We start from the raw sequence: 144,179 nt of genomic DNA, 5'->3' as shown, positions 1-144,179 counted from the left end.
TACACAAGAATAAACTAAACAAGGAAAAAAAGATTTAAATGTAAGTTGTGAAACCATAAAAATCCTAGAAGAAACCATAGGCAGCAAAATCTCAAACATCTCTTGGAGCAATAGGTTTACAGATACTAAGGAGAAAATAAACAAGTGGGACTACATCAATAAGAAGCTCCTGCACAGCAAAAGAAACCATCAACAAAATGAAAAAAAGAGCCCACTGTATGGGAGAACATCTTTGGCAAGGGTACATCTGATAAAGGATTAATATCCAAAATATATAATGCACTCATACAAATTAACCAAAGGAAGACAAATAATCCAATTAAAAAATGGGATAGGGACCTAAATAGACACTTCTCCGAAGAGGACATACAGATGGCCAAGAGATATATGAAAAAATGTTCAGTCACTAATTACCTGAGAGATGCAAATCAAAATGACAATGAGCTATCATCTCACACATGTCAGAATGGCTACCATCAACAAATCAATAAATGACAAATACTGGTGAGGATGTGGAGAAAAGAGAACCCTAGTACATTGCTGGTAGGAATGCAGACTGGTATAACCATTATGGAAAAAAAGTATGGAATTTCCTCAAAAAATTAAATATGTATCTTCCATTTGACCCAGTTCTCACTTCTAGGAATGTATCTTAGGAAACCCGAAGCAGCAATCTGAAAGAATGTATGCGCCTCTATGTTCATAGCAGCACAATTTATAATAGCTAAGATCTGGAAACAGCCCAAGTGCCATCAGTAAATGAGTGGATAAAAAAATCTGTGGTAGCCAAAACCGGTTTGGCTCAGTTAGGCGTCAGCCTGCAGACTGAAAGGTCCCAGGTTCGATTCCAGTCAAGGGCATGTACCTTGGTTGCAGACACATCCCCAGTAGGGGGTGTGAAAGAAGCAGCTGACCAATGATTCTCTCTCATAGGCGTTTCTAACTCTCTATCCCTCTCTCTCTGTAAAAAAATCAAAAAAAAAAAAAAAAAAAAAAAAAATATATATATATATATATATATATATATATATATATATATATATACAAATCTGTGGTACACTTATAACATGAAATACTATGCAGCAGTAAAAAAAGAAGAATCTCTTATTCCTTGAGATAGCATGGAGGGACCTGGAGAGTATCATGCTAAGTGAAATAAGTCAGTCAGAACAAAATAAGCATCCATGATTATACTCATAAGTGGTATCTATGTAACAAAATAAACTGATGAACAGAGTGGATCTAGAGACTCAAAGCATGGAACAAAGTGCTCGGAGGGAACTCAGGGTAGGATGAGTAGGTTGGAGGTAATCAACTAAAAACCTTGGGTGCATATATACATAACCCTTGGACACGGACAATAGGGTACTAAAGACTTGGGATGGAGGAGGGATGGAGGGGTCAATGAGGGAAAAAGAAAAGCAAATGTAATGTTTTCAACAATAAAGAATTATTTAATAAATAAATAAGTATATTTATTCTTCAAATTAAAAAAAAAATGCATTATTTTTAAAATACAGATATATGTAAGAAAAAGTAAAATTTACCTGAAGTTCCACTTCTCAGAAGCTCAATAACATTCCAGTGCCCATCACTTATCTCTGTTCATATATATCTACCCATATGCTATTACCGTGTTTCCCCGAAAATAAGATATCCTCCGAAAATAAGACCTAGCGCATGGAAAGATAAGACATCCCCTGAAAATAAGACCTAGCACAACTTTGGGAGAAAAAATTGATATAAGACAGTCTTATTTTCAGGAAACAGGGTATTTAAATATTAGAGGACCGGTGCATGAAATTTGTGCACGAAGGGGGAATTCCCTCAACTCAGCCTGCACCCTCTCCAATTGAGGACCCCTTATGGGATGTTTGACTGCCACTTTAGGCCTGATCCCAGGGATTGGGGCTAAACCGGCAGTCAGACATCCTTCTCACAATCTGGGACCACTAGTTCTAACTGCTCACCTGCCTGCCTGCCTGATCACCCCAACTGCCCTCTCCTATAAGCCTGATGTCACCCCCAACTACCCTCCTCTGCTGGCCAATTTGGTTCTGATTGGTCAGTTCCTATACCAGTCAAAAGCTTCATCTCCTAGGCAACCATTCGCTCCCCACAGCACCCAGATTTGGTTCTCATTGTTAGGTTCCTATTTCAGACAGTGTCAAAAGCTCCACCTCTTAGGCAGCCATTGGCTCCCAACAGCACCAGATTTGGTTCTCATTAGTCAGTTTCAATGCCAGTTAGCGTCAGAAGCTCTGACTCCTAGGTAGCCATTGGTTCCCCACAGCACCCACCTTTGGTTCTGATTGGTTGGTTCCTATGCCAGTCAGCATCTCCAGGCCTATCCCTGGGCCTGATCAAAGAGGCGGGACTTAACACCAGCCCTACAAGGCCGGGAGATAAAGAAAAACCTGGCTGCTGGGGAAGATCAGAAAGAAAGAGGGAGAGAAAGAGAGAGGTAAGTACACTGATCAACAGCTTCCACTGAGGCTACAGATCAGACCCTGACTCACTTTCCAGATGGTCTGCCTTTGGTCGCAGGCTTGGCCCCTTCCATAACTCAGCCCTTGTGTGGGAAGTGGCCCTCCCCCTCCAACCTGGCCCTTGCCCTGCCCCTTTAATAACAGGCTTGGCCTCTCTGATGGCTGGCTGGGAGTGACCTGGGTGCCGAAGAGGTTCCAGAGGGACCCAGATATGTATGCAAATTAACCTCCATCTTTATTGGGTTAATTTGCATACTCACTCTGATTTGCTGTGGGCATAGTGGAGGTACAATTTACATGTTTCTCTATTATTATGTAAGATAACCATAGTAATATGATTTTTTTTAATTTCATGAAGTGTTATGTTTCCTTCCATGTACATCTTTCTCCTAATCAATCATATACAAATATATTATATAAACATATTTTACCTTAAAACAGACTCATATTTCATATACTTCTCTGTATCTTGCTTTCCCCACCTAGCCACATATTGTTAAAATCCTGAAAGGGTGACTGGGATAAAATTAACACATTTCTTTTTAATAGTTGTGTAATAAATCCTAGCATGAATGCACTACAATTTATTACAATTATCCCCCTATTTATGAGCATCCAGATTGTTTCTAACTTTATTGCTATCACAAATAATGATGCACTAGACATCTTCATATGCTGGTGCTTTTATTTTTATAAAATAGTGTCTCAAAGTAGAATTGTTAATCCAGAAAAGCCAATGGTATGTATATATTTGATGTTAATGATGTTGTCAAAGTCTTTCTTAAGAAAGCTTAAACAGTTCCCATGTCTGCAACAGTGTATAAAGATGTCATGTTCCCTGCAACCCAACAGGCAACTGGACACAAACTATTTGTTCTATAATTTTTTTAATTAAAAATTTTCACCCTCATTGCCCACCTCCACCCAGCCCTTGCCCACTCTCTCCCCTGACCTTCATTACACTATCATCATGGACTATGCATATATATTCTTTAGCTAATCCCTTCACCTTCCTTTATCCAGTCCTCCCACCTGCCTTTGACATTTGTCAGTCTGTTCCATATATCCATACCTCTGTTTCTATTTTGTTCATCATCTTATTTTGTTCATTAGATTCCACATATAAGTGAGATTATATGGTGTTTATTTTTCTCTGATTGATTTATTTCACTTAGCATAATAATCTCCAGGTCCATCCATGCTGTTACAAAGGCTTGAGTGAGTAGTAATATTTCATTGTTACTTTAGTTTCCCTTTCCTTAATAATAGCTTGACAAAATGTTTTTCCCCTACATTTATTGGCCATTTAGGTGTTCTAATCAGTAAAATGCCTACTCATTTCCTTTGCCCATTTTTGTCTAGGCTGTCTTCCTTTTACATAACCATTAAAATCACAATGATGGTTATTTGAAGAGCCTGAGGGATACTGTGATTCCTAATGTTTGTCTTTCCTGACGTGACCCTCTGTACTCATCTCTCCTTACATATGGCACAGTTGGCCAACTGCTCTCTTTAAGCATGTTTACTTTCTCTGAGAGGCCTGAAAATCCAACCACTGGGAAGCTTGTTTGGATAAAAATGATTTATGCTTTCTTTGGCTTTGGAGAATATTGCTATATACCAATCGTCATGAATAGATTATAAACTTTGGAGGAAGAAACGGATTATTTGCTTTTTAAAAATGTATTTCTCATTTATCCAGGTATCTATTTATAGTACAACATAAAAAAAATTATTTCCATAAAGTCCTAAAATAAGCTGTGAATACTTCCATGATACATTTTAGCAAGGGCCAGTGGTTCTTTAGTGCTATTATTTGCAAGTAAATTTGAGGAGGATATTGCACAGCCCAATTCTTTTCATTTACTCCAAGCCATTAGTAATCAGATTAATTCAAGTTGTGGAGAATATTTAGTATTTGTGTAGACATGGGTTATGCATCAGCTCTATAGCTTTGTTTGAAAGCACTAAGTTTCTCAGCAGAGTAGCTGAATGCTTGAGGGCTAGTGGGCAACAGAAATATGCATATATTTAGTTCTGTTTGTTCTGGCAAACTTCAGAGTGCAGCCCTGATGATCTTGGCTCCAAGCAGTGTATGGCCAGATTTTACCTATATCTCTGAGTGTATTTGACTTTTCATTTATCTATCAGATACCTCTTTCTCATCACTTCCTCTAAGACATGTCTCAGACCCAGTTCCTTCCTGATAGGACTGACAAAGTGGCTGATAAATCTCCAGTCTGAATGGCAGATTCCAAACAATATAGCCAGAACAAGTACGTCAGAGCTGGAAATATAATATGCTCTCTCATTCTCAGTGCTCCCTTGTAAAAGAGGGTACACACATTTGCTGACAGCAGGGCAACTTGTGAGAAGCTTGGGCTCTACGTGAGAGATAAAATGAGAGTCCGGATTCTCTCAGTCCCTCAGGTGTGCCTCAGCCACAGAGCAATCTGCACTTTAAGCCACACTCGAATTGTGAAACACTTCCAATTTACTCACAAATCCTGCTTTTCTGGAAGTGATTCTTTCCCTTGAAGGGATCTTTTAATTACTGTTCTCTGAACTAACCACCCAAGCTGCAAAACCCTGAAAGCAGCAGAGTGCCCCTCCAAGACTGTGGTGCAGCCTCAGCAGGTTTCCCTGCAGAGGGAAGCAATTTCATCAGACACTTCCTGCCAAAGCCCTGAACTGAGTGGGTATGTTGTTTCAGGTATCATTGTGTTATCTATAAGAACAGAGAACTTTAGAGAGAATATTTTCAGAATCTGAAAACTGTCATGAGGCTTTTATGTAAAACGAAACAAAAGATACCACGAGCCCTTTTGTGTTAACATTGTCCTTTCCTTGTGAGAGGAAATTTGGTTCTGCTCTGGTGTGGTGTGATGTTACCACAGGGAAAACTATAAAGGAACCATAAATTTTTCCTGTCCTTACTGTACTGTTGCTGGGCTCCTCCTAAGTCAAAGCATAATACAGTTGTAATGGCAGTGAATAAAGTAACATGGTTGAATATTAAACTTACACTTGGTTTCATCCTACTCTAAGATCTGAGCAACAACTAAGTTTCTGCTAAAAACAAATAAAACAGAAAACATTTGTAAATGAACTTGGAATATGTGCTTTTTCATTCTTTTATCAGTGGACAATGTTGATACAAAGCTGTACTATCTACCAAGGAGAGGCAGCCAACTAGGTCCAGTCCAAGTCTCATCATTTAAAAAAGTTGCACTAATTGCTTATAGGTTTAACTTAATGAAAGGTGTGATTATAGTTTGGAATAAGATGAGTCACTGCACCAAACTTAGTTATGAAATAGTAGAGCTAGAAACGGCTTGCAGATGAGATCCAACTTTTTCGTCTGTCTCCATGTTATGTTAATGAAACCATATAAGACTACATTTTCCAAAACATATTTTATGAACCAAACAAGTTAAGCTATATATTCTGCCAGAGAGAGAGTTTTATTATGACCTTCAGCATAGAAAATGATCTAGTTGGTTTTACCTAGTTTTTCTCAAATAAATTTGATCACAGAACTCTTTTTTTCTCTATTACCCTTGTTGACAACCTGTGGAAGCGCTGATATATAGAAAAGAACTTTGAATAATGTTGATCAAATGATTACAATCCCCAGATCCCCAGAGTGAATTTTAAACTGTCCTTCAGAGAGTTATGCCATACTCTCAGAAATATTAAGCATTATTCTTGAAAACTTTCTTTTGATAAATTGGCCTCTATATTTAAAAAATAGGGATGCCTGGCTCTTATTATTAAGGGGGAAGAGCAATGCTTATTAGCTGCTTATTATTTCTACAGAGTAAAGACTACTTGAGTCCCCTTTCTGAGAAGGACTCAGGGAGCACACTTTCTATTTCTCTCATTTTTATGACTGCTTTTCTTCTGGGTGAGATTGGGGTAAAATCACTGCTGTTGTCTAGCTTGACCCCTTGGTTTTCTCTTCTTGCAACTACGTGTGAACCTAGTCTGTAAGTATACATGGGCCCATGCGTAAGTGCCTTGCATTGTAGATCCAACTCTCTCTTGATTGGGTCTTGAATTATGATTTGTGGGGCTGAGTAATGGAAATTACTCAGTGGCAAGTGAAAAAAGGAAAGTAAGCAAAGTAACAGAGCACCTTGCTTGGATTTCAGGCCCAAGCTATGCCCTACAACACAAGAAACCATGACTATTTAGGCTAGTACCACTGACTCTATCCTTTAATTATCGTCTGGTTGCTTGTGTCTATTCTCAATTTGGTTTTCGAAATTTGAAAAAAAGAAGTGAGGAGGAAAATAAGTAATTGGCATCCTCTATCCCCAGGACTTATTCTATATAATAAAAGCCTAATATGCAAATCAACCAAACTGTGGAACAACTGGTGGAATAACTAATCACTATGACGTGCACTGACCACCAGGAGACAAATGTTCAATGCAGGAGCTTCCCCCAGCCCGCAGATCCAAGGCCAGCCAAGGCGGATGCCAGTGGGGACCCCTATCATCCCGCTGGTTGCCCCACAGATTGGCCCTGATCGTGGCCAGGCCTAGGGACCCTACCCGTGCACAAATTTCATGCACCAGACCTCTAGTTATCCTTATAATACCTTTTTATCAGTTATAAATTATTATGAGGTCACCCTGCAGCAATTTCTTCCTCAGCTCAAACAATTCTAAGTTCTTTTTTCTTTTGTTCCCCGTAGGTCCATTTGCCAACACTAATTATTTTTGTTGCTCTTTATGATTCATTTCCAACTTTCCAAATCACTTAAAAAATATAGAGCCTGAAATGGGACAAAATCTTCTGTGGGCCTGGCTTAGTCTGAGCTTCTAGATTGTTTTCAGGCCAGTAGTGTATGCAAGTGTATCTCCATGTTGTATTAGCTTTAATGACTATAGACTGACACTGATGACCCCACTCCGTGGCTTACTATAATGTGCACTCCTATATTTTGAGGGTGCTTAACAACCATGATATTATGATGATGGCATCAGCTAAGCATTTCTCATAAGTATCAGTATTGTTCACTTTTTCGAAGTGGTTCACATAATATGCTATTCCTAGTGGATCAAATGGCTTTCTTTTTAAATGATTCTAAAAAATACTTTGTCTAACTTTTCCTTGTAGTTTAGGCTAAAAAAAATCCTCATTCATTTTAAAACATTCATAATATTTAGTCAAACTTACAAATGGTCATTATAATCTTGAGTTTGTAATTCAATTCCTACCTATTACATTGTTTTGCTTATGTACACTTAATGTTAAGATCTTTGCATATACAAGACATAGTTTATAGCAATTTGCACATTGCTTTCACAGTATGTGTTTTTTTTTTTATTCATTTGCTTGACAAATAGTATATCTTGACAGTGTGTCAGAAACTGTGCTGGGCACTAATGGGATAAAGGCAAATACAACATTATGACTGACCTCAAGAAGTTCACATTCTGGAGTCCATGGGAACAATTGCAGTACCATGTGGTAAGTGCGTAGAAGAGGAAGCAGTGCTTTGTACATGGGCTGGGAGGAAGGTTTAAGGAGAGGAACAGTTGTGTGAGGTTCACAATAGAAGGGCCAATAGGGGAGTGAAGGAGAGAAAACCACAAACAGAAAAGTGGGCACAGATTTTAAAGGTCTTCAATATACCCAAGCATTTACTCAGCATACTTACTCAGTACATAGGCAGTGTATTATCTACCCAGTCTTACAGATGACAAATCTGGGAGCCAAAGAGACACATGAATAAAATGTTAGAAGAAAGATAAGTTCTAGACTTTTGACTCCTAGGCCATTTCTCTTTCTTCATGAAATGTCTGACACTAAAGTGAAAGGAATATGAAAAAGATGTGTGATTTTAGTGCCTAATTTTTTCCTAAAGTTTATATTTTATATAAGGAGTTAAAACATAATACTTGCAAAATATAAATGAAGAATAAATAAAAATCACAAGGTAATAATATATTGAAATATTTCCTGTCATTTATATATATAAATATGCACAGATATTTTATAAAATTGCAGCTAATAGATATACACAATTGTATGGAAAATGATATAATAATTAATAAATAACAATACAAAAATAAACTCTGTTTCATGTACTCACAACTATAAACCTATTTTTGCTCACCCAGTATACTTTATTGTATCCTCTTCTCTTCCTTGAATAAAATATAATGTGACTATTTCCCTCTTGCAAATAAATGTGATTTCATGCTATTATTTTTAATGACTGCAAAATATTCCTATTTTGGAATACTTTGGACTTTGTTTATTTCATTATTTTTAGCATTTAAGCTTTTTATACTAGTTTTTAGAAGCACATATCTGATTCTTCAGGATAAAGAAGGAAGTCAGAAACTATAGTGCTTTAAAGACTCATGACACTTATTGGCAAATCGTCCTAATTTGCAATCCCACTAGCAGTGAGCAAAATGCCAGTTTCACCACCATTGGCAACACTGTGCATAATATAAACAACTATTTTTTGCCAACAAATAACTTTTGGATATGATTTTAGTTAACTTTTGGAAGAAAGAGAGAGGAGATGTGGAAGATTTGTGTAGTTACAAACCTCATTTACATTCAATGAGTAGGGGCCCTTCCATTTCCAGCCATGCTGGCCCACGTGGGACATGTCCATCTTGTGTAGAGGGACCAAGCAAAGTCTGTGTCATTCACCCTGGCTTGTGACAAGTGTCAGAGCACAGTCCTCTCCAGTCCAGAGAGAAGGAACACTTGTCATATGGCCTGGGGCAGGCAACAGAGAGTTCTTCAAGGGAACATTGTTTCACCAGAGGCTTGAAACTCAGACAGTACCCTCCCAGCAGCGACTTGCCATCTAGCTAGACAGTCCTCCTGGGCAGTTGCCCCCTCTTTTGAGGGGCAGTGTCCTGTAACAATCAATCAGGTAGACCCAACCCCACCTCCACCCCCCACCAAGTGCTCTCAGTTCCCACCTCCCTAATAGGCCCCACAGTAAAACAAGCACTTTAGACTCCTCTCCATGACATTACTACAGCAGAACTTTAAAAATATATACTTAAGGAATTTTAAAATTATGAAACATTTCAAACATTCTGAAAAGTACTGAGATTAATATAACACTCTTCAGCCCACTACCCAGATATAACAATTATTAATACTTTACAAAAGGTGTTTCCAACATTGTTTTCTTCTTAAGAAATAGAATGTTAGAGATACTATTAAAGCCCCTTTATATTACTTCTTATTTATCCCTGCCCATTCCTCAGAGGCAATCACAATACTGAGCTTGTGTGGATTCTTGTATGAACCAACTAACTGTCAAAGAAAACTGCTAGACAGCAGCTGTACGTCACTGAATGATGCCCAGGACCAAACCAGAGACAGTCGGACCTGTATCACCACCATTTGTCCACCACCCAGAACTGAAATACCATTGCTGATATGTTCACGTAAGGAACTATTTGACATTGAAATTGGGACTCAAAAGAACTGTTAGCCCAGAAAGAAATGCACTACAGACTGATTCATTTGCCTCTCAGCATAACCATTATGGCTTGTCTCATTTTTGGTTCTTACAAGTGTATTTCTTGTATCACATGATCTCACACAACTAGGGGAAATAATGAACAACATAAACTGATGGACAAAAACAGACCTAGAGGCAGGGAAGCATCTATCAGACTGTCAAACGTCAGAGGGAAGGTAGGGGAGGATGGGGGGAAGAGGGAGAGATCAACCAAAGGATTTGTATACATGTATATAAGCCTAACCAGTGGTCATGGACAACATGGGGGTGAGGGCATATGTGGGGAAGGGTTTGGAATGGGAATGGGGGGATGAGGACAATTATGTGATACTATAACCAATAAAGAAATTAAATATTACAACCCATAGTGACAAAAACAAACAAAAAAGAAAAGAAAACTGCTAATTCTTTATCCCTCTCCTCAGCCAATCAGATTTCTTTTCACTTACGTGGTTGAAAACACTGAGTAGGGCAATGAAGAGAAAGGCACTGCTTATTTGAAAGAAAAAAGTTGTTTTCTTTCTGATATGTGGCATCATCAAACCAATTGATAGTAGGAAGCCCCTTCACTTCGGTCCTGACCAGATGACTATGGTTGAGGAGTCAAGAATAAATATGAAGATCAGGACATAAATAGTTGGTCGAGGCAGCAGACTTACCAGAAAGACAAATCTGAAACAGTCTTTAAAACTGAAATAATTCTGAATGAAACCTTAAATGTTCAATAATAAAGAACTACATAAGCAAAATATGGTCAGTATTTTAATGACAATATTATACAAGCAACTATAAAATCATATTTTTGAAGACTACTTAATAAATATAGGGACAGGCTCATGACACAATTTTAAACTTATAAAAAAAAAAGAAAAATGCTAAACAGCATATGTAGTATGATCCATATATATTTACATATATGCCCACGTAAGAAAACAGATAGAATAGATAGATAGATAGATAGATAATACAGATAAATAAGAGCCATTTTGTTTATATTTTGTGTGTGTGCATGTGCATATACTTATGTTTATGTTTTAAGTTAAAGACTAGGATAAAAAGCAAACTGAAATGTTAATGATTGAGTGATAGGATTATAAGTAAATTTTATTTTTCTAACTAAATTGTTTTTATTTTCAAACTAAATTGCTTGCTTAATTTCCCCAAGGTATTTCTTTCTATAATGTGTGTGTGTGTAGAGTGAAATTAGAGTTAAGTTTAACTTAATTCAATAGTAAAGGCAATTTTGTATTTCTCTAGCAATCTCTGAAGAAGCTAGCTCACCTGAGAGCACTATTCCATGGTCTACAATTCATGAAAGACAGAAATGTTGATAAGTTTAAATGAATGGAAACATAGTGGATCTTTATCTTAGCTTCACATGAAGGAAGACCTATTTGCAAAAAAGGTGAGTATATAATTTCAATGGTTTTTCCACTGAATCAGGTTGAATAAGTTACCAATGTGATCAACTTGATTATTCAGTTGATCAAGATAGAAAAAAGGATTAAACTAAAAATAATCAATACAATAGCCATATGTAGACTCAGAATCAATTTTAGAGTCAAGATAATGAGAAAATCAAGTAAACACTTGCTTTATAAACCTTATTCAAGTGTGCTTGGGAACAATAACGAATATTTTAGATTTCTTTAAACTATGTATTTATAATGCTTAGTTACAGACAGCATGATTTTATAATTCTCATTTTGACAACTTTGGTAGTTTTAACTTAATTTCTTCATTTTTGAGTGGTTGCAGACTGCCAATCACATCAGCACAAGTAAAATCTCTCCTTTCTTCCCTCCTTCACTCCAAAGATCTTGGCTGGGTCTGGGATGCTATATTCTAAAAAGAAAAAAACAATGTGAACAGGAGGAAGTTACTGCCCTACAGTTTTGTGTTTGTTTTTTTTTTTAATTCGTTATTGTTTAAAGTATTGCATGAGTCTCTTTTTCCCCCCCATTGACGTCTCCTCCACCATCCTCTCCCCCAAGTACAAACCCTCACCTCCCTACAGTTTATTGTTGTTGAAATAATTTTGCTCACAAAGTTTTAATTTCTGAAAATTTTATTTGAAATAGTAGACCAGCTAAAACAATGGAAAGAGATATTCATAAAATAAGACTTAGTTTTGAAAGTCATAATGAAAGGGATCTCACCTTGGGTTGAAATGAAAATGTCTCAACACATTGTCATTCACAAACACATTGACAGCCATTAGTATGAATTAATAAAAGCATAGTATCAAAGGGGTGAAAGGGGAATTAGACATTATCTAATTCAATTTCTTCCTCATTTTTTTTATAAGAAAACCATGCCTCCCCTCTCCCCGCAAAAAAAAAAAAAAAGTGACCTGTTCAGATTGTAGCCAATCTACTCTTTTTAAATGAATGAATGAATACATACATACATAAAAGGACTCTTTTCCAAGGAGTTGCATGTAGTCATTCTTTGTTTACATTGCACACTGTTTTGTTTTGTTTTTTTCTTTCTTTTTTCATTGCATACTGTCTTAATCCTGGGCATTCAGCCTCAAACAAATGCCATATCACATAAACTGGCAGGGCTTAGTGGAACAGATGCCTTTATGAAAGCTCCTCAGCCCACCCAAACCACACTGCAACTGACCAAGATGACTTAGTTTAGAGAGCAGGTGAATCTAATGATATAAAAAGAAACCACTTAAAAGATAATTGCTTTCAGACGGGCTTCTTTAGTACTGAAGTCTACTATAAAATTGGTGATTATTGTATGTCATTATAGGAAGCCAATTTTTATGAAAGATCTTTTTTGTTGATTAAATGAAATTCTTTTTAGTGCCCTTGGGTCACACATAACATATGTCCAGTCAATTATTTTAGGAGTAGTTGAAGATTTCTCTTTTCACAGTAATAGTTTTTTTGGCAATCAATAGAGCTTTGAAGAATAATTTTTCTTGATAATAACCTAGATCGTTTTAATAGGAATTTCTTCCCCCAAGATGGATAGAGCTGGGTCATGAGGAAGGGTGGTCAAACGTGCGTTATTGTAATTTTTCCAGAAAGATCAATGGTTTTGCATTCCAAAATGATAGCACAGAGCAATAGTCTTTAGTAACTTGAAATGACTAAAAACAAATGTGGGTTTGACTTGACAGATATCAAAAAATATTGATATTAAAGAAATAGCCATCCCTTTTCCAGGAAATCTCATCTCTTTTCATCTTATTTAGATCAATAAGACAAATTTAAGCTATATGGTGGTCAATAAGCTAGCCAGGTAGAAGACTCAATATTAGATATCTGGGAATTTAGCTGCAGGTCTAAATCTGATACACTAATTTTCTATGGAACAATCCTTTAAATTTTCATTGCTTTATAAATAAACTGCTAATGACTAGCTACCAATTGTGTTTATGAGAAAAATTACATACTTACTAAAAAAAAGACTTCTATTTATATATGGCTCTTTACTCCCAAATTATGCTCATATTGAAATGAATAATTCAGGGTCTGTTGATCTGCTCTTTAGTCCATACATACAATGTACACTAAGCAATATTTTCTCCTGAATGGGTTGAAAGTGTTTTTACTGAATAGCTTAACTATCAACTGCCTTTTATGTAAGCAATACTTAAATTGACAATTTGGTTAAACCCCTCTACCAATCCTGTCTGAAGCATCATTACTGACTGTTAAATACCAAGGGAACCTTGCTGACCCGCCCTTTCTCTAAGCACGACATTTGAAGTTGTGGCCAGACTTTATGCCTGGTACCTATGGACTATGGCATGAGAGGACAAAACATAAAGGTTAAGGAGAATGTGCAGGCAGCACTCATTGCTTAGACCAGAATGGGCAAAACTGTGGAAATGGGCCAGTTTGTGCACATGTGCCTAATCCTAGAGCCACCAGCCCACCAGGCCAGGCCTTCTTTCAAACCCTTATCACAACACTAGATGAGAGGAAAGGCAAATGTTCTGCATCCCAAGGAATTAAAACTACAAGGGAGCCACATCTAATTCTTATCCCTGATAGACTTAGAGGCATCCGATAACTGCTTTATCCACACATCAATCTGGTAAACCCAGCAATTATTGCAAAACAAATCTGTACCTATGTGACTAAGCAGTGCCATGGGGGCTCCAAGTTAAGAAATCTGGAAATACAAATTAGGCATAGGAGTCTATTCTGTGCAATTATTTCTGCCCATTAAAATGGTTTCTGCTCAACAAGTATATTCATTCTGTACATATTCAAAGTTACATAGAATGAAACACATATTTAAAGCTCGTTAAACCCCATGACATCTCTTTTGGAAAAGAACAGAATGATCTGGGATTTCACAAACATGAACACACACACACACACACACACACACACACACACACACACCACAATCTGCTATAGCCTTAATAAGGTTCCCTTTTGAGATCTTTAATTATGCTTGAACCAGCTCTACAGAGTTTGAGTCTACAAGCTGAACCCTTGATCTGAGAGGATGGCAAATGGAAGATGGTCCTCCTGACTTTTGAATGTACTTTAATTACCATTAAGTGTCCCAACAGATGATGCTATAGATTCTATGCCAAACCAAATTATAAATGTTGACATCTTGATATATACCTTTGATATCCTTTTCCCCAGTTCCTGATTAAGAATGTTCTAAATATAGTGTGACTATGGTATTTCTGCACTAACACCAATAACATATTGTCAAGTTTGGAAGTACAATTATTTGAACACAAATATCATTACTCATGGAGGGGAACTAAATCCAAGGATGTCCAACACTTCCTGAGATTTTCTATAACAAACAGTGGTTCATGCCCTACCTTTTCACTTTGACCATAGCAATAAAGAACTCTTCAGGAACTGATATGGGTAACCTGGCCATGGATAGGCCTTCAGAATTCCAACAGTTAAAAGCTCTGACCCTTATCTTGATACCACCTAGGCTTCCATGACATCCACAGCTGATACCACAAGCATCCTGGCAAGAGAAATCTTAGTGCCCATATCTCTAGAAACATGGTCCTGACTGAAATCAACATTGCTTATGAAACTTGGAAATTCTAGTGGTTGATACCAAATTTGAGTCAGATCTCAGTCAAGTGATGACAAGGCATCTAAACACTGCTGTCCAGAAAAGCTGAGGTACCAGAGTGGACAGGTGAAATGGCTGTGTTCTTTAAATGCTGCAACCTGCACACTTTAACTTTTGGAAAGTTAGCACCAGATATCAGGTCACACAAAAAAAGCAGGGCTTTTTCTAAAGGAGAAAAGGCACATCACTGAAAGCTCCTATGTCCTGGGAACCTTCTGCCCATTCAAATGTCACTGTACCCAAAACAATATTCTGTTTGGACAGCATATGAGTGCCTGATCATGTCAGTGTCTAACCAAGGTACCACCTGGAGTCTTTACCAGGCTTTAAAGTATTCCTGACTATCTTAGAAAAGTGGCAGTGTATCCCAGCAGAACAATTAACAATAACTCCTTATTGTAGTCATGTCCTAGATCCCTGTTTAAACCCTGATCTCTTGCTGTGCTCCTTGTCTGTCTCACACCATTTTCTAACTTTGGTATCTGTGACCCTTATCATTTGCAACTGTCCTTTTGGCATTTGGGGCCTTAGCTTTCTTCCCATTGTAGAAAAATGATGGAAAGAAACTAAAAGCAAAAACAAGACTCTTACCTTTCCTTTCAGAGGTAATCACTGTAGTATTTTAGTGGTATGGCCTTCCAGGTCTATTTCAACATGCACACACACACACACACACACACACACACAAACACACACACATACAAACACATACACACTATTGCTGCACATATATGCACATATGAGATCACAAAGGGAAGGTGTGTATCACAATGCCTGGCACACACTAAACACTCTGAAAACCTGAGTTATTGTTTTATATCTGATTTGTAACTTGCTTACATCACTCAGCAATTTAGAGAGTATATGCACCATAATTTAATCCTCTATTGTTAGACATGAGGTGTTATTATGTTATTTTTCTGTAATAAACACAGATACAAGGAGCATGGTTCTAGTTAATTGTCTATATTACAGAATAAATTTCTAATAATAGTATTGCTGGGTCAAAGAGCTTACATAGTACAACCTCTGATATAAAGCGACGAACTTCCCTACAGAACATAAGCTTATTCCTGTTTACAATCTCCCATTAGCAGCACATCCAAATGTCAATTCATTTGCTCATTTTTAAATTCAACACATGAATTTTATAAATGATGATAAATGCTACAGATACTTTAGGTACCAAACATACAAGAATCTTGCTCTCCTGGGTATGCAGTTTATTTATTTATTTTTTTTTAAATAAATCTTTATTGTTCATATTATTACAAAAGTTCCTCATTTTTCCCCCTCCACCAGGTTCCTTCCCACCCCACCCTCTGCCCTTTCCTCAACCCCCATTGTCTTCATCCATAGGTACACAGTTTATGTTCTGTCTCTTCCCGCACCCCCAACTCCTCTTTTCCCTGAGAATCGTCAGTTCACTCTCCTTCCATACCTCTGATTCTATTATATTCAACAGTTAATATTGTTCATCAGGTTTTTTAATTCCCTTGGTTTTTAGATTCACTTGTTGATAGTTACATATTTGTTGTTCATAATTTTTATCTTTATTTTCTTCCTCTTCCTAAAGAACCCCCTTCAGCAATTCATATAATTCTGGTTTGGCGGTGATGAACTCCTTTAGCTTTTTTTTATTTGTGAAGCTCTTTATCTGGCCTTCGATTCTGAGTGATAGCTTTGCTGGGAAGAGTATTTTTGGCTGTAGGATCTTACTATTCCTCACCTTGAATATTTCTTGCCATTCCCGTCTGGCCTGCATGGTTTCTGTTGAGAAATCAGCTGACAATCGTATTGGTGCTGCTTTATAGGTAACTACCTGCTTTTCTCTTGCTGCTTTTAATATTCTCTCTTTGTTTTTTGCTCTTGGAATTTTAATTCTGATTTGTCTTGGTGTGGTCTTTTTTGGATTCCTTTTGTTTGGAGTTCTGTGCGCTTCCTGGACTTGTAAGTCTAATTCTTTCACCAGGTGGGGGAAGTTTTCTGTTACTATTTCTTTCAATATGTTTTCAGTATCTTGCTCTCTTTCATCTTCTGGGACCCCCATAATTCTGATGTTGTTGCGCTTGAAGTTGTCCCAGAGTTTTCTTACACTATCTTCAACTTTCTGGATTCTCTTGTCTTCTTAGGAGTGTCCTCTGGCTCTTTGTGTTCCAAATCTTTGACTTGATTCTTACGATCTTCCATTCTGTTTTTAGGACTCTGTATAATATTTTTTATTTCAGACAATTTATTCTTTATTTCTAGTTGATCTCTTTTCATATACCCTCATAGGTCTCATTTATTTTATCAGCCTTTTTAAGGAAATTCTTGAAAAACCTTATAACCGTGGTTTTGAACTCTATATCCAGTTGCTTTTGGTCCTCCATTTCTTTCGTTTGTGATCTGTTTCCTTGTCTCGGCATTTTCGCTGCTTCCCTGAGTTGGGAGGGTGACTTTGTGTGTTAAGGTGTTCTATGTGGTTATCTGAGGTGGACACTCTTGGTGCACCCCTTTGTGGACTGTGTGTACAGTATAGCCTTTTGTAGTTAAGTCTTAATTATTGTTAGTATCACTAGGAGGAACTGCCCTCCAGGCCAATTGGCTGTGAAGATCAGCTGTGTCTATACATAAAAGCCTCTGTGCTCAGCTTGGATGGGGCGGAGTTTCAAGGTGGAGCTTACAGCCTTGGCTTCCTGTCAGCCCTGCCCTATGAGGTTCCTGAGTCTCCTTTGGTACTCGGTGCTTTGGTACCCGCTGCAAGCACCTCTGAGAGAAAGGTGCCCTCGAGTTTCCGGAGCTGGGGTTCAGTGCAGTTGGAAGTGGGGTTCAGTGCAGTCCGGAGCTTTTGTCTCCTTCCTGCTAGGGCAATCCAGTGGCACAGTCAACAGTCAGTCCTCTGCCCGCAATGTGCGCGACTCTGGGGCTCTGCCTTTTGCTGCTCCCCTGAGCTTCCGCCTTATAGCCTAGAATCTCTCTATATGATCCTGGGACCCCAGAGTCTCGCCCAGAACTGGGGTTCAGTGCAGTCGAAACTGGGGTTCAGCACAGTCCGGAGCTTTTATCTCCTTCCCGCTAGGGAACGCCAACCAGGCACTCAGCTGCCCCTCCTATCTGGCTCTGTCCTCTCACCACGTGCGCACCATGTCTCCATACTTTAGGCTTTTACAGCTCCTCTGACTTTCTCTTTCCTTCTAGTTGTAGAATTTCCAGTCAGTCAACTTTCCTGTAGTTCTGGATAATGTCCACTTTATATTTTAGTTGTATTTTTTGAAATTGTTGTGTGAGGCTGCAGTTAGGTGTTTACCTATGCCACCATCTTGGATTTTTCCAATTTTCTCCTGGGTATGCAGTTTAAAGGGGGAAGAAAAACATTAAATAAATATTAATTAAATATTACAATATCAATTACAAAGTCTAAAAAGTGCCATGACTATAAAAAAAAACACAAGGTGTTATTAGGTGTGTATTGGCTATGTACTGATGTGTAAAAATTACCCACACCATAGTGATTTAAAACAATAAACATTTATTATCTTACAGTCTCTGTGGGTTAGGAATCTAATTGCAACTTAGTTATATCCACTGAAGAGATTTAATATGTATATTTTAGAGGATAACAAGGCTGGCCTCAGTGAAATATAAAAGGTGGATGAAGTAGCCTGGCCCATGTGACTCAGTGATTGAGCACCTACCTATGAACTAGAAGGTCACAGTTCGATTCTGGTCAGGGCACATGGCCAGGTTGCAGGTTCATCCCCAGTAGGAGCGTTCAGGAGGCAGCCCATCAATGATTGATATTCTCTCTCTCTCTCTCTTCTTTTTCTTCTTCTTCTTCTTCTTCTTCTTCTTCTTCTTCTTCTTCTTCTTCTTTTTCTTCTTCTTCTTCTTCTTCTTCTCTGAAATCAATAAAAAAATATTTTTTAAAATATGGATGAAGCAAAGAAAGAAATCCGAAAATATTTCCAGGGTTCCTGCTTCAGTAATTAGCTATAGGTGTTAGAGCTTTTATTATTACTATTTTATTATTGTTAGTAGTATTTGCTTATTCAATAGGTGAATATTATTTTTCATTTTATTTTCAATGTAATTTACTTTTTTATGTGTTTATTGGTCAAGGGGGTGTTTTGGTTTAACTATTTTATCATTACTTTCATAGCAGTTACAACACTATTTTTCCAAATGGTAGAATTCATATTAGAAACTTGGTCTTTTAACATCTTTGTTAATCTAAACATTAGAAATTTTTAATGTATATTAATAAGAAATAAGTAAGGAATTTAGTAATTGTTTACAAATGAATATATAATAATAAATTTATGTTTGTAGGTGTATATATATTTTCAAAGGCTTTGTCTATAGTCAAATACTTAAGAAAATGGTAAGAGTATTTTTTTTTTTTTTGGAGAAGAAAACTGATAGCTAACCAAGAGATATTTACTTTCCCTTTATACTTTGGCTAGATTTCAAATTTCATTCCTTATATAGATATTATCAGTTTTAAAAATTGATTCTACTAATAAGCCAATAGGTATGTATGACGGTTTTGTTGAAGTAAATATATGACATGCTTTAATACCCATTCATTCTACTATTAACTAGGGGCTATTTTACTAAATGAAAAAGATATGTCCAAAGGCCTCCAAGAGAATTCATTTTGAATATGCTGGCTCAAAAACATGGATTATATCATAGAGAGAACTGAATATAAAAAGTTAGTCTTGGTGTATGGTAGCCAGTAACCTGAGATCACTAGTAACAATAGTGTTTTGTCTGCATATTAATATCCTCTGTTTATGTATTGTCTACACCAGATATCAATTACTTAGCATTCACTATTGAGCTGTGCATTATCTAGACTCTTTGATTCACATCCTTAGTTCCTCTGCCACCTGCTTCTTAATCATTCTTTTCTGCTCCTTAACAGTTCCAGTGTGTATGGTCATAAAGGGAATGGAAAAACTCAAATAAATTTGTTATTATTAATTGCATATGTAAAAAAGCTTTAGGAGGAAAGCTGGAGGTTAGTGATTAAAACTAACATAAGATGTTTTAGTAATTTTAATTTATTTTTTCTTTTTATTCTTAATTCTTTCACATTTATGCACACTTCTTACTGCTAAAGATTGGTTTTTCTCTTCTGCTACCAAAAAAAGATAAATATGACCTACACAAAAGCCTATTTAGATGCTTACTGGTCCATTTGATATTCCAAAATTTATCCCCAAATCTAGGCAAAATATATTGGAGAAGCAATTTGCATTGCTGAAATGAGAAGTAACCAAAGAAAACAACAGCAAATTTAAAGATACATTAAGTGGACAAATAAAGTGGTATGGGCATGACTCAAGAATAAATACTATACAATGGCCAGAAGCAAACTGTCCCTAAGAAAACAGAGACTGTCATATATTTGCTGAAAGAACTCGGGGCGGGGGGGGGGGGGGGGGGGGGGGAGGGGGGGGGGACGGGGGGAGCGGGGGGGGCGGGGGGGGAGAAATGGAAAATATCCATACTTAGAAAAGAGTAGAGCAGGTAGGAATTGATGACTGAAATGACACTATAGTAGAAGCATTATATAGTAGGTAACCAATATCCATTCACCTTATTCTAGTATGTAACTGTCTCCAATTTATCTATTTGGGATCTGGTCCTCCAGTCTCAGTTCTTATGGTCCCTGATGAGAAAATGCTACTTTGAATCCAGGGTTGGCACGTGGTCCAAGACTGGCCAATCAAAGCATCATATTTGCCTGGCAACAGTAATTGGTTCTCAGTGATCCCATGGCCCAAGTTAGGCCAATCAAAGCCACTAATATTTATTTGGGAGAATTACATTGTTCTTTGGAGAAGTCATTTACTGGTATGTCCTTTTATAATGGACTAGGAATTTGAAAAATTTAGATTCAGGAGATGCTTCTGCCATCTCGCTTTCGTGAATGAAGCTAAGAATCCAGCCAACACGCCAAGAGTGGAGAGCTGAGTCCTGCCAATAGGCCTGAGAAAAACCAAGACCCACTAGACATTGCTTGAGCTCTTGCCTAAATCAGCCCCACCAAAACCCATCCCTACTCCTGAACTTCCCAGTTACCTAACCTAATCAATTCCAGCCCCCTCACCACTACTACTTTAAAATAGTTTGGACTGAGTTTTCATTGTACAGCAGAGTCCTAAATAACAGGTTCTACTCATGTAAGACCTTGCGGGGAGGAGGGGAAATGGGGAGCGGGGAGTGTGTAGGGGGAAGATGGTCTTATTTTTGTCTGACTAATCAGGAAATATAGGTAAAGGTCTGTCTTATGGAACTGGCCATTCATTCCCTAGAAAGATCCAACCCAGCTCTGATGGGGCCACGAGAAGCAGGCTCTTCTGGGCAATAAATACTAGTGGTTTCATTTTCAAAAAGTCAGAAAATGGTAGACCCCAATGTAGGATCTATGAGAAAATATCTGACATTAGCTTATCTAAAAAATTGTAACAGAAAATATTGACCTGTAAAAGAATGTAGATTTGAGACTGAAAAAAAAGTGAATAAAATTGGGAGGCAAAGAGATGGGACGGTGAAATTCAGGGAAGTGCAAAATTATTTCCATCTGTCATATAATTGAAATCTCTCTGAATGTGACAGTGTAAACTGATGCCTATAAAACAGTAAATTTCACTGTAACATTGAAACATGCTGAACTGAAATACTTTGCTTTCATCACACTTTGAAATCATCATCCTAGACAAACTTTTGGGAAAAGTTAAATAAGATTAAAAAAAAACATAAAAATAAAAAAGCTAAAAACCTCTGAGTCACCTGTGTGATAACTCCATGCCAGGAAGCAATGATCTCCTGAGAAAAATGGGACAGTGACATCAGTTTGCAGTAGATCAATAAGTATCAGGCAGGGTGACAAGTTATTGTACACTATCCAGTAAGATGCTTCTGCATGCAATATGAGACCAGAACTCTTAATTCTAACAACGTTATAAACAAACCTATGCAATTAAACCTAGTGCATGACTGGAAACAGAGATAAGCTAATAAGATTATGAACCAACTAAATAGATCCTGAAGCGATATGATGACATCATGAAATTTTAGAAGATGCAGCTGGCTTCCCGTGATATTTTTGCAATTGAAAATATGATGCATCTGGTCTCTCACTTATCATTCTTTGCTGAAGTAGTTGCCATCTTAAGTTTCTTTTTATCATGTAGATGTGTTAAGTTTAAAAATAAAGTTGGAAAATTTTGATAGAGCATGTCATCCATTTTGAGGGGAAAAAGATAAGCAAAAATTAGATACTATTTCATAAACTAACTATGAGGATGGCCAGTGCCCTAAGCCTTTACATTTGCATTAAGCAATTTTTTACTATTGGAGCATCATTACCCTGGAGAATGATTGTTTCTTATGCAACATGTGGAACGTTCAATTCTTGAAAGCTTTCCGTATAGGGAGGTAGTGTAATATATTGAGTGTCGGGTTTTTTTGGCTCAGTCCTAATATTAACACTTATTATCTGTTTCACTGATCAAATTACTTAATATCCCAAGTTTCATTTTGCCCATCTATAAAATAGAAGTAATAGTAACTATTAAATGACACAATATTTGAAAAGTATTTGTACCATGCCTGACATATATAAGCCCCAAATAAATATTATTTATTACTAGTCACTCACTTAAATATTTATTGAGGTTAAACATGGGTTAGGCACTGTGCTAATCCCTGGGAGTACTTGACCAAGAAAAAAGAAATAGTCTCTTAACAAGAAACTGGCATGTAGGAATCATCTCTAACATTTTAATTGTCTGATACCACCATATGCTCCAGTCCCTGCTCCTTAATGAAGAAGATCTTTGGGAAACTGAATCTGGAATCCAGAGTTACAGATGAGAAAGGATCTAGCCAGAGAAACAATATAAGGTGATACCTTTATGATAAAAAAAGAATGTGTTCTAGTTACATGCTATAACCCAAAACTAAATTCTAGGGGGTAGCGATGATGTTGGAGGAGGTTCAGGAATATATTCCAGAATCTGAGTCTGTTTCTGATGTCCAGACCTGAGGTCAGTCTCACTGATTCCTCCTGTGACTCCACTTCTATGACATCTCTGCTTCTTCAACCTCTGTTACCACTATGCCTGCTGGCAACTTTTTCTTTTGCGGCAGCCCCTGCCACCTCTACCACATGCCCTGTCATCTCCACTACAACACTTCAAATCCTGACTCCACTAACATTGCCTCTAGCTACTCCAAGATTGGATAGTGTCCCTGTCTTCTAGGAACTCACAGTGTAGTAGGTTATAGGACATTTGGAAATTTATAATAAACCCCGGATGAAATAACTACTTCAAAGAAGTGTATTTTTTTTCCAAATAAGTATTTAAAATATAGAGAAAGAGAAGTTTTATGTAGAAATTGGTATTTGAGTTGACTCCGTGTTTTGATAGACAAAAAATAAAAGGAAAACCATCTCAGGCAACGATAATGTCATAAGCTTTTAAAAAGGTCATCACTTTACTGTTCTTTTAATAGTACAAAAACCCCAAACCAACAAAGGCTTTCAACACGATGATCCAGCTACTTAGATCTTCTTGAAAGAGCACATTCAGGTCAGTTTTTCCAAGTATATATGTGTGAATGACATTTTTGGTTTTGCATGGTGCCAGAAGCAGCTGAAAGGATAGTTTGTGTGTTGTCTTTGTTCACTAATTTTTTGCCCAATGTAATGCAAGGGGTAGATTTAACACAAAGTCCGTTATAATATGTGCAGGGGTATCAGAAAAGGGTGCTATGTACTTCTGTTTATATACATACATACATACATACATACATGCATACATATATACATAAAATTTAAAACAGTGACTTAGAAACAGGAAGTATTTTGAATTCTAAAACAATTAGTTTAATTTCAAAAAAATAATGTTATTCAGTGATAATATGCACTATTTCTGTATCCTACTGGCATTAGCTACTGGATTTTTTTAATATGCAGAAATATTGTGGTTTCATTTTAATTACCATAGGCTAGTTCAAAAGCATATATACAGTATTTGAGCATTAATTACCAACTCTTTTTGTGATGACTTGAATATTACTCATCCTTATTTATGTACCTGAGCTTTCTAAACATGGTGCCTTTGATCCATAAAATATATAGAAACAGAAAATGACTAAATAAGACAGTTCAGGCTCCTAGTATTTAGCTATGTCAATGAGAAGGTTTTAATGCCATCACAATAACATTTCTTATCTCTCTTTGCCAGAGTAGAACACAACAGAGCGTGAGAAATGCATATGCCCAGGTTTTAGCAAAGAGCCCATTACCATATTAGACTTAGCTGTGCTCAGTTAACTCTGAAAGATCAAAATATAGGCAAATGAGTGCACTTTATTGCCAAATGTGGCCCAAGTTCAAAAGATTATTTTAGCAAATGTTTCATTAGTGTTTGACTTAACAGACAAACCACTACAGTATTTTCCCTGTGAGCATGTTTTAATCAAAATGGAAAAGGCAACAGATGCTGTTTGATAGTTTTTAAAGCTATACTAAAATTTCTCCCACCATCAAACACATTTCAAGTTCTTTTAAAGGTGACATTAAGAATGTTTATTCCCCAATTATATAGCTCAGTTCACTTCAGAGCTTTTTTGCTATTTTATGTCAATTTTCTTCCACACATCATTTAAACAGGATTAAATCACACATGCTTTAAACTTACAATACATTGGAATAGTGAGTCAGATTGGCTTCCCAGAAAGAACCTGGGTAGGAAGAACCTGTAAATTTGGTTCTTTGATACAGAATGGAGTTAACCCCCCACCCAAAATGAGCTAGGGGGAGAGGGATCACAGGTAGGGGTAGGATAAAATTAGAATGACTTGTTTATATTATGTATTTGAAGAAATTTAAAAATGCCTGATTGGCAAAAAATATAACCCCTTTATCGATTGGCTTGTGGAGTGTCTCAAACTTTCAGTCTTCAATTCACTCCTTATGAATTTTCTAAAACCTCTTCTAAGGGCTCCAACACAATAACTAACCAATTTATTAATTAGTGTATCGGAGACATTGCTATATCTGTGTCACTGGAAGAGATAAGGTTTCTGGAAGAATTAATGAAATAAAATTTTTTCATGTTTGCTCAAGAAATGAAACATTTGTGGTAAAGCTTTTCCTAACACCCTGAAATGTGACTATAGATTATTATATTTTGAAAAGCAGAAAATCTTGTAACGGTATTTTTCTAAAGCATTTGTGAACTGTTGGATTAAAATTTTCAGTGGTTGAGGATAGGTAACAGATTAAGAATTACAGCATAGGCCAAAGCCGGTTTGGCTCAGTGGTAGAGCGTCGGTCATGCGGACTGAAAGGTCCCAGGTTCGATTCCGGTCAAGGGCATGTACATTAGTTGTGGTCACATCCCCAGTAGGGGGTGTGCAAGAGGCAGTTGATCGATGGCTCTCTCTCATCGATGTTTCTAACTCTCTATCTCTCTCCCTTCCTCTCTGTAAAAAATCAATAAAATATATTTTAAAAAAAAGAATTACAGCATAGATTTTGATTATTCAATAAGTATGATAAAAAGTAGCACAAATTGATGGAAGGAGATTTGGATTATGAATAAAATGTCCTATTGCTACTGAAGATAGTTCCATCTCTACTTCTTATTAGCTTTGTATCATTCAGGCAACTTGTTTAATTTAGAGTACATAAGTATTTCATTTGCAAAATGAGAATCAATGCCTACCTGACTTATCTTACATTATTATGATACTCAGTAGACATAGGTTGTGCAATAACACTTAGGAAGTTACCAAGTAATATCATATGTCTTTGATTCTATGTCATGATTTATCACTTGACGTTTTAACATCTTTGAAATGGGAATGTGTCTTACAGTCACTGTCTGAGGATGTCATATGCCAGTGCATTTATATCAAAACATGCCCAATGGAAGTCAGCAGCTTGGAAAAAAAAGTCCCAGAGAACATGGACCACTCTTTTTTTAAAAATGGTACATCTCAAATAAATAAATAGCTTTAAAAAATAATTCTCAACTGAGGATAGTTTTCCATTGCTTTTTTTAGGGAGAGTGAAAGGAGGAGGAGGAGAAGGCAGAGGGAGAGAGAGAGAGAGAGAGAGAGAGAGAGAGAGAGAGAGAGAGAGAGAGAGAGAGAGAGAGAGACATCAATGTGAGAGAGACACATCAATTAGTTGCCTCCAGCATTCCACACAACTGCACAACTGGGACCCGGGATCAAGTCTGCAACCCAGGTATGTGCCCTTGACCAGGAATCGAACCTGAGACCTTTTGATAGGCATGCCAACTCTCTGACCACTGAGCAACAATGGCTAGAGCTAAATAAATAACTTAAAAATAAGATAACATTGCTTAATGGCACAAAAGATTGAACTGAGTTTTTTAAAAAAAAACATCATGGACATCAATGATTGAGTGAAAAATGATTCTTAGGAGACTCAATGTGAAAACATTTTAGGAAGATGTTAAAGAATGTATGTCACTTACATTGCTCTTTTATTTATACACTTGAGGCCGTTGCACAAAATTCGTGCACAAGGTGGGGGTGGTAGTGTCCCTCAGCCCAGTCTGCACCCTCTCCAATCTGGAACATCCCTCTTACAATCCAGGACTGCTGGCTCCCAACTGCTCACCTGCCTGACTTCCTGATTGCCCCTAACCGGTTCTGCCTGCCATCCTGATCACCCCCTAACCACTCCCCTGCCAGCCTGATTGATGTCTAACTGCTCCCCTGCCAGCCTGTTTGCCCCCAACTTCCCTCCTCTGCTGGCCTGGTCATCCATAACTGCCCTCCCCTGGAGGGTTGATCACCCCCAACTGCCCTTCCTTACACGCCTGGTACCTCCCAACTGCCCTCCCCTGCTGGCCATCTTGTAGTGGCCATCTTATGTCCATATGGGGGCAGGATCTTTGACCATATGGGGGCAGCCATCTTGTTCGTTGGAGTGATGGTCAATCTTTGTAGCCTTCTGCTTGCTCTGTGGCTGCCGCCATTTCTGTTTGGATTTGTTTACCTTCTATAATTGAAACTTTGTAGCCTTGAGTAGAGGCTCAGGCCTGCTAGGGCAGGTGGAAAGCTTGGGAAACCCAAGTCTCCCTCCTGTTCTCTGTGGCTGCAGCCATCTTGGTTGGGGTTAATTTGCATACTACTCTGATTGGCTGATGGGCGTGGCTAATGAGTGTGGGTGGTGGGCATGGCTGAGGTATGGTCAATTTGCATATTACTCTTTTATTAGATAAGACTGATAAAATATTTGTAAAATCTATGTATAAATAAATATAAAAGGGTTCTTTCAATAAATGAGATTAAAATTATGTGTGATAAGAAACTATTGTGTCATTATTTGATTGCAATATTCTTTCTTAGTCATATGTGAGACAATTGATGGTATATTGGAAAGAAAATTGAAGTGTAAATGTACAATGAAGTCTCACTATAAGTGCTAGAAAAAGGGTATGTGTTGGTACCAAAAGTAAGATTGGTACATTGTATAACTTTAAAGCTGGCCTTGATACCAAGGAAGAGATCATGGAAATGATAACAATCATTACTACAAAGAGACTTGAAAATTTTTAATGTGCATGCAAACCATGTGGCTATTAAAAAAACAAATTTTACCCCATGGGGGGACTCTGAATCTGCTTTCAATTGATAAAATACCATTCTAGCCCTAAATATTGACACATTGATAATCAATTAAACCTCCTGGAAAGATAATAACACCTGCAAAATATTATTTGATAACAGGATGCTATAGTAAGCTTTATGAAAGATAATCAGTGATGACCATAGGAGAAAAAAGCATATTGATAAATTCTTCACTCATTATCTACTTCAATAAACACTTCCTCACAAGAAGATGCCTTTTCTTAAACCTCCAAAATATGAACCAATGCTTATTTTCTCTATAACACCCATCTTAGCCATAACTTTATTAAAGAACCTATCTAACTTAATATTAGATATCTCCTCTTATGGGTGACATAAGGCAAGTAATCATTGTTTGTTTATTTGGTATATCAATAAATAATTGGTCAAAGAATGAATTTGTTGAATCTATTTTGTATATAAGAGTCCCAAGCATTAATTTGTAGGTATACAGTTTGTAAATAAGATTAATGATGTTACAAGTCCTAATTTATGTGATGCAAAAGATAATGACTGTACTAGAAACATTAGTTTATTTATCTACTGCACCAATTTTACCCTTTCGGTTTTAATAGCCCTATTCACAATCTTGAGAATACCAATTCTTGTGTACTAAATAAATTTTCTCTCACCTCCACTTCATGGCTACCGCTGATTAGACCAAGGATGGATACTTGCCCATAAAATAAAAAGTCTATCAAATTTTCTCTTTGGAGAACTGGGCCAATAAGCAGTCTAAACAAGTAAAGAATGAAGGCACATTATTGGTGAAGCACCAGGAAGAAGGCCTACTATGGTCTGCTGAGGGCTAATGGGACAGAATTTTCTTAGTTTCATGTGTTTTATACCTTAAAAGTTTCTTTTTATTTTTCTCTTCAAATTAATTGGTGTCTCTTTCTTAATATCATAAATACCCTATCCAAGAGTAAGTGTATTTTTTTGTATCCCAACAAGATCAAGATATAGTGTACTTGTTAACACTGGTTGACCAAGTTTCCAAGATCTAGAATACAATGAAATATAATTAATGCAAAATTTACCCAAATTTAATGATCTTTGTATAAATTGTTGTTCATTTTACAATCTGAAATACTTCATGTTCTTCAGAAACTTTGGGTCTTGATCTCTATTGGAAATAACTTGTTGACCACTGTGCCAAATACTGCAGGATGACATACTAAATACCATTATAAGCTTTTTCTAGCATGCTTTTCTGGTTACTAGAAACTGGGAAGATGAATGTTACATACATTTCTCAGACTCAGTGAAGCCTGTGTTTCACAAGTGATCTGGTTTCTGTCAACCAAGTGTATCTATAAGACAGGGAAGGTGCATATGAACATTGGGATGAAGAATCTCTGGGACTGTTTGTCAAGCAAGATGGTTGAGTTATTTTGCTCTTCTATAGAATTATAATAGAGGTAATTAGCCACTTTCTTCCTTAGTTCTAAGAGGCAGATGGTGGGTGGAATTTCCACTTGGCTGTCCATGGTTCATCTGGACATTTTTCCTATGTATTTATTATCAAACCTAATTCTTGGATCCTAGCAAAAAAATTGTAAATTTTCTATTACTTTGTAATAGTGTTTTCTGCTTAAACTATCAAGAGTTAATTTTGTTTTCTGAAGCAAAGAGCAATGGCCTATATGATAATTGGTACTAGAAATGAGATACTGCAAAGTACAAATAACACTGATTTAGTACAATAGAAGCAGTTGGATAGTGAGTGGAGAGGGTCTAATTTTAATATAGTAGCCAAATATTTGTTTAAATTGTCACCTGCTTAACTTAAAAAGCAAGCAATTTTCTGACTGATGTGACACGGTTAAGAGAAGTACTAAAATAAATTCATAGTGTTGGTAGGTGGTGGTTCATTTTTGCTATTTTTAGCAGAATCCTATGAATAAGATGAACTCAGATTAGAATCAAACTTTGCGGAAGCAGAGGTGAAAGGAAGGGAAATTTATTAAGGGAGGCATTCTCTGCCTATACCTGCTAACAACATTGATGAAGACACCAATGATATGGGACTTGCAGTTTTGAAAAAGTCATCTGCTTCCATCCATAAACTTGAAGAAGTTTTAAACTGTGGCCATGAAACTCCATTCGTAGCAGGAGGTAAGACTCTTGCTTTGTCATAAAGCAGCAGTGCTAGATCTTGCTAGCAGGAGGTGATGAATTGTTTTTGGCTTACCATCTAAGCCTTTTATTTTAGACTAGTGGTTCAGTGCACAAATTCATGCATGGAATAGCTGGCTGCTGCTTGTCTCAGCTGACGGCCATGCCCACTGCTGCTCATAGCTCTCCACTGCACATAGCTCACTGCCCCACCCTCCTGTAGCTCTCAGTCTGCTGCCCCACCCTCATGCGGTTAGATTGTTAGTGATGGAGTCCCAGACCAATTTGCATATTACCCTATTATAAGTATAGATGCTCTCAAGGTAGCCACTATTAATTTTAGAAGCAGAAGGATGGGCAGAGCACAGAGCCCAGTAAATAAAAGATGAGAATCCTCAGATTCAAAAGTCATATCTAGATAAGTCTTTGGCTAACATAGTAGTTTGTACATGGAATAGAATGAAAACTAGGTCTGCTAAATATTTGAAGAGATTATCCTCTCAAAGAAATCAAAACTTGTTCTGTAATACTCTATGATCATTAAAATTCTAAAAAATAAAAAAAAAACTCTATGCCCCAATATTTCAAAATTCGTGAGGTCTCCAAGAAGTACATCCTCCTCTCTACTCACCTCAAATACATTTGTTGAGAAAAATTGGCAAGGAAGAACCTCCTAGGGTCAGATCCAGGAGCAACAGACATGAAGAAAAACATTTAAGAAAAAGACCCAGAAACTGACAGTTTGGCCAACCAATGAACTTCCTGCAGAGCTAGGGCATGGGGCCAATTATAGCTAAGTGAGTTTTGATCATTATTATGCATCATGACAAATGTGTATTTTTAGTTTTCCCTTTTCCACATGACAGGTCTATCACAACAATCCATTCCTTCTCCACTATTAAAAAAAGTTAAATGTACTGATTGGTGAAAACATGTCTTTAGTTTATTGGTTGTCTTTATATAAGTTACCCCATCTGGGCTTCTAGGAGAGAGCTTTGTATCACCCAGAAATTTTAGGCAGTGGATTTGATGCAGTAACAGAAAGAGACATAGGTCTTGACCCCTTGGAGAAGCAATATGATTGTTCTATGTATGAAAACAAAAGTATGTATATTGTTTTGGGAAATCAAAGAAGCAAACCATGACAGAAAATGTTAATAGCTTACTCTAGTGCTTTAAAATATGTCCACACATTTTTTGATGGCCTTCCATTCTAGATGATTTTCCCTATAAGAGTGGAGTTAACTTAGTGGCTCACTTCTAATTAACAGAAAAAGTGGAAGTACCTTGTGTGAATTAGATCAGGTCATAAAGGACACGGCTACCTCATTACTTTATCTTGAATAGCTCATTCTGGGGGGAGTCAGTGGCCACGTCATCAGGATACTGAAGCAGCTTGTGAAGAGGCTTATATGACAAGGACCTGAGGCCACCTGCCAACAGCCTTGTGTGAGAGTCTTCTTGAAATTGGATCCTCCAGCTCCAGGCAAGCCTTCAGATGACTGCAGACCCTGCCAATATCCTGACTGCAACCACATGAGAGACCTTGTGTCAAAACAATCCAGCTAAGCTATTCCCAGAGAGTTTACCTATCAGAATCTATGAGATAACAGTTTCTTATTTTAAGCTACTAATTTGTGGGGATTTGTTATGCAGCATGAAATAATACACTCACTCAACATCAAGTATCCTCTTCTTCTTTACAAACAAAATCTTTTTTTCTTTCATAATTGAGATTTTATTGTTTCAAAGATCAGTACACAGACATTTCAATTTGTACACAATTCTTAAAATATGTACCAAAAATGTGAAGTCATGTAATTGTGATTCTTCTCTAAACAGTTATTCCAGTGACTTTCCAGCTTAAAATTTAGAGGCTAACTTTCCTTAATAGAGTATCAAGTACCAATATCTTCAAATGTTGATACGCTGTTACATCAAAGTCCCACTAATTCACAATTTAATATCATATATACTACATAATCAGATTTTCAATCTCTCACAGCACATTGACAAAGTTACTAGGAAAACTGGACTACCACACCAAAGATGTTACAGATGCACAAAATTCTGACAGGGAGAGCCAAGATCAAGGAGTGGTTTTCTTTAGGAAATAATCCTACCAAAAACATGTGAATAGAAGTAATTTAAAATGTTCAAGACATAGCAAACGCATGACTGACTCCAAATTGCCATTTAGTATGCTTTGTATTATAGGATATAAAAACTACCCCCATCTATGGAATGTTAAGCTGACACCCAAGACAATCAAAGTCTCCCATATTCAATATCCCACTATTTTCTGGTTGTACCAAAAAATAAACAACCAGCAAATGATTTCACCTCTTTAAAAAAAAGCATTTACACTTAAAAAAGATGGGATGAGGTGGAATTCCCTCCTTCTTAAAAATGTTTCTAGCGCTACTAAAATACTTGCATTTACAAAATAGTTGATAAAAATATTCCTCTGGATTGTACAAGAAGGGAGACAGGGACCACTGATTAAACATGGTACATAACATTAATCAGACTTGGCTTCTTTTTCTCCTGCTGCTTCTGAGGTTGGACTCTCCTCGTTTTTAGTTTCTCCGTTTTCCGCAGGTAGATCTTTAGGTTCCTGGTCAGCCACCTCGGCCTGCTTCCCCTTAGCTCCCTTTCCCTTTTGTTTGCACCTTTTTGTCCACAGACTTATCCTTTTATTTGAGTATTATTCCTAGCTAATCCCCACACTGTTCTGGATACATTCAATGTGATGTTAGCACGAGTTGTTGGATGATACTTTCAGGAAAACTTCTTAAAAAGGTGATAGGCCACCCAAATTCTTCCTACCTGATAAATAGAACTCTTATTAGCCAACTAACATCATGAGGCAACCTGGAGGAAAAAAGTCAAGAGCTAAAGATTACAGAATAGAAGCAATCTAGAAATGATGATGGCATTATTGCCCATGGATACAGATAATAGTGTGGTGAAGGTCTGGGGGTAGGGCTAGGTAGAAGGTGGGTGGGAGACACAGAGATATTTGTAACACTGTCAACAATTTAAAAATATATAGAATTTCACAAAAAATGAACTTTCTGCTCCAAAACTCTCAAGACATTAAGGCACACCCAAATCGAAAAAAAGAAAAAAAGAAAAAACAAACTTCTATCTTGGTTGAATCATTATTTTTTTATATATCTGTAATTAGCAACCAAATGTATTTTATTAGCTGATGAAGTCTGAAATTTGATGTCTTGGAAATCTGACTTTTAGAAATACAATACATTGAACTATCTAACAGGAGTAATAATTTAACTTTGTAGGAATAGTTATAAATTACTGAGTTGTGTACAAAGTCAGCTTTGTAGGATAGGAGTGGTATATACGGTTCATCCAGGATTCTTTTCCTACGTCACCTCTGGAATTCCATGTTGGCATTGCTGAAAGACCACACATAAGGACGCTTAGTACGATGCACACTGCTTTACTAACACTGGGGCAGTCCTGATGATAATCTCTTTCACACTTACTGTCATTTAAGAAGCACAAATCAGCTAAAGTCAATTTTCAACATATAGTTTTCTGGTTCTATAGAGATAAATATTATTATGCTGATTTTTGGCAAATCATGTCAACAAAAAATAATACTGAATTTTACCATTTAAAAAAAACAAAAACGTTTACCAACTTAATTTTCTGATACATGTCAAAGTTTGGAGTATTTTTCTCAAAAAGAGAAATAGAAAAGTTCTTTAATGTTTATTCCTGTTTAAATACATATTATATATTTTTATTTGGATATAATTCACATAGCATATAACTTATCCATTTAAAGTTTACAATTCAAGGTTTTTAGTATATCTCAAGGGTTGTGAAATTACTATCAATTTTAGAACATTTTTATCATTCCTAACAGAAATTCTATACCCATTCTATCCTCATTTCTTCCCAATCTCCTCACCAGCTTTAGATTATCACTAATCTACTGTCTCTATAAATTTGCATATTATGAACATTTCACATAAAAAGAATCACAATATGTGGTCTTGTGCCTAGATTCTTTTATTCAACATAATCTTTTCAAGTTTGTTTATGTCCCAGTATGTACTAGTAGTGCGTATGTGTGGTCTTTCATTTCCTTTTTATTGATGAGTAGTGTTTCATTGTAAGGATATACCACATTTGTTTATCCATCCATCAGTTGACGGATATTTGGATTGTTGCCCTTTATTAATGTTATGAAGAGCACTGGTAGAACATTAATGTATATGTTTTCATGTGGAGATAAATTTTTCATTTCTTTAGAGTATATACTTTGGAGTAGAATTGCTGAGTAACCTTTTGAGGAACTGCCAGATTTTCTTCCAAGGTGGCTACAACATTCAAAATTTTTCACCAGCAGTGTATGAGGGTCTAACTATTCTACATTCTTTTCAACATTTACTCTTATTTTTTTATTTTTTTATTATAGACATTTCTAGTGAGCTTGAAGTGGTTTTTCATTGTGGTTTTGATTTGTAGGTTCCTGTTGATGATATAGAACTTCTTTCCGTTTGTTTAATGTATATCTTCTTTGGAGAAACGACTATTCAGGTCCTTGCCTCATTTAAAATTAACAAGCTTTTTGTTATTGAGTTATAAAATTTATTTACATATTTAGATACAAACATCTTAACAGATATATGATTTGCTATTTTTTCTCTCATTCTGTGGATTGTCTTTTCATTTTTTTTGATAGTGTCCATTGATACACAAAATATTTTAATTTAAGTCCAATATACTTATTCATTTTTGTCACTTGTGCTTTTGGTGTCATATCAAAGAAGGCTTTGCCTAACCAAGGTCATGAAGATTAATTGTTACATTTCCTCCTAAGAGTTTGTAGTTTAGTTTTTACATTTAGGCCTACAATCCATTTTAATTTTTTGTGTATAGTGCAAAAAATGGTTCAAATTTCATTCTCTTCCATGTGAATATCCAATTGTCACAGCATCATTTATTGTAAAGGCTATTTGTTCCTCATTAAATTGTGTAGAATCTTAGGGGTATACCTGAGTGTGAGTGTGTGTGTGCCCATGCCTAATTTTAGTAAACGTTACAAAAATATAGACTATATAGGAATTTTATGTTACTTAAACTAAACAAATCTAAAACAGACATGTCAGAGTCTATGTCTATTTTTTTGAGTGTCAGTTATACAAATGGTAAATATACATTTTGTTTCATTATAGCTATTTTCCCTACAGATCCCTGAATAATTGGGAAAACAGATATGTTTTAGCTGAAGGTTGTCTGAATAAAATCTCTAAATACTAAAAGAATCATGTTTTACTCAATTGATTTATTTATGGATGGATGTCTATAAAATCATGAAAATAAGATTTCTATTCATTTATGACAGGGCTGCTAAGTGAAATCCATATAACCCATTTCTACATAAAGAGATTAGTACTCCAGGTAATGGTTACTTTTAACCATTTAGACATGTCATACTAACACATCATCAAAACTGCAGGTTTTCTTTACCTTCACTGGGATTTTTTGCCTTTAGACTCCTCAACTATACTTGACAACTTCCTGTTTGGGGAATGCGAAGACACTGTCCACATTTGCATTTCTTTGAAGTACCTGACTTTTTGTTGTACATTTTCAGCTGCTTTCTTTTAGCTATTGGTGCTTAGTTATACTATGTCCTAAAGGCCACTTTATTTTCAGACATTTTTTAAGATTCCATATTCAGGATTCATTTAAGTATAGAATTGTAGTTCTTGGCACTCAAGATATCCAGAAAGTAAAAGCTCCAATCTCATTAGGAAAAACTGCACAGGGTGTCTAAAGGCCTTTATTAAACCTTTCTCAATCCTCGGGCACTGCAGCACGCCCTACTTGCCGCAGCTTCAGGCAGGTGACTGCCTCAAAGGCTGGGGTAGATTTTACAGCCCATCAGCAACTGGACATGGAAGAACTAAAGAACAAAACCCTGAGCTCCTAGAGCCAGGAATATGTTTGATAGGAGCTAGCATAGTGGTAGTTCTGTGTTCCAGAGAAGACTTTTTAAAAGCATATTCAACTCCAAATATAAATGCTTTATTTCTGCCATAAAGCCAGTTTACAATTTCAGTCCACCACCACAGTTAATAGAGACAGGAGTAATTGTGGCTACAGAGCACATAAAATGAAAAGTTTGCTGATTCTCTAATTTTCATAAAAGCCCAGACACAAGAAAGCAATCTTTATAACATGGTATAGCTAAACACTGATAACAAACAAATGAAACCTTAAATTTAACAAGATTTAAATTTTCATCTCTAAAATTTTTAAACTACATTATTAAAGAATTCATCCATTCTCTAGAGCTGGTGTCCAGTATTGCAGCCATCAGCCACATTCAACCATTGAGCACTTGAATGCGAATATTCCAAATGGAGATGTGCCATAAGTGTAAAAGCCACATTGGAGTATGAAAACTTAGTGAAAATGAGCTAATGTTGTGTTCACTTTGAAATAATACTTTTGATACATTGGCTTAAATAAAGTATGTTATTAAAATTAATTTTACCTTTTCTTTGTATTTTATAAATATAACCACTGGAAAAGTTTAAAGTGCATATGCAGCTTACATTTGTGGCTTTGCTTTATATTTTTATTTCTTTGGCTGAGACTGCATCAGTGTAACTATGCTGGAGTTTGACCTATTTATATTTTTGTCAGTTGTCATAGTTCATTAGTCACTAGTTCAAAGTGTATAATGTGGGTTCAAATACTTCCCAATGTATATTTTTGTTTACTTCACCCCACTCTAGTGTTAAACATTTTCCTCTCCTGAGAACCACTTTCCCACTTTGCCTACTTGGAAAATTCTTCTTACCTTTTAGTAATCAGTTGAAGCATTATTTTCTCAGTAAAATTTTCTTTGAATTCCCTCATCTCACACCTGTACCCCAAGTAAAAAGAAACACTCTGTCCTCTGGGATATGACAATATCTTGCCCCAAATCTACTGAATGCCTATGGTTTGCTGAGCACAGGGATAGGTAGTAGAAGTATGCAAATGTGAACAATAGAGAAATGAACCCTGTGCCTGTAGTACTTGCCTTTAGAGTGGAATGCAGACAAGTCAACACCAGGCACAAATTGACACAAAAAATGCTGTAACAGGACAGATTCAGGGAGCACATCATAAACATACCTTTCCCAGGCTACTTCTTTGTGGTAGATGAACATATTAAGCCTGCACTGTAAGTATGTGATCCCAAGGAAATCCTTGGTTTATAAAAATACTCATGTTTAGTATATAAACTGAAAGGCATTTTTCCCCCCACTTCATAATTGGTTAAAATGAGAGCTATCTCCAAAATACCTACATATTACTGGGAGAGGGTTGGGACACTGGGTTAAAAAGGTAAAGGAACTGCCAAGTACAAATTGGCAGTTACAAAATAGTCAAAGGGATGGAAAATACTGCATAGGGAATACAGTCAATAATATTGTAATAACTGTATGGTGTCAGGTGGGTACTAGACTTACCAGGGGGATCTCTTAAGTTATATAAATGTCTAACCTCTATGTTGAACACCTGAAACTAAAATAATATTATTGTAGATAGCAACTGTAATTGAAAAATAAAATAAAAAAACACAAATTACAAAATACAAATATCTGAATAGGCAATCTTATATTACACATATGCCCCAGTATCCCTGCAATGACTCTCCTAGCCAGGAAATTTAGGTATTGATTTTTTAAAAACAAAGAACACAAAATGGCTACACTTAGCATGATTAAGTAAATATGAATTCTGTAAAATGTTTGCACTTAATTTAGCATTAATGTACTATCAAAAAAAGCTCAGGATTTCAATAATTAGATTTCCGTGAGGCTCAAAAGATAGATAAATAATAAGAGGTGAGTAACTTTGTTAAGTCATCTAGCATATGGCAGTGGACTTCTTAATACTAGTATTGGAGGGCAAGACAGGTAAGTGTAAATTCACTTATTAGGAGATACAAGCAATCTCGATGATCTAAACACCAGTTAAGAAGAAAAAAAATGCTTTTAAAGCAACGTTTGAGCAGTCCAAATATCTGTCCCAAAGTCTATGCACTAAGGTTCATAGGCCTTACTTCTTGGTGAGCACAAGTCCCTTATACAGAACAGATTTTTACTTTAGATTGAACTCTGGAAAGTGAGACTCTCTAGATTCCCAGCCTAGAAACTGCCAATCAGAAGAGGAGGAGGAGGTTAGAGGCAGGCATGCTGGCAACAAAGGACAACAGATTTTTGGTTTAGTCATGTGGGGGGGAGAGAGACAAACTACAAGACAGAGATAATCACCAGGTCCTTGTGTCCTAGAGTCCTTCAAAGCAGTGATTTGCAACTCACATACCTCCTGGGAACATCCCTAACACCAAGGAAGGAGCCTAATAGATGATGGGAACTTGATGTATTTGTTGAGTCTACTACAACCTACTACAATCAATACTTTAAGTAAAATTAACCCTAAATATTTAAGAAAAAGCCGAATGAAGTCCAGTAAACTGCTTAAGAAAATAGAAACACTTATAATAGAGTTTAGAACTTTGCATAATATTAATAATTAAAAAGTGTTTTTAAAATGGGAGGGGGGGCAATGTTAAAATATGTACATAGATAATAATTTTAAAAATAAATAAATAAAAATAAAGCATAAAAAAATAAAAGTGAGTTTGACTTCTTAAATTATGCCGTAACTGGAACAATTTGCTTTGGATCAATCCTGGGAAAATGATGCATTATAGAACAGCAGATTTGTTACGTTACCTGGAGATTTCAAACTGTGGTATATGCAAATAAGCTATTAACCGAGGTTTAAACTATATATGATAGCAACTCTCTGCACAGTTGAAATCACTAGAATGATATAAAATAATTGTTCTAAAATGTACCATTACCATTCAGCAAAATAGTTCTATCGATAGGTGCCCAGTACTGTGCTCAGTGCTGGATTTATTACTTATTTTTTAAAAATTGTTTCCACTTTTAAGATTATGAAGGTATTCCAAAGCTCTCACATTTTTAAAGGTTAAATGAAATTTTAAATACACAATACAGCCATTACATAACAGGCATAGAATACTGTTTTAGGATTTGGATAATATTTTTTAAAAGTCACTAAGCAACTCTTTTCAAAGAATAGAATTCTAAAGGATATGAAAACCCACATACAAGAATGGAGCGCCTCATTGCTCATTTGCTTTGTGTAATAAGTGTGTTATTTAACACGGGCATGCCATTTCAAAGCTAAGGCGAGGATGGGCTGCACTTTGAATTTTTGTATTAAGCGCAATTTCAGCGATGACACTCATCTCCTCGGATAACCTTTTTCATGGCGAGTTACTAAAGGCTAGATGCTAGAGTCAAAAAGCAACCTGATATCTGGGGAAACACACAGGGGGTGTCAATAAACCTAGGGAGCTGTGTTGAGGATAAGCTATTAGAGCAGCAAATATAAGAACGGAGAAATTATGGTTTCGGATGACTCTCTCCTCCCTCCACTTTCTCCCTTCACCAATCCATATCCCCCCACATCGGAGGCGGGTTCTGCAAGCTTCGGCTGCAGCAAACACACAGGCTGCACAGCGCGGCCGCCCGGGGCCTCGTGATGTAATTGTTGTTTCTGATTCGGAGACGGAGCTGCGGGAGCTGCCAAAGCGGCGGCAGCCCCGTACCCCGCTGTCCGGTGGGGTCACATCCCTCTCCCCGGGATGGGGAGGCTCCGCGGGAGCTTCGCGCAGACAAAGCGCCGGCCTGAGCCCTGCCCCCGGGGCTCCGTGCGCCCGAGGCGCCGAGCGGGCGCCCCGCGGCTCCCCCCACGATGCCGCCCCGAGTGCCTCCACGTTCACTCCGGGGCGCCCACTGCGTGCGGGGCGCGGAGTCACAGTGACCGGGAGTTGGTGCCGGTCCCCGAGATTAAAGCAGGACCCGCAGATTACGAAGAGGAAGTCGGGGTGAGGGAGCCCAGGGGACGCGAGTTGTGGGGTGGAATGGGAGGAGGGCCGCCTGGGGCACCCCAAAGAGAGCCCGCGGCCTTTGTAGCCGGAGAGACGCCCCGGGCCCGGGGAGGGGGGGCGCGTCCAGGCGCCGTGCGGCCGGGGCGGCGAGACCGAGCGGGGAGCCCGGGGGACCTCGGCGCGAGGCAGCCCGCTCCCCGCCGCCGCCGGGAGGGCGGGGCGGGAGGGGAACCGCACACCCCGGGGTCCTCGGCCCCGCGAGCCGCGCGGCCCGGCGGCTCCCCGCCCCGGGGACAATGGCGGGAGGGGAGAAAAGGGTTAAGAAACTTGGCCGGAGCGCTGCCTGGCGTGGAGGCGAGGGGAGGGGCCGGCCGGGCCGCGAGGAGGGCGGAGCGCGGCCGCGGGCGGGCGGCGGCGGGAGCGAGGCGCCGGAGCCGCGGCGCAGGCATTGCAGCAGAGCCCCGAGCGCAGGCGGCGGCGCGGCGGGGACGGCACGGCCCACGCCCGCCTGTGGCCTCGCGTCCGCGCCGCGCTGAGGAGAACGCTCGCCGGCGCCGGGGAGGTCGGGCGCGGCGCCTCCGCGGAGCGAGCCTGCCGGAGCCTGAGCCCGGGCGCGGAGCCGGGCGCCGGGGTGAGTGCGGCGGCCGCGGGGTCCGGGAGCGGCGGCGCCGGAAGCGGCCGGAGCGCGGCCCGCGGCGCTGGCCGGGGCGGCCGGGCCGCGGGGCGGCGGGAGCGAGTGCGGGCGGCGGGTGGGCTCGGCGCGGGGCCGCGTTCCGGGGAGTCCCGCCCCTCCCGCCGGCTCCGCGTCTCCCGGGAACTCTCGGGCCCGGGCGGCGGGGCCGGCAAGTTGTGCGGTTGCCCTGGGCTCGCCGCCCGCCCGTGCGGGTCCCGGGTCGAGGGGCGGCCGCCGAGCGCCGCGCGGGCCGGGCGGCCGGGCCTGGGTCGCGGCGCTCCTGCCCCGCGGGCGCTCCTCGCCGCGCCGCCCGCTCCCGCCGCCCGGCTCCGGGCGCGCTCGCCGCCTCTCCCGGCGCTTCCCTGCTCGGTGCTCGCGGGGCTCGCGGCCGGGAAGAGCGAGCGGGAGAAGGGACGGCGCTGGGGTTCCAGCGAAGCCCCCGGCCGGGTCCTCGGTTCTGGTCGCTGCCCTCCCGGGGCCAGGCTCCTTGGACCGCGGCCTCCAACATCACTTCACCCAGAGCCAGGCTCGGGGCTCGCGTTCAGTGGGTCCTGGGAGGCTGCTTTTCTCTCCTCTTCCGTCTGTGTCCCAGTGAATGCTGTTTTATGAAGGGTGTCCCTGGAAATAGTCTACAGATTCTCCCATCTTTTCCAAAGTAGTTTCCAAATTTTAATCCAGTTGGTGTTCAGCCCAAAGGAACAAAGGAATCTACTGTGTCTTAGAGGTGAACAAGCTGGGAGTCTGTGACACATGTTGATCTCAGCATTACTGGAGTTTCTACCTTCTCGCTCCTCAGTGACTAAATTGGGTTTTGAAGATAGTAAAAGTACAGGATGATAAGTACTTTTGAGTTTTTAAAATATTGTTTTAATAGGACATTGTGTTTGGGGGGGGGGGGGAATTAAGACGTTCCCAGCTACAAGGATTTTTACTCAGTTGGTGCAACTAAGTTGGAGATTGTCTCCAGTAATGTAAATGATTAAATGTGAGATTGTTCTGAAAAACTGTCTTTAGAGGAAGAGAGACCGTCTATAGGTATCCAAAGTAAAAAGGTAACCGGGTTATATATGATAAATGCTCTTTATATTATGGGGGGCAACTGTGAAGTAAAGGGCTTTGGAAGTTTATTCTTTAAGGTTATGAATTGCATTGAACCTGCTCATTAGTGAATCATAGGCTTAGCAAGTGGGTGGCATCTTCCTGGTGTGATCATTCAACGTTTAATTACCAGTTTGCTACCTTTGTTGAAGAGACTGAAATAAGTGGACTTTTTAAACAAATGGTGCTTCGACTGCCTGGCACCTAATGTGGGTTGCTGCCTGTAATATGTTGAAATGTTTTTCAACTTCGAAGTAACTTGCACTGGTTTTGCCCAGCCATTAGGTAATGGGGATTGGGTTTAACTGGTTCAGAGGCTAGTGGCTTCATGACCAATAGTAACTTTTCTCTGCCTGGAATTAGTTCCTGGAGACAAAGAGGGGTCCAGTCAGCAAAACAGCTATTACCCTGCAGGCTGCGGAATTGTTACTCTAGTCTGTTGCATACATTCTCATGGGGAAAGACCCCTTTCCATACTTAATTCGGAAAGTGCCTGAGGTATGTGAGGGAAGAAAAATAAAAAATGAAGATATGGATAGTAGGTTTTACTCAAATAAATTCTCTATAGTGCCTAAGAGGTAATTGAAAACCAGATTTTACACCTATAGGAAGACTTGCTTTAGACCCACTTGCATGTATCTCAGAACTATGCAAAACTTGGATTTTACTAATTTAAACACTCTGAAATATTGTAAGTTCCCAATAAAGAAGTGTTTGTAAAAGAAGCTAAAGGCTCTCATGACTCTTGGAGTTTTAAGAGCAAAACATCCTGATAAAAAATAACCTATACCACCACCTAGAGTCTTTTGTTAGTTTATTGCTCCTGAAGTTTGCTTAAATTGACATGTCTCTTGTGGTTCCACTAGACCTAAAAATGATTAAGAAGCGCTAGCTTACAAACGGCAATCCAAGAGAACAAATATTTGTGTATTAAATAGCAAGTGCAATTTAAATGATCCATGCTCCCTTTAGAATTGAAAGTTCTGACATATTAAGTTGAGTGGGCTGTTCTCCAAAAGATACTAATTCAGAAGAATTTAAAACAGGTATTCCCAGTTTGTGTCCCAAGATAGCTCTTATTGCTTAAAGACTTTCTGCATTGTTACCAGAGATTCAAGAAATCTTCAAGAATTTAAATTCCATTCGGACTCCTTGAAGTCCAAGTTGAAACAAAAGCAATGATAAAATAAAAATAATAAGGGAATGTTAAAACTCCAAAAAAATCTGGAAATCCAAAGGTAAAAGAAAAGGTAGACTATAGTAGAATTGTGGTTCAGAGATGTGAAAAGTAAAATCAACGTGAAATAAAGTGGTAATCTGCCTTGTTGGTAGTTTATAGATAATAAAGCAATCTGTTAAATGGGAGACCTTAGGAAGGCAGCCTGGTTGCCACGTGGCTTGTATTGTCCATGGAGGAAGTATAGCCCGAGGAGAAGAAGGCCTCCGGGATCTTTAATAAACACCAGTCGAACAGAGAGAACTGGAACACCATATTAATTCTGTCAAACATCACTATTTTAGAACATTGAGGACAACTAAAAATGAATTAAGTCATATCTGAAAGCAGAATTTTATGGAAGGTGACAGACGAGGTAAAACATGTCAATCCAGTGGAATAAATAGGGATACAAAGAGATGTCATCCTTGGCTGGCTGGAACTAGAGGGAAGAATGTTAGTATTAATTATACAGACTCCATTGCAAATCAGTACTAGGAGATGCTGGCAGAGAAGTGATTTTCAACCAGAGTGGCTAAGGATATCTGACATTAAAGGAATTAGGTTTTTAATTTTAAAACTTCTAAGATTGTAAGAAACTTAAAAATAATAGTTTTGTGAATCAGGTTAAACGATAATTCTGCCCAAGATAAGTTCAAAACATCTCATTTTTATGAAGAAAATTTAATTAAAATTTTGATAGGTTCAGTTTTGCCTTTTAAAATTCAGGATTAGTTTTAAAAGTGTAGGTTAATAGAGAAGAAAGACTTCTAGTCTATGCTAAGCCTCTCTTTATAGCTCTGGTCTCCTTTTCTAAAATAAATAGCTGCTACAACTTTGGATGTTTTTGTCTATGAAAAGCCTTCCTCATTTGTTGCTTCTATTCTTGGTGGGGGGTGAAGGTTCTTTATTCTTGTGCTTTTTCTATATGCCATTCCACGTGGCTGATACACAGTCAGCTTAAGTTTTGTTTTGTTTTGTTTTAATAATGATTTACTGTTATATGGATGAAAATTGGGGGGGAAGCATCGCTCTTCCAACGAAGTACTTTGTACCCATGTCTTCCAACTGGAGAAATATTTTTATGAAAAGCAATTTTTTATTACTATTGAAAAGTTGAACATTTTTAACAGAATTGGGGGGAGGGACACTTTCAGGATAATGAGTTTAAAGGCATGAATTGAATTGCTCAAGATGCATATCCTTAAGTTGAATTTTTTTGAAGGGACTGTGGGGTTGGGTAGCAGACTCATTCTATAGTATTTAGGTAACAACAATCAGAGAAATATAACACCAGGATAGTCACTAAGACTTGAGAAGGTAAAAATCAGGCATGCCAGATGATGAAGCAGGCTGATGGAACTGAGGATTATGTCCAGAGGTTGCAATGAACAAAAAGTAATTGAGAGAGATCTTGTTTCTGTATCCTGTTGGCATCTGATGCTGAAGCAGGGACATGAATTGCTGATGGTAATGGATTCCCTTTTATAAGAGCAGCAATATTACATAAATGGTGGTTGTTTGAGGGGGAGCAATGACAAATTTCCCATTTGTGCATTGTACACTTTGTTTTTAAATTTCTCTTAAATATATCTAAAAGAGGATCAACATTGGTTGCCAGAATAGAACCAGAAATTATAGTTTTGGGGAAAAATGAATTAATATTAGATTCTTTTTTTTTAATTATTCTTTTTAAGATCTGGTATTTTCCAGTGGTCTTATTTGAACATGGAGAACAGAATGCTGAGGTTTGGGTGGTTAACTGGAGAACTCTTTGATAGGATATCTGATAATAAGGTATTTGATGTAAATAATTACAGAAAGGGTAGTTTTATTTTTTTCAAACTAAATATAAGGATTGAGATAAGTAGGACCTTATTATTAATTGCTGTCATTTATAGATAATACTCTGCATTTTGCAAATTCAAATGGATTCCTACACTATTTTACAAATAGTAAAAATAAAGCACTACAAAACTTGTGGTATTTTAGGAACATAAGTTTTTTAAGATCGTAAAATATTGAGAAGAACAAGAATGAGGAAATTGTAAATGTGATACATTTTACGACTCTATTAGGTTTTTGTTAAAATTAATACTTTGAACCATGCTGGATATAACATTTAGTCTAGAACTCTAGAAGTAATATAGTGAGAAACAAATTTGAAGAATTTAGAAGACTGGCAACTCATAGATATAGAAAAAAGTCACTTTTTGGAGATATGAAGTAAAAAGGACTCTGTTTACTTAGTAGTATTAAGATATTTTTAAAAGGCTATAACAGATTTTAACATGGATTGTTCTTGAAGACAATTTTATAGATGATTACCTGTAAAAGAAATTATAACTCATCTGATTTGGTTTTTTGGTAAAAATAAATTTAAGAAGAACTCCAGAATTTGTTGAAGCTTCAGCTAGGAAGGTGCTTGTGGTATCTATCCATCCAACCAACCATCATCCCTCCCTCTCTTCTCACCTTCTTCCCTCCACATTCCCTCCCTCCCTCCTTCCCTTCCTCCCTCTTTGAATAAATAGGGCTAGAATAAAAAACATTTCGTTAAGAAACTTGGAACTAGAATTGCTTCTCTGACAGGGTTAATAGTTATGTTTTGAATTCAAAGCTAATGTGTTTCAGTATCCCCAAAACATTTTTAGACTTTGTATGCCTCTGATTAAAGTTCTAAATTAAAACCCATATTCCTCTTTAGCTTTGTGTCATTTAACAAAAATATATTTAAGAATGGAAGGGAGAGACCCTTATTTGACTTAAATTCCAGGTCACTTGTGTGACTAAGCCTACTGTCTCAAGAAATCTTAAACTGGAAGCCTGTTGGGAATTTGAGTCATCAGCTTAAGATACCATGGGGACTAGGACAGCTCTCACTGACCTGATGTTGGTGTTTATTCAGAGCTTTGGTGGAAAGGAATCTTTCACCCTTGGACTTGTAATTAAGAAAGTCATTTTTTAGTCACCTGTTAAATGGTAGTCAGGGCTACTTCTTGTTTTCAAATCTATAATTTGCTAATGGGTTGAGGAATTAGAAGCTTTTGTTGTTAGTGGTATACTTTGATTATTTTACTTTTGTTTTCTTGGACAGCTAAAATAGATGAGAAAAAAACTTAAGCCTTTTTGTGAGTAAGCTAGTTTTTTATAATTTTGTGCTTTTAATTGCTGAATTTGCCATAACATGTGAACATGTTAATATGTTGCTGAATTTAAAAAAATCAGATGATAATTTAGCACTGTGATAGTAAGATAGGAAGTTGTATTTATATTCAACCTTAAAATGACAATAATATTATATTGTTTTGGGGATTTAATGACAATATAGATAGGAGTCTGACATGTAACAGGGCACAATGAAAGTTGAAGAGTCAGAAGTTCAAAATAAAATGGGACTTGCACTTGAGGAAACTTATCTAAAAATCAAGAGATGTGAATGGCTTAAAGGATTACAACTGCTTTTTGAAACAGTAAAGTGGTGGTAGATTTATACAGTGGAATAAAGACAAATTAAGGAAAGGGAGGAAGACAGAAAAAAGTGGAGAAAAATTATTTGAAAACATGTGAAACACTCCCAAATGGGATATAGAAATATCTTCAAAATAAATTAATCAGAGTTATATTTTTACCCCTAAAGGGAATATTTGCACAATGGGTCATGTAGGCTCAAGTTTGATTTTTGAAAAGCATTTTAAAAGTACTTTTGTTATTCACACATACTTTCCTAGCTTAGATTCTGCTACTAAAACAATATGATACAGATAAAAGGAGCATCATTTTATATCTCTGGGCAACATCCGTAGAATCTGTATAAAGGAATAAGATTTGATTTTTAAATTCGGGAATTCTGACTCTACATCAATATATACTCCTGTTGACAATATACAGTAAAGATTTCAAGCCTATTGTTTTAAAAGGAAAGTAGAGACATTGGGTAAAAACTTGAACTATAAAACAGTTGTTTCCTAGTTACTTGCCTTTAGCCTTTTTTTTTAAAAAAAGAAATATATTTTATTGATTTTTGACAAAGGAAGGGAGAGGATTAGAGAGTTAGAAACATCAATGGGAGAGAAACATCAATCAGTTATCTCCTGCTGGGGATGTGCCCGCAACCAAGGTACATGCCCCTGACCAGAATCGAACCTAGGACCCTTCAGTCTGCAGGCCTTCGCTCTATCCACTGAGCCAAACCAGTTTCAGCTAGCCTTTTTTATTGGGATGAAGAGCAGGGAAAGGAAGATTTTGTGCTGGTCACTTGACAGTTCCCCAGTGACATATAGGTATCATTTTCTCTGTTTTACAGATAAAGAAACCTACTAGTAGTCTGAGAGATGCCTGAGTAACTTTCCTGAGGTCACAAAGCTAATTTCATTGATAACAATTTGCTTTTTCCTGAGAAGTATGCTATCATTTGAAGAGAAAACCAGACTCTCTTTGATTTTTAGAAAATCATCAAAAAACCCTGCTCGCAGTCTGATGCAGCACATAGTCTGCCTAGCCTGGATTCTCAGACCAGTCTTGCTGGGAAGGGACATCACTTCCAATATATGATTTCTGCAGCAGCTGATGTCAGTTGTCAGAGCTGATGTCCTGCTCCCTGTGTTTACTGGGGAAATGTCTTCACCAAGGGCAACTATGCAATCAGTGCTAACCCCTGTGAAGTGTACCACAGAATTGCCATAGTGTTCTTTGAGGCAGAGAAAGCAACTGTTTCTTGATATAATTCATTAAACTAGCTTGTTATGGTCTTAATTCAGGTATTCCCAAGGATAATTACGTTTGCCCACTTCAAAGTTGTAGCAAATTCAGAGCCATAGGTCTCCCTGGTTGAAAAGTTAAACCTCCTGACTATTACAGTTATTTATTTGATTTTTTTATTGCCCTATCTTCATCCACAATAATTTTATTTTAAAGACTAGGTTTTGCAATAAAAAGAGGAAATTGATAGTGCACTTGTGAGTTCATCAGAGGGAAGCAGAAATAGAGAGATGAGTATTTAGCTTCATTTTGGGAGTAGACCATGGTGAGGAAAGAGATTTTTGAGATATGGAGGTGTGTAGCATATAGCATTTTTAAGGTACACATTGGGCATATTCTTTTATTGTTGAGGTAGTGAGAAATAGGGATATAAATCCCTCCAAATCTTTTTACTTGCCTCATTTAAAATTTATGGAATTTTGAACCCAAAAGAATCAAGCTGAGTGGTTCCTTCTACACTAAAAGGTATAGTCAAGTTGAAACTACATTGGAGATGTAAGTCTCCTATACATAATATTTTCTAGTGAGCTTTGGATTTTTGAATTGCCAAGTAAATGTTGGATAAACAAAAGTGTGTGCGCACACACACATACACACTAGAGGCCCGATTCATGAAATTCGTGCAGGGGGCTCAGCCCTTGCAGTTGCAGCGGCTTGCCTCAGCCCTGGCAGCCCTGGCTACATCTGGAAGGTTGTTCGGCTGTCCGGTCTAACTAGCATATTACTCTTTTATTCTAATTTATTTATTTTTTTTTAACCTGGGCTTTCACAAGTTGAAGTAGTTTCATAGAAACCTTAGGTTTTTTGGTTAGAAGAGAATTTGAAATGGATGCTCTGGGTTTAAACATACTGTCTCAGAGTTATCTTGATCTACTTCCCTATTGTCAAGTCAATTTATAGAGGCATCTTGCTTAATGAAAAGCACATAGGATAGGTGGTTGGCGTGGACTGTATACCAAATAGTGATAAATGCTGTCATTTAGTACTGGTATACCTTTTTTCTTTATTTTTGTTTCCTCTTTCCCCTATTTTTCCTTCTCAACTTCTTATTTTATTTTTATTTTTTTATTAAGGGTATTCTTGTGATACAGTTGGGTAAATGATTAATTCCACATTTTTATTATTGTTGGTAATTAAAAATTTCTTTAACATTTATTGCCTGTATTTTACACAGGAAGAAGTTGAGCCCTAAGAATTTAAAGAAATTTTAAACTCATATAGCTAGCAATTAGGTAAACCCAGGATAAGAAACCAAGTCTTGCTGAAACTGGTTTGGCTCAGTGGATAGAGTGTCGGTCTGTGGACTGAAAGGTCCCAGGTTCAATTCCTGTCAATGGTATATACATTGGTTGTGGGCACATCCCTGGTGGGGGTTGTGTAGGAGGCAGCTGGTCGATGATTCTCTCTCATTGATGTTTCTAGGTAGCTATCCCTCTCCCTTCCTCTCTGTGAAAAAATCAATAAAATATTAAAAAAAAAAAAAAAAAAAAAAGAAAGGAAGAAAGAAGGAAACCAAGTCTTAATTTATTTCACACTCTTTTGGTTTTTACTAAATCAGTCTCAGAATGAGGGGCTTGTGTTTCAGGTGTTAAAGTGTAGTCCAAGCAAACACATAGGAAGGATCTGTGATGACCACACTGACTGGGTCTTCTTAAGAAGGAGAGTGTGAAAAGGCCAATTATGTCATCCTTATTTTTGTAGCCTGTTTTCTTTGCATGCTATTAAAACATAGTCTTCAGAACAGTTGTATGATTTATTTGATATTCTGGTACTCGAATGTACTTTTTAGGCTGAGGGTTTAAAAAGAAATTTTACAGTACACATGCACATCTGTTCCACAGCTTTGTTTCTATATGTATATACATAGTTCTATTTTAAAAATCAGCAGGGCAACTTCTTTTTGTAGATTAACAGAGCCAGGTACCTTTAGTCAACTAGCATGATCAGAATACTCACAGGCCAGCTCTACTTCCTACTGAAAAGTGATGTCCTAAAACCATTAGTGGAGGTGAGTGGGTCTGTGGGTTTAATTGGGAACATAATGTGAAGATTATGGACCCCATTCCTGTATTCTGTGAAGAGGTAACAAGATGAGAGGGCACTGTGTGGACCTTTGCTGATGATGTGCCCTGAACCAACCCTCTAGGTCTACCCCTAGAAAGAGAGCAAGAGAGAAGAAATCTAATGGTAGCTGTTTATGTGGGCCACAGACAGACCACATTCCTGGACTTTGGTGAAGCAAACAAGAAAGAAATATCCCCACTTATGGGACAGTGGAAAAGAGAGGAGACAGTCCCCAAGCCTCTAACAAGATCCGATTTGTCTCTCATGGTTCTCTTCATTGTAATGGTCACACTTGCTTAGTGTAATGTCTGTCTTCCTCAGTAGAGGGAAAGCCCCATGAATAAGAGTATATTCATCAGTGTGCTGTCAGTGCTGTAGTTGCCTGGCACAGATAAGGCTGTTATAAACATTTGTTGAATTGCACTGTATCTATGCCAGCTCTTGGGAAAATCTGGCTTTTTAGGGGGAGAGGGTCAGGAATGGAGCCTCTGGGTATCCTATATAATAATGAGGTAATATGCAAATTGACCATCACACCCTCACACAAGATGCCGTCCCCATGTGGTCACAAGATGGCTGGCAGGGGAAGGCAGTTGTGGGCAATCAGGCTGGCAGGGGAGGGCAGTTGGGGACGACTGGGCCAACAGGAGAAGGCAGTTGGGGATGATTGGGCCAGCAGGGGAGGGCAGTTGGGGGCAATTGGGCGGTAGGGGAGCAGTTAGGTATCGATCAGGCTGGCAAGGGAGTGGTCAGGCTGGTAGGCAGAAGTGGTTAGGGGCAGTCAGGCAGTCAGGCAGGCAGGTGAAGCAGTTGAGCCAGCAGTCCTGGATTGTGGGAAGGATGTCTGACTGCCCATGTAGGCCTAATCCATGTGGGCCTAAACCGGCAGTCGGACATCCCCTGAGGGGTCTCAGATTGGAGAGAGTGCAGGCTGGGCTGAGGGACAACACTCCCCCTCTTGCACAAATTTTGTGCATCAAGCCTCTAGTAATTTGCACACTGAGTGGGGAAGGAGAGGGGAGTGTCCCTCAGCCCAGCCTGCACTGTCTTCAATCTCAGACTCCTAGGGGATGCCCACTTTAGGCCACAGCGATCGGACCTAAACCGGCAGTTGGACATCCCTCTTACAATCCGGGACCACTGGCTCCTAACTGCTCACCTGCCTGCCTGCCTGATCACCTCCTAACCACTTTCTTGGTAGCCTGATTGATGCCTAACTGCTTCCCTGCAGGTCTGATTGCCCCCAATGGCCCTCCCCTGCTGGCCTGATCACCCTCAAGGCTTTTATTAGTATAGATAGCTGCTAATTTATTATGTAGCAGAGGCCTGGTGCATGAAATTCATGCACTCAGGGGGTTATCTTAGCCTGGCCTGTGCTCTCGCACAGTCTGGGAGCTCTTGGGGGATGTCCAGCTGCTGCAGGGGTGGGAGAGGCTCCTGCCACCACAGCTGCACTCGCCAGCCATGAGCCTGGCTCAAGGCTTCTGGCTGAGCGGCGCTACCACTATGGGAGTGCACTGACCACCAGGGGCAACTTCTGTGCATTGAGCATCTGCCCCCTGGTAGTCAGTGCGCATCATAGCAACCAGTTGTTCCGCCATTTTGTTGATTTGCATATTAGCTTTTTATTATATAGGATAAATTTTGCATAATAGCTTCTGTTCTTCATTTTTTCTTTAATGTATTTAAGTTAGAACTTCTAAAAGGAATAATATTCCTTAAAATTTATCTTTTTCAGGCATATTAATTATGAAGGGAAAACTGAACCTAACTGTTGGTGACATTGTAATTACTTGGCACTTGGGATTATTTTGTAATGCTCTTTCTTTAAAAATATTCAATTTATAATATATTAGAAAACGTGGTCAGCAGAATCTTTGGGTAACATTTAAAATTTTTAAAGGAAATGTAACAAAATATTTCTAGAATCTTATAGGCAGGTTCCTTAGTCACTTCCAGTTGTCATAAGAATCCACCAGTTTGACACATTTAATGGCATTGGAGTTGACTAGTTGGGAAGGAGGGAGACCTCTCAAATCTCATGTCCAGAGTAAATTTTGACATTCAATATTCTTAAAAGTTAAAGATATCAAGAATTGTTTGATTCAAACCAGTAAGTTATAATACTTTAGTATATGAAGTTCTTTTGTTATTTTTTATAAATTGAGATTTGTTCTTTTCTAGAGGTGAATTTTCTGTTAACACTGTCATGTTCAACTAGAGTGATAATGCTACGGCAGAAGAGAAATTATTTAAAATGGAGCTTAGAAATTTCTAGACTAGCAATTTTCAAATGCTAAAGAAAATGTATAGATTATCTGGGTTATATATTTACAGCATTGAGACTTAACAAATGCTCTTAAAAAAACTTTAACCCAGTTTCTTGTTATGTGAAGACAAAGTTTTTTACTAAACTTAATTTTGCTTGTGTGGAAGTAGATGTCTTGTAAACAGAAAAACCATCTCTTCTCATGGTTCATGTATTTTTCTGTGTAGTCACATGCTTATAAATCATAGCAAGAGAAGATGCACAGACTAATGGACGATTGTCCTCAGTAAAGAGCAAAAACTTAGCACACTATCCTATATAATAAAAGCCTACAATGCAAATTGACGTAACAGCAGAACGACTGGTAGAATGCCCAGTCACTACGATGTGCACTGACCACCAGGGGGCAGACGCTCAACGCAGGAGCTGCCCCCAGCCCTCAGGCCCCAGGTTAGCTAAGGCGGTTGCCAGCCAGGACCCCTGATTGCCCTGCAGGTTGCCCTGCAGATCGGCCCTATTTGCCTAGGGACCTTACCCATGCACGAATTTCATGCAATGGGCCCTAGCGTAGTATATCCTTCTTTGTGCTTTCATCAGTGAGTATCCAAACTGCCTTTTCCTTTCTTTGCCAGTCAATATGTTATAGAGTGCATCAATTTTATACATTAGTATGAATTTTTCACTGTTGAGTTCCTCAGCAGAGACCAAAATTTAATTTGTATTTTTATGAACTGACTCTTATAACTAAGGCATGCTATTCATATTTAAATTAACATTATTTGCCAATGCAGCAAAAAAAATGCAAATGAAACTCGAAGTCAGTGCTTTGCTGCTACAAGTGTTTGTTTTAGTTTTGACTACTTATCCGCTTTACATTTTATACATCTTTGTGTATGCTCCTCCAAGAGATACTTTCCTTTGAAATCAGCATTCTAATAACATGAACACATTCACTTTGAGTTTTAAACTCTTGTACCACATTCTCTGTTTACCTCTTAAAAAGTAGTAAATTTTGTCATCGGAATTATTCATCATTTCATCACAACTCTAAATGCTCTAAATGATACTTTATTTGAAAAATATTAGCTCTTTCATTTTATAATGGTGCTAACCTGTACGGTTCCAAGTTGCTAAAGGCAAAAATGACAATATTTGTTAATATTTGAAAATAGGCATTGGGCCTTTGGGCAGTCAGCCAAAAATATGAAATTAAAATCTGACTCTAAATTTTTGAAAATGTAAAATTGATATGCTTTTTCTAACGAGTTATAAGTAGAAATCCAAATTTTATTTTATGTCATTGACCTTTAATTGTATAGAGTAGTAAAATGTTTTGTAGTTATATGAAGTGGAAGGAGACATAATAAGACACATTATTATATACTAAAACAAAAATCCCCCCCATAATAATAGCTTGTTTCATTTCATTTTGCAGTGAATTTTAAAGTTTTTATTTTTTAGTCTTCTGATAAATGTGAACAGCAATCAATATACATGTAAGGTGTAAAAATAATTTTAAAGATAATCAGCTGTGAATTTGTCCATTGGGGTTAAGTAGCAATGTGTAATCGCTTCTTGGATCTTAAGTCATTTGCCCTATTGAAGACTTCAGTGAATCACCAGCAAAACTAAAAATTGTATTCATGCATATTGCTATTTAAGTGTTGCATAATTTAGCAGTTCTAAACAACCATTGCTACTTTTAAAAAAGAAAAAAAAGGTAGTGAGGATCTAGAAATTTTTGGTGTGTGGAGGAAAGGAAAAAATTCCTTCTAAGCTCTATTGATGGGCCCATTTATTTTGCTTTAGGTCTTTGTGTGTGGTGTAGTCTAGAAGGTGGTAAAATGTAATGAGTTGTGGTAAAAACATTAGTAACCATAATACACTGCTGTGTAGTTTATTAATCAGAGGTACCATGGAGAATAAAAGATTAGAACTAGAGATTAGGTAGATTTCAATGAGGCTCCTTTGATGCCATGAAACAGGAGAGTCATTTAGTGTTTTCAGGCTTCAGTTTGTAAAAAAGGTGGTAGACTAGGTTGATAATTTGGGTCTTCTCTGTAGACTGTAAAGAATCAGTGTCACTCCAAAGTGAAGTTTTGCTGTTGCATGCTTTGAGTAACAAGGTGCCTAGAGCTAAGGGTTGGGAGGATGTTCCTTATGATTTTTTGAGCGTGGCATTTAATATTTTATAGCAAAGTTTTTAGTTTAGCATAATTGAACTTGTACTAGATAGGGTTAATAGACTAGAACAAAAGGTCAAAGCATAAGGCATTAGGCTTAATTAAGGGAGAGCAGGAGTGGCAGGAGTGTGTGACAGTTAAATGGGTTTACCACAGACTAATGTCGGTTACAGTGCAACCATGCCTCAACTTAAGTGGGTTATTTTGTGCAAAGGGCAGCAGTGATTAGCAGTTTGACATGCCAGACACTTCTGGCCAATCCCATCTGTTTTAGAGGTTAAAAAAGCACACCTTTATGAGCTGATGGATTGATTTGTGTGCCCGTCTGGTAAAGATTAGAAGTCCAAGGCCAATGCAGTAAATGTCAGTTATAGAATATTGTACTTTCTTCCTTGGCTCATTGTTTTAACCGCCAACTGTTTTATAATGGGAGATAATTGCTATTTATGGAATTGAATGCAAGATGGGTGGGGGAACAGGTGAGAGAGGAAGAAATATATTTCCTAAATGGAATTGTGAATTAACATATTCTATAGCAGGTATTTCAAATGGAGAGCTGGTCTACTCTAGATACACTTGATTTTATGGAGTGTTTATAGCTTATTCCCTATAGTTGGAGTCACATTGTTCTTTTCTGAGTGTTACCTAAGCAACCCTGTCAGTCCAGGATTTAATTTTACATATGGAACTGGTAAGTACTCAGGTACCTCTTTTACAAACTAATGAATAGTTTACCTCCATACCATCAAATATATTTAAGAAGTGTAATATTTTGTTCATTAGCCTCATGGTGGAGAGGAAAGGGGAAAGGGAAAAAAAAATAGAAAGACACACACTCTTGGCTTTGTGGGAGGATTTACTAGGCTCACCTGAGATTGATGCATTGTGTTAAAATTAAGTGTGTCTAAACCTAGACTCAGAATTATCTCTTTATTTAACTTTGGGATCTGTAAGAGTGATGCCCTTAATATAGTTTATTTTCAGTTCAAGGTTGTAGCCCATTTAAAGATGTGCAAAGGCTTTAACACATGTGTTAGTAACACATCCATGAAAAGGAAAATCCCAGTTTTATGTAGGTGAATTAGAATTTAGGTGTTGTGATCATAATCAGTGAGCTTTAGGAGTATAAGGCTTTGAGTCATTTGGATGGACAGAGGAACTATTTGAGAAATAACAGTTATCTTTATCATCAAATTACTGCCAACTTAAAATTTTAGTTCAAATAAAAATATAACCAAGAACATTGGAAATAATATTAGAAGATTTTGATTGGCCCCCTTGCTTTTATACTTCTCAAAGTATGTGAACCATGAATTGCCTGTTACATAATTATGCAGATTACAGTTGACCCTTGGACAACACCTGGGGTTAGGTGTGCCTTCTCCCTCACTAATTGCGCCCCAGTTGAAAATCCCTGTATAACTTTTGACTCCCCATAAACTTAAGTTGTCCTTCATTATCCTTAAAGGATTGGTTCCATTACCTCTGTGGACACCAAAATCCACAGATGTTAAAGTTCCTTGTGTAGAATGGCTACAGTTGGCCCTTCACACCCACAGATCCTAACTGTGGATAAGAAATTGTACAGGTATTTATTGAATATAAATATCTGTGTATAAAGGGATCCACGTAGTTCAAACCCATGTTGTTCAAAGGTCAACTGTAGATATTTTGTATTAGACCTTGAATTGCTTTTTAAAGAAAGAATATTAAAATATCTAAAGAGGATATGGTCACTAAACATCACATGTGATTTATAATAGTAACTAGTACCTTTAAAAATATTTTTATTTTACTACTGAGAAATTCCAAAGGAGATTGGCTTAACTTATAAAAAGAAATTGAGGTGTTTTATTTCTCATTTAGAAAAGACAAAGTAACATCATGCCATTGGAGTTTATTTAGGATTGTGCTACTTAAATATGTATACATCCTGTGTTCTTTGTGGAGTAGCATCAAATGAAATGATTTGGATCCATTATAGATTTACACAATAAAGGTCTTGCCCTTCTACCAAGGGAAAGAAGGTATAAAAGCATAAATTTTAAAATATCATTGTTTCTCTTTCATTAAATCATTTCTAAATTGCAAAAGATTGGCCTGAGTAGTATAAAAGTACTTGTGTAGTAAATTAAATAATGGAAATTTATCTAATTTAATGGACATATACTTTTTAAATGAATTTCCTGGTGATATAATAAACCTAAAAAAATTTGGCATTCTACATTTGTACCATTATGACAAACATTTTTAGTGTAACCTAGATTCCATTCTTTATAGTTTCCTTCCCTTTTCTCCAGTAAACTCAAGTGCCAATAATACCTCATTTGTGTTAGAATTTTACTACTAAACTGAAGGGAAATATTTTGTAGAGATAGCTTGTTTTTGTGTGTTTTGTTATATTCTGAGGGTTTTGAAAAATACTTGTTTCTTTTAATCTCTGGTAGTTAATTTCCGTCATTTTATTGTGCTTCCTTAGTTTTACTGATCTGACATTATTGGCTTTGAGGCATGTTAAGTCTTTTGCTCCTCTAAGCAAATTCCTTGGCATATGCTTGTTAAGGTTAAAAAAAAAAAAAAAGGCAGGAACTCTTAATATACAGATGCTTTTCAACTTAATGATGATGTTGCATCCTGAAAAACTCATCGTTAAGTTGAAAATATATGTAATTCCTAATCTTCCAATCACCATAGTTTAGTCTAACCTACCTTTAATGTGCTCAAAACACTTCCATTAGCCTGCAGTTGGGCATTATCTTGAGTTTCATCTCAAAAGTCATTGCCTTCCTCCTTTTCCCACTAGAAGCAGAAGACATAAATGGACATTTTGTAGACCTGATGGGATGTGAAAACAAAACACAGTATCCAAAAAAATGCTGCCAGCACAGTACACTGTAAAGTATCAGTTGTTTATCCTTGATGGCTGGCTGACTGGGAGCTGCAGCTCACTGCCACTGTCCATTGTCACAAGGGAGAGAGTATCATACAGCGAATCATTAGCCCAGGAAAATACCAAAATTCAAAATTTGATGTATGGTTTCTACTGAATGCATTTAGCTTTTGCACCATAGTAAAGTCGAAAAAATTTTAAGTTGAACCATCAGAAGTCTACTTGGGATGCTGTTTTTGCAGTTCCTGTCCTAAAATTTTTTATAGCTTCATAACCTTTCATAACCTGAATTTTTATGAGACACTGGAAAAAAAAGAATTGCCCTGTTTCATGTTTTGATTTTAAATGTTGTTAGGGTATAGAGTTGTCATTTGTCTCTATTCAGGCAGATTGGTGTTAATAAGGAAGCCATAATATGTGATAAACTTATTTAAATTTATAGTCTTAGTACATATTTGTATTTATAAAATTAATGTGTATATATGTAATACATTTCAAATAGAGATGTACCTGTTAATTGCACTAAGCATTTGGTGTCTCCTAATGAGAGAGGGAGAAGGTGCTACCACACTGTCTTAAGTAGATAATTCCTCCTGGGTATATTGCATCATTTTCCTTGTCTTTAAATTTTTTTTTTTTTTTTTTTTTTAGAAGGGAGAGAGAGGAAAAGAGAGAAACATCGATGGTGAAAGAGAATCATTGATCAGCTGCCTCCTGCACACCCCACTCTGGGGATAGAGCCCACAACCCCGGGTATATGCCCTGACTGGGAAACAAACCTTGAACTCCTGGTACATAGGTTGATGCTCAATCACTGAACCATGCTGGCTGGACATACATTTTACTTTTTTGTAATGTGACCTTGAGTCGGCAGCCCAGAATAGTTTCAAAGTCATGTAAATAAAAGCAATTAAGGTATTGTTTATCACCTTACATAGTTCAGATGGGATCTTATTGGATAGAGAGGTTTGTTTGCTTTATGTGGAAGGTCAGAATAAGGTTAAAATTTATGTAAAATGATTTGGTAATGTTTTTATTTAGCTGCTGAAAAAGTAGTTTCCTAATAGGAAATGATTTGGGGCAAAAAAAAAAACAAAAAAAAAAAAACCACAAATAAAAAACACACACACTTTTTAGTCAGTAGGAAGTCTCTTCAGGGTGTTTGTGTATTTGTTCTTGCTAATAGTTATAATTCTACTTTAAGGTGTTACTTTCTGTCTTCTAAAGTTTGGGCAACATTCTGCCTTTAGTGTTGATTCTAGGTATTTTGACTTATATATATAAGTGACATTTTCTCCTGTTGATGGAGGGTAGTTTAGGAGCTACCAATATGGATTGTGAGGGGATTTGTGTTAATGTCCATTTATCATGCCAATAGGGTGTAGGACCTCAGACAGTGGGACTGGAATCCCAATTCACCTATAAAGATAGATAACTGATACTCAGCTATAGGGCTTGTCAGAGCATTGACATATATATTTGAAGAGTCTTGCTGAGGAAGAACTGAGATGGGGAGAGAGGGGGTGGGGAGGATGACAGAGAGAAAGAATGAAGTGATTAAAAGAAGGGCAAGTATGCTGGGCTAGCATGATCAGTGGTTGAGCATCGACCTATGAACCAGGAGGTCACAGTTTGATTCCCGGTCAGGACACATTCCCGGGTTGTGGCTTGATTTCCAGTGTGGGCTGTGCAGGAGGCAGCTGATAAATAATTCCTCCCTCATCATTGATGTCTCCCTCCCTCCCTCCCTCTCTCCTCCCTCTCTCCCTTCCTCTCTGAAATCAATATGTGTGTGTGTGTGTGTGTGTGTGTGTGTGTGTGTGTAATTTTTTATTTTATTTTTTTAAAGCAAGGCAACTATTCTCTCTTGTAGTTGAACCATATAACTTGCTTTCCTTTTATGGTATTCTTTATTTCAGCATGGTATAGTAATTGATAGCATTTCTAAGATTCTCTGGTTTATTAAGCAAGACATTTACTGAGCATCTGCTCTGTACCTTGCATCATGCTAGGTTTTGGGGGATTCAAAGGTGAATGAATAGTTCACAGGAGAATGACAATAAGCAAGATATAGAGACAGTGTGTACAGTGGTTGAAGAGCCTTCCTTCCTACGATATTGAGGAATCATCTCTCAGGCATTTGGTACCCATCTATGGTTTTAGGGAGAGTAAAGACCACTGACAAAATGAAGAAATAAGTAAAACAGCTACTTTATTTTGAGAAGTTAAAGTTCAGGTTTATGGACTTATTTCTGGGCTAAGCTATCATTTATAAAGATAGGTTATAGGCTGTAGGATAGAAATTGAGAATTCTAGAAATGTAAAACAGATATAAGGACAGTGACTGATATAACTGGAAAGCTGCTGTAGTGGAGCCAGAGAGTTTGTATCATGTCTTCCTTATCTCCAACTAGCTTCACTGTCCTTGGTCTGCTGATCAATGTGAAGTTTCCTCAGCTGCCACAGTATTAAATGCCTCTTGCCTAAAACATTTCACCCACTGTTTTGTTCCTGAAACTATAAACTTCTAGATCTAGGATGGTTCCAATTCTGAGTTTAACAAATTTTGTTCCCAGTGGTCAAGAAGAAAAAAAAGGAGTTGTTTCAAACTCTGTTTTGATTACTATAAAAATTTAATAAAAACAAGTAGTCTATTTCGGTAAATAATTTTATAATGCAGATTTTTAAAATCAGATTTGGTCAACAGCTATGCCCAAGGAAAGTATGTATAGTTAAGAATATTTTGATCTTGCAATAAATCTTGTTTGTTTTCTGAGTTAGTTTATTTTAGTCAGTAGTTAGGATTTTGTTGTAAAACAAACTTTTTTAAAAGATAAAATGCACTTGAAGTAATACTTATTTCTCTTAATTTTCAGGAAATGTTTGGATTGTGAGCTATTTCAGAGCTCTGTTCTCAGGACTCATTATTTTAACATTTCGGAGAAACACTTCCAGAAGGTATTGTATTTTGTGTCATTGCTCCAATTTTTAGAAAATGTAGATAAGCCATTTCAGTTATAGGAAAAAATTATGCCATATTTTTCTATTTATTTTTCTTTTCAGTTTTCATATTGATAAACTAGATGTTTGACACTTGTATCAGAGGAGAGGGATACATTTCAGTGTTGGTAAATTCTGAATTTAGTGTGAGTGAAAGAAATCCAATTTAGATAGAACCAGTTTTGCCTGTTTTAAACATACATCTGAAGCATTTTACCTTTTCATTATTGCACTTTTTATAAGAATGTTTTGATTCAAAATGAGATATAAAATGTTCCTGTTTTAGACATTGTGAAATATACATTAAATAAAGCAGGCAGTCCTAAGCTCCTCCTGCTTCTGAAAACTCTACCTTCTAGTTTAAGGGTCAGGTGCCATCTTTCTATCAGTGTTTCATCAGGACCCATGGATTTATGCAACCAGGTCACCCGCCTCTGCCTCTGAATGTCTATCTACTAAATTCCCTGTTTTCACTATCACATGCGATTACATGGATGTAGCATAGCAGTTCATGTGCTTCTTGGCCCAGAGTCTCAGAACATGTGATATATTACTAGGAAGGAAGGGTATAGTAAGATTGTCAGTTGAGCAGCTTACCTGCTTCATGTGAATACACCAACTAGTTTAACTAGCTAGTGGTAAACACGGTTCCATTCAGCCATATCCAAGGTTTCATTGTTTGTGTCCACCTTTCCACCTCCCTTAAGTCTTGTGTTTTCCTTTTAAAAAACTTGCCAGCTATCTTGCTTGGAATACAAATAAATGAAAGAAGGGCACTTAAATTCATTTAATTAAATGATATATTTATTTTTTAAAATTCGTTTATTTTTAATTTTCAGAGAGACAGGAAGGGAGAGAAATAGAGAGATAGAAACATTGATGAGAAATAAAGCATCAGTAGGCTGCTCCTACATGCCCCCTACTGGGAATCAAGGCTGCAACCCCAGGCATGTGCCTGACCAGAATCAAACTGGTGACCTCTTGGTTCATGGGTCAGTGCTTAACCACTGAGCACACTGGCTGGGCAAAATGATATATTAAAGTTGTAAATAAGTCAAATTCTTCCAGTACATATTTACTTAATTAACTGAATATTCATGATTTATATTTGCATGAAATAACACAAATACCAGTTTTATATATTTTCTGAATCACTTGTTAAGGAGTATTAATTTCTAAAATTAGATGTAGTTTTTTATGTCTCCATAGCATAATATATTGAACTTTTAAATTAGAAACTCTCTATGTTCAAGATTATTCACTCTTAGAGGCCCCAGCCTGGCCTGTGTCCCCTCACAATCTGGGAGCCCTCAGGGGATGTTGGGCCTAAACCGGCAGTTGGACATCCCTCTCAGAATCCAGGATGCTGCATGCACCAGGTGAAATGTACTTTTCATACAGGTGAAAGGTATCTTGCTATTGTATGGCAGCTACATTTTTTTGCCCTGGTTATAAAAAGTAGTTATGCTGAGGCAGTAGTACCATTTTCCGCATCTTATGAATGGAAAAACTGAAGCAGAGAGAAGTTAAGTAATTTGCTTTGTCACACAGTTATAAGTGTCAGAATAAGGGCTGACCGCAAAATGTGCAAGCCAGAGTCCATGCATGTCATCGCTGCATCATCCTGTTTTTTCAGTGTTAGAATAGCCTTTGCCAGGTTTTAATTTTTAAATCTAAGAGACTGTTCCCAATATATTGGGTAGGGTCCCTAGGCCTGGCCAGCAATCCGGGCCGATCTGTGGGGCGACTGGTGGGCAGAGCCATCGGGGGTCCCCGCTGGCACCCACCTTGGCTGGCAACCTGATGCTGCCTGCTGGCCGGCCATGTCCCCTGCCGCAGCCACTGATTGCCTCCCTTTGTGGGGCAACCAGCAGGGCGATTGGGGGCCCCGGCTGGCACCCACCTTGTCTGGCAGCCTGGCGCCTCCCACTTGCTGGCTCCACCTCTGCCACCGCCAGTCACCTTCCTTTCGGGGGGCAGATGCTGGACATGGGCAGTTCATTGCATTGAGCATCTGCCCCCTGGTGGTCATTGCATGTCATAGTGCCCGGTCATTACACCAGTCCTTATGCCGTTTGGTCAATTTACATATCAGAGTTTTATTATATAGGATGGGTATTTGGGCTGTTTTTAGTAGATAAGTATAAAAATTGCTGCTATGAACATTGGGATGCATACATTCTTTCTGATTGGTTTCAATATTCTTAGGCTACATTTCCAGAGTGGGAAGGCTGGGTCAAAAGGCAGTTCCATATTTAATTTTTAGAGGAAACTCCATACTGTTTTCCACAGTGACTACACCAGTCTGCATTCCCACTAGCAGTTTCCTTTCCTTCACATTTTCACTAGCACTTGTTGTTTGTCAATTTATTCATGATAACCATTCTAGCAGATGTGAGGTGATACGTCATGATAGTTTGAATTTGCATCTCTCTGATGATTAGTGACATTGAGCTTTTTTTTTTTTCATATATCTATTGGCCATCTGTATGTCGTCTTTAGAGAAGTGTCTATTCAGGTCCTTTGTCCATTTATTAATTGGATTGTTTATATTTCTTTTGTTGAATTGTATGAATGATTTATATATTTTGGAAATTAAACTCTTACCTCATGTACCATTGGCAACTATGTTCTCCCACACAATGGATTCCCTCTTCATCTTGTTGATAGTTCCTTTGCTGTGCAGAAGCTTTTTAGTTTGATGTAGTTCATTTGTTTATTTTTCCCCTTGTTTCCCTTGCCCTAAGAGATATATCAGCAAAAATATTGATACAAGAAAAAGAGCTATAAATAGAGAACCAAGATGATGGCATAGATAAATGCCTGTACTTGCTGCCTCCCACAGCCAAATCAAAATTGCAACTAAAATACAGAACAACTATCATCCAGCACTGTGGGAAAGCTGGCTGAGTGGAAGTACTGCAACTAGAGAGGTAAAGAAGAAAGCACATTGAGACTGGTAGGAGGTGCGGAGGTGTGGAAGGGACTGGTATGGCACCTGGGTGTGCCGCCTTTTTAATCAGGAAGGAGATTGCCTCTGTGGAGGCTACTTAGAGGAGCGAGGGGTTCCAGAGCTGGGGAAAGAAGTCTATTGGCAATATATCTATTGGCAGTAACGTAAAAATGGAAGAAAGCAGTATGAATTGGGGCTGAGTGACACACAGGCTGCTTGAGACCCAGCTGCTCTTCTTAAAATGCCTGCACCACAAACTGAATTTACAAGCTCCACTGGCTCTGAACTCCAGGGCAGGCCGAGACTCTGGGGGACCGAGACACATATGGGGAGAAACTGGACTGTCTAGCATTGGGGCAGGAACTCGGGGGTGGCTTTCTTCCAGACGGAAGTGCTCCCAGTGATCATTATTCCCGTGCTGGGACCTCCCTGGTCTGGGGCTGACTGGCAGTCATTGCTATTTGTTCTGCCCTGGAGATTCCCTGAGCCCCTGCCCCACCCAATTTACAACCCCACCCAAGCTGTGGTCTTTCCTTTCTCAGCCTAAAGCTTATCAAACCAGCTGCAGCTATGTCAGGGAGCCCTAAACATATCAGTAAAAGGCCCAATGACTGCACCCTCACCAGACTGCTTTGCTTCATAGGTGGGCCTTGTCTGGACACTTCCAAACCCAATACAAAGAGGGATAATCTGCAGATCTCTCTGTAGCTCCTGTTGGATGGCCTCAGGCAGTGGCTGACTTTGCACCTCCCTAGAGCCCCAAGATCTAGTGTACCAGTGGTCAATGTGAGACCATATCAGATTACAACTCTTCACATTAATAAGTGACACATTCAAGGGGCAGACTCTAAGCACCAAAGCCCTACTGAAGCAAGTCCTACCCCATAGGGTGTCTCTTGCACAGCAGCTCTCCCACTGTAGTCGCAGCTGGTCCCCACTGCCAATTGGCCTGGAGGTCAGGTACTCCTAGTGACACCAATAGCAATCAAGGGTCAACTACAACAAAACTGCACACAGCACACAAAGGGGTACACCAAGAGTGTCCACATTAGATGATTAGGGCTGGGCCATGGGGCCCTATAGGACAACTACTACAAAAGGCCAGTCTATCAACTCGAGATTACTGTATATAAAGTTCAAAACTACAGTTATAAGGTTACTCAAGAATCTTCTGGAAACCTTCGAGGAATTTAGTGAAACCTTCAAGGATCTTAGTGAGAATGCCAAAAAGAAAAAAAAAAATGGAAAAGCACCAGTCCGAAATTAATCATACAATGACTGAAATAAAGAATAATATATGGATTCAACAGTACACTAGAAGATCCCAAGAATCAGGGAAGCAAAAATCACCCAACCAGCAGAGCAAAAAGGAAAAAGAATCCAAAGATATGAAGATAGTATAAGGACCCTCTGGGATAACTTCAAGCATACCGAAATTCAAATTATGGGGGTGCCAGAAGAGAAAGAGAAAGATATTAAAAAACTATTTGAAGAAATAATGACTGAAAACTTCCTCTTCCTGGTGAAAGAAATAGACTTACAAGTCTAGGAAGCACAGAGAACCCCAAACAAAAGGAATCCAAAGAGAACCATACCAAGACATACCATAATTAAAATGCCCAGGGTAAAAGACAAAGAATTTTAAGAGCAGCAAGAGAAAAATAGTTACCACAAGGGAGTGCCCATATGACTTTCAGCTGATTTCTTTTTCTTTTTCTTTTTCTTTTTTTTAAAATATATTTTATTGATTTTTTACAGAGAGGAAGGGAGAGAGATAGAGAGCTAGAAACGTCGATGAGAGAGAAACATCGACCAGCTGCCTCTTGCACACCCCCTACCGGGGATGTGCCTGCAACCAATGTACATGCCCTTGACCGGAATCGAACCTGGGACCTTTCAGTCCATAGACCTACGCTCTACCACTGAGACAAACCGGTTTCGGCTGTCAGCTGATTTCTTTTTTTTTTTTTTTTTTTTTAATAATATATTTTATTGATTTTGTACAGAGAGGAAGGGAGAGAGATAGAAAGCTAGAAACATCGATGAGAGAGAGTCATCGATCAGCTGCCTCTTGCACACCCCAGCAACCAAGGTACATGCCCTTGACCGGAATCGAACCCGGGTCCCTTCAGTCCCCAAGCCGATGCTCTATCCATTGAGCCAAACCAATCTCGGCTGTCAGCTGATTTCTTAACAGAAACACTGCAGGCCAGAAGGGAGTGACAAGAAATATTCAAAGTGATGAATAGCAAGAACCTACAACCAAGATTATCCAGCAAAGCTATCAGTTATAGTTGAAGATCAGGTAAAGAGCTTCAGAGATAAGAAAAAGCTAAAGGAGTTCATCACCACCATACCAGTATTATTTGAAATGCTGAAGGATATTCTTTAAGAAGAAGAAGAAAAAGGTAAAGATAAAAAATTATGAATAAGAATGCGACAATAAATACTTATCAACAATTTAATCTAAAAATGAAATGAATAAAAAAATCTGATGAACAGAATAAACTGGCGAATGGAATAGAATCAGGGGCATGTAAATGGAACAGACTGATGATTCTCAGAATGAGGTGTGGGGGTGCAGGAAGAGATTAGACAAAGCTATTATATGCATGTATTCATTACATATGGACACAGAAAACAGGGTGACGAGGACCTGGGATGGAGTGGGATCCGGGTGGAAGGGAGATATGGGGTAAAAGAAGAGGACATCTGTAATCTTAATAATAAAGGTTTTTAAAAAGCTATAAACAAAGCTAAGTAAGTAATAACTATTTCAACTGAAAAAAATATATATTGCTACAAGAGATGTCTGAGATTTTACTCCCTACGTTTTTTTTCCCCCCTAGGGTTTTTATGGTTTTGCGACTTAATTTTAAGTATTTAATCCATTTTGAGTTTATTCTTATATATGGTGTAAATCGTTAGTCTAGTTTCACTTTTTTGCATGTACCTGTTCAATTTTCCCCATACCGTTTATTGAAGAGACTGACTTTATTTCATTGTATGCTCTTGCCTCCTTTGTCAAATATTAATTGACCATAGACACGTGAGTTGATTTCTGGGCTCTCTTTTCTGCTCTGTTGATCTATATGCCTGTTCTTATGCCACTACCAGGTTGTTTTGATTACCATGGCTCTGTAGTTTACTATCTGGTATTGTAATTCTTCCAACTTTGTTCTACTTTCTCAAGATTGCTGAAGCTGTTCAGAGTCTCTTTTGTTTCTGATAGGTTTATCACATGTACACCAGTGATTGGTTTGTAAGCTTATATTTTAGAAAAAAAACATCAGGGATAGAGAAGATAGAAGTAGTTGTTTTGTTTCTTTGTTTTATGAAAAATAAAGTAACCCAAATGATATATTTCTCTACCTCTTGTGTAGATATTTAAGACCATAATGGCCTTCTATACTAATAAAAGGGTAATATGCTAATTAGACCGGGAGACTTCTGGACATCCTTCCGGACAAAGCCATGGTGGTGGGGCCAAGGCAGAGTAGTTAGGGGTGATCAGGCAGGCAGGCAGGTGAGCGGTTAGGAGCCAATGGTGCCTGATTGCAAAAGGGATGTCTGACTGCCCATTTTGGCCCAGGGGTCTCAGATTAGAGAGGGTGCAGGCTGGGCTGAGGGACACACTCCTTCCTTCTCCCCTTTCCCCTGGTGCATGAATTTCATACACCAGGCTACTAGTAATTTAATATAGTGATATATAAAATGCTGGTCTTAGAATCATAAGGTTTATATTTGAGCTGTAGTTCACTTCAGATTGTTAGCAAATTATTTAATCTGAGCTTCAGTTTCTTTATCTGTATAAATGAGTATACAACCTATATCACAGGATTATTATGCAAAGTAAATGAGGAAATAAAGTTTGCTGTCTCTAGTAATGCTTTAGAAAGGTAATGTATGACTGACAATATTGTTAATTCTGTATTTTTTTTAAAAGAAGTACAATAGATATTTGGATGACCACTGTTCTACTCAATAGAACACTCTTGCACAAGTTTTGCACTTTTTTTTTCCTTTTCTGTACTTCACTTTAATAATTTTCACAAAGCCTGGTCCATGCTTTTGAAGTTCTTTCAAGTTTGAATCAGTTAATATCTGCCACCTACTGATTTATTCCTCCAACTCTGCTCTCTCCTTACATCTTACTTGTTTAAGCTAAGTGGCCTTCACTTGATTTTTTCCAAAGATTGAGATTAATGCACTGTTAGAAACAGCAACTTTTAAATATGTTTGCATAGGAACCAGTAATATTCGTTTTTCTCCCCTAGAAAAAACAGTACTCAGAGAAAACAATTAGTAAAACACTATGTGGACTTGCTTTTTCTTCCGTTGTTAAGTGGTTATAGGTTTTTAAAGTGAGGTCTGCCTACATATTAAAAATGGTCTCAGTATAAAGTTTCTGAAGTGATTCACCACGTATGCAAGTACTTCAAAATGCGTGCCCTTAACTACTGTTTGAATTTTTATAGGTTTGTAATTTTGCTGACTGCAAGAATAAAATAAAAGGCCTAGTGCCAGTTATTACTAGGTCAAGATTTATTTTAAAGTATCAACATTTCCTCAAATTTTTGATACTTACAAACGTTTTAGAGATTTTCCTGCAAAAAAGTTTGACTAGGTTTTACTTCAGTAAGGGAAGTTTAGGGTGCTTATGCCATTAGTAACAAAAGCAATGTAGTTGGTGAATTTGTTAATATAAATTGCCATACACAGGACTACCCTAGAGATGTGTTTTTATTTAAAGAGTATTTATGTCTTCAGAGAAGCTCTAGGTGCAGAAAACTTGACCAGTGATTTGAAAACAGACTGTTAGTCTCATGAAATGATCAGAAGACCAAATCAATTCCTGTGACACTAGGGAGGCTTTATAAGGTAGCGGTTTGTGGGATGCATTAAGGAAGCACACTGACCTGAATTTGAATCTATCCCTTTACCTGTTGTTCAATTTTGGGCAGTACACTTTACTGCCCTGTATCTTATTTTCTTCATCTGTAAAGCTATGTAATATCTATTTAATATGCCAAGATCGGTTTGGCTCAGTGGATAGAGCGGCGGCCTGCGGACTGAAAGGTCCCAGGTTCAATTCCGGTCAAGGGCATGTACTTTGGTTGCGGGCACATCCCTGGTAGGGGGTGTGCAAGAGGCAGCCAATCGATGATTCTCTCTCATCGATGTTTCTAACTCTCTCTCTCTCTCCCTTCCTCTCTGTAAAATATCAATAAAATATATTTTTTTAAAAATCTATTTAATATGCAGTGATTAAGTGGAAAAACATATGACTTAGCACTATAGTCAATAACTGACATTTACTTGCTGCTGTATTACTTTTAGAATCAATTTTTAAACCTTTTTGGTATTGATCAGCATTGCATTAAATGTACTGGTTCAGTTTAGAATTTTTATTTTATGATATTGAGTCTATCATGAATATCCTACTTGCTTAGGTGTATTTAATGTCCTCCAATACAAAATATTTTTTTTCCATATAGAATTTGCAGTATTTACAAGTTAGTTTTATTCTTTGGGTATGTTTTATTGTTGAATTTTTTTAAAGAGTTATTTTCTGTTTGTTACTATGTAAAAATAGTTGATTTTTAAGTGATTTATATTTAGCCACAATAATTGAATACAAACACACCTACTGAAATAAATGTCAGACAGGTTCAAAAGCAAATAAATAAGATTAGAAGTCCAGGTTTTTAACCTGAAATTATTTTGTTGTTTTAATACTACATAAAAATTCATCACTTTTATAGTTTTATTGAGATATAATTAACATACAATAAAATTTACACACTTAAAGCATTCTTTATAGTCACACAGTTGAGCAGCAACCATCATCTAATTTTAAACATGAGGAACCTCATACCAATTCACACTCACTCCTTATTCCCATTATCCCCCACCCCTGGCCCTACGCAGCTACTTACTAATCTGTTTTCTGTCTCTGAACTTGCCTGTTCTGGATATTTTACATAAATAGAATCATAAAATATGTATTTTTGATTTTTTTGTGTGGTTGGCATCCTTCACTTCATATAATAATTTTTAAGGTTCATCTGAGTTGTAACATGTGTCACTACTTCATTCCTTTTTATGGTTAAACTAGAAGCCTGGTGCACAAAATTCGTGCATTTGGTGGGGGTGTGTCCCTCAGCCTGGCCTGCGCCCTCTCGCAGTCCTGGAGCCCTGGGGGGATATCCGACTAATGGGCCTAAGTCGTCATTCGGACATCCTTAACATTGCCATGGAGGAGGGAGTGGCTTCCACCACTGCTGCTGTGCTCGCCAGCCTGGCTTCTGGCTGAGCGGTGCTCCCCTATGGGAGCACACTGACCACCAGGGGTCAGCTCCTTCGTTGAGTATCTCCCCCCTGGTGGTCAGTGTGCATCATAGTGACTAGTCATTCCACCATTCGGTCATTTGCACATGAGCCTTTTATTATATAGGATACACTGTAGATGAGATCCCCTAGAACCATAAGAAATGCAAAAAAATTCACTGTCAACTCATTTTCGAATTGCTCCTGTGGGGTGTGTGCTGCGCCTTGGGAACCAGTGGGCTTGACACTTTTCCTCTCTGAGCTTCATTTCTGAATCCATACGCATATACCATGGGAATTGTAATCTCTTCTCCGCCTGCCTTACTGGGTTGTCATGAGGTGGTTCTGAGCTAATAAACCTAGAAATGTTTCATTAGAAAGAGATGTCTAAATGGAAGGGATTGTTATTTTTAAGCTCACGGGTACCCTCTCGCAGGTGGCAGGTGCTGATTAGGGGAGGAGAGCATGATTATTTCCTGGGACTGTAGCTATGGAAGCTTTGCAGAGGGTTCCACAGGCCTCGGAGGGGTGAGCTCTGGCCAGCAGTCAGTCGTATAGCGGTGGTTATCCCTGAGGTGCTGGTAGGGGGCACTAGTGGGGCAGCGAGGCAGAAGGGAGAGTAACTGTCAAACCTCCCTGCTTGGCGCCATTCTTTAAATTGTACGTGGCTGTTTTTCAGTTGTACGTCCTTGGGGCAGAGCGGTGCTCCAGTCTCCTGGAGCTCGGAGGGGACTGGCGTGGCGGGCTGTGGGGGGTGGGTTTAGCCACACCCCTGGCCAGGTTCAGTATGCTTCTGCTGTGGAGAAGGTGCTGCTGCTGGGGGTGGGGGTCCTGACCCTGGGGGGTCGTTCAGGCCTGCCTCCTTGTGGGTCTGAAGTTGTAGGAAGGACATGTGTGCCCAGTCCCAGCGGAGGGGGCCTGGCAGCGGCAGGCCTCAGGCCCCAGGTGCCTCGGGGGCACTGACAGGTTGTTGCCAGTGTGCTATTGTTGTAGGCACCCCTGGCAGGGGAAGAGATTGATAGTCGGAGATGTGGTCTGTGGCTACCGCCAAGGCTGAGTCTTCTTCCCGTCCATTCAGCCTCCCCATCCCCCCGGAGGTGCGGGGGCTGGGGTAGGGTGGCTGTGAGGGGGATTGAAAGAGCTCCCCGTGGCTGCTGCTTCTTCCTTCTTTGCAGGCCTGGCTCCTGTCAGGCGCTCTCCTCAGACCTATGGGAACTAGGCTCCAGTCACCCCACCCCTCTGTGGCTTCCTGCAGTCCCTGCCCCACTCAGCTCTCCCCTGCTGCCCGCCCGTGGGCAGCACGACCCTGGGGCAGGGGTGGCGGTAGGGGGAGTAACTGTAGTCAAGTTTAGTAAACCCCCAGGTCGGCATGGGGATTCGGCTGTGGGGCTGAGGGGGAGTCTGCCTGGGTGGGACGAAATCGCACTAGACCCGGAGCCCTGCCCACCTTGTGAATGATCATGATAGTGATGTGATGAAGTCCTGGATAATTTGCATATTCTTCTATTCCTGTGGTGATAGACACACACACACACACACACACACACACTCACACACTCACACTAGAGGCCTGGTACAAGAAAATTCATGCACTGAAGGGGGAGTCCCTCAGCTCGGCCTGCCCCTTGTCACAGTCTGGGAGCCCTCAGGAGCAGGAGGTGACTGGCAATCAAGGGAAGGCAATGCCCCATCACACCTCTGCTGCCGCCATTGCTGGCAGCACGAGCCTCCACTGGCCCTGGATACTGAGCCTCGTCCGGCCCTGGGCGCTTGGGCAGCCGCCATCTAAGGCTTGCCTGTTCCTCCAGCCGGCCCTGGGCAGCTGGGGGGCTGAGGGCAGGTCTAGCTGCACCACGCACCTGCTACCCTCCTGGTGGAGCTGAAAGAACTGAGGGACTCTGGTGGTGCTAAGGGGACTGGTTGTTGCCCTTTTGTGGCTATTGACGCTGCCATATCTGTGACAGCGTGATGGTTAATTTGCATTTTCCCTCTTTATTAGATAGGATAAAATTCCATTGTGTTAGATACATCACATTTTGTTTATCCATTTATCAGTTGATGGACCCTTAGGTTTTGCAGGTTTGGCTGTTATGAATAATGCTGATAAGAGCATAGAGTTATGGATTTTTGCTTGGACATAGGTTTCATTTCCCTTTTCTTAAACCCCAGAGTAAGAATTTCTGAGTCAGATGATAACTCTGTTTAACTTCTCAAGGAACTGCCAAATTGTTTTTCTTTGTGATTGTACCATTTTACTTTTAACCAGCAGTGTAAGAGAGGTAAATAAGTCATCGTAAGTCTACTTTTATATTCTCCAAAGAGTAATTGTTATACATTTGGTTTATCTTAAATTATGATTTTTTAAAAATAATATGAGAAATTACAACTTATACATCAGATTTATTTTAAACCATTTTTTAATTCTCTATTGAGCATCTATTTTTATGTTTCACTGTCTTATTGAGGTGTAATTTACATACAATATAATTTACCCGTTCTAAGTGTTCATTATGATGATTTTGAGTCAGCTTATTCAGATGTGCAGCCATCACCACAGTACATTAGGAGGACATTGTCATCACTCCAAAGAATTCTTCATGCTCATTGCAGTCCATTTCTGTTCCCTTCTCCTGTCCTAAGAGATGATCTGCTTTCCTTCCCTATAAGTTGTCTTTTCTAGACATTTCATATATAAATAGAATCATACAAATAGATTATATGTATCTAATTCTGTCACTAAGCATTGTTTCTGAGATTCATTTTCGCATGAATTTTTAGTTCATTACTTTTTATTTTTGGTTATCACTTTATTATTATCCCTTCGTCAGTTGATGGATGTTTGGGTTATATTCAGTTTTTGGCTATTATGATTGATGCCACCATAATCCTTTGTTTTCATTTCTCTTGGTTAGGTACCCTGGAGTGAAATTGCTGGGTCATGTGTTAAAGTGTATGTTAATATTTTAAGAGACTGTCGTACTGTTTTCCAAAGTGGAAAATGAATGAAGGTTTCACTTTATCCTTGTCTTCTCCAACCTTTGAATTTTTTAATCTTTTAAAAGATGTTTTTTTTCTAGTGGGTGTGTAGTGGAATCTCATTGTGGTTTTATTTGCATTACTCTTTTTGGTAATGATGATCTTTGTATGTATTTATTGAACAATTAGGTATCTTTGGTGCAATGTCTTTAAATCTTTAGCCCATTTAAAAAATTTGTGTTTTGTTTTTTTTTTCTTTTTATAATTGACGTTTAAAGGTTTCAATTTGCTGGGTACTATTTCTTTATCATGTATGTGAGTTGCAACTATTTTTTTCTCATTCTGGGGCTTGACTTTATCTAAATGATATATTTTGGAAAAGCTGATGATGTCTACTTTTTTAAATAATTGATTCCACTTACTCATATTTAAGATATCTTTCTCTAACCTAAGATCACAAGATTTTTTTCTTATGCCTTCTTCTAGAAGTTTTGTAGTTTTATTATTTCTTACAAGTCAAACTATTAGACATTTTAAGTTATACTTTCATATATATCTTAGGATAAATTTTACAGATAAAAGCACATTGAGATTTTGCTAGATCTATTTGGAGAAAATTGCTCTCTTTACAGTATTGAATATTCCAGTCCATGAACATGGATTATATCTATATTAAGATTTTCTTTAATATCCTTTAGCAGTGTTTTGTAGTTTTCAGTACTGGTTTTACACCTTTGTTAAATTTACTCTTAAGTTTCTTATTCTTTTTGTTGCTATTGTAAATAGAATTTTTTATATTTTATTTTTGGATTAATTGTAATATATAGAAATGCAAATAAGTTTTGTATGGGATTTTGTATCCTTCAGCTTTTGTTAACATTGTTATTAATTTTTGCAGCTTTTTTCATAGATTCCTTAGAATTGCCTACATATAGGATAATATTGTCTACAAATAAATATATTGGGGTGACATTTGATTAATAAGGTTATATAGGTTTCAGGAGTATAATTCTATGATGTATGATCTGTCTTTTATATTATGTGCTCACCACCCAAAGTCATATCATTTTCTGTCATCATTTTTTTTTACTCTCTTTGCCCTTTACTACCCTCCACCCCTTTTCCCTCTGGTAACCACCATACTATTGTCTGTGTCTATGAAATTTTGTTTGTTTTTCTTGTTTGTTTGTTTATGCTTTCAGTTTTATATCCCAGGTATGACTGAAATCATATGGTAATTAACATTTTCTTTCTGACTTAATCATTTAACATGATAGTCTCATGTTGTTGCAAATGGCAGTATTTTTATCTTTTCTTATGTATTCCATTGTATATATGTACCACATCTTACTTATACAGTTATCTGTCAAAGAACACTTGGATTGTTTCCATGTCTTGGCTACCATAAATAATGCTGTAATGAGCATAAGAGTGCATTTATCTTTGCAAATAAATGTTTTTTTAATTTTTTTGGTAGATAACCAGCAGAGGTATTGCTAGGTCATATGGTAACTTGATTCTTAATGTTGTGAGGAACTGCCAGACTATTTTTCATAGTGGTCTATACCAGTCTATATTCCCACCAGTTAATGAGGGTTCCCTTTTCTCCACAACCTCTTCATTATTACTTGTTTTTTTTTTTTTTTTGTTATTAGCCACTCTGACAGGTGTGAGGTGGTATCTCATTGTAGTTTTGATTTGGATTTTCCTAATAGTTAGTGAGGTTGAACATCTTATCATATATCTGGTGGTCATTTGTATGTTTTATTGGGAGAAGTGTCTGTTCAGGTTCTCTGCTCATTTTTTTTTTATTGGAATTTTTGTTTGTTTGTTGCTGAGTTGTATGAGTTCTTTATATATTTTGGATATTAACTTCTTGTTGAAGCTGTTGTTTGCAAATATCTTCTCCCATAACTTCTTTTTTAATCTGTATGTCTTTATGTTTCTTGCTGATTGCATTGAGTAAAATCCAAATAACTAATTGCAGACATCCTTGCCTTTTACCCACTGTTAGAGGGGAAAGTATTCAGTCTTTCACCATTAAATATGGTGTTGGTTATAGACATGTATCTTGGAAAGAAAGGGTTCTTTTCACATTGAATCATTCAATTAATACAATATACCTTATTAATAGGATAAAGAACAAGAACTACATGAGTGTCTAAATAGATACAGAAAAAAATCAAGGACACAGAAATAGAGTAAAATAGAGTGTAAACAAAGTCAGGTAGAGAGGAAGCTACTTTACATAAAGTAATAAGGAAAAGCTGTCTGAGGAAATGGCATTTATAATTACAACAAAATTATTTAAACTTTATTTTTAGACATGCTCCCTGTCTTCATAATCTAAAACCTATCTGGCACAATCAGTTTCACGGACTTGGATTTAAGGCTTATTTATATATTTATTAATATAAGACAAAAATCAGATATAAATTATGGGCTGTGGAGATTTTTAATTTTTCACAGGAAAAAATGTAGACTTAAACTTATGTGCCATTGCCAAGTGTATTAGACTACCAGAATTGAGACTATTGTAGGTACGTAGTACTACAAAAAAGTCACTGTTTATGTTCTAAAGAACTGCTAAGGCCCCATGTTTGTTTCAAGGAAAATGTGCCAGAGTTTGAGTTCTGCTTGAAGCTGTTATTAGTTTTGTGATTTGGGGTAACTGAAACTCAGTTTCCTCATCTATAAAATGAGGCTTCTATAGTAGTCATCTCGTAGGGTTGGTTTAATATCATGTATGTAAAGACCTTAGCACAGTATCTGACACAACAGAAAGTGCTCAGTAAATGAGAGCTAGCATTTCCTTTTAAGTCTCTTATAGTCCGAACAGTGTTGGTAAGAGTGTAGCTATAAGGGTTCCTTATGGTTCAAGGCCTCATTAGCAAATACTGATCAGTGATTAATAATGCTCCTCTGAAGATGTTTACTTTTACTCTTGTCAAGAGTTGGCCATTTTCTTCACTGAATATGCCTTATTTGGAGACTGTTCCTTATCTGCTCATATTCTCAAAAGAGATTTGGCCCAAAAAGTAGTATTTTAAAGTGCCATTAAGTTAGCTCTTTTGACATCAACTTGAGGGTCACTATTTGCAGCATTCAAAAGGTGAGTTCCTTTTTCCAATTTTTAAATAAAAGGTAATACCTTTATTTTTCAAGAAGGAAAGAAATGCAATTGAAAACTGAACAATTTAATCCTACCTGAATTTCAGTAGTTTAGTAGGTTGTCTGAGGTTAGGTACCGGGGATTTAAACAGTCACCCAAACCCTGCCACATTTTAATAGGAATACTAATATGATTGCAAATATGGTTATTTTTACGTTCATACATAAATCACTGCCTTATAAATAATCAGGAAAAGTGACTGTTCCATACTCCTCTTAGAATTTCTATCAGAATTTGTAGTCAAGGCCCAATTTGAGTCCAAGACCTATAATTTTAGGGCATGACACTTAACCAGCCCTGCTCACTGTTTGCCCTTTAGAAAATGGGGTAATGTGTTCTCTGCCTGTTGCACTGAGTTATGAAAATCAAATTAGGTCATGTCCAGGAAAGCACTTTGTAACTGGTAAAGAATGTAGCTTAGTTCATCCAGTCATACCGGCTCTTTTCTCACTACTCTGTGGTATGTTGTTGGTGGAGATGACAAGACAGCCCAGAGTTCTGTAATGTACACTACCTCTTAGGAGTGCTTCTTTTATACTTCTAACTAGAGGCCCAGTGCATAGATTCATACACTGATGGGGTCCCTCAGTGTGGCCTGTGTGTATCGGGTCGAAACTGGCAGTCCAGCATCCCCTGAGGGATGTAGTAGTGCGAGAAGTGGCAGGCAGCTGGGGAGGAGCCCGAGCCCAGGCTGGGTGCCGCTCTGCTGGGTAGGTCTGCAGCTGCCCTGCTGCGGTCTCCATGCACCCGTCCTAGGGCGATACCAGTGTGCCCATGACCGAGAAGTGGCCACAGTCAGTTCTGATGCTGGTCCCAGTCTTGGTCTGGATGGGGGAAGGACACACAGAGGGACCCCACTGCAGCTATGTTCTCCAGCTGTGAGACCAGCATCTGGCGGCTGTTGGTCAGCTAAGCAGCGCTCCTGCTGTGGGAGCACGCTGACCACCATGGGGCAGCTCCTGCGTTGAGCGTCTGCCCCCTGGTGGTCAGTGTGCATCATAATGATCAGTCAAATGGTCACTTAGGCGCATATATATATATATATATATATATATATATATATATGAATGATATAATAAAGTCTAATATGCACATCTACTGAATGGTGGAATGACTGATCGCTATGACGCGCAATGACTACCAGGGGGCAGACGTTCAATGCAGGAGCTGACCCCAGCCCACAGGTCCTAGGCCAGCCAAGGCAGGTGCCAGTGGGGGCTCCCCGATCACCCTGCTGGTCACCCGGCAGAACATGCTGGCCAGGCCTAGGGATCCTACCCATGCACAAATTTCGTGCATGGGGCCTTTAGTATATATATAAAACCCAAATATACAAATAGCTCAAACGGCGGAACAAATGAACAACTGAGCAACTGGTCACTGTGATGTGTGTTAACCACCAGGGGCCATATGCAGAGCATGGCGGGCATCAGCCGCGGCAGAATGATGGAGCAGATGAACAGGGGCATCAGACCAAGGCAGGGCTGTCACTGGGGAAAGCCTCTGGTGGTAACTGAAAATTTGATCTCATGCACCACAGTCTCGCCAGGTGCTCACAACTGCTGCCAGTGCCTGCCCTGCTCACACCTGCTGCTGGAGCCAAAGCTGCTGCTTGCACCTGCTGCTGACACCTGGCGCGAGCCTCGATCACACAGCTCCATCAGTGAGTGCTATCGGCGGCGGCTGGCCTCAGTTTGCCTCTGAGGGCTTTCCACCTTCCCATGCTCCTGAGGGGTGATTGAGGCTGGCAGCCACCTCTTGCACCTGCTGCTGGCAATGGCCTCGCTTGCATCTGCTGCCGGGGCCAGAGCTGTCCCTTGCACCCACTGCTGGTGTTTAGCACCAGTCCCAATCACTTGGCACCTTTAGTGGGTGCGAGCGGCAGCTACCGGCCCTGATAACCCCTGAGGGCTCCTCCATTTCCTCGTGCTCCTGAGGGGCAATCGGGGCAGCAGCTGCTGTTCACACCCGCTGACAGAGCCAGCCCCAGTCACTCTACTCCATCAGCAGGTGCGAGTGGGGCCAGCGCCATTAGGGTGTGGGAGCAGGGCTGCAGTGGGAGGGGCCAGGTGGAGTCACAGAGCATGGGCCGAGATCCACCTCTATGCTCATCACAGCCTCCCTGCCCACAGTTCCTTTCAAGGTGCACAAATTCATGCATTGGGCCCTAGTATATAAATGGACAATTGTAGACTATTGCTAGTTTCATCTTTTAATTTGTTACTAAAGTAATGCATGTTTATTGTGGATAAACAAGAAAATATAAGTCATTGAAAAGGAAAAAATTAAAATTGCCTCTAAATGCAGAAATAATTGCTACTTTTATGTATGCTTTTGAAACATTCACTTCTGAACATAATATTTTTTCCTTTTTTTATTATATAACTGGAGGCCTAGTGAAGTTGTGCATTTGGATGGGTGGAGATCCACTCATTCCAGCCTTCACCCTCTCCAACCCGGGACCCCTCAGGAGTTGTCTGACTGCCAATTTAGTCCTGATCTTGGGGATAGGCCTAAACTGGCAGTCAGACATTCCTCTCACAATCTGGGACTGCTGGCTCCTAACTGCTCTCCTGCTTGCCTGCCTGATTGTCTCTAAATGTCCCCTTGCCAGCCTGATCACCCCTAACCAACTCTGCCTGCTGGCCTTATTGCCCCTGATTGTCCTCCCCTGCTGACCCAATCTCCCCCAACTGCCCTCCCCTGCTGGCTTGAGACGCCAAGACCGGCCTCCTCCATGCTTCATGGAACCACAGGACCCCCAGGCCTCACCATGCAGAGCAGCCTCTGGACTCTGCCTCCGCTGTGGCCATCTTTGTGGCGGCCATCTTGTGACGACGTCATGCACAAATACCACCTAGGCTTTTATTAGTTTTAGATAGTAGTATCCATTTTTGTTTCTGAGTAATAAATAGTCCATTGTAAAGACATAACATAATTCATTCGCCTAGTGATAGGCATTTGAGTTGTTTTCAATTTTTAACTATTAAAATTAGAGATGCTTTGGACAGTGGTGTATATGTCTTTTCGTGGACATAAGCATTTGATATTCATCCTAAATTTTGTGCTGGAAGTAGTAGTTTGAAATGGGGAAAGCTTAATATGAAAGAAACTATTGCCATTGTCTTTTTATTTATTTATTTTTTTAATATACATTTGGGAGGGTTTAGAATTTTTAGGTGTAATTTAATTGAGTTAATTTGATGAAAATTTGAAATCAACAAAAGTTAACAAATGTATCTTAGCAACTATAAACCTTTTTTACATTTTGTTTTCTTGAAGTATCTAGGTGTATTGTCTAGAAAGCAAAGATCTGTTCCTTTCCTTTAATGAACAATTTATATTTCTTAAATAATCTGTATTTCTCTGTCAAAGGACTACTACATTGAACTTGATCACGAAATGGTACTAGGGAAACTTTATAAAACAAATTCCAGAATCTGACTTGGAATAGATACCAAACTGACTTTTTCCTTCTCTTCACATATACTCTAGACCAGTGGTTAGCAAACTCGTTAGTTAACAGAGTCAAATACCAACAGTACAATGATTGAAATTTCTTTAGAGAGCCGAAATTTCTGTAGAGAGCCACACTCAAGGGGTCAAAGAGCCGCATGTGGCTTGAGAGCTGCAGTTTGTTGACCATTGCTCTAGACTGAAGGAGGAGCAGGGAATCTGAAGACTCCAGATGACATCAGAGTTACTTTTCAACAGCCTTCTCAGTTTCCTTTCTCAGAAAGCAGAGACTCAAACCTAGGAGGTAGAGGGTGAGAATATTTTTCCTGAGTTCTTAAGGCTTAATTATTATGATTTTAATATATTTTAGACAATCCTTTCTAACTTATAAATTAGCTTATAATCACCAGGTTTATATTTCGTGTTTTATCTTTGCAAATTATTTCATTAGGCACTGTTTTTTGTTTGTTTGCTTGCTTGCTTTTTAAACATATTTTTATTGATTTCAGAGAGGAATGGAGAGGGAGAGAAAGATAGAAACATCAAAGTTGAATGAGTATCATTGATTGGCCACCTTGTGCATGCCCCACACTGGGGATCGAGCCTGCAACCCGGGCTGTACCCTGACTAGAAATTGAACTGGGACCTTCTGATTCATAGGGCGACACTCAACAACTGAGCTATGCTAGCCAAGCAGGCACTGTTTGTTGTTTTTGTTTTAAAACTAAGTGTGATACAATTCTAAAATTAAGGAACTTAGAGGGCAAGGATAAATATTGATAAGTTTAATCAAGCAGTAGAAAGAGGTTAAATGATATAAAAAAGAAAAATATTCTTGCCGAAACCGGTTTGGCTCAGTGGTAGAGCTTCGGTCTACGGACTGAAAGGTCCCAGGTTCGATTCCAGTCAAGGGCATGTACATTGGTTGCGGGCATATCTCCGGTAGGGGGTGTGCAAGAGGCAACTGGTTGATGTTTCTCTCTCATCGACGTTTCTAGCTCTCTATCTCTCTCCCTTCCTCTCTGTAAAATATCAATAAAATATATTAAAAAAAAAGAAAAGAAAAATATTCGTGAGAATTAAAAGGTGTAGATTACTTCCAGAGAGAATGGTTGGGAATCTTGAAATAAATAGTATTTGTGTTAGTGATACTTAATTTGTTTTTATAAAAAAAAAAAATGGATAGTTAATGCAAAACTTAAAATAGCAATCTGATTTCAGATTAAAAGTATTGTTTTGAAGAAAAATAGAATCATATTTGGTTGTTGTGGGTTTATTAAAGTCTAAGTCTGATTACTTTTTGAATTATATAAAGTGATTGCCTCTTACAAGGCAAATAGTATATTAGCATTTCTGAGAAATGATAAAATAATCTGATTAATACAAGTATATGATCATACAACAGATGACTGAGTGTTTAATTCTACTTGGATTAGCACCCCTGTTTTCTAGTATAGCTACAGCCTATGATGAATTTGTCATGTCATAAACTCTTGAACTTTATGCTGTCTTTGCCAGGGCAGAAACAATCTAAGTAAGCTGGGAAAAGACACAGTGATTGATTGTTGTACTTATCATTAATTGTGAAGAGTTTACTTTTAATTAGCTACCTGAAAACTCTGTTCAGAAGAGAGATAGTAGATAGAATATCCTAAACATCACAGTGTTGTTGTTTTTTTGTTTTGTTTTTATTTTTAAATATATTTTATTGATTTTGTACAGAGAGGAAGAGAGGGATAGAGAGTTAGAAACATCGATGAGAGAGAGTCATCGATCAGCTGCCTCTTGCACACCCCCTACTGGGGATATGCCCGCAACCAAGGTACATACCCTTGACCGGAATCGAACCCGGGACCCTTCAGTCCCCAGCCCGACGCTCTATCCATTGAGTCAAACCGGTCTCGGCATATCATCACAGTGTTTTAATGGACTATGTATGATGTTTAAAAGGGAAATGGCAGTTTTTTTCTTTATTTTTTAAGTATATTTATATTGATTTCAGAGAGGGAGAGGAAGAGAGAAATAGAAATATTAGTGATGAGAGAGAATCATTGATCAGCTGCCTCTTGCACACCCCCTACTGGGGATCAAGCCCACAACCCAGGCATGTGCCCTGACCAGGAATGGAACCCTGACTTCCTGGTGCATAGGTTGACACTCAACCTCTGAGCCATACTGACTGGGCAGGGATGGCAAACTTGTTTTTTATTCTAGGCATAATATGGTCAGCACAGTGGTAATAACTCCTTTTCTTTACTATTCTAATTATATTCAGAATACCTAGTAATGAAGTGTTTATTTTAATCATTCTACATATATATTTTAAATATATATATTCAATTAAATTTATTGGAGTGACATTCGTCAACATGAACATTAAGTTTCAGTTGTAGGTTTTTATGTTACAAGATCTGTATATTGTACCATGTGCCCACCACTCAAAGTCAAACCTTCTCCTGTCACCTTCTCCCCCAAACCCCTTACCTCTGGCAGTTACCACACTGCTGTTTGTGTTCACGGGTTTCAGTTTTTTATCCCTCATATGAGTAAAATCATATGGTTCTTAGCTTCTTCCGACTGACTTATTTCACTTAGCATAATGTTCTCAAGGTCCATCCATGTTGTTGCAAATGCTATTTCATCCTCTACTTATATTTTAATCACTCTGATTATCCTTGCTTGTAATTTCAGCAAGAAAATATTTAAAAACAAATTTATTAAATAATAAAGAATAACACTTTAATTTTATAATTGTAAAATTATTTGGTTGCTAGTCATTCTTCACATATTCGTATATTATTGTAATCTCTAAATCGAGACTTTAACCAGATTTCTACTTGTAAATATTAAGCAGTCTTTCATTCATGTATAATTATGTGTATAAACAGTTTGATAAACCAAAATCAGCTCTTATATTTGATGAAACACAATAGGTATTGAACCCAAATTCTCAATTTTTAACTTTAAAAACTAAGCATGCATATTTTTATTATTAATTTATCAACACCTTTGTTTTCCCTACTAGCTAATGATCACTTATGATTTACCTACTAGCTAATTACCATTTATGATAGTTGGATAACTACTGGTAACTTATAAATATAAAGCCAATAAGTTATTCTTGGAATATGATCAAATTTAGATCTTTCCCCCAGATAGAAGAGGAGACAGGATGTTTAGAATGTGCAGTGACAATTTTGAAAGCATGTAAAAATAAGTTATTGGTAATAATGTTATTTATAAATATTTTTAAATATTTCAAAATTTTAAAAGTGTGTGCTTTCTAAAACGTGTTTGTTAAGCAATTTTTCCCTTTGAATGAGGAGCTCATGGTCACATAAGTTTGGAGAAGTTGAATCATGATCCCTTAGCCAGAGGATTGTCAATCTCCAAAGGAGGATCCTCCAGAAGGAGGGTCATTCATACATATATATATTAGGAAACTAGTGTGCAATAGCATATAGTTGAAGACTCTGAACTAATATATAGATATTTCATGAGGTTTTACTGTAGTTTATCTGCCATACAGTTATACTCTGGAAATAGTCACATTATATATTTAAGTTATGTCCATCTGAATGAGAGGCCAAAGAGGGTGATTAGGAAAAAGGGACAAGGATTTTATGAAATGAATATTGCAAAACTTATAAAGCACAGAGTATTTTATAAAGTTTCTTAGTGTCTTAGGCCAGAATTTTCTTACTTGTTAACTCTCCTTTTTGAAAGAAATAGTCATCCCATGTGACTAACAAAATCAAATCACCCTTTATTGTATTTTCTAGGACTCCATATACTTTCTGTACTGTTTATCTCAGAGTAAACATTTATTATCTAATTTGGATAAATATTAAAAATATAAAAAAATAGTGAAAAACTCTGACCTCTCAGGGGATGTTAGAGAGCTGGTTTCGGCCCTATCGCTGCAAGCCAGGCCAAGGGACGGACTCCACCAGTGCACGGGTGCACTGGGTCTCTAGTATGCATATAAGATCTTTGATTAATCTCTTCCCGCTCTTCTCTCTCCCCCTTTCCCTCTGAGATTCATCAGTCTGTTCCATATTTCTGTGCCTGTGATATCCTCTCCTTTGTTGAGTGCCTGCCCCCTCATGGTCAGTGCACTTCATAACTACTGGACGGTCACTTAGGCTTTTATAAATATAGATGATTTCTTTAGTGTACATTTTTTTTCTAGTTCAATTAAATTGTTGATGACTATTTCAACAGGTGTCTTAAGTGTTACAACTTTTTTGTCTGTGTGAAGAGACAAAAATGGCAGAGCCTCAGCTGATTCTAACAGGTTGAGTTACCAGGTTGGTGAAGCGAAGCTAATCGAATACATAGAATGCCTTCCACAAACTGTAAAACACTCCTCAAAATAATGTTTTTAATTTAAGAAATAATACCTTGAAAAAGTTCAAACCGCACAGTTTTCTGTGAGAACTAGTGAAACCATCAATCCAGAACTATTGGTGAGTCATTTTAGTTGGGATTAATTTCTATAAACTAACTTTTCTGTCTCCCTGATCTTTCCCTGATTTCATGGATAACATGAGCAAGAAAATTTGGGTGCTTAGCTCAAATAATTCATTGTTAGTTTCCATCATTGTTCCCAAGCACTATTTAATTCTTTTTCTAGCACTTGGTTCAGAGTTCATTTCTACTCTATAGCATCTGTGCTGCTAACCCCCCTTAGTTATGTCCTCACCCCAGGCTCTCTTAGCCACCAGATTTTTCTAAAACTTCAGTTTGCTAGTTACTTCTCTCATAAAACTAACTCAGCAATCTCAATCACATAATGACCTTCAAAAAGTAATAGTCCTTCCTTAAACAACCCTAATGTATTGTTGCAATGGTAAACATTAATGTAATTACCATTTTTCTAAATTTGGTGTCCTTAAATAATTGATTTTCCTTATGTCTTTTACTTAATATCTTAATTGATAATAACTGACAGCATTTTGGAGGGGACATTCCTCACTATATCAAACCTCAGTATCATTAGGCTTTTTCTCTACCATGAAAGTATTCAAATGAAATGATTAAAATAATTTAACAATGTGTTGATCAAAGTGTCAATTCACTTTCTCTTCTTACACAGACCCTGGTATTTTTCACTTAAATTAACTCTGGTGAACCTGATATTCTCCTTGACACTGCTAAGTTTGCCCTTCAAATGCAGCCTGAGGTTTGCACAACAGTTAGCGAGTCTAACAGTAGAGCTTATTATCCATTTTATTTAAATAACTAGAATTTCTCCATTCTGATTAGAAGTATAGTAGTAGTTTTCAAACCTCTTTTAGTACTTTTACATATATCTATAGAAAGATTATTGAAGTACAATCTACGTAAGCTTCTAGCTTAACGCTTTTATCTCCTATTGTTTCTCCTCCTCCTCACCATCTTGCTGCTGGTTTTCTGAGCTTCTTAAAGTATCTGTGGTGAAGGACCTGTTTTTGTTTGTTTTCATTTTATTTTTTAAATAAATTACTTTTATTATATTTTGAAAAGCTTCTTATCTATGACAGATTGGAAATTATGAAAAAGAAATACAAACTATAAGTACCAGTCTTTATTCATTAAACTCAATAGACGTCAAATTACTTTGTCAAATTCTATAAAAATTTCTAATTACTCCCAATTTCTGTATTTTTAGTAGATTACTTAAAATTTAAACTTTTTACAATGTGTACTGCGAGCTGCTGTGCTGATGTTCCTCTCATTACTGTTTTTTTAAGCTTCTTTTCCAGTTGGCAAAGCTTTGATTATTGCTAGAGTCAATTCGCATGCCACCATTGAGGAATGCATTTGCTAAGAAAAGTGTTCCCTGCCTTTTCACTGGTCTTCTTCCCCAGAATTTGCCTTGCATACCTTTTCCACTCTGTTCATGCTTTTTCTTAATAGTTCATGCTTTTTCTCACTGTGTTGCTGATCATATTTTTCCTGACAGGATTGTGAGCCCACTGAGAGCTAGTTTATCACTTAAGTTACCTTTCCTTCATCAGCTCCTAACACAGGCAGCTTCTTTATAAATATTTGTGGATTTGTCAATTCTTGTAAGGTAAATTTAGAATGGTAGTAACTGTGCAAAGATGGGAGGTGTTCCAAATAACTAAAGTCTACTAATCTCTTTAAAAATATAATTTTTCCTTTTTCCACATGGATCTTGGACATATTTTTGCACAGAGGAGAATATTTATCTGGCATGATTATTGTGTACATTTTTGAAAATTAAAAACTAGAAATTTTGTTTGAAGCTTAAAACCAATATTGTACTTCCTAATGCTTTACTTCAGTAGACTAGTAGCAGTTCTCAAACTTCTTGGTGTCCAGACTCCTTTATACTCAAATAATTGAGGACCCAAGAGAGCTTTTATTTATGACAGCCATATCAACTAATAATTACCATATTAGAAATTTTAATAGAAAAATATTTTAAAACACGAGAATACACAGGGATGTATTTCAGTAGTCACCAATACAATGACACGTATCATGTAGCCTCTGGACAACCCCACTGTTGACTTATGAGAGAAAGTGACAAAAAGGAGATAACAGTTTAGTATTATGAAAATAGTCTTGACCTCATGTGCCTCCTCAGTGGATCATGAGGACCGTTGGAGTCCATGGACCACACTTTGAGAATTGTTGCTGTACAGGAATTTACTTGTCTAATGCCAACAGAATATTTTGTGTTATTTTTATTTTAATAATGTTTTAACCTGGCTCTTGTATATGTGGATTAGTAAATTGTTAGGTTTTTAAAATATCTGCAAAGCTTATCATATTACCCACCCTTCTATTAATGTCTAGACATAAAATGTGCTGGAACTTGTTACCAGTGGTGGCTTGGCAGCTATGAGATGGAGATGCTTACTCAAGGAGAAGTCATTTTATTTGTGGATACTTGGTAAGGTCATTCCTAGTTGTGCCCTGTCAGTACCCTGGCTTTCAAGTGCTAGCCCTTTTAATAATATGTAAACCTCTAAATACTTCTCCTGTGATGATTCTTCTGACTCCAGGGGGTTTAGGGCTTTGTTCACTTTCTTAATGATTTTATAGAGTAAAGTTACTTCTTCGGGGAGCAAGAAGTCTTTCCTTGGAAGTATGCTCTTTCTCCCCTTTGACCTTCCCCTCCACTTGCTTCAACCTGATCCCTGATGCTGGCCCTCCTTTTCTGAGAGTACAGTCTGCTCTCTGGCACATAGTTACTTGGCCCTAGTGACTCCTGTTCTTTTTCATTCCTACCCTTTTACCTTGGCTGATACTCTGTTAAATTCTTCCTGAGGTCTTAGCAGGACAGTCAGTCTCTGGAGTATTTGACGACTCACCTCAAATTACACGGGAGTTCTGGGAACGCATTGTGTACCTGTCAGCTGCATGGGCGTACCAGGATGGCCATGGTTAGGCTCTTCATCCGCTGACAGCTCTTTACTGTGTGCTGGTGTCATGGTGTGAACTGTAATTTAGGGACTTATCATTCTGGGTAATAAACAAAAACCCAAATTAGATTAAATCATGGGGACTTTTAATTTTTTAATATGTACTGACATAGTAGGTACTCATTAAATGTCTAAGTTTTTTTTTTTATTCTCCTTAGTGTTTGTATATGAAGCTCTTAGTTCTAGCAACCACATTATGGTTTAAGCCAGAACTTCTCTCTCTTAATAGCCAAGGGAAATATGTCATCACACCATTCTGAAAGGTAGATGTTGCTGCCTTAATAAGCAAAACCCTTCCCTGGTGCTTCATGGAGATTGTTATTTGAAATGTACAAAATTAAAATCTCCAACAGAATCTGATTCTGACTCTGTTAAATACCTCTATAGGAGTTCTTAGTTTCTTGAAATTTTGTACATCGTATCAACATAGTGTTTTACAAGCATAATTTTGAGATATAGTGATTATTTTCATTGTTTTTTATTTAATGAATTTGCTATTTTAAATATCCTACTTTATTGTACTATTATGATACAAATTGCTTTCTAAATATTCACACAGATCTTCACTATTTTTCAGTTGTCTTTTTTTTTTTCAACTCTCCTGCCCTTACCTTATTTTGTCTGTTTTCTGCTCTGTACTAATTTGTCTCATTTTATTCTTTGCTCCAAAGCCATCAGCAATTCTGTTTTTAACATGTAGCTAATTGTACCATTTCCTGTAAACCTTCTACTGGCCACCAGATAAAGAACAGCTTCTTGACATAGCCTTGATTCAAAGTCCTTGGTTCCAATTACGCTTCCTGCATGGCACTCCACTCTTCCCTGCTTTTGAGTGCTAGTTCTGCAACCTAAAGTGGCTGCCGTTCTCTTCTATTCTTCCTCATTTTTTTCAACCATCATTAACTACTGCTGAGGGCACAAACACATATGAACTGAAACCTGGTTATTGTTCACTCTGTGTTCCCAGAGCACTTTTAACTTATTTTAGCCAAAGCATTTCACACAGTATATACTCTTCTTTTGAATGATGACTAAAGAAGAAATTCACATGTACTGTTCACTTTCATGTTGTATGTACTTACTAGCTAGTACCTGACCCTTTTCCTGTCCCATTCAGGAAAGCATATCTGAATTCTAGTGAAATGTCCCATTCAGGAAAGCATATCTGAATTCAAGTGAAATTTAAAATTATGCTGAATTCAAGTGAAATTCAGCATAATCTTAAATTTACTTATTTTTTTAAAAGGGCATGATTAGCAATTTACTGGACTTTAATAAATTCTATATCTTACACTAAGTATACTTTAACAGTATTAATGATATATCTTATATCTGCTGATAACAAACTAACATCTCATTGATGGAGATACGCTGATTTTAGAACATTGCATTGTAATTATTACAGCTGTTTGTTCCCCTAGATTATTTCTTTTTTTATTTTTTATTTCATTGATTTTTACAGAAAGGAAGGGAGAGAGGGATGGAGTGTCAGAAACATCCATGAGAGAGAAACAACCATCAGCTGCCTCCTGCGCACACGTGCGCGTGCACACACACACACACACACACACACACACACACACACCCCACTAGGGATGTGCCTGCAACCAAGGTACATGCCCTTGTCCAGAATCGAAAATGGGACCTCTCAGTCCGCAGGCCGACGCTCTGTCCACTGAGCCAAACCGGTTTTGGCTAGATTATTTCTTGAGAACTGTAGCTACTAAATTAAACTTAAGAGTGCATTGCCAGGGAATACTCACATCCTCTGCTGGCATTAATATGTTCTCTTTGTACCCCTGCATTGGAAATACTATGACATGCCCTACCTGGTTTGGCTTATTAACTGGGGCTGTGTGAAAGAGGCAACCAATTTATGTGTCTCTCTCAGATTAAAGTTTCTCTCTGTCTCTCCTCCTCTCTCTAAAAATCAATTGAAAAATATCCTTGGGTGAGGATTAACAAACAAACAACAAGGAAATACTACAACACAATAATAAAACTGAAAGGTTAAAGTCAGCGGCATGTGGACAGGTTAAATAGCCATCTCAGATAGTGATTCAAGAAAACTGAAATAATTTAAGGAAAAGGGGATATCCAAAGGGAAGGGCTACACAGAGAAAAGAAGACTTTGGAACAGATTCAGGATGTTATCCTGAGGTTGCCCGCTGCCCATTGCTCTCCTGGTTGCAAGCCTCCTTGGGTCCCTTAGAGGTTAGTGATAATGTGCCTGTGGGGGATGGTGCAGGCACCTTCTTTGGAGCTGGAGCCTGCATTGCACAGGGTCCTTTGTCCTGAGTGTATTTATCTCTCTTGCAGGTAGAAATCTTAGGGGAGGACTCAGGGGAATGTCTCAATAGAACATTCATCAGCTTTCCTGGTGTGTTCCTTCAGGGTTGTGTTGTCCACTGAATTGTCGGTGCCAGGGCAGGGGATTATTAGTTAATGTAGCTGGTTGTGAGGCATCCCTGGCATCACTTGTCTGGTTTTGCTGCTTTTCTGGGCCTGGAATACAACTGAGGCCTACATGTTATCTTTAGGGAGGAAAAGGTTAGGGGGTCTGAAAGATGCGGGGTTTAAAACCGCATGACCAGTGATGTGCTAGGAGGATAGGTTATCCTGTGGGGAAAATTCTTGTTTTCCCAGTTTTGCTCCTTGCTAGGCATCTGGAGCTTTCTGCCCTGGTGAATTTCTTTACCTGCCCATCGTCCTTGCTCTGCTCATGGCTAACAAAACGTCATGCAGATTTCTTATAACAAGATTGAGATTGCTTTATCTTGTTCTTATGTTCATTCTCACTATTCTGATTCTTTCCCCCTCTTAACAGTATATCCATATGTTTGGAATAAGGCATCAAATAAACATGTAATGCAATTTTCTTTACCTGTTGTAATTTTAGTGACTCTATGTAATATGTAAAAAGTTTGTGACTTAATCAGTTAAAAGCTATTCTTTAAAAAATTCTAGAAATTAACATTGATGGAAACATTTCTTTATCTTCACTTATTACTGTGCTGCAAATCTAAAGGATAAATAGAGCTCTAAGTTTTACATTCAATACACTAAAATATGGTCAAGAAAAATTCCACCTGAATTATTTTATAAACGCAATGGGAGGGTTTAGTGGCCTCATTCTTGGTGATTGCTTCCTTACATAATTTGTTATGAAAGAATGCTTCTCCGTAAATCATCTCTCCAGAATGCTTGAGATTTGTTATATTCTGCTTAGGAAGGGTTAAGAGAAGACAACATCCTGTCAAAGACCTTGTTTTTAATTTTGCTTCTCACACTGGCACAGATCCTGCTAAGAGCAGCCCAGATTAGTTCAGAAAACCTTTGAAGAGATTTAAGATGTCCTTCAGCCAGTTTGAAGGTTTTTGTCTTGCAAATCCAGTACTAGGGCGCCTGCAGGCATCTCGACCCTTGCTGTGCTGCTGATGCAGCTCAAGGTCACACTAACCCGCCCTGTGACATTCAACAACAACAAAAATTATGCGGTGAAACTGCTTCTGTACTCAGCCAACCAACAACTTCCTTTAGTGAGGAACTAAGGATGAAGTATTTTTCCTCCTTGTTTTCTTTTTTTGGGGACACCGTGAATTTTTGCTGTAGGAAATAATCCCGGATTTCTGGTGTGTGTGATGACAAGGTCATTTCTTAATTAGAACACATGTAAAGAACAAAGCTAAATGGCTTCAAAACAGCTTTGTAGTTGATGGAGAGGATTTAAATTATTTAAAGAGATAGTCACCCATGTATGATGGAAGCTGAATTCTAAAGGCATTAACTCCTTCATTTCTGTCTACTTGCTATTTATTTCTTTGAATTCCATGTCTGTCTTGAAAGGTTGCCTTCTAGAATTTAAGAAAATTTATAAATACCCATTCTTTTAAAAGGGTGAAACATTATTTATATATCAACTTCCCAGATATCTTAATGGAGCTGTTTTCTCCCCATGCCTTTTATCTTCTAGAAATTTTATCAAGTGGCTTGAGTAGGAATAAAGAATTTTAAACTTCTCCCTCTGGTAACTGATTTATGTATAATGTATTAGAGGAGGGTGTGTAAAGTGCTTCTTTACTGCCTTACCTTCTAGTTCCTCACTTTCACCCTTTTGTGATTTAGAATTCTAAATGAGCACATCACCCCTGCTTCTTTAGAAATTATACCACATAACCTTCAGGTTTCTCAACTTTCACAGAAGTGATGTAGAAAGACATATGCTTTTTTTTTTTTAAGGGAAAAATGTAATTTTATTTAAAATAGACTTTAATAAAGTTGTTTCTGAACGTACGTAACTTTGTGAAGACTCTAGGAAACCCGGTCCATAAACACTTTATGGCCATATTGGACCTTCTTTGCTTTGGAACTCCCCCCCCCCCCCCCCCCCCCATTTTGATCCTCCTTTGTTGCCTGTGGTACTCACTCCCAAAGACATTAGTTGGATAGAATCCAAGTTAATTGGCTTTCTGTGCTTGAGACAATGCATGTCACCTCTGTAGGATTAGAGCAGAATGATCTAAGAGTAATTTTATAGTTGATATTGTGTGTGTGTACACACACACACACACACACACACACATCAGTGTGGAAAAACACATTGCTGTTATTTCATATCCAGTTGCTTTCTTAACAACATGTTTCCCTTAAGTGTGACTGTAGTAGAATCAGAGCAAATACTTTGTGAAGGTATATACTATTTTAAGTGATTATTTGAACTGAAATTTTTATTTTTTCAGCCCCTTAAATTTTGTGGAATAACAGAATGGATTGCATAAGAACGATTTAGAATTAACTAGACTTACTAGTCTGAAGGATTTTCCTATCAAGAAACAATTTATTTGGGTTATCCATGAAAAGTAAAAAGATATATACACACTTTTAGGTTATGGGTATTTTGAAGGATTTTTGCAACAACAACAACAAAAAATAATAATTTGGAGGGAAATATGTATGTAGGAAAATGGTTAGTGTGATCCTGTGCATCCCTGCCCTTGCCTGGAGTCTGCTGTGCCCTTATGTCTTGTATGACCCAAGCTCACCTGCCAGTAATTTCCAATTTACTTTCCTAATTCATCGATTTGTTATCACTAATTGTTCTTCATTTACTTCTGTATAGTTTCCAGTACCTAAAGGGTTGAAAGGTTGCTATAATTGGCACCCGCAGCTGCTCTTCCTTTTGACAGGGGATAATTTTGCAGCCTATGCTTTGTGTGACAGCTGCCTAATTGGGCATTCTCCCCTTGTAGCAAGCCTGCCTCCTCCAGCCTTCCTGCTGACAAATGGTGGTGGATTATAGATGAGGACACTCTGACCCAAACGACCTTGCTGAGACAGCTGGGAGGGGCCTCCTTCCACTTGAGGGAAGCTTTAGGTCATTTAGAGGACAAGGTCATGAGCCAGGTGGGGAAATGACATGATATCACATGACAGTAGCCTGATGACATGGTCAGTGTGTCAAGGACAAAAGCATCAGTATCAATTAAACATTGCAGTACTTCATCTAAGTATTTCTTAATTGTTTCTGCTAATTTTTTAAAAGAAAGGGTACAGAATAAGATACATGTATTTTAGCAGTGTTAAAGCAGTTGCATACATAAAAATAGATCTGGTTTAGGAAACCTCCTCATAAGTTTCTCCAGTTACCTAGAGTATTTTGTTCTTAATTATTTCTTAGTTTTAAGCCCCTTGACTGTTAGTACTTTTCAAGAGATATTTGAAAATTAAGACAGGCAAATTAAAATGAGATAATGTGTGCTGTTAAAAAATATTTAACAACTTCTGTCATCACTCTACTCAGTGGTTGGCATACCTTTTCATATATTGAATAAAAAAAATAGCCAAATGAAAATTGAAAGGGACCTCAAAACTCTGGATTTATGAGATCAAATAATTGTAAAATGTTAAAGATGTTTTTAAATAATTTCTGAGACCTAAAAATATTTTTTAAATAGCTTAGGGTTATAGTTAATGTAAAATCTTCAAAGTAAATGAATCTTTTGGACATCTCTTTATTATTGGTAATGTATAACTTTTCTTGAAGAAATGAACTTGAGATATTACAGTTGCAGTACCTTTTTAAGTGCAAAATCTTAAGAATCTTTGCTGAGTCTATTAATCTTATGTTAATGCTTGAAAGTATAAGTCCATGTAAATTCTATTGCATAGTCTAATTTAGAAAGATGCTGTGTTTTAAAAACAGTGAACAGTTTAATGCACAGAATACTGATCATGATTTTAGTTTCTGGAAAAAAATAATTGTTGTTGAATACTGTTGGATTTAAGCCCACAGGAGGTAATTTCATGTTCCTGAGATTAAAAAAAACAAACAAAAAACATATCAATGGTAAAGTATGATGAATTAATTCACTGAAGTAGACACATCTGTATTTTTATGGCACATGCATGGTGTGTGTGTGTGTGTGTGTGTGTGTGTGTGTGTGTGTGTAATTAAGACCGTGCTGTGTATGTGTTAGCTGCTGTCTAGCCCTGACTCAAGCTTGGAGGTTTAATCATGTGCGTTGTAAACGTAGATGTGATTAGTAGTTGTGGTTATCTCAGCAGAAGACATCCCGCCCTCCTCCTTGTATTGGTCGGGACCTGTGCATTGGGGAGTCAAGGCAAAGGAGAAAGAAAAGAAATTTTACATTAGTATTCTATGAAAGCCTTACTGTCTGCAGAGCAAATTGATTGCTCCGGTTTACCTGTGTTTGGCACCACTGCTGTGAAAGAAAGGTAGGGTTGTAATCTGTTTTATTGTATTACATATTGTGACATTACAGGAATATTTAACTTGTGCTATTTCTACGGCACGTGCTATAAGTCTAAGTTAAGAAAAAGGATATAAATGAATGGAAAGTATGTGGGTGACAGCTTTGTTTACTGCAGTCCATGAGAGTTCATACGAGTAAGATAATTTTGCTGAAAGTGTCACTGGGAACATAACCTGATTGATAATGAAAACCTAAAAAGTATTCCGAGGCACTAATCTGCTTCACTACTTGAGACATGTCAGGCAGAAATGAAATTCAAGCTAATGTTGTAAGATTTTAAGATGAATGGGAGAAGTCACCGAGGTGGTTATGGACCTAATTAGTTTAGGAAATTATTTATAATAATTTTTCAGCACATTATGTTGTTAAAGGTACTACATAACATGGTTCAGAGAACAGAAAAGAGATTTTCATTTAAATAAAAAAAGAGGTAGCTACTATCCTACCTTAAACTATATTAAGGACATTTAAAAATGTATTATTTACTTTATTTTTTACTATTTTGATTTTGTAAACATTGCACTGTTTGATTCTGCTGTGGAAAAGTCTCTCTTTTTTTCTTTTTAATTTTTGCACTTTTTTTCAGAATAAGACTTGTAGTGTAAAATTTAGGATTGCTCAGTATGAGTATGAATCAAATATTTCAATATTTCACAAAATGATTGAAATATCTGTTATTGGGATTTGACCCCTTGCTATTTTCAGGCATTCTTGAAATGTTTTCATAGGTTATGTGTAAATCTGCACTGTGAGGAGAGAGGAGAAATTCCTCTTGTCCAAGCCTCTTGCCATGTAAACTGTAGGTGCCCTTTGCCTCCTCTGTCCCCACCCTGATCCTTTAATTATAATTAGAGCACTTGATTTAGAAGAGAGAGGAAGCAAATAGCTCACTGATGAAATTAAAGTTGTTTTGTGTTGTTTACTTTTATGTTCTTGAAATTAGTATGTAGCATTACATTTTTTAGATTATATTTCACTTTCATTTAAATTATGTGAATAATTGTTCTGTATATACTAATTATATATCATAAAAACATCCTGATACCGAAGATCATTATAATCAGAGGCCATGAACATTAGCATGCTCCCAGATACATTTATGGAAAATGGGTGAATGGAGAAACATTTTAAAGCATTTTTAAAATAACAAATACAAATATACTAAATCCTAACTTGAAACATTCATTAAAATTAATTATTTGAGGTCATGTTATCTGTCAAGGAAAGAAGGTATTTTTAAAGAACTTTCAAACTTGATTGCAAAATCCAGACTATAAGAACCAAAGTGATTAGTACTGTATTCTTACACATTTACTTTAAAAAAAAAAAAAAAATTTGTTAATCCTCACCCAAGGATATTTTTTCCATTGAATTTTAGAGTAGGGGAGAGAGAGAGATGAGAAATATCCAGGTGAAAGAGACAAATCAATTGGTTGTCTCCCACACAGGCCCCAGCGCCAGAGATCAAACCTGTAACCAAAGTATGTGCCCTTCACCAGGAATCAAACCCATGATCCTTCCATGCACAGGCCAATGCTTGAACTACTTAGCTACACCAGCCAGGGCATACATTTGCTTTTGTATAGGACCTCTTTTCTTATCGATAAAATATAAATTAAGAGATTGTGGAGAAGAAAAAAAAAAAAAAAAAAAAAAACAGAACTAAGAATCAGAATATTTAATTTTCTATAATAAAACGTTCTAAATTTTTTCTAGTTTTAACTTTAGTTTTTAATTTTGTAATTACCTTACAAATTTTTAAAAATTTGGAAGCTTCCACCCTTCCAGAAGAAATGCCCAGTGTGCATATATTTAATATTTAGCCGATTCAAAATGGGAAGATAAGGAAATTGTATTTGTTTTCTTGTTGTCCCTCCTCTTCTTTTCCTCTGGTTCTTTCTTGGTTGAGTAGGGGTTGGTTTTTGTTTATCAGTGTATCCACAATGCTTAACACTGTTACCTGGCATATATAACTGCTCAATAAATACTTGTTGGTCAAGTGAATAAAAAATCACTCAACTAATCCCCATACATACATACATACATACATACATACATTGTTTTTCCTCTCTGGTTACTTTACTGTTTTAATTTGTGGTGTGCTCATAGTAGTGAGATAATGGCATCAGCTTCTCTTCTGAGAGTATCTGCACATTGCAGAAATTCAGTGTTTTAGAATCAACCCAGGAGTCATGTTCATAGAATTATTTTACAGTCAGAGTAGTTCAAGTGACTACACCTTAAATTATTCTTTCTCTGAACAGAGATAAGCATGTATAGACAAACATGTTTAGAGTTCTTTACCTGAATTTCCCTCCATCTTTTTTCCTTATATGCCGACCTACTATGATGTTGAATTTTTTAAAGCTGTAAAGTCTATTTCTTATTGGACTCATTTTGTAAATCTAGATACATTGTATTAACCAATATTAACAAATTATTTTGAACGTCCAAGAAAACTGCATGTTAAACTTCAAAGTGACCTGGGTACATTAAATCTGTGGAGAAAACAAACATGTCTGACCTGTCATTATGACCATGAAATGAAGTTATCCATGGGGACAACTTTAAATATGTAGGTTACACTTCTCTAAGCACAGGTAATAGGCAGGTGTTTTTATTATTTGGTGTCTAACATTAGCTAAGCTTGGACCAGTTTTTGAGCAGTAGGATCCTTAGAAATTAGTTAATATTAAGAGTACATTTAACAAATGAGAAAATTGGGCTTTAGACAGGTTGCTTATTTGCCTACTGTTATAAAACTATTTAGTAGCTGAACCAGAAATAAAATACAAATTGCCTAGTTGTGTTTTTTTTTTAAATATATTTTTATTGATTTCAGAGAGGAAGGGAGAGGGAGGGATAGAAACATCAGCAATGAGAGAGAATCATTGATCAGCTGCCTCCTGCATGCCCCCTACTGGGGATCAAGCCTGCAACCTCGGCATATGTGCCCTGACCAGGAATTGAACCCTGGCCTCCTGGTTCTTAGGTCAGCAGCGCTCAACCACTGAGACATGCTGGCTTGGCACAAATTGCCTAGCTATAAATGATCATTTTTTCACATGTCAATTCTTTTACCAAATTTTAAGCTTCTAAAATAATTGTTATGTTTATACTAGCCAAATCGTATACTTACAGCTACTGTAAAATTTAATTTATTCTCAAATAGGATGTAAATTAAAACAAACTGATATTATATCATTTTATACACACATATTATTGTGGATTGCTTCTTATGCATGTGGGTCCAGTGTATTTTTATACTAGAAAGAATAATAAAATATTGGGTATCATTAAAATAGATAATAAAAGCTAAGAAAAAACTTTATATAAAATTATAGTGTCTACAAAAGAGTAACTTGTGAAAAGTACACAAATAAATACACTATAGACTATTGATATCTAATAGTTTATGGTAGTGTTTTCTTTAATAGTGTAGACACAGCTGAGCAGAGAAGGGGGATAGCCAACTGATACCCTTGCTGGGTAGGGACTAACATGGAGAGATATTAGTCAGGCATGGCCTTCTTCAGGCATAATTAAATACTGAATTGCAAAATGCAAGAAATATTATAATTCAGACTGTTAGTGGAAAGATTAAACTCCAGGGGGTGGAGCTGTGGTTTGCAGAGAGGTTCCAGCAATAAATGGCAGTGGGTATCCAAGTTAAAGATTGAGAAGTCCCATCTAAAAATCATTGTCTGGTAAGACTAGACTTGCCTCCATCCTGGTGGGCTGAGATCCATTAGGTTTTATTTCCAGCAGAGAAATGAACAAGAACTAGAGAAGTTGTCTGGAAACCAAATTGACCAAATATGGAGGCAATGGAAAACTAGTGGGCAGAAAAGGTGTGGCTTGGTTAGCTCATGCTAAAAATTAAGTTTATTTTGAGCAGTAAACTGTTTAAGCCTTTCCCTGCGATTATCTGCAGAGGTGAGGATAAGGAAGAATCTTCACACCTAGCTCTTTGGTTCAACAGTTGGGCAATGCAAAGTTTGCAGGCATGTATTTAATCTCTCGAAGTCTCAGTTTGCTCATCTTCAAAAACTGAATTATACTGTGTCTTTTTTTCTTTTCTTTTTTTCCCGGAATTATAGTATCTGCCTATTTAAGTTATTAAGAATATTAAATGAGAAGACATGTGTATATTGTCTTTAGATATATCTGACAATTATTTGTTTGTGTGAATATGAGACAGCCATGCCATATGCAGATGTATTCTTTATACCACTACTGATAACTGTAATGTAATGTAATAGAGTTGTTAGGAATTTCAAAATTAAGCTGTATGCAACTCTAATTCCTCCTTTTCTTCACCCAAGGAAATGTTTTTATTGATACTGAGAGAGAGAGACAGACAGAGAGAAAGAGAGAGAGAGAGAGAGAGATAAACATTGATCTGTTGCCTCCTGTACTACCCCAACCAAGGATTAAGCCCTTTAAAAAAAATAGTCTGTAACTTTATTAATATGCTTCCTCCTCAAAACTTCATACTTTGTCTTAATCAGTTATATGATTTTATTTGTATTGAGTTTATTAAAATATGTATCAAGAACTGTAGAACTGTGTGCTCTAGCCAGTTTGGCTCGGTGGATAGAACATTGGCCTCCGAACTGAAGGGTCCTGGGTTAGATTGTGGTCAAGGCCATGTACCTTGGTTTCCGGCTCAATCTCTGCCCTGGTTGGGCACATGCCAGAAGCAACCAGTTTATGTATGTCTCTCAAATTGATGTTTCTCTCTCTGTCTCTCCCTCTCTTTTCCTCTTTCTCTAAAAATCAATGGAAAAATATCCTTTGGTAAGGATTAACAAAAAATAATATAAAACTGAGTTTAATTTTCAGTGACAATCTTTCCAGTGTAAAATGCCTGTGAATCATTGATCTCACTTTAGAATTATAGTAAATAATGAAAAATGAGAAGTGAGAGCAGATAAGTTAAATTTGTTTACTGTAAATCTTAGCTAAAAACAAATTAGCATTTTTCAAGAGCTACTCTGTTTCCAGAAATGCTTAGCAATTACAGGCTTCTGTAGATCTTTAGAAGACTGAGGTGATCTGAGTTTACAAATGTGAATGCCAGATAAACAGCACTTAACAGTTTTCTCTGGAAGGCACAGAAAAAAATATTATACATGCTTTATGATTTGACCTGAGTTTAAATAAAGTTTTACTTTTTCCCTATATAGTACTTGTAATTTTAAATGAAGTGCTTATTTTTTTTTATCTTTATAAAATAAGATGAAACTCCTAAACTTATAACCTGTAAGTATCTTTACTTGGCTTACATGATAAATTTAAATAATTGTATATATATTTTCTATGTTTCCAGTTGCTTTTCAATATTGTGTATAGAATTAAGTGATCAGAGAGAAACTAAGAATATGTATAGACATTCATTTACTCACCAAAAATTCAGTGTCGCAAACATGCCTTTGGCAAAGAATAAAACTAAATAAAACAGAATAAAACTAAAGTGGAGCAATAATTACAGTGTAGTGGTGGAAGATAGGCAATAAACAAGTATTTAAAAACAAACAAACACAAAAACAAGGGCCCAGCTGCATTGCTCAGTGGTTGAGCATTGACCTATGAACCAGGAGGTCATGGTTCTGTTCCTGGTCTGGGCACATGCCTGGGTTGCAGGCTCGATCTCTGGAGTAGAGCCTGCAGGAGGTAGCCTATCAATGATTCTCTCTCATCATTGATATTTCTGTTTTTCCCTCTCACTTCTTCCCTGAAGTCAATACAAATATATATTTAAAAAAAAAAAAGTTGGAAAATAAAGCAAAAAATTTATAGAATGAGCTCAGCTGGTTTGGCTTAGTGAATAAAGCGTCAGTCAACCTGTGGACTGAGGGCCTCTGCTTTGATTCCAGGCGAGAGAACATGTCCAGGTTGCAGGCTTGATCCCTAGTAAGGGGCCTGCAGGAGGCAGCCAATCATTGATTCTCATCATTGATGTTTCTATCTCTCCCACTTCCTTTCTCTCTGAAGTCAATAAAAAATATATTTAAAAAGTAAAAAATAAAATAAAAATAAAAAAGTCCTAAAACAACTGTTATCTTTTAGGTAGTATGCCAGAGGGGAAAAATGGAAATGGAAAGACTCATTTACAAAGGCCATTGGGAGGTGACATTTAAGCTGAGTTGGGGAAGGAGGCAAAGGTGCAGCCAAAGGAAGAGCCTTCCAGGAAGAGGGAACCAAGCTTATGTAGGCTGGCAGGACGTAAAGAGCTTTGCTGTGGAAACCAGCACTGCAGCCTGGAGCCACATGTGGTTTATCTGAATTGAGATGTGCTCTAAGTGAAAAATACACACCAACTTAGAAGATTTAGTAAGTATGATAAAAAGCATGAAAATATTTTAAGAATTTTGTATTGACTTTATATTGATCCTCTAATATTTTGGATGAAATATATTGGGTTAAATAAAATACATTCAAAGTAATCTATTTTTTTTTATTTAAATATCACTGCTAAAAGTTTTAAAATTACATTTGTAGCTCTCATTATGTTTCTGTTGGACTACCTGAGTAGTGTAACAAGCAAGGGACTAAATGACTTAAAATAAGATTGTTTACATTTACTGCAGCCAGATTATGCTGGGCCTTGCTCACAGAGAGTAATTCAGACTTTATTTTAATTGAAATAGGAATTTATTACGGTTTTCAGGTGAAAGGATTTACCTTTTACAAAGAGTATTGGCTACAGTTTGGAGAATGTAGTGGGAGGGGGTCAATTAAGAAACTAGTACAGTAGGAAAACACACACACACACACACACACACACACAGCAAAACCAGTTATCACAACATTTGTCAGTGTTATATAAAAAGTCATCACTGCACTCATCATTGAGTTTCTAAGTCTTATTTGATGTAATTTCTTTAGCTATTACAGGCATTGGTTTAGGTTTACATGTATAAGAATTCTTTTTCCTCCATGTTTATGGAATATTAAAATTCTTACAAAATAAATTTACCAGCCTCCCAGAGCACTAGAACATGTGAAAATAGTAGTAATTTTAAATCATTTATAGTTTTAAAGATTTTCAAGAATCTTAAAAACCTGCAACATTTATTAATATTTTGGGGTTCTGCCGAAACCTGTTTGGCTCAGTGGATAGAACGTTGGCCTGTGGACTGGAAGGTCCAGGTTCGATTCGGTCAAAGGCATGTACATTGGTTGTGGGCACATCCCCAGTAGGGGGTGTGCAAGAGGCAGCTGATTGATGATTCTCTCTCATCAATGTTTCTAACTCTCTATCCCTTTCTCTTTCTCTCTTAAAAAAATAAATAAAATATATTAAAAATATATATATTTTGTGGTTCAAGTAATTATTTGATGATTTGATGGAAGCTATATTGACATTGCAGATCAGGCCAGCCTATATAGCTACCATTTGGGGTTGTATGTTGTGATTTCCTCATATCTAATGGGTCCTTTTATGTAGTATACTAGAAGCCGGTGCACAAAATTTGTGCACTTGTTGGGGGAGTTCTCAGCCCAGATTACAAGAAAGCACAGGTCAGGCTAATCATGATCAGAGCTGGAGAGGGATGTGGGAGGTTGGCCAGCCAGAGAGAGACCACTGAAGGGCTCCAGGACGTGTCTGGCTCATCTCACTCAGTCCCGATCAGCCGACCCCAGCAGCAAGCTAACATGTTGGAGCATCTCCCCCCTGGTGGTCAGTACATGCCATAGCGAGTGGTTGAGCAGCCTTAGCATATTGTGCTTTGATTGGTTGAATGGACCACCAGACATTTAGCATATTAGGCTTTTATTATTATATAGGATTTGTTTGCATGAAGGTAATTTAGACTTATTTGTTTTGTGTGTTGTTTTTTTTTTGTCTCAGAAACTATGTTTGTGGTACTACTGTTTAATTTATATAAAATTGTAGTAATCATAACCCTTGGCTTTTTATAAACATAGAGGTGTATACATTCTTTCTGATTGGTATTTTGGGTTTCTTAGGCTATATTCCTAGAAGTGGGATCACTAGGTCAAATGGCAGTTCCATATTTAATTTTTAGAGGAAACTCCATACTGTTGTCCATAATTGCTGCACCAGTCTGCATTCCCACCAGCAGTGTACTAAGGTTTCCCTTTTCTCCACATCCTCACCAGCACTTGTCATTTGTTGATTTGTTGATAGGTGCAAGGTGATACTTTCTTGTTGTTTTAATTTACATCTCTCTAATGATAAGACACTGGGCATTTTTTGGCATGTCCAATTTGGAGAAGTATCTATTTAGGTGCTTTGCTCCATTTTTTACTTGGATTGTTTGTCTTTTTTTTTATTAAGTTGTATGAATTCTTTATATATTTTGGATATTAAACCTTTATCACATCTATCATTGACTAATTTGTTCTCCCATAGGGTGGGCTAGCTTTTCATTTTGATGGTGTTTTCTTCTACTGTGCATAACCTTTTATTTTGATGTAGTCCCATTTGTTTATTTTCTTCTTAGTTTCCTTTGTTCTAGGAAATGTATCTGTAAACTTACTGCTATGTGAGATGTCTGAGATTTTATAATCCTATAGTTTCTTCTAGGATTTTTTATGGTTTCATGACTACATTTTATCCATTTTGACTTTATTCTTGTGTGTTGTTTAAGTTTGTAGTCTAGTCATTTTTTGCAGGTATCTGTCTAGTTTTCCCAACATCATTTATTGAAGAGATTGTCTTGACTGCATTGTATGCTCTATTTTCTTTGTCAAATATTAATTGAGCATAATGGCTTGGGTTAATATCTGGGACCTCTGTTCTGTTCCATTGATCTATATTATATGCCTGTTCCTATGCCATTACCAGGCTGCTTTGAATACAGTGGCTTTGTAGGATAATTTGATATCTGGTATTGTTATTCCTCCAACTTTGTGCTTCTTTCTCAAGATTCTGTGGCTATTTGGGCTCTTTTTTGGTTCCATATAATTTTTGGAGTATTTGTTCTAAATCTGTGAAATATGCCATCGGTATTTTATAGGGATTGCATTGGATTTATAGATTGCTTTGGGTAGTATGGACATTTTAATGATGTTAATTCTACCAATCCATGAGCATGGAATATTTTTCCACTTGTTTATCTCTTCATCTACCTCTTTTTAACCCTTTTACACCCTAAGTGTCTGTAGACACAAGCAACATTTCCGTTTTAGATGCATGGCAGTTAACTGGTTTACATCCTGTAGTTTTCTGAGTACAAGTCTTTTTCCTCCTTGCTTAAATTTATTTCTAAGTATTTTAATTTTTTTTTGTTGCAATAGTAAATTGGGTTGTTCGTTTAGTTTCTCTTTCTGAGAATTCACTATTGGTGTACAAAAGAGCCATCAATTTTTGGGTGTTGATTTTGTATCCTGCTATATTGCAAAATTCATTTATTAAATCTAAGTTTTTTGGAGAAGTCTTTAGGGTTTTCTATTTACATTGTGTCATCTACAAAGAATGAGCATTTTACAACTCCTTTCCAATTTGGATTCCTTTTATTTCTTTTGCTTGTCTGATTGCTGTACAATCCAGTACTATGTTGAAAAAGAATGATTAAAGCAGATATCCCTCTCTTGTTCCTGTTCTTAGGGGAAATGGTTTTAACTTTTGCCTATTGTATATGATGATCCTTGTAGGTTTGTCATATATGGCCTTTATTATGTTGAGATATGATCCCTCTATTCCACCTTTGCTGAGAGTTCTTACTAAAAAAGGGGGTTGGATTTGGTAAAATGCTTTTTCTATTTCTATTGATATGATTATGTGATTTTTGTCTTTCAATTTGTTAATGTGATTTATCGCAATTATTGATTTGTGAGTATTGTAACAGCCTTGCATCCCTGGACTAAATCCCACTTGATTATGGTGTATAACCTATTTAATATATTGCTGGATCCGATTTGCTAATATTTTGTTAAGGATTTTAGCATCTGTATTCATCAGGGATATTGTCCTATAATTTTCTTTCTTTTTAGTGTCTTTATCTGGTTTTTGGAATTTGGATATTGCTGGTCTCATACAAAGAGCTTGGAAGTGTTCCTTCCTCTTGGATTTTTTGGAATAGTTTGTGGGGAATAGCTGTTAGTTCTTTGAATGTTTGGTAAAACACTCCTGTGAAGCCATTCGGACCAGGGCTTTTGTTTGCCAGGAGGTTTTTTTTTATTTTTATTACTGTTTCAATTTCATCAGTTGTTATTGACCTATTCAGGTTTTCTAATTCTTCCTGATTCAGATTTGAGAGATTGAATTTGTCCATTTCATTCACATTGTCCAGCTTGTTGGCATATAGTTGTTCATAGTATTTTCTTACAATCCTTTGTATTTCTGTGGTATCATTGTTACTTCACCGCTTTTGTTTTTTACATTATTTATTTAGTTCCTCTCTTTTTTTCTTCAAGAGTCTGACTAAAGTTCATCAATCTTGTGTTTCTTTTGAAAGAACCAACTCTTGGTTCATTGACCTTTTTTTGTTTGTTATTTTTTAGTCTCTGTCATTTATTTCTGCTCCCATCTTTATTGTATCTTTCCTTCTGCTTCCTCTGGACTTTTCTTGTTGTACTCTTTCTAATTCTTAATTTGTAGGGCTAAATAGTTTATTATTAATTTTCTTGTTTTTTGAGTATGCTTGTAGTGCTATGAACTGCCCTCTCAGGACTGCTTTTGCTGTGTCCCAGATTTTGGATTGGTGTGTGTTCATTTCCATTTGTTTCCAAGATGCTTTTTACTTCTTTTTTGTTCTCATTGATATCCCATTCATTATTTAATAACATACTATTTAACCTCCATGTGTTTGAATGTTTTGGGTTGTTTTTACTGTAGTTGACTTCTAATTTCATTCTATTGTGTTCTGAGTAGATGCTTGATAAAGTTTCAATATTCTTGAACTTGTAGAGCCTTTTTTCTACCCTAACATGTGGTCTATCTCTGCGAATGACACATGTGCACATGATAAGAATGTATATTCTGAAGCTTTGAGTTGTAATTTTCTAAAAATGTCAACTAAATCCATCTGATCCCAGTGTGTCCTTTAGAGTCACTGTTTCCTTGTTAATTTTTTGTTTGGAAGATCTATCCAGTGAAGTTAGTGGGTTGTTAAAGTGCCCTACTATGACTGTATTACTGATCTCTCCCTTTAAGTCCTCTAGAAGGTTTTTTATGTATATATTTAGGTGCTCCTGTATTGGGTACATATATGTTTACTAAGGTTATATCCTCATGTTGGATCAAATCCTTTAGTATTATGTAGTGACTTTCCTTATCTCTTGTGATCGCCTTTATTTTGAAGTCTATTTTGTCAGATTTGAGTATTACTATCCCAGTTTTTTTTTTCTTTTCCATTTGCATGGAAAAAAATTTTGCATTTCTTTACTCTCATCCTGTGTGAATCGTTTGTTCTGAGGTGGGTCTCTTGTGGACAGTATTTATTTGTATCATGTTTTTATATTCATTCAACTTCCCTATGTTTTTTTAATGTAACATTTAATCCATTTACATTTAAGGATATTATTTATAGGTACTTATTTATTGCCATTTTAATTCTGTATGCCTGTGTTTCTCTATTTCTTCTTATTACAGCAGGCCCTTTAGCTTTTCTTACATTGCTGGTTTGGTAGTGATAAACTCTTTTAGACTTTTCTTTTGCACCATTTATTTTAAAATTACTGGGTATAATAATTTTGGTTTCATATCCTTGCTTCCCATTACCTTGAATGCTTTATGCCATTCACTTATGGTCTGTAGAGTTATTGGGGCTCCTTTCTCTTGCTGCCTTTAAGATTCTTTGTCTTAATTTTTGGCATTTTAATTTTGATGTGTCTGGGCATGGGCCTATTTGGGTTCTTTTTGCTTGAGACTCTCTATGCCTCCTTATACTTATGTGACTTTTTCCTTCACCAAGTTCTGGGAATTTTTTTTGCCATCATTTCTTCAAACACATTCTCTACTCGTTGCGCACTTTCTTCTACTTCTGGCTCTCCTATTATGTGATTATTGTTACCTTTCATGTTGTCCCATAGATTACTTAAGCTGTGCTCCTTTTTTTTAAATTATTTTTCCTTTTTGGAATTGTGATTGTATGATTTTTTTCTATCCAGTCTTCTAATTCACTGATATGATTTTTCACTTCCCCTAATCTGCTGTGTATTCCTTCAGCTGTGTTCTTCATTAGTGTTCTGTCATTCTTCATAGTTGTTATATCTTTTCTCATGCTATTGAGCTTCTTTGCTATCATTATTCTTAGTAAATTTCTTATCTCCATTTCATTTATCTTATCTTTTTTCTTTCATTTGGGGTTGGGTTTTTTTTTTTTTTTTTTGCTTCCCATTTTGGCTGCCTGTTTTGGTTTGTGACTGCATAATAGACCTGCTAAGCTCACAATTTCTAGTGCAGAATAGTGTCAAATGCTGTTTCTTTTCTTCACATGCTGTTTCTGACTAATCAGATCAGTTAAAGACTCAAAGCCTCTAGAAACTACTTTTGCCTGCAGACTGATAGATTCAGTCTTGTGTAGGCTCAGGCAATTGTCCACTGGTGAGGCAATAGATTTTCCAACAGGGTGGGCAATTGCTTTTTCCTGGAGGCTAATTGTTATTCTCAATCTCTTAATTGGCCTCAGAAACTCCACTGAGTGGAGCACTGTGTTTTTCAATAAGGTGGGGTAATCGTCTTCCCCCTAGGCAAAAACCGCCTTGATAGCAAAGGTCTACCTGATAAAGATGCCCTTTGCAGCCTGAAGGAATGACTGGGCACTGGAAACAGGTGTTCTGAACTCCCATCCCAGACCCCCAACTCTTGCCTCTGCTCTCACAGCTCCCATCCAAGGTGAATAGCGCAAATGAAATTTTGTGTGTTGACTCTTTTAGAGGGTGCCTGCATTTCCAACTCTCCCTTCTTGACTGATAGCAGTCCTGCTGCTTTCACAGCCAGATGTTATGTGGTAACCTTTGTCAGTCTGGTGTTCTCTGCTGGAGTGCCCCATTTAGGGTTTTAGACCCCAGAGTTCTCTGTGGCAATCCCCCAGAGCTGAGAGATATCTCTGTGGAACTTCAGCTGTGAGCACAGCCAGCCCTTTCACACCTCCACACTTCCTGTCAGACTCTATGGGGTTCCCACTTTTCATCCTTGGTTATCAGGGTTCTTTCCAGCTCATCTTCAGTTGATTATTTAGGATGTTTGTTTGTTTTTGGTATTTTAATTGTTCCATTTTGGTCCTGGAAGCATGTCTATGCAGCATCCACTTATTCCACTGCCATTTTTAATCTTCTCTGTAGATTTTATTTGGTTACTTCACCAAATATTTTATTTGGTTACTTCACCAATCATCTTTTGTCCCAGGCTCATCACCACCAACAGATGTGTAAGCACTTGACACTGCAAAATTCAGAGATAGCCCTCTGCAGAAAAAGTGTTTTATTCTGCTGGATTTTTTTTTTTAATAACTAAAAACTGATTATTGAACAGATGTAGGAAGGCTTAGTCATTATCCCTTCGTATTCATAATTTTATTAATAAAATTTGAATAGTATCTGATGGCCCTTTTGATTATATAGCTAAAATTAGAGACTCAAAGTATATATTTACTTAGTTTTGTTTCAGTATGCAAGTTTGAGTATATAATTGTCTTCTTCATTTGATTGTTAGACAAAACTGCTTCATAGTTTTTATGCTACTAACAAAAATGTTGTCAAATTTGGGGGCTTTGCTTAATGCATTTAAGATTTTTAGTATATTCAAGTTTTGTCCTTCCATTTGTGTCACTCTTCTGAGAATATCTCTGTAGTATACATAGATTTTTCAGAATGGGGCAGACACATGGAAAATCAACTTTGATAATTATGTTTTAGTAAGTCCATGTTTACAGTTAAGACTTCTGAGAAATGCTAAGTTTTTTATTTTGAAATTTGAATGGTATTTTTATATAAATGGATCATAGAAACTTATCAACTATTTCTACAAATGCATCTATAAACCATGAAACTCACTCAAGCTGAATTTGTAGGTTAAATTGTTTAAGTGATATCCTTGACTCTGTAATTTATTTCCAAAATTGGCTGAATTCTCTCCGGCCAGTGTAAGTCAGTGGTTGAACATCTATCTAAGAACCAGGAGATCATGGTTAGATTCTCGGTCAGGGCACATGCCCAGGTTGCATGCTGTAATTTAGAATCAGGAGCAATCATAATTTATTTCAGGTTTTGGGCTCAGTACCCTCTGAGGGAGGGAGAGTAGGGTAGGAGGCAGCCAATCAATGATTCTCTCCCTCTCTTTTCTGTATATGTATATTTTTTTTTTCCTCAAATAGCTGATTTCCTTTAGATACTGTGACAACATATTCAGAATAGAAAACATTGACCAGAGAAGTGGAGAAAAAGAAGAAAAAAAATCTTACATAAAAGACTTTTTAATCCTGGATGAGGCTTTTTACCATCTCAACTGTAAACAGACAGAATTTTTAGTATTCTTTCACTTTAATACTGGGAGTACTTTGTCAAATCTTTGTCACCTATGCCAAAGACTGTAAGGATGTTGTGGAAAAAGTAAATAGAATAATGAGCACTATGTTTTCTCTGATTTCTTCTTTCTCTTGGAAGAGTGTATTAATTTATTCTATTCACTTTTCAAAATTGTGGTATCATTTGTGCAGGTAATAGTTGACCCTTGAGCATTGTGAGGGTTAGGGGTACCCCCATGTTGTTGAAAACTGAATATAACTTTAACTGTTCAAAAATGTATTTATAGTCCCTCAGTATCTATGAGGGATTTATTTCCCCTAATCCCTGCATATACCAAAATCTATAGATGCTCACATCCCTTTTATAAAATAACATGGAAGAAGGCATAGTCAGCCCTCTGCATCTGTGAATTCCAGGGATCAAAAATATTGTTTTCGATCCTCAGTGATTTGAATCTGCAGATGCAAAACCCCAGGATGCAGAGGGTCCACACTAATATTTATTAAAAAAAAACAAAACAAAAAACTGCCTGTAAGTGGATGCATGCATTTCAAACCCATGTTGTTCAGAGATTAACTATATTTTTATTTCCTTTTGATATCCATGATATCTTTTAACTGCAAAAAATTGGAGTAACATTATAAAAAGTCTCCCTTTTGAGATAAAAAGGAAGATGGAAAACAGGCATTTTACTTCATCTAGAGTGAGAATACATTCTTACCCCCAGAAAGGAGCATCAGTCCTGAAAGATCAAGAAGAGATAGAAAACAATGATTAGGCTTATCTGCATTAAGAAAATTCTCCAGAAGGACATTAAAGGCTCTCTCTTTCCTTTTGGTGGAGCAGAAGGCACCATTATGGGAGTCGACATCTGCCAGGACAAAGACCGAAAGGTTCGGCGCAAGGAGCCCAAGAGCCAGGACATCTACCTCTGGCTGTTGGTCAAGCCATACAGGCCTAGGGACCAGCTCCACTTTCAGCCAGTGGTGCTAAGAGGGTGTTTATGAGTCGCACCAACCGGCCGCCTCTGTCCCTTTCCTGGATGATCCGCAGGATGAAGCTTCCTGGCTGGGAGGGCAGAACCTCCCTGGTTGTAGGGACCATAACTACATGAGAATCCAGGAGGTGCCCAAACTGAAGGTGTGTGCCTTTCGTGTGAGCAGCCAGGACTGGAGTCTTATCCTCAAGGCTGGGGGCGAGATTCTCACCTTCGACCAGCTGGCCCTGGACTCCCCCAAGGGCCGTGGCACTGTCCTCGCACTGGCCGAGAGGTGTACAGGCATTTCGGCAAGACCCCAGGAGCCCCCCACCCACACCAAACCAATGTGCCATTGTAAGGCCGGAAGTTTGACGTACAAGAGGCCGCTGGGCCAGCTGTGGCTACAAAAACTAACCCTAAATCCTATCATGTTATTAAAAAGGTTTTGGGCCAAAACTGATTTGGCTCAGGATAGAGCGTCAGCCTGCAGATTGAAGGGTCCCGGGTTCGATTCCAGTCAAGGGCATGTACCTTGGTTGCGGGCACATCCCTGGTGGGGTGGTGTAGGAGGCAGCTGGTCGATGTTTCTCTCTCATTGATGTTCCTGGCTCTCTATCTCTCTCCCTTCCTCTCTGTAAAAAATCAATAAAATCTATTTTTTTTAAAGGACTTTAAAATAAGAAGCTAAAATAATTAGAGCCTGGGGAATTACAATAGCTCACATTGAACCTTCTGCTTTTAAATGAGTGAATTGAGGCACAAAGAGATAATAGCACATGGTCACTTTTTTCTTTCTTCAATATATCTCATAGTCCAAGAATTCCAGGAGTTGGTCCACATGGGTAGGTTAATCATCTTACTGCTGTTGATGCCACCCAGCTCCTCCTAATAAAAGAGGCATTTTATGTGATAGTTGGAAAGGATTTGAGAGAGACAGTTGTAGAACTGTAGCAGGGCAATCTTGTGCCTCTTTTGTCTTACTTATTGCACCATGCACTGATTGTTACTCCTTACTCCTTCCTTTGGACAATAATTATCAAAACATTTTGGGCCAAGGCTATAATCTAGAATCAGGAGCTGCCATAGTTTATTTCAGAAGAATTGGAGACAGATAGAAACCAAATAGTTTACAGCAGCAAAGGAAACAAGAGAAGCACTTGGAGATCTTAGGTATAACCTGGCCTTAACTGACCCAAGGTAGCGCACTCAGCTTCACTAATGAACTTTGTAAGCATTGTAATAGTGTGATGCTGCTCACTGTTAGATCCCATTTGCCTAGGAATTAGGGGCATATTTTGCTAGAGATGGTAGAGGTAGTGGAACCAAAATCTTCTGATCTAATATTTTGCTATCTAGCCCTCTGAGCAAGAACTATTTGGTCTTTATTTGCTTGCCAACTTCAATATAACCCATCCATCCTTTGTGCTAGGAAATGCATTTTTCATAATTATTTACACATATAGCTTGAATACCCAAGTCTCCCTGAAATTTTTTTTATCATTACTTTTTATTTTTACAATTGCAGTTGACATACAATATTATATTAGTTTCAGATGTACACTCCAGTGATTAGACATTATGTAACTTAAGTTATCATCCAAAAAAAATATACCCTTCTGACCACATGCATAGTTACTAGAATTTTATTGTCTATATTCCCCATGCTGTACTTTACACCCCCATGACTATAACTACTAATTCGTACTTCTAAATCCCTTCACCTTTTTACCCATCCTCCCACTCCTCTCCCATCAGGCAACCGTCCAAATGTTCTCTGTATCTATGAGTCTGTTTCTGTTCTACTTGTTCATTTATTTTGATTTCTAGATTCAATTGTTGATAGATGTGTATTTATTGCCATTGTATTGTTTATATGTTTTTTACCTTTTTTTTTTTCTTCTTAAAAAAGACCCTTTAACATTTCATGTAATTCCAGTTTGGTGGTGATGAATTCTTTTAGCTTTTTCTTGTCTGAAGTTCTTTCTCTGGCTTTAAATTCTAAATAATAACTTTTCTGGGTAATCTTTATTGTAGGTCCTTGCTTTTTATCACTTTGAATATTTCTTGCACCTCCTTTCTGGCCTGCAAAGTTTCTGTTTAGAAATCAGCTGACAGCCGGAACTGGTTTGGCTCAGTGGATAGAGTGTCAGCCTGCGGACTGAAGGGTCCCAGGTTTGATTCCGGTCAAGGGCATGTATCTTGGTTGCAGGCACAACCCAGTGGGGGTTGTGCAGGAGGCAGCTGGTCGATGTTCCTTTCTCATCAATGTTTCTAGCTCTCTATCCCTCTCCTTTCCTCTCTATAAAAACTCAATAAAATAAAAAATAAAAATAAAAAAAGAAATCATCTGATTGGCTGGTGGACGTGGCTTGTGGATGTAGCCTAGGTACAGTCAATTTGTATATTACTCTTTTATTAGATAGGATTGGTTTCAGAGAGAAAGGTATTGTAGAAACATCAGTGATGAGAGAGTCAAATGATCAGCTACCTCCTGCATGCCCTTGACTGGAATCGAACCTGGGACCCTTCAGTCTGCAGGCTGACGCTCACTGAGCAAAACTGGCTAGGGTCCCTTTGGCATTTTAATTATGATGTGTCTTGGTGTGCGCCTCTTTGGGTTCATCTTTTTTGGTACTCTGCTTTCTGGATTTTTATGTCTATTTCTTTCACCAAGTAAGGGAAATTTTCTGTCATTAGTTTTTTCAAATATAAGTTTTCAATTTCTTACTCCTTCTTTTCTACTTCTGGCATCCTCATGATGCACATTTTGGTGCACTTAAAGTTATCAAAGAGGCTGCTTACAAAGTTATCTTCATTTTTTGGATTATTATTTTTTCTTCTTTTTTGCTGTTCGGATTGGGTGTGTTTTGCATTCTTATATTCAAAATTCTTGATTTGATTCTTGGCATCCTCTAGTCTACTGTTGATCTTCTACAAATTATTCTTTATTTCAGTTAGTGTATCACTCATTTCTGGCCGGCCTTTGTTGTTGTTGATGTTCTCACTAAGTTTCTTGAAGTTCTCACTAAGTTCTTTGAGCATCTTTTTTTTTCATATATTGATATTTCATTGATTTTTTTAAAAAAAAAATTTTTATTGATTATGGTATCACACAATTGTCCTCATCCCCCCAATCCCATCCCAAACCCCTTCCTACATATGCCCTCAACTCCCCACCCCCCCTCCCCCCTTGTCCATGGCCACTGGCCAGGTCCATATGCATGCACACAAGTCCTTTGGTTGATCTCTTCCCTTTAGCCCCACCCTCCCCTACTTTCTCTCTGAGGTTTGAAAGTCTGTTCGGTGCTTCTCTTTCTCTGGATCTGTTTTTGTTCATCAGTCTATGTTGTTAATCATTTCCTCTAATAGATGTGTGAGATCATGTGATCTAAGAAATACCCTTTCTTTGAGCATCTTTTTAACATTGTTTTGAACTCTATATCTAGTAGTTTGCTTGCTTTCATTTCATTTAGTTCTATTTCTGGAGATTTCTCCTGTTCTTTTATTTGTGACATATTTGATTGTGTTTGCATTTTGAATGCTTCCCTGTATTTGTTTCTATGTATTAGGTAGATCTGCTATGTTTCCTGGAATTGGTAGAATGGCCTTGTTTAGTATGTGTCTTGTAGGGCCCAGTGGCTCAGCCTTTGTGCACTCTCCTGTTGTAGGTGAGCCTTGGTTGATGTTGGCATCACTAGGAGGGATTAACCCTCCAGGCCAATCAGTTGCAAGATTCAACTGCGACTACAGTATAAGAGCTGCTGTGCAAGAGCCAACCTATGCAGCAGGACTTGCTTCAGTGGGCCTTTGGTGTTCACTGAGTCCACCTCACAAGTGTGTCACTCATAGAAGTGATAGGGTTGTAAAGCTGCCAACCAAGTTCACTGGCTCTGGGCCTCTCAGGAGGTGGAAGGTCAGCTTCTTCTTTTGCCCTGCCTGGTGTCACCCAGCGTGAGCTACAAAGCAATCTGTAGATAGCCACACTTCCTACTGGTTTTTACATCCAGAAGTTGTGAGGACTTCCCTTCCTGGCACTGGAACCCTGGGCTGGGGCCCCTAGTGTGGGGCAGGGATGTCTCACTCCTCAGGGAAACCTCCACAGCCAAGGTATTTGTCCTGAGTTTAAACTGCCTCATGTGGGTGTGGGGCCAGCACGTTTCTTGATTCTGCCCTGCCTCTTTGCCCCTTTTACAGCTTCTTTTTTAATTACCTAATTGTAGGACTTCTGTTCTGCTAGATTTCAGGTGGTTCTGTCTTTAAGTTGTAAATTTTGATGTGGTTGTGGGAGGCAGACAGCGAGTACCTTGTTTACCTAAGCTGCTATCTTGACTGGAAGCCCTCCTTTAAAATTTCATTCCCTCTTGTCTGATTCCTGCTGTAGTTCCTTCCCTTCATGGGCCTTTACCCTCTTCAAATTAATAGGCATAAAACCTTGCTTGTGTATCAGGTCAAAGCATTCCTACTAAACTGGACTTTCTTCCATCTATTCATTTTCACAGTCTTCAACCTTGCTCAAGACTTGTAAATCTTAAGGCTTGGGCAACTCTAGTTTGAACTACACTTGAGCATTACCGTATTTTTCGGACCATAAGACGCACCGGACCATAAGACGCACCAGTTTTTAGAGAAGGGAAATGAAGAAAAAAAGATTCTGAAACAAATAGTGTCCTAAAATATTTTATGTGCATTAAAACCCAACATCACAGTCATAAACACATGTAATCAACCCTGTAAAGTAAACAGCAGCATTTAGAACCATTTTAGAGCCGGGCAAGCACACAGAGACCACACAGAGCCGGGCAAGTAAAAAAACTTTTTTTTTTACAGTATATGTGTAGGCTATATTTGGACCATAAGACGCAGGGACTTTTTCCCCCCACTTCTGGGGGGAAAAAAGTGCATCTTATGGTCCGAAAAATACGGTAATTCTTGGATTAAGCATTCATAATCCACCCTTTACACCATTCGCAACATAGAACATGCGGCCTTTATATCAGCATCAGGAGCCTTTGTAGTTGTGAATTCCAGCAGATTCATGAGTAGAATTAATTTATGATTTGAGAATTAAAAGATGGAGAGAGAGAGAAGAGAGTAAAGCATTTGAGAGAGGAGAGGTGAAGCAAGGCAGAGGAGAGAAGGAATGATGAGGGGGAATGCATGCTTAAGTATCAGAGCAGCTCTTGACTATTGTCTTGGGCTAGTGGTGTGATTGGAGTCATGATTTGAACCTACTTGATGGTGTGAATCTGACGCTGGGGTCTTAGGAAGTGCTCTTGAACTTAATACTCTAGATTTGTTGTCATCTTAGCAAATTTATAATGTTAGAGAAGTCAGGAGTGGGCAAGAAAATAGGCCACCTGTGCTTTTTCATAGTTCCTTTTTTCCTTGATTGAGAGGAAAACCAATATTTTGTTTTGTTTTTATGTGAAAAGAATAATGAGCCTTTATTTCCTTTCTAGTGGCTATTGTCTATATTAATTTCTTTTTTTAATATGAGAAATCATTTTTAATATCAGACAGTTTCAGTTTCCTCTGCCATGTGCACACATATGGAATATATAAGTTCATAAGTAATTTCAGAATAGGTTAAATTGGCTAATAGGAAGATAAAATTTTATCTACTTTTAAAATTTAATAGAATAAAAGTAAATAAGTAAATACTTTTAATACAGTAGGAGGAAATGATAAAATTAAACTGTGAAGTTCTTCAACATCAGTAAGTTTCACACAGCTGCAGGGATAACTTGACAAAAAGATATGTTCCTCCAGATGGCCTGTCCTGGCCTCCTTCCCATTCCTGCAAAATATATGTTATTCACTCCCAGGGTATTTCAGGGAAAGAGCTGATTATGAAATTAAAACAACCGATGTCCAATTAACCCCTGTTTTGGTCAATGTTTTCTACACAGTTTGGGTAATTGGCATACTCTAGTTCCATCAAGGGAGGCAGCTGGTTTATTGGTTAATTTAGGCTCCTGGGAATAAGAAACCTGAAATGCTATTATCAGCTCTGTCCCTACAAACTCTGAGTATGACCATGGACTTACTTCTTTGTGTCATTAGCTTTCCCTATTTGAAAATTGGAGATCCATGAGGTAGATTATGTAGGAGGCTGTTGATACTTGTAGAGTCTTTAGGACTGTGGATTAAACAGGATGCTGTAATTGCGCAGAACAGAAGCCCACTCAGCAAAGCTCAAGCACAGGGGTGTTTACTAGAGACATACAGTAGGCTCTTTGGGAATCCAATGGTAGGAGCTCATTGCATTTGCTTGAAACTGGAAAACTATTTAGCAAATCTTTGCTATCTCTTCTCTCTCCCCTTTTCCTTTCCCATCTCTGCTTCTCTGTATGTGACTACTTCATTCTTTCAACATACTGACTCTTCTGTATACTTATCTGTGAGATGTAGCCTCATTAAAGCAGCCCAAAAACGAAGGCTTTCAGTTTCTTTGAATTTCAGATCCTAAGAGAGGAAATGAATTTAGTCCATTATGGTCAGGTTCTCAGAATTGGTCCATTCCCCTGTGGCTATGGACTGGGAACAGGTGCTTTAAGAAAAAGTTGTAGGGAGGTGTCCTTTGTACATAAAATTACCCTTTGGTTTAAGTAAACATGTTTTACAAAATTAAAAAAATTAATAGCTTGGTTATTGAGTTATTTTGCAGATCCGAAGTATTTAAATGTTTAGGGTATATATAGATATATTAAAGCATTCAACAGATAATTTTTAATGCCTCTTTGCTCTCAGGGATAGAGATACAAATGCAAATCTCAAAGAACTTTATGTAAAGTGACTGGCAAGAGAAGGGGATTTTTTTTTTTTTCTTTTTAGAAAAATCCTAAAATCCTTTGGTCTGGTACTTTATCCACGAGTAATAACACATTTAACATTGAATGTATACTTGGAAAATGCCAGGTATTATGCTGTTTTATACACACATTACATTTACTACATAAAGTTACTACAATAACTTTGTGAGCTAGATACTATTTGATTCCTATTTTACAGCTAAAGAAACTGAGTTTCAGACAGATAGGAAATTTGACCAAATCACCCACTGATGAATTGCAGGGTCAGGAATCCAAAGACTGTTTTGTTCTCTTAACCACTAAGCTTTGTGACCTTTCTAATAAAACAAACAAACAAACAAACAAACAAAAACACAGGAGACTTAAAACAACAGAGACAAGGTTTTAGGAAGTAAGAAAGTAATTCTCGAAGTGCTACAAAAACATTTCCTTATCAAATGTTTCCAAATTCACTTTTGTCATAGTCTATGGCAGTGTTTCCCAAAGTGTGGTACGCGTACGTACCCCCAGGGGTACAGGAAGAGTTTGGGGGTGGGGGGGTACGCGTTGCACTGGAGTTTGGTGGGGATATGCACTGCACCGTGCTTAGCTGCGCCTAATTCTACGTACTCATGAGTACGAGGGGTACTCAGCGTTACGAAAATTATAGAAGGGGTACACATATGTTAAAAGTTTGGAAAACACTGGTCTATGGCAATCCTATATAATTCTATGTACTAAAGAGCTAATATGCAAACGGTCATTACACTGTCACAGCTCAGACGCTCAAAACTGGGGAGAGAGGAATAGGGACCAGCCAGGCACAAATGAGCTCATGAGAGAGGAATGGGGACCATCCAGGCTGTGGCCGAGGAGAAGGACAAGCCACCTGCCCCATGGTCCTGGCACTTGCAGCTGCGGCCCAGGCAAAGCCACACACCTGGTCCTCTGCAGCTGAGGCCAGCCCATGCAAAGTCGGCCCAAGTCCTCGGTGCCTGCAACCAGCCAGAGGAGGGGATCCTGGGTCCCGGGTGTGGGGCAAGGCAGAGGCAGTTACGGCGATCAGTCAGGCAGAGGTGGTTAGGGGCAATCAGGCAGGCAGGCAGGTGAGTGGTTTGGAGCCAGTAGTCCTGGATTTCAAGAAGCAGATTGGAGAGGATACAGGCCAGGCTGAGGGACACCCCCTACCCTCGTGCATGAATATCGTGCACTGGGCCTCTAGTTTACTATAAGAGGAAAGCCTAGAATTGAGAAGACCCTAATATGGTTTTGGATGAGCCTCTTATTCACCAATCACTCCATTGGTGAATGAACAATGAACCAATCACTCCATTGCTCTGAACATTAGTATTCTCATTTATTAAAATGTAAATGAGGATAATTATATTCACCAACCCCAGGAGGAGAAATGAAGAAAATATACCTTGGTGCTTCATTTGAAGAGGAAGCATGGGGTAATTAAAGCAGGGCTTTTTCATGTCGAGTGAAATCCATCAGAGTCAGCAGTCTGTGGCAGAGAGCTTGCTTCCAGTTAAGAATTTATAAAGAATTAGATCTTTGCAGCACCCACCACACATCGTCATCCAGGAAAGTTCGTTGTCTTTATTTGGCCTTCGTTAGACTTCTGTCAACAGTGGAATTTAACTATCTTATCTAAACCTTAACAAGGTGAGGGACTGAGTGGAATATAGCAGCTCTTTCTAGGGTTTGAAGAATAACTGAAGGATTAGGTTTGTTTTCTGTATGCCCAAAAGGACCAGGGATCAGACTAATAGGAGACACATTTTAGCCCAGTACAGGGAAGAATTTAATACTATTGCAGCTGTGCAAGTATGAAACAAGTTCTTTGAGTAATGGATAGAGCTGTTGTGCACCTGCTTGGTGTGCAGGCGCTACACTGAGCATTATATGAGCATTGTCATATTTATTCCTCATGGCTCCATGAAATAGGTATTGGTTTTTGCACATTTATAAATTAAACTTTTGTGAATAGTTAACTTGCCCAAGGTCAAACCATTGATAAGTGGAAGAGCCAGAAGTTGAATCCATAGCCATATGATTCCAAAAGATACCACATTGGATGCTAGCCTATGTTCAGTAGAAGTGTCCAGAAATAAATAATACAACTAGAGTATACAAATCTATATATATAAAAGCCAAGTGGCCCATTAGAGCCCTGAATAGCCCCCCCACCAACCTCCCACAGCCCCTCCCCCCAGGCCGGCCCAGCCCTCGATCACCCCCCATCCCCAATCCCACCAGTATTATTGAGACTAGGATGGTAGTTTAGCTTTTAAAAGAAGTTATTAGTCCAAGTAAATACAGTATCTGCCCCCCCAAAAAAAATGTTTTTTAATAATGGTAGACAAAGATTTGATTTGAATGATGTAGTATCTTTAAACAAATACCTAAATAATAGCTTTTTGTATATAAGATTTGTCTTATTTTTAATACATATTAAAAAGGGTGTTACTGTACATTTTAGAAAACTGGGTTTTCACAATCTTATTCATCTACATCACATGTGTCAAACACAAGGCCTGCGGGCCAAATCCAGCCCGCCAGGCCTTGCAATGTGGCCCGCACTGCGCTGTCATCACTGCACTCCGCTGTCAGTTTATGACATTGTCAGTTTATGACTGTTCAGTAAACCATTCGGCCCGCGATTTAGGCTGGATTTTAGATTTTGGCTCCTTCTCTGATTGAGTTCGACACCCCTAATCTACATAAAAGTTAGATATCTTCTAGACCCATATGATTTCTTAATCTCCTCCGACTTAAACATTATTTAGGTTTAATGCCATGCCACAAAGCAAGAGGCGATCTGAAACTTTCTTTCAACATAGATCAGAGGAGTGAGCATTCTTGATTTTTATATTGCTGCTAACAGCAACATGCAGACAGGATAAGAAGTAGACAGGCCACAGCAATGACATGTTGACTCTTCTCGAGTCCATATTCAAGAGTTGCTTGGCTAATGTTTCTTTTTGTTAAATTGGTTTTTAGTTTTTCAGCTTTAAAGTCTTTTAAGGGTAATTTTACTACTTTTACATATTCTAATTGAGTCTTTTTATGGTAGGGTATTGTTTTTATTTAGTCTAACAGTGAAATCTCATACTTGAAGCTTTTCAACAAATACACATTTAAATGAGAAAGTTCATCTGAAGAAGCTTTGACCAACTTGATTTAATCTGTCACACATAGTGTAGAGGGTACAGTTTCTTTAGTATGGCATCATTATTTGCTTCAGTGATTGCATTTTTAAAATGGGCATAAAGAAGCAGTTTCTCCACTGTGGTTGACATAATACAAAGTTAATTCATAAAGGCTTTCCCTGTTTTATCATAACTATTTCTTACAATGAGTTGGATTTGTCTGATTTCGGGGAATAAATATTTTTTTTAATAAGTTTTTATTGTTCATATTATTACAAATGTTCCTTTTTTTCCCCCCACCATTGCTCTCCTCCACCAGGTTCCCACCCCACCCTCTGCCCTTTCCCCACTCCCCATTATCCTCATCCATAGGTGCACAGTTTATGTTCAGTCTCTTCCCACGCCCCCCTCTCCCCTTTTCCCCAAGAATCGTCAGTTCACTCCCCTTCTATACCTCTGATTCTATTATATTCAACAGTTACTATTGTTCATCAGATTTTTTTTTTTAATTTCCTTGGTTTTTAGATTCACTTGTTGATAGTTACGTATTTGTTGTTCATAATTTTTATCTTTGTTTACTTTCTCTTCTGAAAGAACCCCCTTCAGCAATTCATATAATTCTGGTTTGGTGTTGATGAACTCCTTTAGCTTTTTTTTATTAGTGAAGCTCTTTATCTGACCTTCGATTCTGAGTGATAGCTTTGCTGGATAGATTATCTTTGGCTGTAGGTTCTTACTATTCATCACCTTGAATATTTCTTGCCATTCCCTTCTGGCCTGCATGGTTTCTGTTGAGAAGTCAGCTGACAATCGTATAGGTGTTCCTTTATAGGTAACTACCTTCTTTGCTCTTGCTGCTTTTAATATTCTCTCTTTGTCTTTTGCTCTTGGAATTTTAATTATGATGTGTCTTGGTGTGGTCCTCTTTGGATTCCTTTTGTTTGGAGTTCTGTGCGCTTCCTGGACTTGTAAGTCTAATTCTTTCCCCAGGTGGGGGAAGTTTTCTGTCACTATTTCTTTCAGTATGTTTTTGATATCTTGCTCTCTCTCATCTTCTGGGACCCCCATGATTCTGATGTTGGATCGTTTGAAGTTGTCCCAGAGGTTTCTTACATTATCTTCAATTTTCTGGATTCTCTTGCCTTCTAGCTTCTGTGGAGGAGTGTCTTCTGGCTCTTTATGTTCCAAATCTTTGACTTGATTCTTGCGATCTTCCCTTCTGTTTTTAGGACTCTGTAAAATATGTTTTATTTCAGACAATGTATTCTTTATTTCTTGTTGATCCCCTATCATTTCTTGATGACTCCTTATTAATTCTAGTTGATCTCTTTTCATATCCTCATAGGTCTTATCCATCTTTTCTAGGAAATTCTTGAAAAACCTTATAAGCGTAGATTTGAACTCTATATCCAGACGCTTTTTGTCCTCCATTTCTTTCGTTTGTGATCTATTTTGTTGTCGCATTTCGCAGTTACAGATGGGACGGGGTTTCAGGGTGGAGCCTGCAGCTTTGGCTTCCGTCAGCCCCGCCCTATGCGGGTCCTTCAGTGCTCACTGCCGGCGCCTCTGAGAGAAAGGTGCCCTCGATTTTCGCCTGCTGCCAAACAGTCTATGCTCTCCCCCAATGAGCCTGGTATTGGGCTTCAGTTCAGTTGGAAGTGGAGTTGGCGGTGGCGTTCAGAGCAATCTGGAGCCCCTGTCTCCTTCCCGTCAGGGCAATCCCGCGGCACAGCCGACCGTCCCTTCTCTGCGCGCAGTGTGCGAGCCTCCGGGACCTCCTTTCGCCGCTCCCCGGGGTTCCACCTTACAGCCCGGTTCCCTGTGGCTGAGCCTGAGTCCTCGGGGTCTGGCCTAGAACTGGGGTTCAGAGCAGTCGGGGGCCCAGCACAGTCGGAGTTTTATCTCCTTCCCGCTAGGGAACGCCCGCCAGGCACTCCGCCTCCCCCTCCTCTCCGGCTCCGTCCTCTCCGCGCACCGCGTGTCTCCGTACCTTAGGCTTTTACAGCTCCTCCGCGCTTCCTTCTGGTTTTCTCCTTGCTTCTCGCTGTAGAATTTCCAGTCAGTCAACTTTCCTGTAGTTCTGGGTAATGTCCGTTTTATATTTTAGTTGTATTTTATTGAAATTGTTGTGTGCGGCTGCGGGTAGGTGTTCACCTGGGCGCAGCCATCTTGGATCCCCTCCTTTTTACTTTGTTATTGAGAAACCAGTAGTCTTTCTAGGATATATCAGTTCTCATATTTTTATTCAAACTCATTTAATTCATGAAAAATCATTTTTGCAAAATGAAAAACTGATCATTCAAAACATTTACATGTACATGTATCATAATTTGCAAATTATATGAAGAAAGCTATAGTAGGTGATACATGAGTTAACAAGGAAAGCTTTTATATTATAAATTTACTTCAACAGCATTATGAATATTTAAAATGATTTTTTTAATCCAACTGCTTCAATCATTCATTACATAATTCTTAGTTTTATAAATGTAATTTAAGGTAAATTTAATATCTTGTTTGAGTAGCTGAAGCAAGAGGTATAGTTTTGTTGGATAATTATTGTATGTTGGTTTAGTAATATATTCCCTTAATAATCACTCTTATTGCTGCTGTTGATGACCAAAATTCCTTCCTATATGCATAGTTTGGAAAGTCTCATACATGAGTATGGATACATAATAAAATGTTTGTGGTTCAGTCAATTTTTAGCAGTTAAATTTGTGAAGAAGTGGCCCAAGATATTGAAGAATATACAATTTCCATTTCAGCTAATATAAAAGTTTGGAGGTGTGGGGAGTTTGGTCAATTCAGCGACCTGCAAGTTAAATTAATTTCAAAATTGTCACATGGCAGTGATTAGTTATAACAAGCAAACCATTAAATAAATGAATATACAAACATATATACACACATAGATATACACATAAAAACTCATGATTCTGAAACACACTCCCAGTTTCTTCTCTTATTCTGTGATCCAGTGTAACATTTGTAGCAGAATATATGCTTTGTAACAAAAATTATATGAAGATCTTATCTTTAAAGATGGAGAACATTTTTAGAATAGAGTGTACCCTGTGAGTAAATATAAAGTGTCTGGTATATATACTTAAATCTCTGGAGTTTTGATCAAATGCCTGCTGTTACATCAGTTCTGTTGGCAATTTTTCTTCTGATCTGTGACCTTGATCTTGTGCTGTGTCTGTATATTAAATCTGTTTTAGGGATGGGGGACCATAGTTGAGTTTAGTAGGATTTATGCTCAATCTCAAAGAATGTGTGTATCTGTGTGTATATTTAAATTCCAGGAAGAATTAAAAAGCATTATTTTCCATTATATTTCATATTTTGATAGATATTGGAAAAATACTTTTGAAGAGCTATTGGAAGAACTACACATTCTCTTTCTTTTTATATATATATATATATATATATATATATATATATATATATATATATATTATTGATTTTTCACAGAGAGGAAGGGAGAGGGATAGAGAGTTAGAAACATCGATGAGAGAGAATCATCTATCAGCTGCCTCCTGCACACCCCCCACTGGGAATGTGCCCGCAACCAAGGTACATACCCTTGACTGGAATCGAACCTGGGACCTTTCAGTCCGCAGGCTGACGCTCTATCCACTGAGCCAAACCGGTTCCGTTTTTCTTTTTTATTTACCATAAACTCTTTCACACTTATGTGCTACCAAAATAATTTGTTAAGCCCTAGACAGTTTGGCCCAGTGGATAGAGCATCAACCTGCAGACCAAAGAGTCCCAGGTTCAGTCTGGTCAAGGACAGGTACCTTGGTTGCAGGCTTCTCCCTGGCTGGGGCCCTGGTTGGGTTTTGTGCAGGAAGCAACCAATCGATATGTTTCTCTCACATTGATGTTTTTCTCTCTGTCTTTCCCTTTCTCTTCTACTCTCCCTAAAAATCAATGGAAAAATATCCTCGGGTGAGTATTAACAAAAAAGAATAATAATAATTTGTTATAATTATTTTATGTTTATTCAGAGAAACTTTTGTTTCTGTGAGAACCGTAAGAGTGAACAGACATTAATATAAATGATAAATAAATGTTGCATGTATTCTTCATCATATAGTAATTCTCTTCCTGGATTTTTTCAAATTATAAATAGAATTTTATTTAATGATTTTTAATTTCCTGTGTTTTTAAGATAGTACAACACAACATAAAGGAAGGTCATGCATTTTTAGAATATAAATTTTTTGGCAATTAGGCTTTTTCTCTAGCTCCTTTGTTTCTGTGAGCTTTTTAAACTTGAAATCTCTAACTTCTTCACCTTAATTTTGATTTAAAATTATTTTTTAATAAATCTTAGAGGTAGAATTAAATAGAAGTGGATTTTATTGAATATAATTCATGTAGCTAAGCCTCTGTTGATAATTAGAATAAAGAAGCTCTTATCAATTTACTATGTCAATTATAGATAGGGATACTTGTTTCTGTTGCTGAAACAATATTCCACCTCTTTTATGAAGTTCTGTCATTAGGGATCCTAATTGCACTTTATTTCAAAGCCATTGTGAAATAAGGAAAAGATTCAGTTTGAATATAAGCTCATATTCTATCTAATAAAGAGGGAATATGCTGATTGACTGCCACGCCCTCAAAGATGGTGGCACCCAGTCCACTCAGCCCCCCATGGCCACCCAAGGCTTGGGCTGCCAGCAGTGGCAGCAGCAGAGGCGTGATGGGGCTTTGCCTTCCCTTGATATCCAGGTCACCTCCCGCCCCTGAGGGCTCCCGGACTGTGAAAGGGGGCAGGCAGGGCTGAGGGACACACACACACACACACCGCTCCAGTGCATGAATTTTCATGCACCAGGCCTCTAGTTTAGCTTATAAATGAACATCTGTTTGAAATTTGATTATTTCATTAAAGAAAGTATTGTAGTAAAGATAAATAACTTTGGGGAATTGAAATTTCAGGCTACTTATTTGCTGTATCCTTATTATTCTCTGCTGTGAAATGACAGTTGTTATTTTTATTCTTTTTCTTAGTTTTTCCCAAAAAAACTAACTTTTAATTTATAAAGAGAATTCTCTATAGTTTTAACTTTTCCAGAACCCTTATCTGAAATGTTTTTCTTCCTCACTCTAGGGAATTGAGTATTGGATTTATGTAATTTAACTCTATGGTCTTTGGCTTGGAAAGCTAATCTTAATCTGTTTGGATAAAAATGATTAGTGTTATATCTTCTTGATAAATTGTTCTTTTTTTTTGTTTTGTTTCCTATTCAACTTTAAAACTTATTTTCAAAGTCTTACCATAGAGAACACCAAGAATTCTCCTAATTATTTCTCTTGATTTGTATTGTTTAAATAAAAAGATCAATAATTAGGATCTTATACTATAAATCTAGAGGCCTGGTGCATGAATTTGTGCACAGGTGGGGTTCCTCGACCTGGCCAGCAATCCAGGCCAATCAGGGCTAGCCACAGGAGGTTGGCTGTGGGAGCACACTGACCACCATGGGACAACTCCTGCATTGAGCAGTGCGTCGTCATAGTGACTGATCAACTGGTTGTTCGGTTAACTGATTGTAACGGTCACTTAGGCTTTTATTATAGATAGATAGATGATAGATAGATAGATAGATAGATAGATAGAGAGATAGATAAATACAGATATAGATAGATATGATTCTTCTAATCCTTAATAATACATCTTAATTTTCCCCCTTTGTATAAAAAATACCCACTAAATAATCCATAGTGAAATTTATTTTAATATATTTTTATTGATTTCAGAGAAGAAAGGAGATGGAGAGAGAGAGAGAGATAGAAACATCAATGATGAGAGAGAATCATTGATTGGCTGCTTTCTGCACACCCCACACTGGGGATTGAGCCCACAACCTGGGCATAGTCCCTAATCAGAAATCAAATTGGTGACCTCTTGGTTCCTGGGTCTATGCTCAACTGCTGAGCCACACCCAGCTGGGCCATAGTGGAATTTAGATAATATTGTACAGTAGGAATTATTCTTGAATACCACAATTAAGTAGCCTTTCAATTACTTCTTATTTTGAATAATCAAAATAATCATTAAAGATTCCAAATAATCATTAAAGCAACACTGCAGAAATACCTTGAAATTCACTACTCACATAAAGTATTATTTGATAATGGAGAAGATGTTGGAGTAGATTTCATGGAAACAATCACAAAACATGAGGTATTCATTAGACATAATTTAAATAGCATACAAAGTCACTTCATAGAAAGTGTTTTAATGGAGAATTTGATTATGAATAAGATACTGAATCTTCCTTAAAAATAGCTGGAGGAAGACATTTCTCATTATCTCTCAATCAAAAGTAGTCTAACATATAAGAATCCTATTATATGTATCCTTCATTTACCCAAGTGAAATCTTATTACTTGGACTTTACCATTTTAAAAGTATTTAAAAATTCAGCAAACTTTACCTTTGCTGAATAAACCTAGGAAGTGCAAAATAAATTGCAAAGGAATCGCTATAACACTTGGGAACTGTTCAGATATAAATTTATTTATAACTGTCTTTTATTAAAGCTCTAAAAAAATAAAGTTCCAACTACAACATAATTTCATCTTTATTTGTGTTGAAACTTTACACTTGATAGATTTCCCAAAATCTGTCAAGTGTATAGTCAAGATTCTTTGGAATTATTTTATGGTTTAATTTTATTTTATCATTTTAAAAATAATTCTGCCTTAGCCCTGACTGGTGTGGCAAAGCTGGCTGGGCATCATCCCATGTACCAAGAGGTTGCTGGTTTGGGCACATGCCAGGGTTTCGGGTTTGATCGTTTAGGAGGCAGCTGATCAGTATTTCTCATTAATGTTTTTCTCTCTGCCCCTCTATCTTCCTCTCTCTTTAAAATCAATAAAAACATATTCTTTACTATAATAATAACTAGAGGCTCAGTGCATGAAATTAGCGCATGGGGCGGGGGAGAGGAGGGCCCGCTCAGCCTGGCCTGCACCCTTTCCAATTTGGGATCCCCCTCGCAATCCAGGACCACTGACTCCTAACCACTCATTTGTCTCCAAACAGCTCTGCTAATACTACAGCCAAGGTGTGGAATTCTTCCTCCATGGCACACAGCCCCAGGAGACCTTCCAAGTTAGCCAAAAAGGCAACCTCAGCATTAACGGGATGGCAGCCCTTTGCTGAGGAATATAGAGAGGCTAGATGGGGATTTTGTGAAATTGTGGTGCCTTGCAAATTAGGTGAGCTTTCAATCTCTCTTTGAAAGGGCAGTGAAGAGGACCCCCAGGCTGCCAGAGCAACAGCGAAGGGTAGGCACATTCAAAAACAGAAAAACTTAAATATACAGACATGAAAATCATATTGGGAAACTGAGGGCAGAGCCCCAGGAAGAATGCAAAAATCATCAAAGAGCCATCATCTATCTTGATATATGTTTGCAAACAACACATAAACAATTTCAGGTAATGGCACATGAAATGCAAAACACTTCTGTTGTGAGTTTTGTTTTTTTTTTTGGCCATCCTTAAAGTATAATGAAATCCAGCTGGTGGAAAGCTATATCTTCTAGCATTAGACCCTACCACTGATGGGAGGGCCACCTAGATAGCCGCCCTATGTCATCCCATGATGGCGGCCCCCACATCATCCCAGATGTCAATCAGGCTGGCAGGGGAGTAGTTAGGGGATAATCAGGCTGGCAGGCAGAAGCAGTTAGGGACAGGCAGGCAGGCGAGTGGTTAGGAGCCAGCAGTCCAAGATTGTGAAAGGGATGACCGACTCCTGCAGGGATTGGGCCTAAACCGGCAGTCAGACATCCCCTAAGTGGTCCCAGATTGGAGAGGGTGCAGGCTGGGCTGAGGGATCCCCCTCCCCCACCCACGCTGTGCACAAATTCCATGCACCAGGCCTCTAGTGTATATATAATATATTTTTAATATGAAGTGTTATTTTGGTGGTTAAAAGTAGTGTAGCTGTGTTTTTACTAAAAGAAAATGAGTCCAGTCAATTCCAACTTGAAATTAAGCAATTTTAGCATTAAGAAATATATGTAATAGGCATTAGTAATATTTTACATTCATAATACTATAATATCCATATGTCTCACTGAGCTGTATTGTATCCAAGTATTACACCTCTTTTTCTTTTTTTCCTGAATTTCTCAAAGTTTATATCATAGAAATGAAAAGTTAAGATTTAAATAAGATGTAAGAAGGATTTCTCCCACTTTAGTTGTTTAAGGGATAGAAAAAGAAGTTATTTAAAGAAATTTGGCTCACTCGGTTTCCCAGAGTTTTTAAATTGTAGGGTCTGAGTGAATTTAGTCCTTAAGTAGTCTCAGAATTCCTACTTTCATAGGCATTTCATTATCTGCTGGAATGGTGGTAGGTGTGGCTACTGAGTGGCACCTGAAGCAGTCTGTCAGGAAATGCAATCTTTGATTTACAGATTTTCTTATTATGAGAAGTTATTTTTCTTCTCTCTGCTGTATGGATTGGTGCTGTTTATAGAATTTCTTCTCAAAGAGATTAATGACAAATAATCACCTTGATTTAGATAGACTTTTCTGGAAGCAATTACCGTACTCATCTTCCTTTCTTATCTATTCTAAATTTCTTTTCCACTTTTTTACATGTTGATGTGCTTAGCTTAGTGTATGCACACAGTTATATCTATATGTACTATAGCAACCATATTTTCTAAACTAAAAATTGGTGCAAGTGTCCTAACACATTTTTTAAATTATTTTTCATTTTTAAATATTTTTAAAAGATTTTTTAAATCATAGATTTTATTTTAATTTAGTTATACTTATTGATATAAATTCACAAAAAAGAAATAGCCTGGGTGAGAAGACGACTATTTTATATTAGGAATGCCTTACAAAAATAGGGTTACACATTTACCAGTAACCTGTCTTCTGAATCTGATAGGAATGGACCTCATATTAAATTTCTAATAGAACACATAAGTAAAAATTTTAAAAGTCGATGGGATAAATGGTGATGGAAAAAAAATTTTTTTAAATCAAAAAGAAAAATTGACATTGATAGATTAAAACATTGATAGATATGAATGAGCACATAAAGTACCATTCTCTGCTGTTTTTAAAGTTATGGTAAAAATTAGGGATAAATAAGCTTGTTATTAATATCTAAATGTTTATGAATATGAATAAGACTGTCAATACTTTGCACAGGCCTACAAAATAATCTTATCCTTGTTAGTGCTTTCATTTCTTTGAAAACAGAAATTCTAAAAATTAGTTAATGGAATATCTGGTGTTTGGAAGAGGATGCCAGAAGTGAATCTGTTCTGTAGGCCTCACCCACATTAGACTCATCAGATGGGTCCATGCCATGTGCATCTCTGTCCCTCGTGCACTTCTGCCTGTTTTTTCTAATCTGCCTGTAATATAAGGAACTAATTCCAGCTCCCTTATAGAGCTATATTGCTATAAAGTAGACTAAGCATTCACATTACTTGGCAGAAGTGTGCCTATGAAAATTTAAAAACTTGGTGGGCTTTGGAAAATAGTTAAATAATATAAAAATATTTAATTGATTTGATCATTTTAATGATATTTAATTCATAGCATTTCCAACAGAGATTTCTAATATAATAGGAATGGCAATAACATAAAGAAGTGACTATAATGCATATTTATGTATATTATAGTATTTATGTAAAGTACAAGTATTTTTTTTTTTTGCTTATAGATATCATAGTATAATTCTAATTCTGCACCTCCTTAACTATTTTCTGTGTTTATATTTTTTAGAACACTGATATTTGCATTTAATGAACAAAAGACGAAAAAGGAGACTCAAGATATTCACTAAGGATTATATCTGCTTGCTGCTGCAGACCTATGTATAAAGGAATTCTGCTTTTTCTTGCTTAAGAGTTGATCAGCTCTGTGTCAGACTGCATCGGAGTTTGCTTGCCTCTTATCTTGTCATTGCCAGAAGAAATCCTGTTCAGTATGTAACAGTACATCACTGTCTAATTGCTATGGAAGGTGATAAACTGACACTCACTTATTAAAGCTATATCTCACTCACCCACGGAAAACCATTCTTTAAAGTGAACAGAAACCTAGCCCTTGTGACACTTCTATTGAACATGACTCATGGAGAAGAGCTTGTCTCCGATGTGCACCAGGATTCTGTTGTTTTAACTTACCTAGAAGGATTACTAATGCATCAGGCAGCAGAGGGATCAAGTTCTGCCATTGACAAAAAGTCTGCTGGGCATAATGAAGATCAGAACTTTAACATTTCTGGTCATGCATTTCCTACCTGTCAGAGTAATGGTCCAGTTCTCAATACACATACATATCAGGGATCTGGAATGCTCCATCTCAAAAAAGCCAGACTGTTGCAGTCTTCTGAGGACTGGAATGCAGCAAAGCGGAAGAGGCTGTCTGATTCCATCGGAAATTTAAACGTAAAGAAGGAAGCTTTGCTGGCTGGCGTGGTTGACAGTGTGCCTAAAGGCAAACAGGATAGCACATTACTGGCCTCTTTGCTTCAGTCGTTCAGCTCTAGGCTGCAGACTGTTGCTCTATCACAACAAATTAGGCAGAGCCTCAAGGAGCAAGGATATGCCCTCAGTCATGATTCTTTAAAAGTAGAGAAAGATTTAAGGTGCTATGGTGTTGCATCAAGTCACTTAAAAACTTTGTTGAAAAAGAGTAAAGCTAAGGATCAAAAGCCTGATACCAATCTTCCTGACGTAACTAAAAATCTCATCCGAGACAGGTTTGTAGAATCACCTCATCGCATTGGACAAAGTGGAACAAAGGTCATGAGTGAACCCTTGTCATGTGCTGCGAGATTGCAGGCTGTTGCAAGCATGGTGGAAAAAAGGGCTAGTCCTGCCACTTCACCCAAACCTAGTGTTGCTTGTAGTCAGTTAGCATTACTCCTTTCAAGTGAAGCCCATTTACAGCAGTATTCTCGGGAACATGCTTTAAAAACACAAAATGCAAATCAAGTGGCAAGTGAAAGGCTTGCTGCTATGGCCAGATTACAAGAAAATGGCCAGAAGGATGTCAGCAGTTTCCATCTCTCAAAAGGAATGTCAGGCCATCTTAATGGTCAAGCAAGAACATCATCGAGCAAACTAATGACTAGCAAAAGTATGACATTTCAAAGTCCAATGGGTATTATTCCTTCTTCCCTCAAAAATGCAGGCTATAAGAACTCACAGGAAAGAAACAACATAAAACAAGCTGCAAATAATAGTTTGCTTTTACATCTTCTTAAAAGCCAGACCATAACTGCACCTATGAATGGACACAACCATAGTGAGAGGGGAAGCATTTTTGAGGATAGTAGTACACCTACAACTATTGATGAATACTCCGATAACAACCCTAGTTTTACAGATGATAGCAGTGGTGATGAAAGTTCTTATTCCAACTGTGTTCCCATAGACTTGTCTTGCAAACACAGAGTTGAAAAACAAGAACCTGACCAACCTATTTCTCTGGATAACTTAACACAATCCTTGCTGAACACTTGGGATCCAAAAGTCCCCAACATAGATATTAAAGAAGATCAAGATACCTCAAAGAATTCTAAGCTAAATTCACACCAGAAAGTGACACTTCTTCAATTGCTACTCGGCCATAAGAATGAAGAAAATGTGGAAAGAAACAACAGCCCTCAGGAAGTGCAGAGTGATGTAACAAAATTCAATAAGCGGATGTATGCGAGGACTTCCGTAATAGAAAGCCCCACCACACATAGGACTACTCCTGTGAGCACTCCTCCATTACTTGCATCTACCAAAGCAGAGTCTCCCATCAATCTCTCCCAGCACTCTCTGGTTATCAAATGGAACTCCCCACCATACGCCTGTAGCACTCAGTCTGAAAAACCAATAAACACCACATCTAACCACTTGATGGATCTTACAAAGAGCAAAGAGTCGCAAGGAGAGAAACCAGTCCAGAATGAAGGTACACAGAACTCTGCAACTTTCAGTGCCAGTAAACTGTTACAAAATTTAGCGCAGTGCGGAATGCAGTCTTCCACTTCAGGGGAGGAGCAGAGACCCAGTAAACAGCTGAGTGTAAATACAGATAAACCCATAACTATGATCGATAGACTAAGTAGCCCTCTGCTCTCAAATAAAACAAATGCAGTTGAAGAAAGTAAAGCCTTCAATAGTCAGGCAACAGATTCTGAACCAAGACTTTCTGGTTCTGAAATAGAAAATCTGCTTGAAAGGCGCACTGTTCTCCAGTTGCTCCTGGGAAACCCCAACAAAGGGAAGAGTGAAAAGAAAGAGAAAATTCCTTTGAGAGAGGAAAGTACTCAGGAACATACAGATAGAGCTTTAAGTGAACAAATATTGATGGTAAAAATAAAATCTGAGCCTTGCGATGACTTACATATTCACAATACAGATGTGCACTTGAGCCATGATGCTGAGAGTGCTCCATTCTTAGGTATGGCTCCCCCCATACAGAGAAGTGCAACTGCCTTACCAGCTTCCGAGGACTTGAAATCGGAACCCCTTTCACCTCAGGATTTTTCTTTCTCAAAGAATGGTCTGTTAAGTCGACTGTTGAGACAAAATCAAGAGAGTTACCTGCCAGATGATCTGGACAACAGTCACAGACATAGTGAACTGACGCTTCTGGAATCAAAGAGTCTTTGCATGGTCCCTAAAAAAAGGAAACTTCATACTGAGCCATTAGAAAATCCATTTAAAAAGATGAAAAATAGCATCCTCGATGCTGCCAACAGTCATGGAGCCCCAGAGGTGCTGTATGGGCCCCTGATTAACCAGCAAGAGCTGAAATTTAGCAGAAATGATCTTGAATTTAAATATCCTGCCAGTCATGGTTCAGCCAGTGAAAGTGAACATAGGAGTTGGGCGAGAGAGAGCAAAAGCTTCAATGTTCTGAAACAGCTGCTTCTCTCAGAAAACTGCATGAGAGATTTGTCCCAGCACAGGAGTAACTCTGTCGTTGACAGTAAAAAGAGAGGACACAAAAATAATGTGACCAATAGCAAACCTGAATTCAGCATTTCTTCTTTAAATGGACTGATGTACAGTTCTTCTCAGCCCAACAGTCCCATGGATAACAGGACATTTCCATACCCAGGAGTAGTAAAAACTCCCATGAGTCCTCCTTTTCCTGACCACTTGGGCTGTGTGGGGTCTAGACCAGAATCTGGGTGTTCCATGACCAGTGACAAGGGACCCATTAAGTGGGTTATCGCAGACGTGGATAAGAATGAGTATGAAAAAGACTCTCCGAGACTGACCAAGACTAACCCAATACTGTATTACATGCTCCAGAAAGGAGGCAATTCTGTTACCAGTCGAGAAACACAGGACAAGGACATTTGGAAGGAGCCTTCAACTGCTGAAAATGTCTCACAGGTTACAGTCAAAGAAGAGTTACTTCCTGCTGCAGAAACTAAAGCTTCTTTCTTCAATTTAAGAAGCCCTTATAATAGCCATATGGGAAACACTGCTTCTTACCCACATAATGCAAATGGTGAAGTTTATGGACTTCTGGGAAATGTGCTAACGATAAAAAAGGAAACAGAATAAAATTTAACCTGCTATTCAGCTTTGGATCTTTTTAAACCTAATTAATTGAACTTGAGATCTGTATAAATAAGAGCATGATTTGAGAAAAGCATGGTATAATTGAAACTTCATTTTGAAGAGTATCGGTTACTGGTAATGTTTAAATATGCACACTGCTTTTTGCTTTACATTAGAGTTCATGAGGAAACTACTGAACTATTGGTTGTTTAACACTTCTGTATGCATCAGATAACTGTGAGTAGCCTATGAATGAAATCTTTATGATCACAGATAATAGGCATAAATTAAAATGTAAATTTCCATCCATGGTGGATAAATGCATTTTGCTGTCTTTATGAGGGTACTCTATTTTTATTTCAGAAGTCAGCTTACATAACATTTTTTTAAAGTCCAAATTGTTAAATAACTCTTTAAAGGATAATTATTGAATTAAAAACCTAATGCTGATTCACTTTTCATTATCCAATTCAAAAATAAATTAGAAAAAAATGTGCTTACATTTTTCACTTTTGCTAAAAAAAAGAACACAAAAAAACCACAAACATTTATTTTTAACTCTTGGAAAGGGTTTTGTGGTTTCCAGTGTGTGAGCCCCATCCCAGTCCTTTGCAATATATATTTCTTTAAACCTTGTACTAATTAGTAAAAATTGATTACAATTGATGAAAGTTTGATAGATCCTTAAAAAATGGGCAGATTTCCATTTTTATATTTTAACTACTGTATTGCTATTCCTCCTTTTACATAATTAGGAAAGTTAACATTTGTCTTCAGGTGGTTTTCTGAATAGCTGAATATTTAAGAAGTTGTTTTTAGCAGAAACAAAATGGCTTCTCTTTGGATAGATTTCACCATGTCTAGTAAAAGTTACTTCTTACCATTACTATGGTACCTGTGAGTTTATGACCAGGATTTCTTAAACTGCACTCAGACCACTTGCATTAAAACCATATCTGGAGTACTTGTTTTTAAATGCATATTCCTAGGTAGCACCTCAGATCTACAGAACAAGAATCTCTGCTAAGTGCACCTGGGAGTCTTCTGTCTGCATCTGAACCCCTTGGTGTTTCTTCTATACATTGAAGTTTGAGAACCATTGCTAATAACCTTTCTCAGAACACAGGACTGTACAAAAAACAAAACTATTTGATGCCTATATTTTCCCCAATAGTCACACATCAATGAAATATTTGCAATATTGTAGTTCATATATTACTGTTATATCTTTGGAAATCAGGTTCAGAACACTTTTTATGACCAAAAAAAATGGGTGGAGGGGACAACTTTCCTATCTGGCTGAACATCTCAGGAAAATCTGTGATTTATGTGTTCTAATGAGTAACATCTACTTAATTAGCCTTAGGGATGGAATAATAGGGCCACTTACCAAACTCAGGTGATTCTAGGATGGTTTAGAAACTTCTCCTGAATACATCCTTAACATCTGTTATATTAATTGTCCTAAGTACAGTATTGACAAAGATGGAAACATTTATTTCAAACCATGAAAGGCCCTAAACTCAGATCAACTAAACAGAAAAGTTCAAAGGGCACATATACATGACTGTAGAATTCTACACAGTCACTCCATTGATCTATTTTAAAATAGTGGTTAAAAGTGAAAATCGATACTGTCTCAGAAGAACTTAATACATTATTGAGCCACCTGGGGTTTTGATCTTGAAACAAGTCATGTTTTTAAGTTCACTTTTTACAATCCACAATATACTCACCAGATTTTTTTTTTAATTGTGAACCAGATTAGCTGATGTATCAAAAATTGTTATATAATCAACTATTAATTAGAAGGAAATCTATTTGAAGTTGTTTCTAAGATTTTTATATTAAATATGGGCGTTATTTCCTAATATGATCAAACCCCGTAAATGATTATTTTTTTCTCGGAATGATTTGTAAATAGTTACTGAGTATATTATAAATAATAATCAGGAGTGAATATTATGCTACATCCTGGAGAGAGGAAGTCATATGCTTTTTTCTGAAATGAAAATTCCACTGGCCAGTGCATATATTCTACTCCATCCCATATTTGCTCTGTGGCAATAGTATTGTCTACACTATATAAAGAAGCTTTTAAACAAGTCATTTTTTTTCCCTGCCATTATGAAATATCTAGAACCTTGGAGGCATGCTAGAAAAAAAATGGACTTTTGCAAGAGTGATAAATTTAGGTCAGGGAGAAGAACATCAAGGGCCAGCATTAAGCATAAATATTTTTTGTGTGTTTCTTTGGTTGGTTGGTGGTTTTTATTAACAGTTGAAGGAATAAGGATATGTAATACATAAATAAACATGACCACACATAATGCTGTTCTATTTTACTAAAGAATGTCCCCAATTTGAGTTTAAGATAATTTTAAAGAACAGCAGTGAGAAAGGGCATACATCCATAAATTCACTTTGCTTATGCAAATGTAGATACAAAGTACACAAATACACACATTCAAGAACTATTAAATATCTGGACAGTTTCTTCCTAATTGAAAGGGTACTACAGCTCTCATTGACATCAGTAAGGTAGTATTACCTGTTTATTCCCTGCTGCATCTTACAGAAGAGTAAACTGGTGAGAGTATATATTTTATATATATATATATTATATGTATATATATATATACATATATATATATAGACTTGTTACATGAAGATGTTAAAATCAGTTTTTAAAGGTGATGTAAATAATAATTTCCTTAATGAAAAATACATATTTTGTATTGTTCTAATGCAACAGAAAAGCCTTTTAATCTCTTTGGTTTCTGTATATTCCATGTATAAGTGTAAATATAATCTGACAGGTTTAAAATTGTGCATGTATGTATACAGTTGCAAGTCTGAATACATGTATAGAATAAACCTTTTATTTAAGTTGTGATTACCTGCTGCATGAAAAGTGCATGGGGGACCCTGTGCATCTCTGCATTTGGCAAAATGTCTTAAGTCAAATCAGATGTTCATCCCAACATGGCAGTATTCCATTTCTGGACATGAATTCTGTGGTTTCAGCTTTGTGAAAGAATGTGCTTTGAATCCAAGGGTCTTAAAACTTTTTAAAATCAAGTCAACCACTTTTCAACATAGAGTTCACACAACTACTTTCATGAATTTTAATCCCATTAGAAACCAATATTATGCCAGGAGTGTTTCAGTATACTGGAATACAGGCACATTACCATTCATGGTGTGAATTCTGGGGTTTACACAACCAATTTTGATGCGATCTCATTATATAATTTGTCATTTTTATTAGAAACTTAATTTCTTCATGTAATGTACATACCGCAGTGTGAATTTTGTTTTTTTGTTTTTTAATCTTTTAGTGTTTACTTCCTGCAGTGAATTTGAATAAATGAGGAAAAAATGCATTATTTCTGGTTTGAAATTATTGTTTATTTTGTGGGTTTTCTCTGAACTTTAGTTTTCCATAAACAAAAAATCTGTGGTTGTGAAAATAGCAATAAGTCTTCAAGGATGGTTTGTCCTTCTCAGAAAAAAATAAAGACTCTAACGAAGAATGCGACCTGCGAGTTAGTTTATCTAGAGACAGGGCAATTGAAGTGCATAGCTCAAAAACACAATCAGTCTATTGTCTGTGCTACCTAGCTTTAATTGTGTTATTTGGCAGGTAATTGGAATGACCACTGTAGAGTTTTAAAGTGGGAAAAAGTTTGTATAGTGTCCAGATAAAATCATTTGATAGATATTTGTTTTAAGGTAAGATTTTATTAGAAGTTTTTTATCCAAGTTTCAGTGAGTATTATTTTTAAATAAAAGAAACAAGGTTTTCATCATTTTTCAAAAATGAATGTGTTTGCACACATACATAAGCAAATATATCCTGTGTATATCAATGAGTACTTGAGAATGATGAGCAATATGCATATGTAATAAATAATAGTGACCAATTTATTTTTTTAAAAGGAAAAAAACGAACTGGGAATTTTTATTTTTATAAATATTTATTATTGACAATTTAGTTCAGGAGGAAGGTGTCTGGCACTAAAATAGGGCTATTAATATCTAATAGTGAACATTTGCAGCCTCTTCCCAACAGGTATATAAATACTGTCTTTAAAAAATCCAAGCAATAGGAATGCATCCAGTTTTTCTACATTATTAAAATGTTGAAAAGTTAGACCCTGCCATATGTGTAGACCCTGACAGAGCTCTACAAACATGCTTTGTTTATTCATTTATATGGTTAAAAAGCATAACAATTGCATTAAGTAATATAGTATCTGAGAGGGATTTTTTTAAGAGAGCCACCAATTAGTAATTCTTGACTATAGGGTAGTGCTGATGACTAAGAAATAAGGCAAGCCCCAAAATTCAAGGGTCTGGTAGAACACAAAACATACTCAGGAGCCAGGCAGCAAGGCAAACATTTTTACTTCTACTTAGAAGGGTGTGCATGCCCTCTTTTTAAGTGTCTAAAAGTAAATATATAAACCTTTCCAACAATAACCCAGATTTTCAAATAGTGTGCCTCTGCTCCTGCAGTAGAATCAAGATTTTTTAGCCATTCTTGTCTTTTTATAGCCTTTTTATTGACATGAACACCTAGACAAGTTTCTATTTTCCAGTCTTTGCTTTTACCAGACCTCATTGGAAGATACTTTAAACTTTGAGAAAAAAGTTTACAGTCCTTTTGGATTGTCCATTTTTTGCTGATAAACAATTCACCTCTGAGATCATCTCTGGAAAGAACATGATCAAGCATTGTATGGCCTGTGTTTTTTGACAGCTATACCAACAGCACAGTGTGGAGCCACAGTACAGGCAAGTTTTTCTGAGATTGTATTTTCCCTTAGCTAATGGATATGAAATGATAAGGAGAGAACAATGAGATGATTTTCTTATGATTAGAAAACTATCATAGACTGGAAGGATTGCCTCTGGCAGCCATTGTAGCTAATATTTTCATAAGCAAGCTGCAAATCCTTACAAGACTTTTAGCACCCCACTGAATGTGCCAGCTACCACTTATGGTCTTCCTTGCATTTTTACACTTTCAGCTCATTCTCCCACCTTATTGCCGATTCTATTGCCAGTGTTTAAATCTTCCCTTCACTGTTTTCCTGAACACATCTTCCTTCTTGGCATCAGTACCTCCAGTCCTGTAACATTGTCTGTCTAAAATACCTCCCTCCTTTGCTCTCTATTCCTTGTAAACTTATGTTTGTCTTTAAAATTTTAACAAAGATCATCTCAAACTAACCCACCCTGTCTGATTTTTCTAGTCACTGTGTTGTTCAGCTCTCCGCAATCCCATCATGTTATATAGACCTCCCTTACTACATTCATTAGAGTGGCTAACATACTTGTATTTCTTCTAAAGGCAAGTAATGTGTGTTCTTAATGTAACATTTAGTACTGAATCCAAATCTTGACACATAGAAGTTATTCAATAAATGAATGCCTAGTTGGAGAATAAAAGATTTCTGGCCACACACACAAATAAAAGACTGCCTTTCCCTTCCTGGACTCTCAAGCCAAGAAAGTAATTTATAAATAGGAACACATCTATTTCCCTGAAGGAACGCCAAGCCTCCCAGTCATCCCTAGCCCTAGGGTTCATGATCTATGTGGGCCAACCCAGACCTTTTTCCTCTGTCTTCTCTAACCTGTGTAAATGCTATCTGCTGGAAATTCCTGATAAGAAGAGCTAGTTCTTAAAAGGAGAATGGAAACTTCAAGGGTTTTTCAATTAAGTACTAATTACCTGTTGTACCACAGAAGTTTTGCCTTTAGCAGAGAAGCTATCAACACTTTCAAACATGTCTGCTGAGATAGGCCTGAGATGAGAGAGCATAGCCTCCCTGCCAATCATGTTCCATGTTCCGGAGGACTGCACTCTCCTGGCCTATCCAGAATCAAACTGAGGCAGAAAATCTCTTGGTGAGTGTGGTTCAACTAACTCAATAAGAAACCAGGGTAGCTTTGGGCTATTTCAGATCCTCAAGGAAATTTGGGTTCTTGGGGTATGGAAATGCAAGAAACCAGTGCCACGTTTAGTCCACTAACATAAATATTGAGTCGCTAGAGGGCTTTGACAATGGCTACTTAGCCATCAGGCCAAATCAGGTTTTAAAGCGTAAAAAAGTCAAACACGTTCTACTGAATAGGGACCATCAGTAGGTCTGTAATAAAGGTGTACTAAATTGCCTTTAAAGACACTCATCTCTAATTTATGTGGAACTGGGTTGGTAGATGTAATATCCCTTTGTGGTAGGCAGTTAGATCTGAGCAGCACAAGGACTATGGGCCAGATACAGAAGGTCACGGGGGCAGAGAGTCCCTTGTGCCTAGCAAAAGACAATTGTAGGGTGCGACACACACACCCCCGCCCCCAGATGACGTTTCCTCCCCTAACTTATTGCCGATCATGGGGTTTGGACCCCCTGACCTTTCCTCCCTAGGCCTCAGTTAGTCTCAACTCCAGGCCCAGAAAAGCAGCAAAACCAGACAAGCGATGCCATGTTATCCTCAGGATCAGCTGCATTGTATAATGACCCCCACCCTGGCACTGACCAACCAATCAGTGGAGACCCAGTCTGTGAAAGGACACACCTGGACACATCAGAGCTGCTGAATATTCTGAGATCTCCCTTGGAGCCTCCTTAAAATCTCCACCTGTAAAACCCTTAGGAGGAGGACCCAGCTCAAGCTCCCCAGAGCAGCCAGTGTCTTCCTTCATCCTCTCCCAGGCAGTACCTTTACCTTCCTCACTTCTAAGTTCCTAGAACCCTTCCTTTACCTCTGTAGCTTGTTTCCTAAGCCCATTTCTTCTAGGAATTACTTCTTCTACCTCTGTGATTTTCCCAATAAATGTTCTCTTATAGTTTGGATCTTGGCTGTGAATTCTTTCCTAGTCAGAACCCAAGTACCCTGGTTGCTTAACCCAGGATTGGTCTGACCTCTCTGGTCTAACACCTAGTGCGGTTCTTGACATTCCCAACACTTGTGCTCTGATATAAAATTAATATAATAAGCATTTTTAACTATTGCATTTTATCTAGAAAAAAAAAACAACCCACACATTTCTTGTTCCTAATCCCCAAGAGAAGAATTAGGTCTTGATTTAAATCCTGCTTGTTATGTGTCCAAAAGGAAGTGAAAAATTCAAATATAGAACAGATTCAGGAGGGGATTGGTTTGCAGTGATGATGGGCTAGCTCTTTTCCCTAACCGAGCAGAACTGAAAACACAATTCATGATTTCTGCCCATTATAAGGCCATGGGGAAGAAACATATGGCAACCTCTGGTTTCAAGTGAGTCTTTCTCAAAGGAGAGACTTTCATGTGAGTAATATGTAATTAGAGGGCCTTGGGGTATTTAGAGGAATGATAGAGAAATTTGAAGCACACTTTCCCTACTTTTGCTAAGAAAGAGGCGACCCTAATCTATTCTCTTCCTGTAAGCTCCTTTCTAGCTTAAGCAAATCAAGAAGGCTACTAATCTTAACTATTTTAATAAAGGATAATCATACTCATATTTTCACTTAAAAGAAGGAGCTTCGTGTAAATCCAGACATTTAAAATCAGCTTTTTCTCAGCATCTCTTCATCCTTACAAAGATGTTTGTAGAATTGATGTATTAAGGGAGAGGGGATCACACTCAAGTTCTACTCCAGGACTGTCTTTGGCTCCAAATTGTAACAGTGGTGTGAGGAAGGTTTCCAGAAGCTAAGGTCTTTGACCAGTCAAAGTGCAACTTGTAAGATACTGGCGGCATCCATGCTGCTAGGTGAATGGGAACATATAGTACTTACAGGCTCCTTCTGATCATTAGCAAGTAAATCTTAATCGGGAACACAGGCCAGAGCATCCTACCTATTAGGGTGCTACCTTCCTCCCTCCCAACCTCCCTCTCTTCCTCTCTCCATGTAGTAGATTTAGGGCAATATAATTGACATACTCTATAATTCACCCATTTAAAGTGCATATTACATGATTTTTAAATTATTGATAAAGTTACTATGGCCAATTTAGGAACATTTTTCTGACCCTCCAAAAAAACCTCCATTTCTTCTCACTGCCTTAGATAATCACTAATCTAGTTTTTGTCTCTACATTTACACATTCTAGATGTTTCATATAAATGGAATCATATAATATGTGATCTTTTGTGAATGGCTTCTTTCACTTTTAGCTTAATGTTTTCAAGGTTCAATTATGTTGTAGCATGTAACAGTACTTCATTCTCTTGAGACAGATTAGTAAACCAGGACAAGTGGAATAGGGACACTAAGACAGATAGTTAAATGGCCAAGCAGCCCATCTAGTTAGTCACAAAAATCCTATCTTCCCTAACCAAGGACACTTAAAATTAAATGTGGGGGAATGGAGACATCTGCAATACTTTCAACAATAAGTATAATTTTTTAAAAAACAGTAAATGGTTTATACTTATCCCCCCTAAACAGAGGGTAAATTGCTTAAATCACCCTACCCAGGTTAATAAATAACAGAAATCCAATTAGTACTATGTTTACTAACCACACCCAAGGATGATTAAAGTCAGGGGAATAAATCTAATTTTAAAGTATCAGTATAAAGCTGAAGAATATTCTACTGAGATTCTCCCCTAAGACCTCCCCTAAAATTCCCACCTTTAGAAAACATTGATTTATATGATTATTCTGTTCCATTGATTTATATGATTATAAATCATATTTTTATGATTCTCCCCTAAGACCTCCCCTAAAATTCCCACCTTTAGAAAACAGATAATAATCTTCAACACAAAGACCCAGCGCACGCTCTCTCTGCAGCATGCCCACCACACATGTCTTCCCTCTGGGGAGTGCATCTTTACCTTTCTTTTTTATTTTTTCTAAATGGGGCAACTCCCGGTGCCAGCCAGTGGCAGACCCCCGAGGCAGCTCCTGGGTCCCCAGCGGTAGGGCCCAGGTAGTGTGAAGGTCTATGCCCAGAGCCAGTGGCTCCATGCCCTGGATGATGCTCAGCCATGTGACAGGGCATCTTTACTTTTCTAAGGGTCCCCACAAGACTTACAAGCCGGGGAGCAACAAGCAGCGGCAGCTTGTCCTGGGCTTACCCCCTGAACCTGTCTCCAAGGTCCCCTTTGCTCTGACTTCTCAGTGAACTAACAGCAGCCCTGTCACATATTTCCTATAATATTTCTAGAGAGCCAAAGCAGTACCACCTAGCTCTCCTGTTGCTTCTTTTATCTTAAGCCCTTCCTTGTTTCACTGCCCCCAGCTTTAATAAACATACTCTCCATCACCTGGAGTCACACTGTGAAATCTTTCCTGCAGGAAATAAAAAACCCACATACTACCCGCCAGCCAAGGCAGACCCACTCTAAGCCTGGTCCCGCTCCAGGGACACTTTTACTGCTGAATAATTTTCCATTATATGTACAAGTCATGTTTTACTTATCCATTTATCAGTTGATGGACATTTGGATTGTTTTTATTTTTACCTCTTACGAATAATTGTGCTAAGAACTTTGTTGTAGTTACTCTTCAAAAGCAAAATAGACAATAACCAAAATTTGGGTTGGTTATTGCTACATCTGCACCATGAAGGTATAAAGTTAATTATAAATATGAGGGTTTATTTCTGGACCCTCAATTCTGTTCCATTGATTTATATGATTATTCTATGCCAGTACCACACCATCTTGATAAGTATAATAGCTTTGGAGTAATTTTTTATATTAGGAAGTGTAAGGCCTTTTTCTTTTTTTCAAGATTATTTTTGCTATTTCTATTCTGTAAATTTACATATGAATTTTAGAATAGCATTGTCCATTTCTGCAAAGATGATAGCTGGGATTTTGCCAGGGATTGTGTTGAATCTATAGATCAATTTTGGGAGTGTTGTCATTTAAATTATGTCTTCCAAATAGGGTGACTTACCACATAGTTAGGTATTCTATAATTTCTGTCAGCTCAGTCAACTGTCTTTGGCAGGATTCCTCTTGACAGTCTCTTTCCCTGGTCTCCCTGTTAACCTGTCTGCCCCTTTTGGTGTCACACCCAGCTCCACCAATTGTCTGCTTATTATTCTATTGTTTTTGGCAATGCTCAAGGACATATATAGCTTTATTGTCTGACCCAATTAAATTTGGACCCCTTTTCAAGAGTAGTTTTTTAAACCAGTCTTTGAGATTTGTTTTGTTCCCAGGAGGGCTCTTCTTAGCCATCTCTTTTCCCGGTTCTCTCTGGTAAATTGCCTGGCCCATGATTTAACTTTTTCTCATGGAGCTACCAGTCTTTTTCAATTGCGTACCACCAAGATCTTTATTGTTTGTGTTTATTTGTTTTAAAAAGCTAGCAAGAATTTATTGACCACAGAAAAAACATACTTTGGACAGTGAGACAAGGACCATTTCTCCTTTGGTTGTAAGTTTCATGGGAATCCCTTAAAGGTTAGGGAATATGTGCCTGTGGGGGAAGGAGAGGAGAAAGAGAAAGTCAGGGGCTGCTCCCTGGAGGGAGAGCCCCCTTTATTGTTTTTGAGAACACTTTAGGCTTGAACCTTCTCACACTCTGTTCTCAATGAAGAAGCTTCAGAGCTCCCTAATTTTATTGCCTGCTTCAGTCCCCTGGGCAAGATTTCTGAGTCACTGCTCCATTGCTGAGGCCCAGACAATGGCCTGCTTCTTTCACAGTGACCTCCTGCTTTACTAGTATAAGCAGGAAGCTGGAGGGGATGATTGCCTCTGGTATTCTCAGCTTACTGTTACTGCATTGCAATAATTAAGTCTGTGTACCTGCACACCCTGGCCAAAAAATGCAGAAGCAGGGGTTTGCAGAATAAAGAAAAAAAAAAAAAAAGGAATTCGTTTATTAGAATTGGTCAATCCAGAGACAAATAAGCTTATACTTTAAAAGACTCAACTTTCTGATGACGTGTAGGTTGCAGATTACATGGGGCAAAATCACAAGACACTGTGGGTTAGGGATTTAGGGTCGTGTTAGGAACTGATTTGTCAGGTGGGTAATAAATCATTTCTCCATGTTTTGAGGACAACTCCAAGGTCAGCTCCAGAGTTTCAAGGAGAGGTAGCCAAGGGAGTTGCCCCAACTCAAGATCAAAAACATAATTTAGATCAAGATGCTATCTTTAGCCTGCTAGGGGCTTAAACCTGGTGACCATTCCTTAGAACAGGGCTATTGTCTTCTGCCTGTTTCAGGGGTCAATGATCATCAAGATGACAGACTAAGGTCAGGTTAATGAAGTGCTCTGAGAGAAGTAAAAATGATTGTTAAAACTACAGTACAAATCAAATCAGAATTATGAGAACCCCTTGTGTCATTGTCATTCCTGATGAAGAACCTATACCCTATGAACAAGATGGGGTTTGGGAAATCAAAGCGCAGTATTCTTGGCCTGCCACACTTGGGGCAGATTTCTGTCCTTAGAGTGGAGCTGGATAGAGGAAAAGAGCCCTTGACTTTCAGGGGCACTCACATGAAACAGCCTCTGTGAAACAGCTTTGCCGGGCTGAGAAATGCCAGTGACCTTGCTCTTCCAAGGAGATATTGACATCTTTGTCTGTGAGCTGGAGAGAGAGATCCTCATCTTCTTAACCACACTTGTAGACAAATAAAAAGGGATTCTATGGAAAGTAGCTTCACAATGGTGATCTGATCATAAATTACCTGCTGGGCAGATGAAGGGTAGCCATGCCAGGAATTTAACTTCTTTTAGTAAAAGTTTTATATCCTTGCCTTAAGCAAGCCCTATCCATTGTTTCCGGGCATCTAGTTTAACACACTTTTGAAATAACAGAAGTAATACTCAAGAAAGTATATAATCTTGTTAACTATCCTGTAATCAAATCCCAGCTTGCTTTCTCCCACCTCCATGTAATCTTCTGTACATTCCTTCCTTTGCAGGAAAGAACTGCAAAACTGTTATCCAAAGCACTTTAGATCTTGCTCCCTGGCATATGTCATCAGTTTGACTCCAATAAACTTTTATAAAAATTATCTACAGGTCTGGACATTTCTTATGTTTATATACCTAATTTGAGTGGAGCTTCAATCACCTAAGCTTAGGCAGGGGAGAAGCAGCAGGTTATGGCTCAAATGCCACAGCTCTGACTGTTCTTACCAAGATTTAATTGAGATTTCAT

The 144,179-nt window shown here is 37.8% G+C and overlaps 1 protein-coding gene and 1 pseudogene across 3 annotated transcripts; both read left to right on the top strand.

Annotated features, from left to right (window-relative positions):
- Positions 1-39,502: 39,502 nt before the first annotated feature.
- On the top strand, positions 39,503-135,432 carry NRIP1 (nuclear receptor interacting protein 1). Of its 2 annotated transcripts, none has more exons than XM_084875914.1 (3): positions 39,503-39,844; positions 59,878-59,959; positions 128,253-135,432. In XM_084875914.1, the coding sequence occupies exon 3, from the start codon at positions 128,597-128,599 to the stop codon at positions 132,047-132,049; it is 3,453 nt and encodes a 1,150-aa protein (XP_084732040.1). In that variant the 5' UTR covers positions 39,503-39,844; positions 59,878-59,959; positions 128,253-128,596; the 3' UTR covers positions 132,050-135,432. The 2 variants fall into 2 exon arrangements, with proteins under 2 accessions (XP_084732040.1, XP_084732041.1); XM_084875915.1 differs by lacking the exon at positions 39,503-39,844 and adding an exon at positions 40,145-40,478.
- LOC311615324 (large ribosomal subunit protein eL18-like) lies at positions 105,917-128,313 on the top strand (annotated as a pseudogene). The gene is made up of 2 exons: positions 105,917-108,894; positions 128,253-128,313. The product of its transcript is annotated as a large ribosomal subunit protein eL18-like (transcript).
- Positions 135,433-144,179: the final 8,747 nt, after the last annotated feature.

Source organism: Pipistrellus hanaki (genome assembly GCF_964339955.1).
Source record: "Pipistrellus hanaki genome assembly, chromosome: 2".
In the NCBI taxonomy this organism is placed as follows: domain Eukaryota; kingdom Metazoa; phylum Chordata; class Mammalia; order Chiroptera; family Vespertilionidae; genus Pipistrellus; species Pipistrellus hanaki.
Note: the sequence above shows the minus strand (reverse complement) of the source record. Positions and strands in the feature narration are given on the sequence as shown.

Bases quoted from the DNA above. Each gene is read 5' to 3' on its own strand.
- NRIP1 (XM_084875914.1), top strand. From the start codon at position 128,597: ATGACTCATGGAGAAGAGCTTGTCTCCGATGTGCACCAGGATTCTGTT.